Source organism: Staurois parvus, unplaced genomic scaffold (assembly GCF_062004578.1).
Source record: "Staurois parvus isolate SC_StPar_1 unplaced genomic scaffold, SC_StPar_1.0 ptg002140l, whole genome shotgun sequence".
NCBI lineage: Eukaryota > Metazoa > Chordata > Amphibia > Anura > Ranidae > Staurois > Staurois parvus.
The window spans coordinates 2,334,366-2,478,544 of NW_028319936.1; the positions used below are offsets into that span (position 1 = coordinate 2,334,366).

The following is a 144,179-nucleotide window of genomic DNA, read 5'->3' on the forward strand; positions in this document are numbered from 1 at the left end:
TTGGTAGAACACTACGCTGTCATGGTTTCAAATCATGCATTGCACGGAAGGTTCCCCTGCTCAAGTCATCACATGTCCAGGCCCGTCTGAAGTTTGCAAATGACCATCTGGATGATCCAGAGGAGGCATGAGAGAAAGTCATGTGGTCAGATGAGACCAAAGTAGAACTTTTTGGTCTAAACTTCACTCGTCGTGTTTGGAGGAATAAGAAGAATGAGTTGCATCCCAAGAACACCATCCCTACTGTGAAGCATGGGGGTGGTAACATCATACTTTGGGGGTGCTTTTCTGCGAAGGGGAGAGGACGACTATACTGTATTAAGGAGAGGATGAATGGGGCCATTTATTTTGAGATTTTGAGCAACAACCTCCTTCCCTCAGTCAGAGCATTGAAAATGGGTCGTGGCTGGGTCTTCCAACATGACAACGACCCGAAGCACACAGCCAGGATAACCAAGGAGTGGCTCCGTAATAAGCATATCAAGGTTCTGGAGTGGCCTAGCCAGTCTCCAGACCTAAATCCAATAAAACATCTTTGGAGGGAGCTGAAATTCCGTGTTGCTCAGCGACAGCCATGAAACCTGACAGATCTAGAGGAGATCTGTGTGAAGCAGTGGGCCAAAATCCCTGTTGCAGTGTGTGCAAACCTGGTCAAGAACTACAGGAAACATTTGACCTCTGTAATTGCAAACAAAGGATTCTGTACCAAATATTAACACTGATTTTCTCAGGTGTTCAAATACTTATGTTCAGCAGTGCAAGACAAATAAATTCTTTAAAAATCATACAATGTGATTTCCTGAATTTTTTTTTACATTCTGTCTCTAAGAGTGGGATTGCACCTACAATGTAAATTTCAGACCCCTCCATGATTTCTAAGTGGGAGAACTTGCAAAATCGCAGGGTGTTCAAATACTTCTGTTCCTCACTGTATTTTCTTTAATCATGGTAAACAAGTTCAAACCATTATTGTTTAATATGTCCATAGGAAGGATGCGACATGATATCATTGTAAAGGAGTAGAGATAGGCAAATTATGGAATACTAATAAAAAATGTAAGGGAAATTCTAATTTAAAAGTATATAGCCTGGCTGCGTGGGACTACTACATTTAAAAACACCAGGACCACAGCAAACCCTCATGTTTGAAGCAATGTCTTTGTGGGACTGAAGGACACATATAAACCAAATTCCTTATTCAGCAAGAACACCTTATTGTTCTATGGGTGCCCCAAGCACAGGAGGAGCTGCTGGAACAGTGAAGATAAGGAAGCAGGTTCTTTCAAGACAGTCTCTCCGCAGGGCACAGGCTATCTCCAGGGCAGATTGTCTTTGTATATCTTAAGGGGCAAGGCAATTTTTGTACAAAGCTGTTTCTTTAATAGCACAGTCTCACTATGTGTCAGTCTTTCTAACTGGACAGTCTCTCACACAGAGCAAACTCTCTAAGGACAATCTGAGACCCTACAGCAGACTGAATTAAAACTCATGGAGGTCCAACCAGTACAAATTTCTTCCAACAGAGGTTCGAACCGCATTTTCTTTCAGCCCTCTCCTATAGTATATCACAATCCCTATACTTCAATGTCCTCAGTCTCCCCGCCTACATGTCACAGGTCCCCAATTTCACATCAGTTTCACCTTCACAGTAGTGTTCTCAGGCCCCCTGCACATCACCCCTACCAACCCCTTTACAGTACACCCCCATTATTTTCAGCAGTCTTCAACCCCCCTTAAAATCATCACCCCCCATCCCCACACTACTGTCCTCTGCCCCCTTCATATCTTTCCCCCACAGTACTGTCTTCTGCCCCTTCACATAACCCCCACCAAAACACTACCCCCCTTTACATCTCCCCCTCCACAGCATTGCCCCCCTCCTCGCATCAAAAATCCACCCAAAAGTAGTGTTCTCTGCCCTCCTCACATCAACCACCCCCACAGCACTGCCCCCCCTTTACATCACCCCTTCACAGCACTGCCCCCTTTACATCACCCCCCACCACCACCACATGCACACAGCAATGGCCCTCTTCACATTTTGCCCCCCCTCCCCTTTACATCACACACAGCCAGAGTAGTATCCCTGACCCCCCTTCACTCTCCTACCTTAGAGCGTAGAGCGGGAGGCAGAGCATTTCTGGATCGGGTGTGGGAAGCACAGTACATCTTTGATCAGAACCCCTTCTTTCCTCCCATCCTCTGCCGCTGTTATAACAGTAAAGCGGACAGCAGGAGACAGAACATGTCTGGAGCGAGTGTGGAATAACAGCACAGTACTGAACAGAGCACGGGAGCAGGAGCTGTCATACAATTTCTTGATTGGATGCAGGAAGCACAGCACTGAATAGAGCACGGGAGCTGCGGGGGGGGGGGTAACTTTTTGTATTAACCAGCAGGTGATTGGCTGCTAGGACTGCCCTGCTTCCAATCAGCTGCTGGTTAACTTAAAAAGTTAACCCTGGCAGCTCCCACGCTCTATTCAATGCTGTGCTGTGCTTCCCGCATCTGACCACAAATGTTCAGTCTCCTGTTGTCCGCTCTGCTGTTACAACAGTGGCGAAGGGTGGCGAAGGACGGGGGAAGAAGTGGCTCCTAAATGGCGTGACCGGGTCTGGATGATACAGTGGCAAGGCCCACATCCAGACTGCAGTCCGCCATTTAGTGATGCCTGCCCTACAGCATGACCCTCTCCAGTGAGACCCGACCACTCAGTTCCTTATCATGTCCATAGCTTTCTGATCATACATACAAGCTCCACAATAATTAATTGACTAGGCTCCGTTGAGTGCAATCAGAAATGTAGAGAAATGATCAGGAGCAAAGAGTTTCTTACCTACTGTAAGTCAAAACATATATCACCAGCACACTGTGAATCTTGAAGATAATGGCCAACAATGTATTAAAGTGATCACATCACAGCTGTAAATTGCAATGTTTCAGGTCCATGCAGGACCCCTTGATATTGTATGTGATCACATGCCTGATGAAGGAATCATGCATAGTCCTGAAACATTGCAGTTTACTGCTGTGATGTGATTGCTTTAATACATTTTTGGACGCTATCTTAAAGATCCATTGTGTGCTAGAGATCTACAGTATATATATATTTTTGTATTCTTTATTTATTATTTTACATCATACAGGGATAATCGAGGCATGCTGGCTCCCACAAACAACAAGCAGCAGAGGCAAGGGGGATGGTACATATACAGAAATAATGTCAAAAGTAGAATCATCACAGATAGAACAGCATACTGAACTAGAAAAGCTACAATTTCTGGGGAAATTGTGTGAAGTGTTCTTGCCTCCACCAGTAGTCTACAACTGGAGTGGGCGGAGTAACTGGGTGGAGTGGCTTGAGTAACTGTTGTGTGGTTGCAGTGGCTGGAGTAACTGTGAAAAGGTTGGACTGGGCAGACTGGGCAGAGTAACTAGTTTTGAACATTCCACCATTCATTCCTATGGGACCAATTTCACCACAAAAACGCAGATATTTTGTGAACCATTCCATAAAGTAATAGCACACCAATCGGGAACAATCCGCACGTTTCGATATATTTCTGTCTATGTAGTGTAAAAACTGTGGGAGGAGTTAGGATGGTAACTTTGGCTATATTAAGAAGAATATACAGTTGTGTCCAAAATTATTCAACCCCCAATGCTGTAAAGGGGTTTAGGGACTATAGTGTACATTTGGAATTGTATTCAGAATCAAATCCTACAAGGACGTTGTAACTACCCAAATGCAACTAAAATGACATCAATTGTTTATGTAATACAGTAGTAAATGGTTCTTATGTGGTTTCTTCATTGCCACAATTATTCAACCCCTTAAAGACTACCACTCTGAAGAACAGAGGTTCATACAGGTGCTTTCCATCAGGTATTGAAAACACCTGTGGATGTCACCGAGCAGCAATCAAGCATAATAAGCACCAATTAGGCAGCTTTAAAATGACTGTGATACTCAGCTCCTTCTAGACATTTACTGGTGTGGTTACAAACATGGTGAAGGCAAGAGAATGGTCCAGGAAGACAAGAGAAGAGGTGATTTCTCTTCACAGGAAGGGCAATGGCTATAAGAAGATTGCAAAGATGTTAAACATACCAAGAGACACCTTAGGAAGCATCATTCGCAAATTCAAGGCAAAGGGCACTGTTGAAACGCTACCTGGTCGTGGCAGAAAGAAGATGCTGACTTCGACTGCTGTGCGCTACCTGAAGCGTAGAGTGGAGAGAAGTCCCCGTGTGACTGCTGAGGAACTGAGAAAAGATTTGTCAGATGTGGGTACAGAAGTTTCAGCCCAGACAATAAGACGCACACTGCGTAATGAAGGCCTCCGTGCCAGAACTCCCAGGCGTACCCCCTTGCTGTCTCCAAAGAATAAGAAGAGTCGACTGCAGTATGCCAAAAGCCATGTGGACAAACCACAAAAGTTGTGGGATAGTGTTCTGTGGACTGATGAAACAAAATTAGAACTGTTTGGGCCCATGGATCAACGCTATGTTTGGAGGAGGAAGAACAAGGCCTATGATGAAAAGAACACCTTGCCTACTGTGAAGCATGGTGGAGGGTCAATCATGCTTTGGGGCTGTTTTGCTTCTGCAGGTACAGGGAAGCTTCAGCGTGTGCAAGGTACCATGAATTCTCTTCAGTACCAGGAGATATTGGATGGAAACGTGATGCAGTCCGTCACACACCTGAGGCTTGGGAGACGTTGGACCTTTCAACAGGACAATGATCCCAAGCATACCTCCAAGTCCACTAGAGCATGGTTGCAGAGGAAAGGCTGGAACATTTTGGAGTGGCCATCGCAGTCACCAGACTTAAATCCGATTGAGAACCTCTGGTGGGACTTAAAGAAAGCAGTTGCAGTGCGCAAGCCTAAGAATGTGACTGAACTGGAGGCCTTTGCCCATGAAGAATGGGCGAAGATACCCGTAGATCGCTGCAAGACACTTGTGTCAAGCTATGCTTCACGTTTAAAAGCTGTTATAACTGTAAAAGGATGCTGTACTAAGTACTAAGATTGAATGTCACTTGGGGGTTGAATAAAACTGATAATGCTGTGAGCACAGAAAAGACATTTGTGGTTATTTCATTATAACTGTTATGTTATATTTGTCTGACCTACAAGTGCCTCTTTAATGTAAATGTAAGCAAGATGACTGAATGATCAAAAGCAATGTCAAACTGGCCAAAACACTCAATTTCAGTGGGGGTTGAATAATTTTGGACACAACTGTATATGCCATGCCATGCCATGCAAGAACACTTAATAAGATGTAGTACATGAAAAAAGATATGAAGTCTATCTACAGTATATTTTAACTTGTGTTCCTACTGGTTTCCAGCTGGTAAATGCTACAGCACCCATTTCTTCAAACCATCCCCAGGACCATGTGCAACAGGTATGTTCTATTTGTCCTACCTACTACCGGCTCACTCCAGGAACCTTTCCTAGAGCAGGCTGGGCTGCATAGCAGGAGAGTCCCTCCAAACTGAAAATTTTTACTACAATTAAAATTTAACCCCCCCCAAAAAAATAAAATAAAATAAAAAAGCATTTCTTCACAGCACATGCTCTCGGGGTCATTCCTAAAAAGCAGCTACTCACATGCCAGTATAGAAACCCCACTGCCATAAATAGCCTTCTCCATGCTAGAGGCTGCCACTTCCAGATATTGGTAAGGAGCATTCCTCTTGAGCAATATCTAAGAGTGTGCAGAAATTGTTCAGGCTCACAGGATTTCAACTAACTTTGAAGTCTAGGTTCCAAAAACGGGTGAAAATGGAAGATGGCTAAGTGAGGAATATTGCAGTGCCAAAAAATAGTAAGAGGCAAGGTCTTCTGTAAAGGCAGAATCAACATGAAAAAGGTTGAATTTAAAACATTCTTCTGATTTAAAATATTTCTTATAAGATCTGGGATATTCTGGTACCTTCTGGATTCTGGTACCTTCTAGGGGAGAATGATGCGGTAAAAAAAATGAATATCAAGTCAACCGATGTATGTATTTAGGAAAGAAAAACCATTACAGCACATTCTAGTCCTGTGGTCTCCAACTGAGGCCCTTTATCCGACCCTTGGGGAACTGTTCCTTTCAGTGATATGAGACAGTATTCCTCCCACTGACACCAATAATGGGGCACTATTTCTTTCACTGACACCAATGATGGGGCACTCATCTTCCTACTGACACCAATAATGGGGCATCATTCCTCCTACTGACACTGATGATTGGACATTCCTCCTACTGACACCAACAATCGGGTACAATTCCTCCCGCTAGAAATGATGGGGTACTATTTCTCCACTCATTCCAATGTCTGGCCCTCTAGAGTCTGCAGGAGAGTAAATGGGCCCTTTGTTTAGAAAGTATGGAGAGTGTTCTAGCTCTTAGTGATGTGTGCTGGAAAAAAACAAATAACAAAAGAAAAAAAGAATATGTTCACAAAAATGGAAAATGTGAATATTGTCCATTTATGATTGAAGGTCAGATATTATGACTGGCCACAAGAAGGCTACTTATGTGTGGGAATTGTGATCATTGTAACATAGAGGAGGTGGTATATATCCAGGTCTGTGCCTGCAGAGACTTCAATATGGGGTAAATAATTAGAATGATCAAAAATGGCAATATAATCACATATATATGATATTAATACAACATATTTGAGATCACCCTTATCTGAATTCCTAAGATGTTTGATAATAGAAAGAATATCTAAGAATGTATGAGGTGAAACTTTAATTAAGTTGTTTTAAAGAGACGGGTAAAATGGATCTTGGAGTTGGAAGCTATGTATCCTTCAGGGCTGAATGACTGCATCACATTGCAAACTCTCGATCACCAACAGGGGCCTCATCAGCAGCCTATATTTGCTCTCCCTTCTCTCCAGTGGTTTTTCAGTCAGGCGTAGCAATGCAAAATAACTATTACTTCTGTGTATAGAGGAGCATGAGACCTATTCCACTTATCCCCATATTGCAGTCCTGCTTAGCTGCTCAGGTGCCCAGTGTTGTCATATGGGGGCACCAAAAAATGGTTTTATTGTTCCATGGCCACATTAAGGCTAATTGGATCACGCCCTTCCTTTAGATTATAAGCTCCACGAGCAGGGCCCTCATATTCCTTCTGTATTGAAATGTATTGTAATTGTACTGTCTCCCTTATATTGTAAAGTGCTGCGCAAACTATTGGCGCTATATAAATACTGTATAACAATAATAATCATGCACAAGGGTCAGTGTACATGCATCACATTTGTGTTTTTCTTCTAGTTTGGGTTTGTGAACCATGGCTGCAAAATTTTAACATAGCATTTGTTGTAATTGGATATTATGCAGTGGCATATGGTTTGCAAACTACTCCTAAGTTGTGGAAGATACTAATGAAGAAAAATTTCCAGGCCATACTGTTCATTACCCTTTTGATGACTCACTATGCACACCTATCATATACTCCTTCCTCTTTCTTGACCACTTACCTTGACCCTACCCAAGACCTTTCTTTTTCCCACTTATTTCTCACATTTCCACAGAGAACAGAGACCACAAATATCTGTCCCACAATACTCACAGCTCTTGGCTTGTCTCCTAAAGCAAGAACCATTAGGGCTCGTTCACACTTGACTTTATTCCTAACTCTTGCCAAACGCCCCTATAGCGTTGGACAGGCGTTTGGGAAGCGTTTTTAACGCTCCTCAAATGCCCTATGCGTGGTTTTGAGGTGGTTGATAGGCGTTTGCCAAGTGTTAAAACCACACCACAAACTCCTATAATGAAGTTAAATGGTATTAACGCTCCGCAACAGCCTCGCAACCGCACCGCAAATGCCTAGCAGGCGTTTGCGGAGCGGCACCATAGACTTGAATGGGAAGGCTTCAACTCCTTCTGACTGGACATAAGGTGTCAGTTTTGCCAAGACGCGACGCTAATGCTTCCGTGTGAACAGCACTGTGTGCTGCCATGTGCAGACAAAGCTAGTGTAAACGTAGTCTTAACCATATAGTCTAGTATATATTAGCTCAAAAAAAGCAACTACTATTGCTCTCAGCCTCCTCCAAATCTCCACATTCTTTTTTCTTTTTTGCTGCTTTGATCTGACTTCCTGTTACAGGGTGGCCACATCCATTCTCCATGGTCCCACTGTATGTAGGCACACTCTCTTGCTCCCTCCTGAGATGGACTATAGACTGTGGGATTTGTACTGTGCATAGTGTAGTGTACATGACCAAAAATAACGCATCCTGCTTGTTCCAAACAAACAGTAATTAGCGGGAAACAGAAGGGGTTCAGTTCACCGGGGATGTTATGTGGAGGCAGAAATACACAGTAAGAAACAATTTCATGAAACATAGGTACAGGGCCATTAATAAGTGGATGTGTATGGATTATTTTTGGAAAATATATTGTTTAGTGCTGATTCACACATGTGTAGTGAGGATTGAAGCTCAGGTTTCACAGCTAATTAATACAGTAGTTGTTCAGCGGTTCATGTCAGGTTTACGTCAGGTTCAGGACAGGTTCAGGTCAGGATTTTATCCTGTTCACAACTAATGGCATGTGCGGTTTAGAAACAAATCCCATAGAAGTCAATAGCCTGTAATCTGCACCGGAACCAGACCGCTCTGCTCTGAAATCAGACATAAGTCTTTTTAAATCTGCGCTGAATCTACACTAGAAGTGTGTCCGACACGTGAACAGTGCGTGTGATGTAATTTACTGTAGCTGCATTAGCTACATCCAGTAAGTGGCGCTATCCTCTGGCAGCAGTACTGGTGACTTCCTGCCTCTTGCAGGAATTCAATTTACAGTTACAGGAAAAAGTATGTGAACCCATTGGGATTACGTGGAGTTTTGCATAAATTGGGCATAAAATGTGCTCTGAACGTCATCTAAATCACAACAATAGAAGAACACAGTCTGCTGAACATAATACTACACAAACATTAGATGTTGCCATGGTTTAATTGCACATAACATGTAAACATTCACAGTGCAGGGAGGAAAAAGCATGTGAACCTTTGGACTTAATAACTGGTTGACCCTCCTTTGGCAGCAATAACCTCAACCAAACGTTTCCTGTAGTTGCAGATCAGACCTGCACAACGATCTGGAGTAATTTTGGACCACTCCTCTTCACAAAACTGTTTCAGTGTAGCAATATTCTTGGGATGTCTGGTGTGAATCGCTCTCTTAAGGTCATGCCACAGCATTTCAATCGGGTTGAGGTCAGGACTCTGACTGGGCCACTCCAGAAGGTGTATTCTGTGCTGTTGCAGCCAATGTTTTGTTGAATTACTTGTATGCTTTGGGTCATTGTCCTGTTGCATCACCCATCCTCTGCGGAGCTTCAGTTGGCGGACAGATGGTCGTACGTTTTCCTGCAAAATGTCTTGATAAACTCTGGAATTCATTTTCCCATCAATGACAACAATCCGTCCAGGCCCTGAGGCAGCAAAGCAGCCCCAAACCATGATGCTCCCTCCGCCATGTTTTACAGTGGGGATGAGGTTTTGATGTTGGTGTGCTGTCTTTTTTTCTCCACACATAGAGTTGTGTGTTCTTCCCAAACAAATCAATCTTGGTTTCATCTGTCCACAGTATATTTTGCCAGTAGTGCTGTGGAACATCCAGGTGCTCTTTTGCAAACTTCAAACGTGCTGCAATATTCTTTTTGGACAGCAATGGCTTCCTCTGTGGTGTCCTCCCATGTACTCCATTCTTGTTTAATGTTTTCCTTATTGTAGATGTGTCAACAAAAATGTTAGCATGTGCCAGAGATTTCTGTAGGTCTTTAGCTGACACTCTGGGATTCTTCTTTACCTCATGCAGCATTCTGCGCTGTGCTCTTGCAGTCATTTTTACAGGACGACCACGCCTAGGGAGAGTAGCAGCAGTGCTAAACTTTCTCCATTTGTAGATAGTCTGTCTTACCGTGGACACATGAACATCAAGGCTTTTGGAGATACTTTTGTAACCCTTTCCAGCTTCATGCAAGTCAACAATTCTTGATGGTAGGTCTTCTGAGAGCTCTTTTCTGCGAGGCATGGTTCACATCAGACAGTGCTTCTTGAAACCAATAAACCCAAAACAGGTGTGTGTTTTTTAAGGGCAGGACAGCTGTCAGCAACACATCCAATATCATGACATTGATTGGAGTCAAGGTTGGCTCACTCCTGGCTCCAATTAGCTCTGGGAGAAGTCATTAAGCTAGGGCCTCACATACTTTTTACTCCCTACACTGTGAATGTTTACATGTTATGTGCAATTAAACCATGGCAACATCTAATGTTTGTGTAGTATTATGTTCAGCAGACTGTGTTCGTCTATTGTTGTGACTTAGATAACGTTCAGAGCACATTTTATGCCCAATTCATGCAAAACTCCACGTAATCCCAAGGGGTTCACATACTTTTTCTTGCAACTGTAGCCAGGCTTTTTTGCCATTCAGAATAAGCGTTGTAGTTATATCAAGGAACATAAGGCTTCCTCTGATTGCCCAAGGTGGAAAAATGGTGGCTAAATGATTAGCATTTCCGCCTGGCAGTACTAGGGTTGTTGGTTTGAATCTCAACCACGGCATTACCTGCCAGGAGTTTGCATGTTCTCCCTATGCCTGTGTGGGTTTCCTCCAAGTACTCTGGTTTCCTCCCACACTCAAAAGACATGCTGGCAGGTTAATTGGTTCCTGTCTAAAATTGGCCCTAGTATATGTATGTATAAATGTGAGTTAGGGACCTTAGAATGTATACCCCTTGAGGGTTAGGGACTGATGTGAATGTACAATATCCTATATAAGTACCAGTAATAAATAAATCTGACTGCCTCTCCTCAGGAGTTTGAGTGATGGCAACAGGAGCCTATTTCCCCACTGCCCTCCATTTCTCTTGCAAAACTGGAAAGTGAGGGGAGTGGCTTAGGAACCAGCAGTGGTGCCAGGTAAGTGTTTAAGTGTGGGGGGACGGGCAGGTAATGGGACATTTTTTAACCACTTGCCAATCACGCCATAGCTGAATGACGGCTACAGCTCGGTTGTCCAGTTCTGGACGAGTGTCATATGACGTCCTCTCAAAACACACCCTCCTACGGACACAGCTGATCATGTGATGTGGTTAAGGGCCAATCACAGCGGCCTTTTACCATGTGATCAGCTGTGTCCAATGACACAGCAGATGACTGGTAAATGCACTTGTCACAGCATGAGGAAAGTACTGCCGATACCCGGCAATTGTCAGAGGACGGTAGGCAGGGGGTTAACCAGGAAGGGGGTATAAGTGCCCGGTAGGCAAGTGGTTAATCAGGAAGGGGGTAAATCCTCAGGAGGGCGAGTGGTTAAAAGTCAACAGCTACAGTTTTTGTAGTTGCTGACTTTTAACAAAAAAAATGACTGGAACTCTGAAGGCAAAAGGGGGTCCAACCTGGTACTAGCAACGTGTATATAATAAAGTGGCCAGAGGGTGTATGTGGAGAAATCAATCTGTGAGGGCCCTGGAACCTTCCTTGGGAGCCAGCACAGCCTTTCCTGTGACCTGAGGGAACTGCACCCATAGTTTCCCTCACAATGCCGACAACTGTCTTCCTAATAGATGTGGAATTGCACTCTTTTTCCAGAACCATATCTGGAATCTCCATGTGAGAACATCCTGTGCTTGCCTTGGTTATTTCCAGCCTTGTGCGAACATAAAACTGAAAGGAAAATAAGTCATTAGTGACCCTCTTCCCTCCTCCCTCGCCTCAGCTTCTACTAGGCTGTGAGAGTGAAGCGGTTAAACAAGACTCCACATGGCGGGCGCCCCTCCCTGCCCCTCCTCCTCCTCCCTCTCTTGTGCCTCTTCTGCCAGTAAAGTCCCGTTACATAGGCGGCCAGGGAAGAAGAAGAGGCTTCATTGTAGTGGGCGCCTTCTCACCATCAGTCTACACCACAGCGGGACCGAGGGGAAGTGGGAGCTACAGGAGAAAGTGAGGAGGAAGACGCAGGACGGGAATAGCCCGGGATAAGTTGGCTGACTGACATTATCAGAGAAGAAGCAGTATGTCTATCTCTGTGCCGCAGAACGGAGTGCAGGAGGACAAAGACAACCTCATTGAACTGTTTGTTAAGGTAAGTGTGCATCCTCTGCCCTTCCATCACCTCCCCTCATACAGAACACATGGGGAATGAGCACGGTGGACCAATGATGTCATCTGCTAGTGAATGGGCTGATTATACCACACTAATCTGCTGAGCCCTGGACTAATCAGGGAGAAGATGTGCTCCTTCTATATATGGAGGCTAACCTCGGAATGAGGGCCAGGTGCATGTGAGTTGGGCACAGCCCTCCTGGGCCCCTCCATCATGTCTGCAGCACTAGGAGCTCTGTCACCTGTACCCTGTCCAGAGCAGGAGCTGTGCTTCCCCATGAGGGGATCATTCAGCAAAGGTCACTGACAAATGGGAAAGTCTGTAGCAATGTCAGTTGTCCCTATTATTTGATTTCTGTTTATATGGACAGATCAGTGTTTTTGGACAGTAAGCGATCTCTAGGCAGTGAAATCCAAACTTTAAGTGGCTAAATGGTTAGCTCTTCTGTCTGGCAGTCTTAGGGTCAATCCCAACCACAGCACCACCTGCCTGGCGTTTGCATGTTCTCCCTGTGCCTGTGTGGGTTTCCTCCCACACTCCAAAGACATGCTGGTAGGTTCATTGGATCCTGTCTAAATTGGCCCTAGTATGTATGAATGTGAGTTAGGGACCTTAGATTGTACACCCCTTGAGGGTTATGGACTGATGTGAATGTACAATATATGTGTAAATTGATGGTGCCAAAAAAAAATACCTGTACTAAACAAGCTGGCCATACAACGTATAGATTAGTTTTGATTTTCTAATCGTTCGTGGCGTCAAATCGATGTTCGTTTTCAACAGCAGTGATGGTAAAATTGGAAGGGGCAGGAATGAAACCTTTTTCTTGCTCAAAACGAAATTTTGGCCGGTGTATGTGGTTATCGTTCAGAAATTCCATTCATTTTAAAATTGAATGTTAAAGTGTTACTGAACCCAGGACCCTGCATTCGCTCTATCTGATCTCCCACTGTACACAGAACATGGAAATGCAATCATGTTAATAAATATAAACTGCTAAATTCCTTCTTTTTTTTTTTCTCATCATCAGTTAGATCAGTCTTGTGACTTCTTTCAGTGTCCAGCAGAGCACTGGTTAAAGCTTGTAGGAGTTTTCATTTTGCTCTAGGACAGGGGTAGGCAAGCTGCAGCGCCCCAGCTGTTGCAGGACTACAAGTTCCATCATGCCTCTGCAAGTTATAGCTGTAACTGTTGGTTTAGTAATGTTGCAATGCCTCGTGGTAAATGTAGTTCCACAACAGTTAGACAGCCGCAGGTTGCCTACCCCTGCTCTAGGAGGTTGCAGATCCTCTTTTCTCTGTCTGGACAGTGCTGATTGGTCTTGTGCTGGTCACATGCACCCTCCCAAGAAGAAATAAAAACCTCTCTAGCAATACACATCAGACTGAGCATGTGCAAAGTGTCTTCACAAGATATGTCTTATCAGGCGTAAATATAAACTGCTAAATACCTTTTTCTCATCAGCAGTTAGAGCAGTCTTGTGACTTCTATCAGTGTCCAGCAGAGCACTGGTTAAAGCTTGTAGGAGGTATTTTCGTTCTGCTCAAGGAGGATGCAGAACCCCTGACCTGTCGGCACAGTGGTGTTTGGCTCTGTGCTGATCACATGCATTCTCCCAAGAAAAAAAAATATCCTCTCTAGCAATACCAACCAAACTGAGCATGTGCAGAGTGACTCCACATGATATGTCTTATCGGGAGATAAGTGGACACTGGAAGAATGGGAGGATCAGAGAAGTCAAGATCAAACAGCATTTTTTCCAAAATGCAAAGCTTCAACCCCTTAACCACTTGCCCTCCTGAGGATTTACCCCCCTTAATGACCAGGCCTCTTTTTGCTACTTGGCGCTGCACTAATTCAACTGATAATTGCGCGGTCATGCAATGCTGCACCCAAACGAAATTTACGTCCTTTTTTTCACACAAATAGAGCTTTCTTTTGGTGTAATTTGATCACCTGTGCGCTTTTTATTTTTCACGCTATAAACAAAAAAAGGCCATTTTTAGCTATAAAAAATATATAGTAAACTCAAAGTTGGTTATAAATTTAGGCCAAAATGTATTCTGCTACATGTTTTTGGTAAAAAAAATCCCAATAAGTGTATATTGATTGCTTTGTGTGGAAGTTACAGCGTCTACAAACTATGGTATAAATACTGCAATTTACGCCATTTTTCTGCTATACAGCGCTGCGCTAGTTTAACGGTCGTGCAATATGGTACCTAAATGAAATTTACATCCTTTTTATTTCCCCACAAAGTGAGCTTTCTTTCGGTGGTATTTGATTGCCTGTACAGTTATTTTTTGCGCTATTAAAAAAAAAAAAAAAAAAAAAAAAAAAAGCTGACAATTTTGAGGGAAAAAAAACAACATTTTGGACTTTTGCTATAAAACATGTCCAGTAAAAAAAAAAAAATGCAAAAATCAAATTTAGTCATAAATTTCTGCCAAAATGTATTCTGCGACATGTCTTTGCTAAAAAAAACAAAAAAAACCCAATATGTGTAATTTTAATTGGTTTACGTGAAAGTTATAGCGTTTACAAATGGCGGGAAAGATACTGGGATTTTTTAGGTTTTTTTTTTTTTTTTTTTTTTTTTTTATACTGATAATGGCGGCGATCAGGGACTTATGGCAGCGACCAGCGACTTATGGCGGGACTGCGGCAGACGTTTTGACATTGGGGGGTACTGACTTGGGGTCACTGACATCCCCAAAAACACTAATACAGTGATCAGTGCAAAAAAAAAAAAAAAAAAACTGACACTGTACTAATGGCAATGGGGAGGAAGGGGTTAACTTTATTTAGCATGGAAGGGTTATAGGAGTGAGGGAAGTGTTTTACTAGGGGGCGGGGGTGTGTGCTGGGCGGGACAAGGCTGATTGAGAGAGAGGAAAAACTGTTCTTTCTCGATCAGCTCATCCTCGAGCTGTCAGGGAAGTGACAGACAGCACAGCTACTGCAGCTGTGCTCTCTGTCACTGTTTGCCGCCGATCGCCGGGACATAGCCGCTAAGGAGCGGCTGTGACCCGGCGACTGACATCTGCAGCAGAGAACCGTGGGACAAATAGGGTGGTGGCGCGCCCCGCGCGCGTCCCCTATTTGTTTACAAAACACACGTCTTAAAACGTGTTTTTTCCTGTGAGTGCCGCCCTGCCGCCGTATATGTACAGTGGCTGGGTGGCATGCGGTTAAGTTCCGCAGTGAGTATAACTAGCATACTTTTACTGCATATACAGACTGATTTTACTGTTGTGGGTTTAGTACCATTTTAAAAGCAAAAGAAAATTTTCAAACGGCATTCGTCCATCGAATGTTCAAAGACTTCTTACGAATGTTCTCATCTGAAAATGTACACTTGTATGGCCATACAAAATGTAGTAGTGATGTTTTAAATGACTAGTTTTGGACAGAGCAGCCCTGTTCCTCCTCTTCTCAGGTCTCCCTTCCGTCACTCCTGGCTCCTCTTCTAAGTGCGCCACCTTAGGAAATCACTTCCTATTGTGGCTCACCAGCAGGCTCAATCCTAAGATGCGTTGTCTGCATCCATAGACACGCATAGTAGATTCAGCCCTGCCCCCATTTGACTGACGGCAGCGGGAGCCAATGGCTCCTGCTATCACTCTGCCCTGTGAGGAGAGAGAGCCGCTGCTCATGCACATCATTGGATTGAGATCAGGCACAGGTAAGTATAAGGGGGGTGGGGTGTTGGCTATAGCCGGGGGCCTCCTGTGGGACAGGAGGATTTCTGTTTTTTTTTTTTTTGTTTGTTTTTTTTTTTTTTTAATGCAGAGAATGCATTAGGCTTCGCTTTAGACTTGTGGTTGGAGGTGGCAACTTGCAGCCGCTCCCCCTGACTACTTGCCCTCCTGAGGATTTACCCCCTTCCTGACCAGGCCATTTTTTGCTTTATGGCGCTGTTACTTTGACAATTTCACGGTCATGCAACGCTGCACCCAGGTGAAATGCATGTCCCCTTTTTTTTTTTTTTTTTATTCCCGCCCCCACACACAAATTGAGCTTTTTTTTTTTTGCGGTGGTATTTGACATTTTTGAGAAAAGAGACAAACAATATTTTTGACTTTTTGCTGTTAAACATGTCTAGTAAAAAAATTTAAATCAAAATTCGTCAAATTTAGGCCAAAATGTATTCTGCTACATCAATAATATCCAACAATGCAGCACTCAGATAAAATGATTTAAAAAAATTCATCACACAAATATAAGTGCATCAATGTGTATATATACGTTGATGCACTTATTTGTGTGATGAATTTTTTAGATTATTGTATCTGAGCGATGCATTGTTGGATATTATTGATGATGAGGGTTGGAGGTTTAACCTTTTTATGCAAGCTGCTATTTATACATATATACATTTTATATGTTTCTATTTTTATTTATTCTGCTACATGACTTTGCTGGAAAAAAAAAAACTCAATTAATTGGTTTACGTGAAAGTTATAGCGTTTACAAATGGTGGTATAGATACTGGAATTTTTTTTTTTTTTCTCTTCTGAATAATGGCGCTGATCAGCGACTTATAGCGGGACTGTGGCGGACATTCTGACACTGGGTGGAACTGACTTGGTGTCACTGACATTCCCAGTAGATCGCGGATGCCATGCAGTTCTTCTGCAGACCTGTCAGAATATCTGCTTGCCTTATGGGATGTATGAGCAAGTGGATATTCTGACAGGAAGCTTCAATGAACTACCATGGCGCTGCACAAAAAACTACAAGCCCACAGCCGCTAAGGCTGTCGGGACATGCCGTTCATTCATTCACAGAAGTGTGTGAAGGATGCGGCCCTGTGAGTGGAGCCCCACACAATGGCTAAATGGTTAGCACTTTCGCCTGGCAGTACTAGGGTCACTGGTTCGAATCCCAACCCTAGCACCACCTGCCTGGAGTTTGCATGTTCTCCCTGTGACTGCGTGGGTTTCCTCCGGGTACTCCTGTTTCCTCCTACACTCCAAAAACATGCTGGTAGGTTAATTGGCTCCTGTCTAAATTGGCCTTAGTATGTGTATGTATGAATGTAAGTTAGGGACTTTAGATTGTAGGCCCCTTGAGGGTTAGGGACTGATGTGATCTCCAAGATATGTACATTCCTCACCCCAGACACTACTAAACAACTCGTACACTCCCTCATCATCTCACGCCTGGACTACTGCAACTCCTTTCTCACTGGCCTACCCAAACAAACGCTATCCCCACTCCAGTCTATCCTGAACTCAGCGGCTAGACTCATCCACCTCACCAACCGATCAACATCTGCCACCCCCCCTCTGCCAATCCCTTCACTGGCTCCCGATTGCCCAGCGCATCAAATTCAAATGACTTACTCTGACCTACAAAGCCATTCACAACATCGCCCCAAACTACCTAACTGACCTGTTACCCAAATACCACCCTACCCATGCCCTTCGCTCCTCACAGGACCTCCTACTCTCTAGCTCCCTGGTCTCCTCCTCCCACGCCCGACTGCAGGACTTCTCCAGGACTTCCCCCATCCTCTGGAACTCCCTACCCCAATCCATCAGACTGTCGCCTACCCTCCTCACCTATCTCTTCAGGGAAGCCTACCTCACCTAACAACCGATTTCCTCCACTCCTCCCACCACTCCATCCCCCAAAGCCACTTCCTCCTGTATCGCTCCTCCCTCCTAGATTGTAAGCTTGAAAGAGCAGGGCCCTCGTGTATTGTATTGTTACTGTATTGTCTCATGTTCTGTCCCCCTTGCTGTTGTACAGCGCTGAGCAAACCCTTTGGCGCTATATAAATACTGTATAATAATAAGTAAAGTGCTGCGTAAATTGACAGCGCTATACAAGTACCTGAAATAAATAAATTGCCGTGCTGTTCTCAAATTTGACAGTTCTTAGAGACTTCTCCCTGTACTATCTGTCACGGAGGGGGGATGGTGGTAGCTGCGGCAATGGGAGCATGTTACATGTTCCACCCTAAAATCAAGTGGAATATGTAACATGTTCCCAAAGGTGAACTTATCCTTTTAAGATAAATAAAAACTTAAGGCTTTAGAACCACTTTAACCTTTTGGCGCTGGCCTTTAAGGGTTCCAGAAGCTGGGAGGCAGGGTTTTAGGATTGTGGCCGCCATGATTCGCTGTCACGGCGGTCACATGATCGGGACCTTTCCGTTAGTACCAAACGTGTGCTGGGAGTGCGCAGAGCGCGCGCTCTTAGCACATTGTGTTTTTTTTTTTTTTTTTTTATAAATAGAACGCAAATGTGCGGCCGCTCGGCATCTAGGCCCAGACGCCGGGAGGCCGCACATTTGCGTTCGGTCGGAACCAAGAGGTTAAATTCAAAGTGAGAGTTGTTTAGATGGCCATAGCCCTAAGCCTAGTACATATTATTCGAAGACTGGACAAAAATATAAATTATCAGAATAATGGCTCAATTTTCTGTTCATTAGTATACTGCTTTCGAGAGCCGATGTCATTTGTTCAGATGAAAATTTCCGAAAGCACATGCTCTATATTATTTTTTTTTTTTTTTTTGTCAGTTAGCAGGACAAATGATTTTCATTTTAATTTGCGCAGTATTTGTTCTAAAAAAAAAAAAAAAATTAAAAATTGAGCAAGACTGCACGTGATCGGAAACAATGATTTACCTTTGAACATGGGTATGTACGCTGATATTTTTCCTCAGTGGTTTGAGAATATTCGTACCATTAATGACAGTCTTGCTTTCAGATGGTATAAACATTCAAGGGAAATGCGAGTCATAGTAACCAATGACTTCTCCCTGGCCCCATTCAGCTTCCAGCTGGAAAATTACCCAAAGTGAATGTAAACAAGGGATTTTGGCTGATGTCATTACCCAAATATGGCATTTGCCATATTTAGACAATGGCAGGAATCTCAGGCGGCAGCTGAATGTGGTTAGAAGTGTCCTAGCTAGCAAAGGGCTGATCATGCATTGAGAATGAAGTGTCCTTGGTATGGACATTCCAGCCGTAGTGCCGCTCCCCTCCATGTGACATATTCATGTATCTGTTCTTGACATGTACATGAATCTGTCGCCTGCATCTCATTTCTCTTGTCGGAGGAGCAACAGACTTCTAAGTGTTTTTGAGACCCTCTCCAATAATCTATGCTGCCTTTTAATGTGCTCGTGTTTGGGTTTTTTTGTTTTTCTCCTGCTGTCTTCCCCCCATTGCTGGCTCCACTTTCCAACATTAGGGTGGCTCCTTTCCATTGCAGAGTTCAATAAAGTCTGGCCAGAGCTGTCTATGTGCGCTTGCTCCTGATATCAGACAAAAGGGGGATGTGTGTATGCTGCCTGTGCTGACAAAAGCAGGAAGGCCACAAGGATAGCAAAGACCAAAGACACACCTCTGCTGTTCCTTATATTGATGAAGTGACTATGCTACCACGGGAGCTGCTGTCAATCACTTCTCTTGGAGGTGGAGCAGAGGTGTGACTTCAATGTGGCTGACTGTGTATGTTCGTACAGGCTGCATCCCCACATCAGTAAAATGTTATGGGCACATGTGTACTCACACTTGGTATGATGGAACATGTACTCCTGATGAAGCTAATATGGCAGTAGTCTCCAAACTGCGGCCCTTTGCTTGCCTTTATCCAGACCTCAGGGTACAATTCCTCCCACTGACACCAATGAGGAAGCATTGATACAGATGCCAGGATATTTTCTACTCCCACTAGCAATAATCTGACCACTCCAAGTCTGATAGTAAACTGGCCCTTTGTTTAGAAAGTTTGGAGACCCCTAAAATATTGGGTGTGTGCCCCTCCCCAGAGGAAGTATGGGGAAGCGGCACACAGGAAACCAGAGGACCGAGTCTTTCTTAAATGTGCAGCAAGGAATAGTTTACTAGGCAGGTAATGATGAGTTTAGTACTACATTAAAACCTATTTAGTGATGAGGGTCAAACAACCGCAACAACAATTGTATTTCAGATTACAGCAAGATCAGTGGAGGAGTCATTCATTATTTTTTTTTTTTTTTTTTTTTTTTGTCTTTTTCATACTATTATTTGAATTACTTGTACAGGCCTACACAAAGGCCTTACAGCAAAATAATTGGTTTTTGTTTTCACTGCTCAGTCCCATGTGGTTGTACCTCAGTGTGGAATTAAACACTTCCTATTCTTTCCAGCCAAGGTAGCTGCCATCTTGGCCTCTGTTTGTTTGATCTGCAACTACCCTGATGTGTGCCCTTGTGATCAGTTATGACTCCAGTCATTTGATGGATTGACTCTTTGGTTGAGAGCACAAACACGTGTGACAGTTACATTCTCTGCATGCCAGAAATGCGAATTCCTTTTTAACTGTTAAGTCAATGGGTTTAGGTTCGCGTTAGGCCTTATTCACACCGTATGTGGAGAAAAATTGATGGAAACTGACGTGCAGATTTCACTTGCAGAGACATCAGTTTACACCAGTTTTCATGCATGCTTCAGTGTGTTTTATACATGTTGTAAATTTCTACACAGAAAAAAAACTGCAAAAAAAAACGGAGGCGGCACGAGCTACAGCTCTGTGTCTAATGGACACGGGGACGAGCACACAGTGGTGGCCCCAGGGTGAGCTGCTTTCCCTGGGGGCACTGCTTGAGGGGGAGGAGCCAGGATAATTGGCAGGCACCTGAAGAGGATTGGGGCAGCTCTATGCAAAATCGCTGTACAGAGCAGGCAAGTATAGACCTGTATTAAAAAAAAAAAAAAAAAAAAAAAAAAATTTATAACAAAGATTTAGTGTCACTTTAAGGGCAGCATTCGTAATTCAGAAATTAAAAATAGAAAAGCTGTCATTTCACCTTGTGGGTCCATTCACACTTGTGTGCTATAGATACTAATTCTCATTACTTTAACTCACCTGCTCTTGGCACAGTGCCATTAATTGTGAATAGCACCCTGACACTTTGTACAGTAGAGCTCAATGTATTGCATATACCATTTCCTGCATTGCTAGGTCATGTATGGTTTTTAATCCGTTGTTGTGCATTGGCAGTCCATTCATAATGAATAGCCTGCCTAAACATAGTGCACACTAACGTATGCTATAACATGCATTAACACTCTGCAGTGGAATGCTTAGAGGTAAGCCAGAAACAAGATTTTTCTTGTTCAGCCCTGTGGGCTGAACTACAGTAATTGCTTGTTTTCCATATTCACATTAACAGCATGGACAGGTTTCGCCCCTGTTAACTCTTGTGTTCAAGCAGCTGCAGTGGTCTGAATATCCAAACAGTGACTGCATCCAATTGGCTGCAGTCACATTTTGACCAACAATTTTCCGCCCAGCTCCTTCGGTTTCGATCAAAGTTTGGCACTCCCAAGTGTTGCTAAGAGGGCCAACCACTTCTCAAACTTTGATTCAAGCGGACTCAAACAAAATTCAAAACCTGAATGGGCATTGAAGCAATCTTTCTCTTCTTCCGTCAATGAAAAAGGATGATTGACAGGTTCCTGGTTGTGTAAATGGACCGCTGATAGGAGGCAGGTTTTAAAAATATGTACTTCGTGACTTTTGGTTTGGTTTCCCAATTTGCCATTTCTGTTTCTGAGTATTTTTAGGTGTAGTGGTGTGTAATTCCCCCCCAAAGACAGTGTCCTCTGTCTGCCTTCACATCACCCCCACAGTAGTTTCCTCTGCCCCTCTGTCCCCTGAAAGCTGTGTCCTCTGCCTCCCCATCCCCCAAAGCAGCGTCCTCTGTCCCTTTTTTATATCAGCCCCCAATCCCCCAGCGGAGGCTAGTGGGAAGCAGAGCCGAGTTCACAATCTACCTGTTGGCTGCCCATGGTCAACTGGTAGATCGTGATCGACGGCTTGCCGTCCCCCGGTGTAGAATATAACTGTTCCCTTTTTAAACTGACAGTACACTATACACTCTGATTGTACTATCTCCTTTTTGAGGACATAAGTAGTTGATTCAAAGCAGGTTGTACAGATTGCAGAGTAAAGTATCAGCTGTGTTTGTACCATATGTGTCTTTTTTTCTTTTTTTTTTTTTAATTTTATTTTATTTTTTTCTTCCTTTTTAAAGGAGTTCTATGGTCACAGCATACACTTTTTTTCATTTTATGTTACCATTGTAATACTATTACAAACAATCGTTTTATTTGGCAATCCTATATAATCCTATTTGAAAAGTGTGCTGCCTGTCTGCTGGCCATCTCTTTCCACAACTTCCTGGATACCCAGTATGCTTTGCAGCTTCTCTGCTTACTTTGTTTCTAAGGACTACATATCCCATGGTATCGTTCTGCCTACAAGCAGTGATTCCTGTACTGATTCTACCTCCTGAAACTCCTCCTCTCAGCACCTCTGTAGTTCAGAAGGCAGGCTCTGTGAAATGTGTGATCATTTAAGATTATTAGGAGTAGATTAGAAATAATTGAAATATGTAGAAATTAAAATATAACTTTACGTTTTAATGAAAGGTTGTCCGTTTTAGTTTTCTGCACCAGGTAGCCCTTCAAACCTTGACAGATGTGTCAGACAACAGTTGGTGAACAGGCTCTCACCTGTGGTGTCATCATAAATGTCACACAAATGTTAATACTTTAACAGATCTGCAGAAACCTTATTTCCATGTGTTTTTATAAATTGCTTGCTTGAGTCACTAGGACAAAAACCATGCGGTTCACAAGAGGCAAATTCTGTAAAAGCTTACATGTGGGCTAAATTCGCCTATGACATTTTTGCTTTCATTTGTAAGTGTGTCTTTTTAAAATTAGTTTTTGTTCTCAATCTGGTTTTTATGGGAAAACGCTTCTTTTGCTTACTTGTCCTTTTCATAAAATACACCACAAGTCGTTTTTTTTTTTTTTTTTTTTTTTTTTTTTTCCCCCCGCACATATTTGGGGATTTTTGTTAACAGTGAAGTGCCCATTATTTTTAATGCAAGAATAGTTTTGACAAATTGAGTCATCAGTGTTTGAAAACATGGAGGTTGGCAGCACATGTAGCCAGAGGTTTTGGGTGTGTCTGTCTGGTTAGTTATGCCAGTTGTTACATGGGCTTGTGCCAAAAATAAAATAAAGCCCGGGTTTGTTTAACGTGTAAATTTTGTTTAAAAATGAGCGCTTTTTTTTTTTTTTTTTTTTTTTAAGGATTTTCCAGTTCACTCTATATTATAGTGAATCCAGTCTTTTCTCCAGACAGCAGTATGCATATGATCCTTTCACTGTTTCCTATTACTCCAGATTGTGAATGTTGAGGCTTTTTTTAATGTTAAAGGTTTAGATTAGTACAGTGTTTATTTGATTATTGACCCTATATTACAACTCTGTTCTTGAAGATATCCAGGAGTTTGCACACAGTAGTCACTGTCTGTACTGTACCAGATGTGGCATTGTTTATAGCCATAAAGACTCCTGCTAATCCTCCATTTAAATAGATCTTGACATGTGTGTCCAGTTGTAAACCACACAACCCATTTTATAGGGTAACAATCACTCAGCACAATTGCATCAACATTGGGCACAGCGTGAAGGACTTTGACTGACTATGGCCACACACATATTATGCAAACGCTCACATTCGCATTAGTGGAAAAAAAGAACTATTCAAACGCTTTAGTACAGCATTATCTGCCCCTGTAGCACCCATTGTACCACTAAAGTTAGATCTTTGTGTGGTGGACAGCTGGGATGCGCTATATATTGCTCCCATTGTCCAGATACATAATGGTAACAAACCTACCCATTTTTACACTGGGACGACAATGCAAAAATGCCTAATCTGAGGTTCCTTTCAGTGAAAGTACATGGCAGAATTGTACGTAGACCCAGTGATGTAGGCAGATGAAGTTACATAAAATTATCAACTTTTTGTTTATAGCTTTGCAAAGCCCCTCTAACCTACCAGTTGGCCCTTGAATGCCCTCGCTATTCAGTAGGGACACATGGGGGAAATCTGACCAGCACAAGGTTTTGCTGGAGAAGTTGACATTTGTATACATTGTTGTATGCTTATTCCAGATGTCTATATATCTACACTGCTCAAAAAATATAAAGGAACACTTTGAAAGCACATCAGATGTCAATGGGAAAAAAATATGCTGGATATCTATACTGATATGGACTGGGTAGTGTGTTTAAAAAATGTAAGGATGCCCCATCGTTTGCATTCAGTTCTCTGTAGGTTCATAATTTTTTCATTTCCATCAAAGACACCCCGAAAATCAGAGTGAAAAAATGATGCAGAAGGCTAGTCCATTTTGCTGAAATTTCATTGCAGTAACTCAAAATGCTACTCGGTAGTTTGTATGTCCCCCACGTGCTTGTATGCTTGCCTGACAATGCCGGGCATGCTCCTAATGAGACGGATGGTGTCCTGGGTATTTCCTCCCAGATCTGGACCAGGGCATCACTGAGCTCCTGGACAGTCTGAGGTGCAACCTGGGGATGTCAGATGATATCCCAGAGGTGTTCTATTGGATTTTAGGTCAGGCGAGCATGGGGGGCCATTCAATGGTATCAATTCCTTCATCCTCCAGGAACTGCCTGCATACTCTCGCCACATGAGGCTGGGCACTGTCGTGAACCAAGAGGAACCCAGGACCCACTGCACTAGCGTAGTGTCTGACAATGGATCGAAGAATTTCATCCCGATACCTAATGGCAGTCAGGGTGCCATTGTCTAACCTGTAGAGGTCTGTGTGTCCCTCCATGGATATGCCTCTCCAGACTGTCACTGACCCACCACCAAAATGGTTTTGCTGAACAATGTTACAGGCAACATAATGTTTTCCATGGCTTCTCCAGACCCTTTTATTTCTGTCACGTGCTCAAGGTGAACCAGCTGTCATCTGTGAAAAGCACAGGGCGCCAGTGGCGGACCTGCAAATTCTGGTGTTCAGTGGCAAATGCCAATTGAGCTCTATGGTGCAGGGCAGTGAGCACAAGGCCCACTAGAGGATGTCCGGCCCTCAGGCCATCCTCATGAAGTCTGTTTCTGATTGTTTGGTCAGAGACATTCACACCAGTGGCCTGCTGGAGGTAATTTTGGGGAAAATAGGGAAAGAAATGTTAGTGGCCTCCACCTGTAAAAAACCATTCCTGTTTTGGGGGTCGTCTCATTGTTGCTCATCTAGTGCACCTGTTAATCAGTTTCATCTGCTTTGATGTTAATTTCACTAACATCTCCCTCTGCTACTTAACTGACCAGATCAATATCCCAGAAGTTTAATTGACTTGATGCTATACTCTGATTAAAAAGTGTTCCTTTAATTTTTTTTGAGCAGTGTAGATCCATTGATGATTTTCGGGAAGTGGTCTTGAAAGTAATCCTGGTTTTTTTTTTTTTTTTGATTATGGGCTTGAGTTTCTTTGCCCAGGATTGCATATTTTAAATAATATGATGAAGCAGTAAAGCAATTTGCGGCCTATTTCACGCTGGCATTGAAAGCAGGCATTTGAGGGGCTTTTTAAGTACAGAGGTAACTAGTGCATGTTTTTGAGTATTGCGGAAGGTGCCATAAGAGAGGGAGAGATTGAAGATGTGAGTTAGAGAGTATAGGATAGAGCTGGAGGGTGACTGCAGTATTTGAGAGGGAATATTGTCCAGGGGCCAGGTGGTTAGGTGGGTGTTAGAAGTTTAGCAACCTCGTCAGTAGTAGTAGGGTTGAATAAGGGTAGTGTTGAGTGTACCTGTGGACATGGAGTGTTAAGTGGGGGTGTTATCTGTAGAGTGGAGATTTCATTTCGAATTATATCTATCTTATTTTTTAAGTGATTGGTGATATTCTGGGCAGTGGGTGGAGGACGAAGAAGAGAGTTAAAGATGGAGAAGAGTCGACGGGGATTGGATAAGAAGGTGTTAATTGGTGATAAAATAGGTCTGCTTGGTAGTGTGGAGGCAAGACTTGTATTTTTGGAGGGCAGTTTTATAATCGTTGAAGTCTTTGTGAGACTTAACCTTACACCAGACACTCTTTTGAGACTTCTGGTATCGTCTGTTTGCCAGGGTTGTGGGGGTCGGGGCCTGGTTCTGTGTGGAGTGAGCTCATCCAGGGCAGAGGAGAGGGATCTATTGAAGACAGAAGTGGCTAAGTTGGGGCAGGACAGGGATGCGATATTGTCATAGAGGTGATCAGTAGAAGAGTGGAGAAGGGAAGGGTTAAAGCGGCAAAGGTCTCTATGGGTAATTGTTAGGTATTTGGAGTGAGAGGTGGTGGAAGATTGAGAGAGTGAAACTAATAAGGTGGTGATTGGAGAGATTGTTGGATGGAGTGCATAGGTAGAATACAAGGTCAAGGGTGTTGCCTTCAGAGTGAGAAGAAGCATCTACCCATTGCTTCCGGTCAAATGAGTAGGTTAGACTAAGAAGTTTAGAAGTAGCAGGAGTGTTGGTATTAACAGGGATGTTGAAGTCGCCGAGAATGATTATGGGAATTTCAGAAGAGAGAAAGTAGGGTAGCCAGGTAGAGAAGTTATCAAGGAAGTTTGATAATGGTCCAGGGGACCGGTACATGACAGCAATTCTTAAAGAAATTTGAGAAAATAGACGTACACAGTGAGCTTCAAATGATGAGAGGGAGGAGCATGAAGAACTTGAAAGGTGCCCCGTGGGGATAGGAGGATTCCTACTCCACCTGTCTTGCGTCCACTGGGTCTGAGGGAGTGAGTTCAGAGAAGACCACCGTGGGAGAGGGAAGGAGTTGGTGACAGAGGTCATGAACAGAGGTGAGTTTGTTAGTGAGCATTCCAGAGGGCACAAGAGAAGGGTAAACTGGTTTTAGGAGGAAGAGGAATGTAGAATAAATTGTGTGAATTGCAGCTGCTGCCAGAGGGTGCAGGGTGATGGGTGTGTTGGTTACAGTTAAATAAAGGCGGGCCAGGGTTTGGGGATATGTCTCCAGAGGTTAAGAGAAGCAGAAGGGTGAGAGTACGATTTATATAAAGGGACAGGCCTCAGCATCCTGTGGGTTTTATTAGCAGGTGGGATTAGAATTAGGAAGAGATGTTGAGTGCAGTGGTAAGGGGAGTACAGAAGTGAGGGTGATCTATACAAATTGTAGGATGGAGAAGAGGGGTGAAGGAAACCTAGTTTGACGAGAGAGGACACAATAGTGAAAAGGAAAGGTAGAGGTGTTACAGAGAGGAAGGAGAGCTGAATGGGGAAAACGAGGTCACCTGCAATAGGGTGTTTTGCAAAGTAGCTTGCTGTAGATTTTTGCTTTGTGCGACTGCTAAAGTTCAAGAGCAGAAGTGCCACTTAATTAATGAACCCCACTTTAAGCCCAACATGCACCAACCTGGCATGTGCCTCTCCCATAGAGGTGATCTAGAGTTATACAGCGTTGGATGGGTGTGGAGTTTGCCAATGAATCAATCAGAAGTTAATTCTAAATGCGTTTTTTTTTTTTTTTTTTTTTTTTTTTTTTTTTTTTTTTTAGAGAAATCTAACATGTCTATACTGCTGTGTGCAGTGGTTTTGCACAGAGCAGCCCCAATACTTTTCTATGGTCCCCCGCAGGCTATCCTGGCCCCTCCTTCTTGTCAGGTGCCCCCACAACAAGCAGCTTGCTATGGGGCACCCGCTGCGCCGTGTGTCCATTCACACATGGAGCTGTGGCTCGGACCCACCCCCCCCCTTCCCATTGGCTTACATGCTGTGATTGACGGCATTGGGAGCCAATGGCTCCCGCTTCTGTCTCAGCCAATGAGAAGATGGAGTGCCGGGATATCTGAGACTCGGGGCTTAGGTGAGTATTGGGGTTGGCTGGGGGTGGGGGGGGATGCTGCACACAGGTTTTTTTACCTTTATGCATAGAATGCATGAGGGTAAAAAACCTTAAGCCTTTAGAACCACTTTAAGGCCCCATGTACACGTGACGTTTCTGAACGATGGAAACTGACTGCTGGAAAACGTAGGTTAAAAAGTATGTTTAGCCGCGTTTCCATAACGTATTTATGCGCGTTTGCGTTTAGAAGTGTTTTTTAAAGATAAGCACAGGAGAACCTCCCAAATGTACTGCAAAGTGGTACATTATTAACTATTTCAGACTGTTTCAGAGAAATACAGTAGAAGCAGAGACGGCAGTATGTGTTGAGATAATTAGGTGTGAGTTGCTCATTCACATTTCTTTTGTTTCCAAGGGTAGGAAGGTGTCTGGTGGAGTGAATCATTAAGGTCACCTGGCAGGGGGTCCTCATGGAATTTGAGGTGTGAACGGTCATTAACATATCTTTTGTTTCCAAGGGTGGGAGAGGTCTGAGGTTTGAATTGGTCATTACAATGTGTGACAAGCTTGGTAGGAACATCCTGTGTTCAGTGTTTTGTCTATCTGAGCACTTTGAAAACTCTTTGCATGCATTTTTCAATGATGAAAAAAGGCTCTGGACAGCATTGGGAACTGGAAGAGTTAAAAAAAAAAAAAAAAAAAAAAAATTTCAACCGTTTATAAACGTGATTTGCCACGTTTACAAGTGTTTTGCATTTGAAACGCTGACAAAATTGACGTCTGAACGCAAGTTTGTTGCGTTCAAAAAAAACGACTGTAAACTCAACTGCCTGCAAATGACTGTAAATGAAGATGTGTACATGGACACATAGGAAAACATTAGGGTGAGTTCAGGGCTGCTGAAAAAAACGCTGAACAGCTCCTAAACGTGAGTTTATCAGCTGCAGTGTACATGAGCCATAAGGCACACAGCTAGCAGAGCAGCCTTTTTACACTACAATCTAACTGCAAGAGGACAGGGTTATAAAGATTAAGATCAGCCATAATATGGGTAAAAATCTTAGAAAAAAATAAACACAACAGGGCTACAGATGGATGTGAAGCAGCAGTAATATAAATGCAGGTTTACCAGAAAGTTGCTCTTGCAGGTGTTTTTGCGGGGCATTTGGGGTGTGGTTAATAACATTGCAGTTGATTAAAGGCATTTGTGTTGTGGTTTTAACGCTTATAAAACACTTCAAAACTGCAAATAGTGTTTGGGGAACCTTTAACACTTGTAAAAAGCCAGCGTAATGCCCATACTAAAGCTCATTGACGCCTACACTAAAGCCACAGGAGAGTCAGAAATTTAGTCAAGTGTGAACAAGCCCTAAAGCCTTCACTCACCCCTGTATCTATAGACATTGTAAATAAATCTATCTTCAAAGGTCACAGCAGAGGGAGTAAATCCACTTCAATCCCCAATTCATTTTGTAATGAAGCGGATTCTTGGCAGCATGCTAGACCTCTAATGTAAACACACAAGTGTATCTATGACTAAGACTCAGTTTACATATATTGGCGTTTTTGTATTGCAAATCAAATGTCAAATCGCACATCAGCATGTTCAGGTGCCATTCATTTCAATTGCACCTGAAAATGTGTGACGATTCTGCCGTGATTGTTGCATGATGCGTGTTGCCCAAAAGAAGTTTCAAAACTTCTTTTGGGGGACATGCATCGCGCAATTGCAGCATGAATTGTGTGTGACAATCACTCCAGAATCTCCTCACATTTTGTTAGGTGCCATTCACATTAGTGATGCACCGAAATTAAGATTCTGGTGCCAAAACTGAAAATTCAGAATGCACTTGGGCAAAAACCAAAATGGACAGCAATTTAAAAATTTTTATTTTTTTTTTAAACATAATTTAAAGAAAAAAAATACACTTTAATGATTAAAAAACAATATATACCCCAATTTTTTTGTAAAATATGAAGGATGTTACACTGAGTAAATAGATATCCAACATCTCATGGTTTAAAATTGTGCACACTCGTGGAATGGCGTCAAACTACGGTACTTAGAAATCTCTATGGGTGACGCTTTAAAAATGTCTACAGGTTACCTGTTTAAAGTTACAGAGAAGGTCTAGTTCTAGAATTATTGCTCTTGCCCTGCCGTTCGTAGCGATACCTCACGTGTGGTTTGAACACAGTTTACATATGTGGGCGTGGCCTACGTATGCGTTCACCACTACGCACGAGCACAGGGTCAATTTAAACTTTTTCCTGATTTATTTATTACTTTTTTTTAATCACTTTTATTCCTATCACAAGGAATGCATGCATCCCTTGTGATAGAAATAAGGAGTGACAGGTCCTCTTTATGGAGAGAGATATAGGGTTAATAAGATCCGCATCTCTCCTCTAAAATGTAAAGCATTAGATAAAAAAAAAAAAAAAAGCACTGAGCTTATGCTTTCACAAAAAAAAAAAAACTTGTTTACAAGGTGCCGCAACCAAAAGTTACTTAGTGACATTGCTCTGGTCCTCCAAGGGCATAGAGATGAGTGGCGGCCATCTTTCCTTCACTTATCCCCATGCCCAGCACCCGGATCGTTCAATGGTTTCTTAGGTAAGGCTAAGAATGGTGGAGGGTGGCAAGCGGCAGCGTTATTTCCAGCACCTGTATCGGTACTTATTTTCATATCGACCAAAGGCCAATAGGTGTGTTTTCAGCCGAAACGTTTCAGCCAGCGAAATTTCAGTGCATCCCTAATTGAAATGAATGGCACCTGAACACACTGATGTGCGATGTGACATTTTAACAGCACATTTTGAATTCGTGGGCAAAGTTGTCCAAACTAAATTCTGCATGGTTAGGAGGACCAGGTAAAGGCTCTGTCCACACTGCTGTGTTGTGGTAACACATTGGTGTGATGCAGTACCATTCATTCTGAGTGGCACCCCTAAGCAACTTCTCAAGGCACATTAGTTGCAGCACAGCATGACACCCAGCACTGCCATACACTGCTGTAAGTGCTGCATCCTGTTTGGTGTGCTAGGTAACACATTCAAATGAATAGGCTGCCTTAATGCCCTATTAAACCCAAAGCCAAAAATGTAATCTATTGCAGCTTTCCAATCATAGATTAACACAAAAAAAAGCCTAAAAAGGAAAACTAATGCACCCACTACATCTGTTTCCAGCTGTGGTTTGGCCAGTAACACACATCCTGTATTAGAACGCCCCCATTCTGAATGAAGGTGCACAGGGGCACCTTTTGAACAGCAGCAGATTTAGATACACTAATAGTTACAGCAACTTTTTTTTTTTAAAGGTTTTCCATAAATAACTGATCATTGTAAGCACCCCTGTCAGTGGTAAACGGTTTGTCTCAACCCTCTAAGTGCTACATTTGTAGGTGAGCTTGCTCTGTTTAAGAACAGACTTACTGGTAAGATCACCAGGTGAAAATAGAGGAAAGAAAGCTTTAAAAAGAAAACAAATGCAGCCATCACATCTACAGGGTCCCATCTTGCAGTATTTCTTCTACATTAGACGTATCTTGTTTGCATGTTCCTACTGTATATTTCTTACATGTTTTGGATGTAGGCATTGTAGGTCTCCTCTCCTAGACCATGGCACTACTGGGTCTTGGGTCTACTTCGGGTCTCTACCTAAAAACTGTAGTGCCGGAGTCTGCAGAGTTTACACCCGAGCGGGCTGGAATAAAACCTGCTTACTTCTGTGTTTCTTCCTTCCTTTTTTGAGTGATTAATCTTTTCCACGGGAGCCAATGTCATTTATATTGGTCTAACCTGATGCTGTATTGTCCTTTATTTATAACCCAAATCATTTAATTCTAGTCGGGCTGCAGACATACAGCTTTGACTGATGAATAGCTTTCTCTGACCTGATATTACTCTTCTTTTGTCATAATGTCATTTATTCATGCCACATACTGGGAGTTTGCTCCTGGGGGGGATTTGTGTCCTATTTTCATTTCCAGCTGCCTGGGATATGCATGCTTTCTGAAAATTATGATTTCCGCTTTCCATACTCTTCAAATACAATTATCAAAAAATGACTATTTTAGTAGTCCTACAGTAACCCATTAGATTATTTAATTCACACTTCTAAGACCAGTGTAAGTTCACATTTTCCCCAGTTAGATTCCTACCGGCACACCTCTGAAGCATTGTTGCTCAGATTATGGACAGTCAAAGTGGATCAAACTGTTTTGTTATGGAAATTACTTTGTTAAAGCCCATCAGCAATTACAAAAGACTTTGCAACATGGCAATCTGCAATTTGTCCTTTTCACCACAGATTGCAGAAAGAAGACCAGAATCTGACTGGTTGTTGTATGGGCGATGCACTTTAAGCATATTTATCTGCAAATAAAACCTAAAACTCAAAGAAAAACATGCACTAGGCTGAAGACTTTAATGACCTAACACATCCATGAAGCCTGGGTCTGGGCAGGCTGCTGTTTATCTATGGTCTGGCTCATACTATGCTCAGCTCATGTGCTGTATTCACACAGGAATAAAGAGTACCTAAGATGGTAAACACTGTGCCAGCTAAGGCTAGGTTCACGCCTGTGCATTTTACATATGTTTTATGTGCATTACCATTGAACTCTATATAACGTGTGTTTTGATGAAATTATATCGGATGCAGCAAGCAGGATTTTTTTTCACACTGCACCTTAAAGTGATATTGCAGGCAGATTTTTTTTTTTTTTTTTTTTTTTTTTTTTTAAATAACAAACATGTCATACTTGCCTACTCTGTGTAATGGTTTCGCACAGAGCAGCCCAGATCCTCCTTTTTTCGGGTTCCCCTGCTGGCGCACCTGGCCCTTCCCTCCTGCCTAGTGCCCCTACTAGGCATTGTAAGCTCCGAGGAGCAGGGCCCTCCTATCCCTCTTGTATTGAACTGTATTGTCTCCCTTTTTTTATATTGTAAAGCGCTGAGCAAACTGTTGGCGCTATATAAATCCTTTTATAATATTAATAATAACAAGCAGCTTACTATGGAGGCACCTGAGCAGGTTATCTCCCGAGCCGCTGTTCTGTGTGTCCATTTGGATTGGCCCGACCGACACTTTTCTCATTGGCTCACTGGCTGTGGTTGACAGTAGCGGAAGCCAGTGGCTACAGCTGCTGTATCAGCCAATGAAGAGGGAGAGACCCAAGGGAGCTGAGGCTTTCGTGCACATCACTGATTTGAGATGGGGCTCAGTATCGGGAGGGCTGCTGCACGCAAGGTTTTATACTCTACTGCATGTTGTGTGGGTTTTTTTTTTTTTTTTTTCTGTGCACGTTTTTTGCGTGTTGCAGATAGGGTTGCCCTACACATGACAAAAGCACCAAAGAAGCTTCAGAACCTTTCAGGTGCCGATGCGTGGTATGTTTTTCCAGCTAGCGTTTGAAGCCCATTTGCATTAACAGTTAATGACACCACAAGGTCTGCAGCATGTTTCCTAAACACACGGCATTTCTCAAAATGCGCAGTGTTTTGCCAAGTGTGTGAATGGGGCCTAACGGGTAGCACAAGATGCCTTCACATAGCCTTTGATGTTACAAAGTTGGTCCTGTGCCCAAAGAAGCTCCCAAATTCAGGGCAGCTGCCTAGACCAAATTTGTCTTGAACCTGGCACTACCTGCCTGGAATCTGCATGTTTTCTCTGTGCCTGTGTAGGTTTCCTCCCAGTACTCCGGTTTCCTTCCACACTCCAAAGACATGCTGGTAGGTTAGTTGGCTCCTGTCTAAATTGGCCCTAGTATGTGTATGTATGAATGTGAGTTAGGGACCTTAGATTGCAAACTCCTTGAGGGTTAGGGACTGATGTGAACATACAATATGTAAAATGCTGCGTAAATTGATGGCTCTATATAAGCACCTGTAATACAAAATAAATAAAAACTTTGTGTGAGGGGTTTTAAAACACTAGGTAGCTCTGAGCCTTTTTAGCACGTCCGCTCAATGTGAACGATGCCTGAGAGAGTTTATAGGACAATATATTTTGGGACATTGTTAAAGGTAACACTCACTGACTGAGGGTCATTTTTGGTATTTGTATGTTAAATACTGTATATCAAGCAAGTCCTCTGTCACTTGTGATGGATACGACCACTTTATGGTTAGTTTAAACTTTTTAATTTTGCCAAGAAAAATGTGAAGTTTGGAAACTTGGGTTTAGCTCACACTGCAGCGATCTGATAATTTTTTTTTTTTAATCCAACTTTTAATGTGATTGGGTAGTGCTGCTCGGACGCTACTTGGATGTAGTTTGCGTATTCTATGTGGCCACAATCGTTCTGGAACCGCACCCAAAGTAGTACAGGAATCTAAATCAAAATCGTGCCATACGTTGATGTGAATGAACACTATTGAAAATGTGATTTCTGTTGTCATGCGATTCTGTGCGAGTCAAGTCGCATCTAAAATCACAGTAGTGGGAACCCAGGCCTTAGAAATAGTGGCTGGAGTAATTGTTTGTGCATGTAACACTTTTTTTATTTTTTTTTTTAACCGTAACATCCAGCAAAGGTTTAGTATGTGAGGTTTACTGATTTGAACTGTCAGCAGAAACCTTTTATAATCTTCTTTGATGCTGACTGATAGTATGGCATGATTACAAAGTGCCCCATAGATGTTTTGTAGCTTACTAAAAGGGGTCAAATAAGTGGGTATAATTAAGACAGGGTTAGTGTACACAGCTGATTACGGCCCTACATCACCCAGGTCAGCATATTTCTGTGGTAGATACAGTACAGCCAAGTTTTTCTGATCAGCAGAGAACAGGAAGCCTGTATAGATCAATGACAGGCTGACACTGTCCAGGGCTCTTCATTTTGTAATCGCACATACAGCAATTTAAGTTTTAGTTTGTGATGGATGTGTATTCTTGAATGCAGACAGTTCAGTGTACATCTGTCCCAAACCACAGGGAATGGCTCTTCATGCATTTACATGCAAATTTCTGTGAACAGCTGCAGTGACTGCCTGTCCTCAGTTTGTACAGGCTTCCTGTCTGTGTCTGATCGGAAACACCTGACCGAACCTACTGCAGAATTTCTTAGACATTATTTACCTTTTTACAATCACTTTTAATTTGTGCCTTTTTATATCTGTGTTCTGCATTCAGTCTAAGGGCTCTCTCACACCAGTGCATTAGAAAACCCACGTGTATTATTCCAAGCACATATAACCTGGAGAATTCAACAAACTATTTAAGGCACATTTCTGGTAGTAGATCATTTTAAAACTACCTTTACCTAATTCAGGCAAGTATTTACAACAGTTTTAGTAATGGTACCAACACATGCGACAAATTGAGGCAGTTCTTACTACTGCCATTTTAAAAATCTGTCCGTATGTCTGAACTAGAATGAAAAAGAATAAAACTAGTTTGTGGATTTGGAAGCTGGTTAGGGCTAAGGCTGGCCATACATTATACAATTATCTGCAGATTTTCTGCCCAATTTCCTTTAGATTTACCTTCAACTATGTAGTGCAAGGGCCTGCCTAATTGGATACAACTGAAAGTGTTGTTTAGGTTTGTCCTCCTATTATATGGTTTTTGGTAAATCTAAACCAAAAATCTGCAGATAATTGTATAATGTATGGCCAGCCTAACTCTGTGCTGGTGTATAACGAGACACCAGTGCTCAAAGTGGGACATATCTTTACTGGGTATCTGTCATGAATGTGACTGCTTCCTACACAGGGCTCGTGGTTTCTAGGATGCTGGCAGCAGCTTCTTAGCAACTGATGACTCATCCCTGACCCCATTCATCTGCCAACTGGGAAATTCTCTGGCCAAAAGATGAATATTAACAAAGGGGTCAGATATGGTTACCCACTTATAGTAATGTCTTTATTTGTTCAATGATGTTTCAAACAGGAGGGTGGACCTGGTGTGGGAACTAGTCACTCAACTTGGTTCCCCATCACATTCTGTCCATCCCACTACAAAATTCCTTGGCCATGCTCCTCAGTGTGATAGGGGCAGTAGTTGGGAAGTGTGCTCAGTAATGCTGCACGGAGGACAGACTGTCCGGTATATGGCTTCACCTCCTAAAACTGCCGCAAACCCTGATAATTTCAGTGCAGAGGTGCAAGAGGATTCTAAAGTGTCTACAACACTTTCTGATTTATGTACAAATGGTTTTGAGTTTTTTTTTTCTTCTATAAAGATACTCTCCTCTGTTCCAGCAATGTGACTGTTAGATCCTTCTGGCTGCTGACATATTCTCCTTGGCTTTTTTTCTGGGTGTTTGGTCTTCAGCTGTTCTAATTGTCTGGTGGGGAATAATGTGACTAATGGACATGAAACTAATAACCTGGCACACAGGACCCGTGCCAAAAATGTATGCTGAGCTGCACATGCACAGCTCATTGTATGTTTAATAACTTTTACTAAAGAAAATCCTTTTTATTTGTCTTTCTGTTGTCACTTCCTGTCTGGTAAAACATTGTCAGCAGAACAGGAGGTGCAGGTAATCTCTCTAAAGATAACCCAGGTAGCCGTAAAAACCTGACAGTTATTCTAACCCTTTCCTTTCCAAAACTAATAAAAATGGTTGGCTCTACAAACACTTTAAAGATGTACAGTATTTTATCACACAGGTTCACTTTTGGAAATCATTAACCTGATCTGTTACTGAAGTCACTTGAATGTGCTTCTCCCAGGCCCCATGTGATCTTTGATTTCTATGCATGATTGAGCCGTGTCTTGGAAGAAAAGCCATGGTTGTAGAGTTCTGTGGAGGGCCCTGTACCTTGGAGGCAGAGGGTAATTGCTTCTTCAGAATTGTACATGTCTTGACACCAGGTGTAAGGTGAGATGAGAATTATGTAGATGTCTCACTTGACATGTTTGTATTTGGACTCATGTGGTTGCCAGCTGCTTTCTTGTTCTTTTGTTACATATTGGCTTCTCTCACATATGCTGTCAGGTGCTTGCCAATCTCCATTCATATTGAACCACTTTCTGGTTACATATAGCGGATTAATTGTGCAGCTCACAGAGGGACACTGTATAAGAGTTGGAAATTTTCTACTGAATTCTTGCTGCAGAGGCTACTGAGTTACTGACTCTTTGCCCCGTCTTCGAGTCCAGGCATCAGCATCCTAACTCTGTCACAGCTGGCTGCTCATTGCATGTGTGAACTGCACTGCACCCCATGAATGGTCCTGCAGTCTTCCCGAGACCTCTGACGTTTTTACAAGAGGCTGCGGGGGGGAGAACCTTGCTCCGATCACTTAGGTGGTCGAAGAGGGTACCTCAAAATCCTATTCCAACTACCCTGTGAAAAGAAGATTCTTATACATACCTATTCTGAGGGTGCTCCGGTCTGATCACATGATCTCCCCAACAGCCAAATTCAGAAGAGTGAAAAGAGTGCCAACAATGGTTGGTAATGTCTGGGCAGTGATGTCGGCCATAGATTTTCTATGAGGCAATGTCTGCTGTCCTTTGTTTTCCTGACGTTGGCTGTTGTATGCCAAGCATGTGGTTCAGTGTGGTGCAGTTTTACAAAAGGGTTGGGGACTTTTCCCCATGTTTCTCTTGGCTAAGGCAGCCCAACATGCAACACATGGAACTTGTGAACCCATGCATTCAGTAATGGGAACCAAGCCTTCGTTTTCAGGTTGAACCAGTAACTGGTACTGAAAGGGAGGGAAAATCTCCCCAGCGGAGTCAGATAAATACCTGACATTAGTTCTAACTCTTCCTCACTCCATCCAACACTAAATGTAATCAAAAAAGACGTATGGCTTTTAATTTTTTTTCCCCCATTAAACTTGCCTAGGCAGATGCAGCATCAGTCAATTGCTGCATCTATCCCCTGTCTGCTTTAAACCCGGCCATACACGGGTCGAATTCCGAAAGAATTTTCTTTCGAAAATCTTTTCTAAGAATTTTCGTTTGCATTTTGCACAATTAGTGGGCCACAGAAACAGCCGATTTTCATGTGAGCATCGAATTTGAGTGATTGGGCACGTTGGAAATTTTTGTTTTTAAAAACTAACGAATTTCTAATCAATGATGGGAGAATCATGTGAGAAATGTAATTGAAATAGAAATGAGCATGATCTGTGACCTGGAAATAAAAGAAAATTTTTGGCCACGAAGATTCTATTCTGTAGCAACATCAGGTGAAATTTGAAACCTTAGTTGGTGCCACTATTGATTTCAAAATTCGACCATCGGATTACAAAACGCATGAAATTTCCAATTTTCTAAAGAAAATTTGCTGATCACTGAGTTCTCACGGACAGTCACCGCTGTCTGCTCTGGCCTTTTGTGTTTTGGCTGTACTCCTCCTTTTTTAAAGTACATCTAAAGGATAGAGTGGAGAGGGATTAGAACACCTTTCAGGTTTTTACTGCTGTCTAGGATGGGGTTTTTTTTTTTTTTAAAAGGAGAATCGCCCTCTGTTCTCTTTACCAATATCACCAAGTCAAAGAGTGAAAGAAGATCCCAAATGTTGGGATGTCACCAGAACGGGAAAAAGACAAATCATTACATTCTGGTGATAACCAAGGATTTCCTCTCACTTCTTTTGTGACTATGGCACAGGCAGTTAATGGAAATCTGCACATACTGACACAGATGGCAGATAACCTCCTTTCTCTCCCACCCCCCCCCTTTTTTTTTTTTTTCCCCCCCCCTCTCCAAGACCAAAAAAAGTTGTCTACATTTTTATTTTAATTTTGGAATTGATGGTTGTGCTGTGAAATATTGCAAAATAAATGGCATTTTTCAGAGATATGAGGCTCGTGCTTTTTTTTGTTTTTGTTAAAACAAAATGCCTCTGATCTTAACAATTTTCTCAGTTTTTGGTTTTATTGTGGAACTCCCAGGTAAAACTTTTTGAACTTGTGAGAAAAGTGTGAATTTCTGTCAGCTTATTGGGGAGATGTTGTCATAAGAAGTGAAGGTAAACCTGTATTGGTACAGGAGCTGAGGGCCTGTTCACATTGCCCAGTTTTCCTTTGCCAGCAGTAATCAGTGAAAATATTAGGAAAAAGTGTGGTTTTCTGGCATGCTGGAGAATCTCTTGACACCATCCTCTGTGCTTGCAGTAAGCAGATTTGACTATCTCCTAAATCAGAATGATGTACACACTATGAAAAGGTTCCTAGGAATGTTTATTTGGTGTTTTAGAGTATCCAATTATAACCGCATTTTAATTTCCTTGATTGTACAGTATTTTTTATTTTGGTTTAGTGTTGTAGATTTTAATGAACTATCCAGCAGTAGGATGATCTGTGCTTGCACTACCCTTCCCCCTTCAATGTTCTTTTTATTCTCTCTCCAACCATCCAGTTTTCCCTCTCTTCCCCCTCCTCTCTCACGCTCTCTTGACTTATGCTCTCAATCCCTTCTGCTGCTGCATCTGAGTGTTTATTACTTGTCTCTCTCAACTCCCCTTGCAGCTTTTACTACACTTCCAGTTTTCCCCAACCTGTTAACTCGAATTAGAAGATGCTGCTTTTGTGATGCACCTATGCTGTCCTCTGGCACTCTGAAATATTTGAAACCGCCTGATGTCAAAGTCCTAGTATTCAGTTTTTAGTTAAAATGTTTCTAGTCTCTGGTTTTATCCCTTTCTGAAGTTGGTGTACGAAAAAGCAAACAGTTTATCCAAGAGATACTTTTAATTTTGTGCATTTACAGACCGTTTTAATTAAACTTGCATATAATACTGTATGGTTCACTCACTGTACCTGTGAAAAAATCCTGCAACCTCCAAAGTACAACTTCACTAGTCACTGTTTAAGCTCAAAACCCTGATAGTGCTAGAAAATGTACAATTTCTGCAGGAGGAGAACATGATGGTCTCGTGCCTCTACTATACATGTGTATCTATTGTATTCGAATTTGTGTTGCCACTTTTCTTTGGCTTATCATTGCTGTGACCTGTTGGTCCAGGGAACACCATTTAGATTTTTCTCCACATTGGCTTCTCATAGCTGTGTTGGCCAAACCTGGGAGTGGCAGTTGTGCTCCAGTGGTGCAAGTTACACCTGTCGTGACTGTAAGAAGCTAACAATATTTCTTATTTCAAATTTCCTGCATCCATCCGGGTGTTCACATATCACCAAATCTGTAACAAAAGTGACTTCACTGGTATACGCTACAGCAAGGGTGCTCAATCTGTGGCCCTTGGGACGCATGTGGCACTGGAAGCCCTCTGATGTGGCCCTTGACCTCCAAAACTAAATGTTTTGGTGTGCTTTCAGAAAGTGCCATAGATTTCTATTCTATCTTGCGGGTGAGGTGCAAAGTGAAGCTAACCCACAAAAAAGCAGCAGGTGCACTGTTACACCTGTGGTGCAGGTAAACTGCAGTGCATAAGGGTGAAAGCAGCCTTATAGGGGTTTAACCATTTCCATACCGGGCACTTTTCCCCCCTTCCCTCCCAGGCCATTTTTCAGGTTTCAGCGCTCTCACACTTTTAATTGCGCGGTCATACAACATTGTACCCAAACTTAAAATTTTGTCATTTTCTTCACACAACTAGAGCTTTCTTTGGTGGTATTTAATCACCGCTGGGGTTTTTATTTTTTGCTAAATTAACAAAAAAAGACCGAACATTTTGAAAAAAAAAAACATTTTTCTTTGTTTCTGTTATAAAAGTTTGCAAATAAATAATTGTCCTTCATAAATTTAGGCCAAGATGTATTCTACTACATGTCTTTGGTGAAAATAACCCAAATTAGGATGTATTATTTAGTTTGTAGGAAAGTTATAGAGTTCACAAACTATGGTATAGATCTGAATATTGATCAATCCTGAAGTACTGACAGCCAATCTAATTTCTTGAGGTCCAAGAATGTCAGAACAGTACAGATATCCCCCCAAATGACCCCTTTTTGCAAAGTAGACAGACGTACTTCATAAGAGGCATGGCAAGTTATTTTTGAAGTTTGTGGTTTTTTTTTTTTTTTTTGTCATTTTTTAGAAAATTAAAAAAAATTACAAAATTTTCACTTTTTTTTTTTTTTTTTTTTTTTTTTTTTTGTGCTTAGCTGTGATTTTGGCCACAGCTAATCACATGACATGTGCATGTGATCGCTGTGACCATTCACAGCTAGACACTAGTATACAATGGATGGCATGAATGAAGCCATCCATTGTATACAACTGTCATGTGACCTGCTGTGATTGGTCACATGGTACCGGCAACGTGGGCCGGTACTCAGATCTGTCATCGGCCGTGTCCGAGGTACACGGCCGGTGACAGATCGTGCAGCTCTGCAAGTGCGAAAACTGTGCATGCCTGGGAGTATGCCATATGGCGTCCACCCGGAAATCTACAGCATTTTGCAGGCTGCCAAACGGCTATTGGCCGGGCGGCTATTGGTTAAGGACAGTAAGGACTTGTTTTACATTTGTAGTTTTGGGGCAGGTGGTTTTTACCACACTGCCCCAACCACTGGTGTAGCATCGGGGGGCTGCAGTGGTGACCCCACCCCATGCTCCCGGGGGCCCGTACGGCCTCCCTGTCAAATTTTTTACACTTTACAGGAGCGATGGCATATACAGGAACCAATCCTCTCCATTTTCCTCCAACTGCTTTAAAGCTGGCTTCTCCTTCTCTCCCTCCTGCCGACATTCAGCAGCTGCAGGGGGGAAAATGTTCATTATGCTTTAAAAATCACAAACATTCAAAATACTGAACCGTTTTCATTTCATTGCGGCCCGTGACAGTTACCAAATCATTTTAAGTGGCCCTTGCTCTTCAAACGGTTGGGCCTACATCAATGCCTGGATAACAAATCAAAGTATTAACAAAGTAGGCTGTGCTCGCTGACTTTAATTGCTTGCAGTTTTTAAAGTTGAAGTGCACTCTATTAAACGTCAACACGTCGATGTGTTAACATGGGTCATGACATGTTGGTTTTTTTTTTTTTTTATTATTATATATATATTTCAATGTGTGAATCCAAGCTAACATTGTCACTAATCTAGGTTCTATTATTGATTCAGCCCTCCTCTGCTGCCTTCTTATGACTTGCATCTCTGTACATCACCATGAAGGTCTTATGCTGAAATTTTAACACTAAAAGAATCCAGATTTCTTTTCTTTTTCCTTATTCCTTTCACTTGTGTTTTATCTTTTCTTTCTTTCTTAGACTTATCCGACCCTTACGTGTGGTGTTGTTTTTTTTTGTGTTTTTTTTTTTTTTTTTTTCTTCTTTTTTGGACTTATCAATCCCCTTCAGCTATTTGTCATAGCTTTTTTTCTTGTATACAGACTTGAATAAAACATTGTGAGGCACTGGCTGGTGGAATTGTGAACTGTGTGTATGGTTCACCTAGGTTTCTCACATGGTGAGGGGCTCCAGAGTTGATTGCTGATATGGACGAAGCCAGCTTTTGTTTTCTCAGAATCTTATCTGGTAGCCAGACCTTGTTCTAAGGGCTCATTCACACTTGACTGTTTTATCAACTCTTGCCAAACGCCCCTATAGCGTTTGACAAACGTTGGTCCGGCGTTTGCGAAACGTTTTTTAACGCTCGGCAAACACCGCATGCGCGGTTCAGCGGCGGTTGCTAGGCATTTGCCGAGCATTAAAAAGGCCCGCAAACGCCTATAATGAAGTTTGAATGGTGTTACTGCTCCGCAAACGCACCGCAAACGCCGGGTGTTTGTGGAGCGGCACCATAGACTAGAATAGGAGGCTTCAACGCCTCCTGACTCGACCAGAGGCGTCTGTTTTGCCACGACGCTAACGCTCCCTTTAGAACAGCACTATGTGCTGCAATGTGCACAATTGTCCCAGGCGTTTGGGAAACGGTTAAAAACCCTTCCCAAATGCCTTTGTTAGGGATCCGGGTATGACCAGAAATGTGTGGGAACACAGGTGTAGTCAGGGTTGGAGAGGTGGAATGGTCAGGCAGGTCGTTTCGGTACTGTTAAGCACCGCCTGGCGGCATCTCTAGCAGCCCACAGCATGGGGTTCCTCAGGGCGCGGGGTCGAAGTCCAAATCTGCTTATTCACCAGGGCCCCTGATGGTGGGGATGGACTTGGAGCAGACTGAGACCAGGTCGCGACCCCTGAGTACGTCCGGAAATGGTAGAGAGCGTCGTCAGAGGTGTGCGGGGAAAGGAGCCTGACGTGAAGAGGCTGGCAGACCTGGTAACAGGTACAAATCCGTGTGGGATGGATGGATCGTCTGGGTAGCGTAAGGCATAGTCAGGCAGGCCAGGTCAGCAACGTGTGGGCAGCGAGGTACTGGCGGAGCAGGCAGAGACTGGTCAGAGTCACAAGCCGGGTTCAGTAACTCACGGGCAGCGCGGTACAGAGGATCAGGCAGAAGGATGGTCAGGCACGCCAGGGGTTAAACAGGAGACGGTCAGCAGGGTCAGGAACAATGCAGAGGTCTGCAACAGAAGATTCACAGGATACCAGGTACAGGGGCTCATGGGAAACAAACACCAAGGCATTGATTGCAGGCCTGGTCCTGCTTAAATAGATCTCCTGCAATCAGCCTCAGGTGATGGCTTGATTGCAGGAGTGAGACCCTGGCTGCTGAAAGCACCCTCTGGTAGGAGCTGGTACTGCAGCCCAGAGAGCAAGTGAGCCACAGCACCACCAGTGGTGAGTCCATTCCTGACAGCCTTTCTGACGCCTGCACACAACGCTAGTGTGACCGTAGCCTTAGGCTGGCCATACATTATACAAATTTCACATAATAAATTAGGTCAAACCTAAACAACGCTTTAAATTTTGTATCTATATAGGCTGGTTATTGCACTACAAAGTTGAAGGAAATTCTACAGAAAGTTGTAAGAAAACTATGGCCAGCTTACGTCTCCGATGTCCACAAACCTTTTATAAATGTGAGCAGACATGTGCTTGGGGCTCTCTCTCTCCCTCTCCCTCCCTCCTCTGAGAACCTGCTGCTGGGTGAACAGGCTGAGTGCTGACAGAACAGTAAAAAGTACACGTGGTTCCTGCTTGTTGGTAAAAACCCATTAGGGAGCACCCTGTTAGTTTGTGGTTCAGAGTAGTAAGTGTTTTGTTTGATTTATGATCTGGTCTTGCAGCATAAAACTTTCCTCCATTAAAACTGTTTTAATGCCTTGCTGATTAAGGCCCCATGTACATGGGACACTTCTGAACGATGGAAATTGACTGCTGGAAAACGTAGGTTAAAGTCTGTTTAAGCCACGTTTGCATAATGCGTTTATGCACGTTTGGAAGCGTTTTTTAAAGATGAGCACAGGAGAACCTCCCAAATGCCCAGAATGCAGTGAAGTGGTAAATTAACTATTTCAGACTGTTTCAGAGAGTAGAAGCAGAGACAGCAGTATGTGTTGAGATTAGTTTAGGTGTGAGTTGCTCATTAACATTTCTTTTGTTTCCAAGGGTGGGAAAGGTCTCTGGTGGAGTGAGCCATTAAGGTCACCTGGCAGGGGGTCTTCATGAGGAATATAAGGTGTGAATGTTCATTAACATATCTTTTGTTTCAAAGGGTGGGAGAGATCTGAGGTGTGAAAAGGTCATTACAATGTGTGACAAGCTTGGTAGGAACATCCTGTGTTCAGTGGTTTTGTCCATTTGAGTACCTTGAATGCATTTTTCATGATGAAAAAAGGCTCTGGACAGCATCGGGAACTGGAAGGTTAAAAAAAAAAAATTCCAAACGCTTATAAACGTGATTTCCCATGTTTTTACAAGGGTTTTGCGTTTGAAACGCTGATAAAATAGACTGCTGAACGCAAGATTTCTGCGTTCAAAAAAAACTGTAAACTCAAATGACTGTAAACAAAGATGTGTACATGGACACATAGGAAAACGTTAAGGTGAGTTCAGGGGCTGCTGTAAACACGCTGAACAGCTCCTAAATGTGAGTTTATCAGCTGCAGTGTACATGAGCCCTAAAGGAGCAAGAGAAACTTTTTTTTTTATTTTTTTATTTTTTTTTAACTGTTCCTGGATGTCTGTCTCTTGCATAATTTACCCCGTCACTATCAGTTGAGCCTGTCCTTTAACGTAACTTTAAGCTCCTCATCAATCTGGATTTCACCATAATCATTCAGATGGAATTGCACTCACGATATGTCAGTGGTCTCCTGTCAGCAGAAGCTAAATTTGCAATTAAATATTATCTATATGCAAGAGATGTGTATTTTTACTTAAATCTTGGTGTTGCATGGTGTATTTTTTCCTAGATCTGAGCAGTATCCCAGAATGAAACCACCTCTGCACTTTGCCTTTGTTCAGGAATTTCCTGTAATAAAGACCTGGGGTATTAGATCTTGTATCCGCCCCCTCCGCCAGATTCTGCAGGCAGTCTTGTAGTGGGTGGAGCCTGCTTTCTGCGCAAGCTAGGTGCAGCCCAATGATTGTCACCTCCTACTTTTACAGGGTAACCTGAGTTTGTAAAGATGTTTGGGGCACACAGAATAGATTTATACCCTTTTGATACTGTTGAGTAATATGTCTGGAGGTCCGCTTTAATATTGTATTCAGTCTTCCACAATATTCACTTTGTGTCTTGAAACTTGTTCCACATTAAGTAACAAAAATGTTCTGCTTTCACAGATATCCTTTTTTTTTTTTTTTTTTTTTTTACCTTTTTTTTAACCTTTTTTTTAACCACCTCCCGTCCGGCCATTGTATATAAACGGCTGGATGGTGGCAGTGCAGGGTCAGGTGGCCGTGTGAGGTCCCGATCATGTGATCACTGATCGGCCAATCAGTGATAACATGCAGAGTAGTAAGCAAGATGTCATTTGTGCATCATTGCTTACTACGTGTGAAATCTGTGAATGATCAGAGGTCACATGGTACAAGGCTATTCACAACAGCCTTGTACCATGTGACAAGCTGTGACCAATCACAGCTCGCACAGTAGTTCTCAATGGCTGCAAGAATGCAGCCAGAGAGGAGGAGGAATGATTGCTTTTACAGCCTTTATGGGTGTAAAAGCAATCAGTGTAAAAAAAGAAGAAAAAAACTTCATCACCCCCTACAAGTAGTACAGTGTCACCATGGTGACACTGTACTGCTAGGGTGACAGTATGTAAAAAAAACATTAAAGTAAACAAAAGTTTTTAAAAATTATAATTTTGGTTCTAAACTAATTTTTGTTTTTGTGTTTTTTTTTGTTTTTTTTTTTTTGTTTTTTTTTAACTAAAAAGATAACGTAATAAATTTTGGCCAATATTTATGATGAAATACTATTTATTTGCAAAATTTTATAAGAAAAACACTTTTTTCAGAATTTTTGGACTTTTTCATTTACATAGCAAAACAAATAAAAATCCCAGTCGTGAATAAATACCACCAAAATAAACCTTTCTGTCTCAAAAAATGCTAAATTCATATGGGTACAGTGTTGCATGACTGCGCAATTGTCATTCAAAGTGTGATAGCACTGAAAGCCGAAAATTGGCCTAGACAGGAAGGGGGTAAAAGTGTCCGGACTGGAAGTGGTTAAATGATTATTCTGTATCATTAATTCTGATACAAGCTCCCTTTCTCCTCTCTTGGTGTACTACAAGGCTTTGTTCATGTACTCCTGTAAATCATCTGTACCTATAGTCTTGGCCAACTGTTTATCCCTCGTATATAAAGAAAATGATTCATGAAGTCACATTTATTTCTCAGCACATGATTTTGCTTCTTTGTATTTGCTGTTTCTTCATGGCCTCTTGCTTCTTTAATGTAAACACTTGGATCCCAGTCACTGAGTTAAAACATTAATGAGATGGCAGCCCTTTTGGCCCCTGTTTTTAAGCAGTTGCAGCAGGTTCAAGCGAGTGTAGGTGCAGAAAGATACTGCTTTGTGTCAGTATAAAGCCAGGGCTCTGCTCCAGTTGATTTGGCCCCTAGGCATCCTATCTTTCTACAGAGCACTGTGTAAAAACCACAGTGAAAACCTAATGCGGAAGTGTGAGGTCATTGAGATGTCCTGCATGATTTGGCAACCATCTTTAAGCAGAGCTAATTTTAGTTCTGGCCTGTCTGCCTTAGCTACAGCACGGGAATTTTGGAATTTACCAATCTTTTCCATTCTTCTGTAGTTTGTAAAAATTGCCATGTGATATGTATCTTGTTTGCAGGCGTGGTCTATGTATTTAATACTGTTCTATTTATGTAAATGTTGCAATGAGAAAAACTGGAATAAGGACCCTTTCACACTGATGCACTTTTGATGTGTTCCTTTTGAAAAACTGAACCAAATATGCAGCCTGCAGGATGTTTCAGAGCATAGAGCACCTGCAATATGAACTGTTACAAAGGATTTAATGGAAAAGGTTTTCATATACAGGCATACCTTGGTTTACGAATTTAATTCGTTCTGCGGGACTTTTCCTATACCAAAAAATTTGTAAACCGAAACGCCGTTTCCCATAGGAATGCATTGAAAACCAATTAATCCGTTCCGGAGGTCAGAAAAAAGTAAACTACTAAAATACCGCATGAGGTGTGTTTTTTTTTTTTTTTTTTTTTTAATTTGTTTCGAGTCTGCGGAGGACATTGTGGTTGACCTTGGATCCATTGCGGGGGACATTATTTTTATTCTATTTTCTTTTAATAAAGGACTAATCAAAGACTGTGTCCTGTGTGTGGTTTTTTTGGTTTTTTTTTTTTTTTTAATTTTTCTTTCCCACACTACACTTTTTTTATTTTTTGTCAATGAGTAGCAGGACCATGTACCCCATACTCATGCACATGGGGGGGGGCTGGGATTTGGGGGCCCAGATTTTGATAAGCCTGCAGACCCCCACAACCACCGGCCAGGGTTGTGGGGAAGAGGCCCTTGTCCCCATCAACATGGGGAAAATGTGCTTTGGGGGGGGGAAAGCCCTCCTGCACCAAAGCACCCCCCCATGTTGAGGGAATGTGGCCTGGTATGGCTCGCTGCCCCCCCTTTCCTGTCCTTCCAGGCTGTATGCTTGGATAAGGATTTTGCCTTTTTGTTTTGGCGGTCCCCTCAAAATCCACACCAGACCCGAAGGTTTCTCCTCCTTCCCTCCCTTCCTCCTTCCCCCAGCTACAAAAGTTTCCTTTTTAGTTTAATTCCCCAAGTTAAAACAAACACTGTTCCCTTTAACTCCAAGGAAAGTGACAGCTAATTCTGTGAGCTATAGTGAAGAAAAAAAAAAACCCGACAATTGCATTTAAAAATCGGCACAGACATACACTTCGCATTGCGAAAAAAATGTGTAAACCGAGGCATTCGTTTTCAATGGATTTTCATTCGTAAACCTAAAATTACATTAACCGAGGCGTTTGTAGACCAAGGTACACCTGTACTTTTGTTGCCCTGGTAAAGGACACAAGTGAGAGAGGAACATTAAATGTGTGTGGTGTTTTTGGTTGGTGTTTTTTTTTCCCCTTTTTTTTTCTTCCTGAGGTCTAGTTAACAGTTACCACCAGGTAAAAGGTGGGTCAGCCAGGGTTGTACACATGCCGAGACACAAATATATAATTCTTTAAATCGTTGTGGTTGTAGAGCATGTTGTGGTTGTTGGGCAATACTTCTGCTGGACTTTCTTCATTCAAGTGAATGGGGTTGAGCCACAACATCTTGCATTGCTTGTAGTTGAGGCTAGGTGGTGCAGACTTTTTGACAGTTAAAACAGGCAGTAAGGAGGCAACATATTGTTTTCCTCCAGCTTCCTGCCAACCACCCTCTTAAAAGTGATTCACTGAGTATCGCTTTTCAGTGGAGCAGCAAAGCATGTGTTAACGAACCTTAATAAATGTTTAAACAGCCACAAACTAGCAACTAGGTCAGAAGTTGCAGCCTCTATTATTCTTTCAAGACAATTGTATTTTAACCACTTCTTGTCCCCCCTGCCTGCAATGTACTGCAGACAGTAGGCAGCTACAGGGCCAGCAACGTACCAGTACGTTGCTGTGTTTTTCTGGGTTTGGAGCGTGCATCACTGTAGGACATGTTTTGTCAGCAGGTCCTAGTATGTGTGAGCAATATATCAAATTGTGTAATTCCACATATACCCACGGCATGTGAGCAATATATCATTTAAGTGCAAACCTTTTTTTTTTTTTTTTTTTTTTTGTCATTTTCCAAAAACTTCTTTTAAAATCTTCCATTGACTCAACATGCCTCTCAGAAAATTGTTTGGGATGTCTGCTTTACAAAAAAGGGGTGGGGGGGTTGTGCTGTTTTGGAATTTCAGAGCCTCTGAAACTGTGATGGGTAGTGAGGAAGTGAAATTAATTTACGCACCATGGGACTCTCAAAGGGATTATTTGGGGAGTGTTTGTTTATACCGCCCTGGCATTTTAGCACCTCAAGAAATGTGATAGGCAGTCAAAGTAAAAGCTGTGTAAATTCCAGTATCTGACATAGTTTGTAGAGGCTATAGCTTTTACACAAAACTATTTCATATACACTTATTGGGTTTTGTTTTTCTTTTACCAAAGATATGTAGCAGAATACATTTCGGCCTAAATTTATGACTGAATTTAAGTTTATTGGATTTTTTTTTTTAATACCAAAGTTGAATTTTCTTTTTTTTCCTCTGCCAAACCAACCCACACCCCCACCCCCTGAAATTTTCGTTTTATCACAAAAAATAAAAATCCCATTGGTAATCAAATACCAATACATGAAATATCTAATTGTGTGTGAAAAATGGACATAAATTTAATTTGGGTAAAGTGTTGCATGATCGCACAATTACCAGTTGAAATGTACATCGTCACATAGCAAAAAATGGCCTGGTCAGGAAGGGGGGGGGGGGTGGGGGTAAATCTTCCAGAGGGCAAGTGGTTAGAAGTATGTGCAAATCCCTGTTGTCCATACTTCTCCTATGGGTCTTAGTTTTGCACTCCTTTGACTCATATTTGGCTGACATCACTGAGCTGGTCCAGGTTCTGCAGATATCCCGACAATAATGTTGGTATCTGCCCAAATGCCTGACCAGCAGTCAGGTCAGCAAGCTGCTGAGAGCCTGAGCCAGCTGCTCCAACCCCTCTACAGCCCAGTGCTCCAGTGAGGGACAGAGCAGAGAGCTGGTGACTGTCAGTTACTGCCTTTCTACTCACTGGAGACCAGGAACTAAGCAGTCGGCTGTCTTTGATCACTCCGTTCTGGGTCTTACAGGTGGCAGGGGACCAATTGTGTGTGTGTGTGTGTGTGTGTGTGTGTGTATTTTCTTTTGAAAACCTGCACATCTCTTTTAAACATATTTCATTTTTTTTTTGTAGTCTACTAGTTAGTTAGAAGCTTAATCGCTTGCCGCCCTGCCACTGTATATATACGTGTGCAGGGCGGCACTGGGGCGCAAAACCACGTTATAAAACGGGTTCCGCGCTCCCAACGTTTTTGCCGGTAGGGGGCGCGCTCCCGCCGACCCGTGGATGACACCATTTGATCCCCGAGGGATCAATCATTAGATTTCAGCCAGTGATGTCTGGCTGAAATCAGATGATCGGTCCCTGTCCTATCCTGTCCTGTGTTGACATTTACACAGGACAGGATATGATGTCATTCTTCTCTGCCTGGACACATTCCGTTCCAGACAGAGAAGAAGACACCGTAAACGTGAGTAAAACACTACACATTTACAGTTAGAACACACCTAGGTCACATTTAACCCCCTGATCGCCGCCCCCCCCCGTTAACCCCTTCACTGCCCTGTCACCAGTGTCACTGATCAGTGAACCGATTTTTACTGGTCACTGGCGACTTCCGATAGTGTTAGCACCCCTCCCAGATAGCGCCAGTTTGCCCGCTAGTATACAAGTAATCCCATTTAACCCCTTAATCTCTTCTCTTCCCCCCCCCCCCCCCCGTTAACCCCTTCACTGCCCTGTCACCAGTGTTGCTGATCCGTGAACCGATTTTTTACTGATCACTGTATTGGTGTCGCTGGCGAATACCGATAGTGTTCGCGCGCCTCCCAGATAGCGCCAGATTTCCCGCTAATACACCAGTAATCCCGTCTAACCCCGTGATTCCCCCGCGAGTTAACCCCTTCACTGCCCTGTCACCAGTGTCATTGATTACAGTGAACAGATTTTTACTGATCACTGTATTAGTGTCACTGGTGACTTCCGACAGTGTTAGCGCCCCTCCCATATAGCGCCAGTTTGCCCGCTAATGCACGGGATTTTTTTTTTTACCAAAAACATGTAGCAGAATACATTTTGGCTTAAATTTATGACTAACTTTGAGTTTACGATATATTTTTTATAGCTGAAAGTAGAAAATATTGTGTTTTTTTTTTTTTTTTTTTTTTTTTCTTTTCAAAATTTTTTTTTTTTTTTTTTGTTTATAGCGCAAAAAATAAAAAGCGCACAGATGATAAAATACCATCAAAAGAAAGCTCTATTTGTGTGAAAAAAAGGACGTAAATTTCGTTTGGGTACAGCATTGCATGACCTGGCAATTATCATTTGAATTAGTGCAGTGCCAAACAGCAAAAAAAGCCAGGTCATTAAGGGGGGTAAATCCTCAAAAGCTCAAGTGGTTAAACTGAATTCTAACAGGTCTCTCTAGTCTACCATTACATACAGTTCATTCCAGATATCTCCACTCTGCTGTACTGTTCTTCCCATTCTTGCGTTCACAGGAGTTGGGCAGTTCATGAATGTTCTAAATTCCCAAGCTCTTCAACACTCCATTTTCTCCTGCATGCCACCATTAGGAGAGCCAGGGAATAGGAGACTCCCTTCTACTTGAGCAGTCCTGTAGTGGAAAACCCCCCTATCGACTGGCTGCATTGGAATCCCTCTAAGGCAATAATCTGATTTTTGGCCATTTTTGGATGGCGTTGGGCCCAAATGTCATACTTTTTTTATTTTTGCGTTTGCTGTAAATGGTATACATTACTCTATGCAAAAGAAAATTGTGGAATGATGTTGCTGCCTAATCTGGATGGAAGACATTTTATACTAGTCCATGCAGTTGTTGTGTTTTGGTATATGCTTCTATTCCAGAATGCTGGACTAGTTTAACTGCTTATTTCATTCCAGTTCCCTCTGCTCAGTTCTTTTGTATGGCAACTTAATTTGGTACTGTCCTTTTTCTTCCTTTTTTGTCTTTTTTTTTTTGTTTTGTTTTGTTTTGCTGCGTTATTTCTTCACCTAAAAGGCAGAATTTCTTATAACATAACCAGGAGCGGACTAACCGTTTGGAAACTCGGGCACTGGGGTCAGTAGGGGGCCCCATGAGATGCCCCTGGTACCTTTTTCATAGGCTTTTTTGAGTTTGGGCAAGAACACGGGCCCCATAATCCCCTATTGCCCGGGGACCCCATGAGTTTTCACTCCGCCCCTAAACATAACATACATGGCTAACTAGGCTTTTGAACCTGAACTCTAGGCAGAACGGTAAGGAAGGATTTTGTAAATTTTGAGACTATCACTTATGCATCATGTACACATGAACTCGCCTAGTTGTCAAACTCTCCTGGCAGCAGAAAATGTTAAACGTGGTAACGTGCTTAGTGCTTGGATGTTCATTTGATTGGCCAGAATATTTTCCATTGACGTGGATAAACGATAATTGCAGCTAGCCGTTTATTTACGCATGTTTTCGTTGCATTTAGTGTTTTTTGGCCAAAACTTTCCTCTCCTGAACGCAATTATGCTGCATTCAGAAAAGTAACGTTTAACTGCTCCTAAACTCTGGTAAAAGACTGTGTCCATGGACACCTAGGCTTTTATTTGAGTTCAGGGGCTTTGGCAAAAAACGCCAAAAGTTCCTAAACTCATGTTTTAGGAGCAGTAGTGTACATGAGGTCTTAAAGCGGAGCTCCACCCAAAAGGGGAAGTTCTGCTTTAAGGACTGCTCCCCATTAAGGATTGGCACCTTTTGGGGAGTGGGTACCTGAATTTGACAGGTACCCGCTCCCACTTCCGGTCCGGCGATCGGAAGGTGTCCTCCCTCCCTGTAGTCTTTTGGGACACGTGATAGGTCCCAGAAGACTACAGGATCATTAACAAAGTGCATGCGCAGTGGTAGCCGGATGTGAAGCAGCAAATTATCACAGCTGGGTGCCCACACTGAAGATGCTGGAATACAGGACAGCCGGTGACATGAGCTGCGGGGGACACACTGTGGGACCGAGGGACAGGTAAGTGGGTTCGGTTTTTTTTTTTTTTTTTTTGTAGCTGCTGACTTTTAATTTTTGATAGGTCGAGTGGAACTCCGCTTTAAGCAGTGCAGTTTGATCCCCTTCCTCCTGCCTGTGATTGGACAATAAAAGTAGCAGCAAGCTTCTTTCTCTTCTCATCTCTTCTCTTGTTCTGTCAGCATATTCATCGTCAACACAGAATGGTCCACATAACAATACAAAGTTAGACTTTTAGAAATGCGATGTTTCGATTCACTCTTGCATTAGCCAAACAAAAATGGAGTTGATTGCTTGGGGGGGGGGGGGGCGGAGACTGTTCCAGTTTTGCACAAGTATTTGTAATTGGCCCCTGTAAGAAACCTTTTTTTTATGGTGCATTGGGCCACTAGCTGTCAAGATTGTGTGGGCTATTTTAAATTTTATGGCCTCCCTTTCCCCCCCCCAATGCATCTGTGCTGCCAGTCAGTGCCAATGTAGGTGGTAGACACACGGGTCAGTTTATCAATGTTTTCACTCAAGACTCATTACATATTTGTGAAAAATATGTCTCTTGAATGAAAACCTTAATAATCAGACCTGATTATTAGTATAAGGGCAGTTTCGCACTGCCCTGCTGTAGTTTTGCTAAAGTGTAGCTAACCCGCGGGTTAGTAGCGTTTTCCCATAGACTTCTATGAAGTCTTGAGGTTTTTGGTGCAGTTTCAGAAAACGTACCAAAACTCCTGCATGCTGCATATTTGGTGCGCTTTCTGAAACTGCATTAATATCTCGGGACATCATAGAGGTCTATGGTAAAGCATAGCTAACCCACACAAAACCAGCGGGTTAGTCAGAAACCTCCCTAAAAGGGCATAAAGTACTGGCATACGTATCCACGGTTTTCTGTTTGCATTGTAGCAAAAGTAGGTTAACTGGTTATATTTAATTATTTTAGCAGATTGTCATTTTGCTGTTTTCTCATGCTTGTCTGTCTGTTTGGTAATAATGTTCTTTTACCTTATTGGCCTGTGTTCTTTTGTGTACTTTTTTTTTTTTTTTTTTTTTTTCTTTGTCATTCATAAAACCAGTCGTTTTTGTTAATATAGAACATGCTTGCAGTACATCTGTATCTTTCTGAGCTATGTTGTTACTGTTTTAATGTATGTTCCCAAGTGGGAAATAGTTTTACAAAAGGCAGTGTTCTTAACATCTTACTGCAACAGAGTATTAAAGTTCTTTTCCACCTATTACTTTATAATTCATCATTCTCTTTACGAATGCTATATCCCATCTGGTCTCCTCATCGCACAGTGATAATTCCTAGCAACTGTCAGAAATTAATTGTTCTTTCGGGAACAGGTGGTGTTTGAATATGTTCCACGCACATGGATCTTACAATGAGGTTGCATCAGCCCTATTGGCTTGTCCCTTTTGTGGAAAGTATATTGGTGGGAGGCAGGAAATATCTTTGGCTTGGGATAATGTGGTGGTGCTGCATATTTTGTTACTGAACAATCAACTGCAGACCTTTTGCTTATTTTTCAGTGCTTAGGCTGCTAATTCCCAACTGTTTGCTGACAAAATTTCTAGCATCAAAGTGGTTCCAGTTTATTTGTTCTTGTACCCTGTTGCAAAAATCTTTGCTCTGTTGTAAGCAAAAAAACATGTCTGGCCTGTATCTCAGACTTGGCCAGGAAACCGGTAACTACGCTGTTACCAACTGGAATTTGCCAGCTGGGTTACAGACTTCTAAGACAGGACTAGTTGCAGATGTACTATATGAGCATTTTTAAGGACACGTGTATTTTCTTTGTAATTAAAATGTCTGCAATACCCAAACATTCCCTCTTTCTTTTAGAAAGACATTGGTAATACCCCTTGCTCTGTGTCCTCTTTCTGCAAGGAGCTTTTCATGTAGAAAGAGGTATTCCATGTGGAGAGAGATTAAACATCATAGGACAATAGGCTGGGACACTGGTGGTAAACCTGAAAATCATTGAGGACCATTGGTGTCAGTGGCTTCAAGAATCACCCCCAGCGTTGGCATCAGTGGCCTCAAGAATAACCCCCAGCATTGGTAGCAGTACTGCTGTCCCTTAACCCCAAATCACCTGTGCTGTATATACCCACTGTGCTCAAAAAAACGTATATTTTACCTTCTTAGACAGCAGCTGTTACAAGGTGCATGTGCTTCCTTAACCTACTATAAAATTAAACTCTCAACGCTATCTCTACATGATGGATGCAAAGATGTTTTATGTAATCGATTTTGTGATAATTTGTGTAAAGTGCTGCAGCACCCTGGTACTATTTTTTAGAGTCGGCGATCGGCTCTCTTGTAATAGCAATGCAAGCAGCTTTCCAGACACTAGATTGCTATTACAAGCAGCGTTGTTGTCCCCCACCCCCACCCCTGCACATTGCCACTCTTGGGCTCTCCCATCCCACCGGTAGACCGAGACACTGGCTGGCCAGACAGCACAATAAAGACAAGAATGATTTTTGATCGGCTCTCCATGGTAATAAACTTCTGATTTACTTTGAAGTAAATGGCTCCATTTTTAAAAAATAAAAGCATTCAAAAACACCAAGATTGGCGTTTCTGAATGCCTTTAAATTCAGAGATCTCTCCCTAAAAAGTACCTGTCAAGAATGTTTGCATTGCTTGTGACAGCAATAACAGTGATTAAAAAAAATTGTAAAACTCCCCCATCCTCCCGTTCTTGCGCTCCAAAGGCGAATGCGCGCATCTGTCCCACTTGCACACAAACAGCGATCAAACCACACGTGAGATGTCACCACAAATGTCAGATCATTGGCAGTAATTCTAGCACAGACCTCTTCTATAACTCAAAATTGGTAACCTGGAAAGGCTTTTTAAGATGGAACTGGCCCTAACTGAGCTGATCCAACTCTGCCCTACTTCTTGCTGAAACAGATTGCTGCAGAGATGATCTATTACTTGTTAGCTTCACTTGCATAAGGGGCTGGATCAGATCAGAGGCTTGCCCCACGAATCAAGGAAAAAAAATGAATACATCAGTTGAACAAAATTGTTATGTATATTTAATATTTTTTCACTGTTTTTAACATTGCAAAGTGTGTTTTTTTTTTTTTTTTTTTTTTTTTTTTTTTTTTTTTTTCCATCTTCAAAGTGTGTGTGTGTGTTTGTAATATACACCATATTTACTTCATTCACATTAGACCAGTTTGTTGTGTGTCTAAGGCTAGGTTCACATATGTGCAGGTGGTGTGGCTGCAGATCCGCACGAAAATCTATGCAGGCGCACCACCCGCACAGAGGACTGCGGACCCATTCTAATGGCACGCTGCCCGCACTGGAAAACACAGCTGTACTGGGAACCAAGGTTCCCCTGCGGGCTGCGTTTTAGGAAGTGCAGGGACTTCCCGGCTTGTCACGGGGCACATGAGTCCATTCAAATGAATGGGCTCTCATGCCCGTGTGGCAGCATATATGTGAATCAGGGGTAATTGCTTCATTCACACCAGCCGTGTTCTCTGTGGTGTCTAATCTACATGTGCTGCCTAATGCACCACAACAGACCAAGAATTGTGCATGCACCATTTTGAACAGTGCACTACAATGCAGGGCATTGTATTGTCACTGTCCTGTTTCACATGACTGTCATATGCCTTTAAGTGTTCTCTATATTTTGTCTCTGCTCCTCCCTTTCCTCTGGTTTAGTTAATGCTGTATAGATAGCCCACCCCTTTTTCCCAGAAATGCATTGCAGCTTCTAGCCTTATGTCATGAAGCAGGTCACATTATGATCATTTGACCTATCAAATGTTCATTGTTGTAAGATTCTCTCAGTTTATGGAATAAACTTCACAAGATCTATAAGATGTCTTCTGTATTGAGTCCCTGCCTGTGATATTCAACTAAGATTGGCGTTATCGCTATCTCATCACAACTGTAAGTTACAGAAATCACACTTTCAATGCTTAGATTGGAGAGACAGAACAGTCAGATATTGTAGTGCAGTGGTGAATGAATGGCACTGCAGTGCACTGATGCCCGTAAGGTGTTACTACACATTAGACATCACACTCGTGTGAATAGGTACATAAGTAGGGTTGTCACCTCATCTCTTTAAACCCGAACACATATTAATTACACAGGTTCTGAGGCTAATTTAATTCCGATAAGGCACGAAGTGAGTTTAACCGCTTCCAGGCCGCCCTATAGCAGGAATACTGCTACAGGGTGGCACGGTTGCGCAAAACCACGTGTATATACATGTGATGTCGCAGTTCCGGGTAGGGGGCGCGTGCCCTACGTGTACTGCCATTTGCGACCTAGGCTGTCAATCACTGCGTCCTGGCCGGTAATTACTCGGTGGCACCCAATGATCGCCAAGTATCTCGGGGGGCGAGACCTGTGTATAAACACAAATCTCTCCCCTGTCAGCTCCTGCACACTGCTTTGTATGGCTCTGCATAGCAGAGCCATACAAAGCAGTGTGCTTACAGTGAAGCGCGCACACACACACACACCCCACATAGTGAAACAGCACACAGTTAACCCTTTGGTTTTTTTTAGCGCTATAAAAATAAAATACTTTGCTATTAAACATGTCCAGTAAAAAAATTTAAAATCTAATTTCGTCATAAATGTAGGCCAAAATGTATTCTGCTACATGTCTTTGCTAAAAAAAAAAACCAAAATCCCAATAAGTGTAAATGAATTGGTTTACGTGAAACTTATAACGGTGTAGATGCTTAATTTTTTATTTCTACTAATAATGGCGGCGATCAGCGACTTATAGTGGGACTGCGGCGAGAATTCTGACAGTGGGGGGAACTGACTTGGTGTCACTGACATCCCTAGTGACACCAATACAGTGATCAATGCTAAAAAAAAACACTGACACTGTACTAATGGTACTGGGCAGGAAGGGGTAAACCTGAGGGGTGATCAAAGGGTTAACTTCTGGGTTTGTTTTTACTCTGGGGCGGTGTGTTTGTAATCACACTGCTCTGGATGGATGTGCCACACACACACACACACTCACACTCTTAAAAAATCTCTTATAGGTCTTTTTTTTGTTTCTAGCCTAAAAATAAAAACCATAGAGGTGAACAAATACCACCGAAAAAAAGCTCTATTTGTGGGGAAAAAAAGGACGTAAATTTCATTTGGATGCAGCGTTGCATGACCGCGCAATTGCTTTAAAACGTGGAGTGGTCTGTTGGTATTCACCGCTCTATACCGCACTGTTCCTTTTTTATTAAAAACTTTATTGACATGTCACACAGACATTTCATAAAGTTAAATTGGCCGCTGGGCGGTTCCTCTTGCTGAGGTGCACTGAAAAAAAAAAGTATATATTCACTACTTTTTCTTCTCACTGGGACTACGCACCATCGAAACACAGTGCTGTGAAACTGGCACACAGACAAGGCATTTTGCCTTGTTATAACCGCCCAGCACCGTCCCACTGCATCTGGTGTGAATGGAGCCTCAGTCCTGGTTCACACTGGTGTTATGTGGGAAACTCATAGCAATCACTGCATTGCATAGCAATTGCACTGTGTTCATGCAATCTGCTTTTGGTAGTCAGTTAAAAGTTAAACACCCCCAAAAGCAGGTCGCAGAATGTAGTGTGTTTGCGTGAATCAGATGGCATGGGTATAAACGCCATTCGATCTGATTCCAGTGCGGCAAAAAGTGCCTGCACCTTTTGCATGCAGATGCGGAGCATTTTTAGCCATACAAAATAATGGGCTAAAATCAAACCGCTCAGAATCGCATGTGATTTGCACAGGAATGTGTTGCGAATCACATGCAATGTGATAGTGTAAACCAGGCCTTAAAGGATAAGTTCACCTTTCGTACCAGATTCAGAATGTAACCTGTTACAAACTGACCAGTCCCCTGCAGTATTCTGTGAATGAGAACACTACAAGTTCTGACAGCCTTAGTGGCTGTCAGCTTGAATTTCTCAATGAACTAACATCTATGAATCGCTGTGGTAGTTCATTGAGTCTTCCTTTCAGTAAGTTTCTTTTTGCTCATACGGGCACACAAATGCATGGACAGGAGACCTGCATGGCACCAGCGATCTGCTGACTGATCACTGGTGCAATGCTTTAGAGGCTCCAGAAACAAAATATAATAAATGCACATTTTTTTACCTGCAAAAGTGCATTTATTATTTTTTGTAAAAAGGTGAAATTATCCTTTTTTTAATGAGAAATTTTAGAAGCTGTTATTACTTACTACCTAAAAAAGCTGGTAGTCTTGGACACTCTTGCTTCAATACTTTGAATCACTGACTGAGCCTAGGTTCTCATCGGTTTTTGTGTGGAATTCGGACCGCATCATAATCGTATCCCATTCATGTGAACCACTGCAGGTGTGTATGTTAACACCCCAAAATCTGTTCTTAAAACGCTGTGCAGAATCGGATCCCATGGGTGTGTGTACCCGTGCGATCCGATTCTAGTGCGGACAAAAAAATGGTCCTGCACCTTTTTGGTGTGGATGCTGTGCGAATCGAGCCATACAAAATGTATGGCTCGAATTGTACCGCACAGAATTGGCATGTGATTTGCACAGGAATGCGGTGCGAATCACACAGGATATGCCGCACCGCAGAAGTGTGAACCAAGGCTTCCAACAATTATGCAGATTAAATTGCTTTCCTCCTCATCTGCATACTTTGAGTAGGTAACCTGGAGAGAACTCCAGAATGAGAAGTTTCCAGAGCTTACCAGGTGACTTGGCACTGAGGGAGAGATTTACTAAAACTGGAGCTCTGAGAATGTGGTGCACCTGTGAATGGTAGCCAATCAGCTTCTAAGTTCAGCGTGTTCAATTTAGCTTTGGCAATAAAACCTGGAAGCTGATTGGATTCTATGCAGGACTGCACCAGATTTTCACTCTCCAGTTTTAGTAACCCCAATCCACTTCCAGTGGTGTTGTGGGTTTTTTTTTTCTCCTTGTCAAAGCTTAGTTGAACAAGCTGAAGTTAGAAGCTGATTGGCTACCATGCAGAGCTGCACCAGATTTTGCACACTCCAGTTTTAGTAAATCTACTAATCTAGTAAATATATGTAAATGATATGTGCAATAAGGAAAAAAAAAAGTATAACTAAAGTTGAAAAATCAGGCACAGGAATGAAGGTCAAAGACTTGAGAATATAAAAGCCTGTAGAGGTCTCTGCATGTGGAGAAGTGTTCTTAGACTGAAAGGGTAACCAGTTTGGAACAATTGAATGAATGTTCTGACAACCTTAGACTTTGCCATATATGGATGGACTCTATAAATAAGACTGCTGTTATGTTCAACAAAAATGAGATTGTTTTTTCCTCCCCTGGGACTTAATGAAGGATGTGTACTTAACTTTGACTTTCCTACAGACTTTAACTTCAGCAGTAAGCTATTTACCAAGCCTGTTTACATTATATTATATATCGAGAAACTCCTAGTAGCAAATCTGGTGGTACTTTTGACATCTGCATTGCTTGAACTGAGGGATAGCCTTTGCTGAGGATTCTTGTGCACAGGGTCATACTGTATAAAAACAGGTCATATTTTTGTGCCCCAGGGTCACAGATGTTGCATACAGCTGCTTGTACAAAAAGTAAAAACAGGATTTGGATGTACGCTGATCAACACAGATCCGAGAATGTACGTGTATGGATCTATGTCCCTGAATGCAGACCGTCTCCAGAAACTTTTAACATGTACCTGTATGCATGTATACTTTATGCTTGGATCTGCATTTACCAGCATACAGCCACATACTGTCATTTGTTAGTCGGCTGTATGCAAGGGCTACTGTATTTAGGCTGTATAGCCTCCTGTGTACTTGAGCCCTAATAAACAATAACTAAGTAACAATCCACTTCAGTGTAATGTAAATTGCATGCCAAGATTGATCTGCAGCCCCTGTATAGAGTATATTGTGGAACTGGTATACTTGAGTAGCTTCAAACCACATAGGAGATTGCTAGATTTTTCTTTCCACCAAAGCCTGTGCAGTCTAGTGAGATTTCAGACACATGACAGTCAGTACTGTACGACCAAGGCAACAAAGGCAAGATATTGCTGACTAAGGATGTTCTACAGGCCAAGAGGAGTGCAAGATTTGAACTTGATTATGGAAGCATTTTATGTGATTGGTTTGGGCAGGTCCCTCTATTCCATACATAATGTTTGTTTTTCATGTTTTACTTTGCACTGTGCTAGGTCAACTATGTACTGTACTGTTAGAATGTCCCTTTCATAGAACGTCTGCTTTTAGGCCTCATGCACACTGGGCATTTGCACAGCTCTCCTGAATGCCTTTCTTCTCCCTGGAGAAAAACAACCTCAAAAAATGTGCCTAAATCCACACATTTAGGTGCGCAAAGCTCTTGGGCGTTAATGTCGTTGACCAGAACAATTTACTCTGACCTTGAAATTTCCGTTCAAGCTCTAAACACCCCTAACGGTAATGTATGTTAGGGGTGTTTAGAGCTTGAACGTAAATTGCGTGCTGGCACTTTTTTTTTTTTTGGGGGGGGGGGGGGCGGGGGGCTGTGTGTTTTTGCTTACTCTAAACACCTCTTCCTTGTAAACTGTAAATGCCTGCATGGACACACTGAGGGGCGTTTAGAGGCACGGAAAGAAAGAGAAAGATGGAAGAAAAAAAAGCCAAACGCTCCTACAAATGTATTTATTTTTTTACACCAAGGTAGAAAAAAAGGCAAGTGCTCCTAAAAGTGGCATTTTTAACTCCCAGTGTGCATGAAGCCTTAATAAGAAAATGTAGTAATCTGTTAGATGCTCATAATTGGGACACTGCAAGCTTAAAAAATCAAAGTTTGCACTCATGGAAAGTGAAATTTCTTTCCGGGGGGGCAGGTAGAGTGGAGAGGGATTAGAACATCTGTCAAGTATTTGCTGTATGTGCCCCCATTGGGGGAATTTACCCTTTTTCTATTCTGTTTATCATTATCAGGCTCCATGCACACTAGACACGTTTAATAATGCTGGTAACGTTGGCTGTGTAAAGTCATGTTAAAAACATGAATTTTTTTTTAGCGTTTTTGTATTCGCGTTTGCCATGTTTTTTTTTTTTTTTTTCGTGTTTCTGGTTTTTAATGTTTTTTTAGACTTTTTTTTTTTTTTTTTTCCCCCCAGCCAAAAAATGCCCCTGCAAAAAACATTGATTAGTCTGTGTGCATGGACATGCTGGGGAGTTTACTGGCTGTAGAAAAAAACATCAAAAGCCAAAAACAGCAGCTGTAAAAACATCCAGAGTGCATGAGGACTCGGTGAGAGGGAATAAAAATTCTAAATTCTGGTTGTCACCAGAACAGGGAAAGAGAAAATCTTCCAGTAGGGACGCTCACTTCTTTTGGTTATGGGACAGGAAGTGAAGGGAAATCATCCCAATGGGACACAGAAGGCAACAAAAACTTACAGGGGTTATAACCCTCCTACATTCTATCCAAGAAAAGGTGCCTTCGCGTTCTAATTTAAGTAAATGCTTTGATTTAGAGGATTTTATTAATGAACTGTAGTGCAGTACTTCTGTCACAAACACCCTCTCACTGTCTGGAGCGCCAGCATTCATTTGTGAATGGATTCTTCAAACAAAATGGTATTGTATAAATAATTTATTTCAAAGCATGCTATTAAAGTTGGTGACTAACAGTCTGTAAAACCTCAACCTTGTTAGAGACGCCATGCCATTTTCCTACAGCACTAGTCAGTCTAAGTCTATGCAGAGGGAGATCTGTTGTCATTCATGCATTTCCTACAGCTGTTAGGTTTTTTTTTTTTTTTTCCTTTGTACAGTTGGTTACCCTTGCAGATAAATCTGTGAATTAAAATAACCCGACGTGTAAACAAAATACTTGAGCCATAAGTTAGAGCGTGCAGTAGATAACAGCAGGTTCCTGCAAGTCAAGTCCCTTCTCTTATTCAATCCTAAAGCGACTTCTAAAGGTTAATTTTTTGGGTGGGAAAATAATAAACATGCTATACTTGCCTACTGTGTGCAGTGGTTTTGCACAGAGCAGCCCGGATCCTGCTCCTCATGGGTCCCCCGCAGGTTCTCCTGGCCCCTCCCTCCTGTCTGGTGCTACCACAGCAAGTGGCTTGCTATGGGGGCACCCGCTGCTCCGTGTGTCCATTTACACACACAGCCGTGGCTTGGTGCCCCCCCTTCTTCATTGGTTGAGTGGCTGTTCACTCGCTGGATCCTGATGAGGCTTAGGTAAGTATAGAGGGGCTGGGGCACTTGTGCACACAGGTTTTTTTTTTTTTTTTTTTTAACCTTCATGCATACAATGCATGAAGGTAAAAACACCTTGAGCCTTTACAACCACTTTAAAGTATTACTAAATCCACAACAGTAAAATCAGTCTGTATATGCAGTAAAGCATGCTGCTTATGCTCACTGTGGAACCTAAGGGGTTAATACTCTGCATTGCTTATAAACTCTGTATAATTCCGATTTCTCTTATCCTCCCCTTTTTCCAATGCCCCCTCTTATCTCCTGATAAGACACATCTTGTGGGACACTCTGCACATGCTCAGTTTGGTGTGTATTGCTAGAGGTGTGGGGTGTTTTTTTTTGTTTGTTTTTTTTTTTTCTCCTGGGAGGGTGCATGTGGTCAGGAGTTCTGCATACTCCTAGAGCAAACTGAAAACTCCTCCTCCAACCTTTACTGATTTGTCACAAGACTGCTCTAACTGCTGATGAGAAAGTATTTAGCAGTTTACATGGAAATGCAATTATTTTAGTAAATATAGTGTGCACTGTGGGAGACCAGAGAGAGTGAATGCAGGGTCCTGGGTTTTTTTATTATTATTATTATTATTATTATACAGGATTTATATAGCTCCAACAGTTTTTTCTTTACAATATAAAAGGAGACAATACAGCAATTACACAGTTCAATACAAGAGGATTAGGAGGGCCCTGCTTCCTGGAGCTTACAATCTAAGAGGGAGGGGCTGGTGGTACAAAAGGTAATAACTGTGGAGGATGAACTGCTAGGAGGAATAGAAGATTCCGTTATTAGCTGAAGGTGGGATAGGCTTCCCTGAAGAGAGTTTTTCAGAGATCGCCTAAAAGTGGGCAGGGTAGGTGATAGTTGGATAGATTGGGGTAGAACATTCCAGAGGATGGGGGAGGCTCTGAAGTCCTAGAGACAAGCATGGGCGGAAGAGATATAAATGGCATTAATGTTGTTAATGTTTTGAATTTTATTCATTGGGCAGTGGGAAGTCAGTGGAGGGATTGGCAGAGAGGGATGGCAGATATGGAATGGTTAGTAAAGTGGATGAGTCTGTTAGCATTCATTATAGACTGAAGAGGGGATGGACTGCAATTAGGTAGGCCAATGAGGAGGGAGTTACAATAGTCAAGGAGAGCGATAACAAGGTAGTGAATAAGTTGCTTAGTGGTTTCAGAGGTTAAGAACGGGCGTATGTTGAAGATGTTGCCGAGGTGAAGTCTACAAGATTTGGGCAGTGATTGGATTTGGGGCTGAAAGGACGGATGGAAGTCCAGGATTACACCTAGCCCTCTGGCATGAGGGGAGGGACTGATGGTTGTTTTATTGATCTTGATTGAGAAGTCAGGGGAGGGGGCACAGGCTGGAGGGAATAGTATGAGCTCTGTTTTGGAAAGATTTAGTTTGAGGAAGTGGAGTGATGTGAGAGGAGACTGAAGGGGTGAGGTGAGTAGAAAGATATTTGTGTCATCAGCATAGAGATGGTACTTGAAGCCATGGGAGTTTATCAAGTGACCAAGAGGTGTTGGAGAAGAGAAGGGGTCCAAGGACAGAACCTTGAGGGACCCCTACAGAAAGAGGAAGTGGAGAGGAGGAGACCGTTATAGGTAACGCTGAAGGAACGCTGCATTAGGTAGGAGGAGAACCAGGAGAGAGCGGAGTTTCGGAGGCCAAGAGTGGAGTTTTTAGAGGGGATGGTCAATAGTATCAAAACCAATACTCTTACTACTTGACCTCTCTGAGGCTTTTAACACTTTGTAAATCATTAGTGAATTTTAGTAGGGCAGTTTCAGCGGAGTTTAGTGAATGAAAGCCAGACTGTAAACCGTCAAGAAGGTTGTGGTCGATGAGGTAGGACCTCAGGCGATTGTAGATGAAGTGTTCTAAGAGTTTTTAGAGGTAAACGGGAGCAGGGAGATGGGTCTTAAGTTGTTCAGGTTGGTGGGGTCCAGGAAGGGTTATTTAAGTATGGGAGTGATCTATGCATGCTTTAGAGGGGTGGGTAAGGCACCATTAGAGAGGGAGAGATTGAAGATGTGAGGGAGCATAGGACAGAAGAAGAGGGTGACCGTAGTAGTTGAGAGGGGACAAGATCCAGGGGGCACGTGGTGAGACGGGCTTCTGAGCATTTTAGTGACATCTTCAGTAGTAGCAAGGTTGAGGGAGGCTTAGTATAAGGTATGCTAAGATGTCTGATACAATTCGTAGGGGCATCTCTGCTGCACAGTCTTGTTTTTTGAAATGATTTGCAATCTCGTAAACAGTGAGTGAATTACTGGGTGGAGGTGGAGAAAGTAAAGTTAAAAGTGGAGAACAGACGAGGACTGGATGACAAAGTATTAATAAGAGTGACAAAGTAGGCTTGTTTGGTAGCATGGAGGGAGGAATAGTATGTTAAGAAAGAAAGCAAATTTATATAGGGTGAATACTTGCTGAGATTTGGTTTTACGCCACAATCGCTCCCGTGCACGACTATGTCGCCTAAGATTTCTGGTGTCGTCAGGACAGGGGAGAGATTCTGTCATAGAGGCGGTCAGTTGTAGAGTGGAAAAGAGAAGGTTGTGAATGTTTCTGCAGGTAATTGTTTGCTACTTGGAAGGATAAGTGTTTCAAGACGACACTGTAAAGGTGATGAGATTGTGATCTGAGAGAGGAAAGAGGGTGTTTTTAAGGTTGTAGGGAGTGCAAAAATGGGCGAAAACAAGGTCTAATGTATTTCCATCAGAGTGAGTGGAGGACTGTATCCATTGTGTTCCATTGTGTTAAGGCAAAAAGATGAAGTTAGATTGAAGAGTTGGGCTGTAGCTGGGAAGTTCACATTAATGGGGATGTTAAAATCTCCAAGAATGATAGTGGGTATTTCAGAGGAGAGAAAGTAGGGTAGCCAGGCAGAGAAGTCATCAAGAAAGTGTGACACCAGTCCAGGAGGCCGTATATCCTCAGAGAAATGGGAGAAAACGGCTGAATGCAGTGATTCTTGAAAGAAGAGAAGAATCGAGAGGGAGGGTTAGGGAGGACTCGAAAGGTGCCCAGTGCGGATAGAAGCAAACCAACTCCTCTTTTCCGACCACTGGGTCTGGGTGAGTGGGTCCAGAGAAGGCCTCCATCAGAAAGTGCTGTGGGAGAAGCAGAATCTGCTGCTTGAAGCCTGGTTTCTGTAATTGCTAGTAGGTTAAGGTAGTGGGAGACCAAAAGCTCACGGACAGAGGTGAGCTTATTACAGACAGAGCGGGCATTCCAGAGTGCATATGAAAAAGGGAGGGTGGTTTTTAGGAGCATAGGGATTGAGTGGATTGTGGCTATTCCCGGATGAAGGCGGGGGGTGAGATACTGGAGGACTAGGGTTCTGGGAGATATTCCCAGAGGTTGAGAGAGGGTGAGGAAAGTAAGATGGGAGCGGGATGTATGAGTGCACATGCCTTCCTATCCTAGTGTTTGGGTCAGCAGGTGAGTAAAGTATTAGCAGGAGGTGATGAGAGCAGTAGTAGCGAGATGGCAGAAGTGAGGGTGATATGTATAAGCTTTGGGGTGAAGCAGAGGGGTAAACAGGAGATTTTGAGGGTAGAGGATAGTAATATGAAAAGGCGTAGAGGGGGCATTTTAAAAGGTAGATGGAGTGGAAATCAAACTTGTAGGAGATGTTTCCCAGGGTGTTTGCTTGCAGTCCATCCAGCATGCAGTAGAGTTCTTTCTTGTATCTTCTTGCTGCTTGAGTTATCCTGCTTTAAACTGCTGTGTTCAACTGTTGTTTTGCACTCCAGCAGAAAATATACTCGCGCAGGACAATGCCCCCCTATCTGCGACTGTACCTACCATCTGTGACCTCCCCCATAAGCTGGTCTAAATTTTATAGGGAGATGATCAAATCAGAAACTCTTCTCTGCCCCAATTAGGAACTGATAAGGATCACATGAATTTGGGGGGAGGTTGGTCAAAACCAGACCAGCTACAGGGTTTAATAACACTTTGAATGCCCAGTGTGCAATTATTTATGTTATAAAAAAGTTATACACTAGCAAGTGAGTCGGTGCAAGTGCCAGCGCACCAAACACAACATATAGGAGGATAACTATATATTACCCACTGAATACCTCATTTCATAATAGCTCACAAGTATTCAACATTTATATGCATTTATTTATGGTTCTTCATTCTCGCTTTACAATGAAGGCTTTTTCTTCCTCCTCTCAAACCCACTTGAAGTATACAAAATCTCATTGACCTAGTCCTCGTCCTCACCTCTTGTTCTAATGACAACTGTAATATTTTTGATTACCCATCACTTTCTGTCCTCTGACAAATGGAGAGGGGCCCAGCAATAAAACACTTCCACATGTTACTCAAGAGTAAAAGATTAACCTTTTGGCTTTAGATCTAATCGATGAGATCGGATGAATTGAGCCTAGACTCTTGCAGTAGGAAATCCAAATAATTACATGCCCGCATGCTAGAGTTGTAGGAGAATGAAGAAAAACAAAAAAAATCTTATGTACAGGTAATTCTAAGGTGCTGCAACGTGTGGTTCAGGTTATTTTTACATACTTCGATTTTGCTTGTTTTTCTTCTATAAAAATAGATTCCAAAAATTATAGTTCACGAGTTTAAACATTCATGCAGCTTGCAACACTCTCAAGCCAAAAATTGACATGCTTTTCTATTTTGCTTATTACATAAATCTGTATACATGATCCCCACTGCTGCTAACAGTATGCAGTTTAGAAAATTACTAGATGTGAAATCGTTGCCTGCAACTTGCCTTCATTACACAAGTATGTAAGGTGATGCAGGTGAAACAACTAGATGCATGTCCAGTGTGTTTGTTTTTTTTTTTTTTTCCTTCAAATTAGTTTAAATAATTGCGTAGGGATTGTGTTGGTGTTTTGGTTTTTGTTTAGACACTGGGGAATAATGGGGGAAATATTCCACTGGGGACACTTGTGCACTTTTATTTATTTATTTATTTATCGAGTTTATATAGCGCCAAAGGGTTTGCTCAGCGCTGTACAATAGAGGGGGGACAATACATGAAACAGAACAGTAACATCAAACAGCACACGAGGGGTTAGAGGGCCCTACTCTTTCGAGCGTACAATCTAGGAGGGAGGGGGTAGAGGCACAGGAGGAAACGGCTGTGGGGGATGGAGTGGTAGGAGGAGGGAAGGGCAGCGGCTGTTAGGTGAGGGTGGGGTAGGCTTCCCTGAAGAGGTGGGTTTTCAGGGAGCGCCTGAAGGTGAGGAGGGAAGGTGACAGTCTGATGGATTGGGGTAGTGGGTTCCAGAGGATGGGGGAGGACCTGGAGAAGTCTTGCAGTCGTGCGTGGGAGGAGGAGACCAGGGAGCAAGATAGAAGGAGGTCCTGTGAAGAGCGAAGGGTACGGGTAGGGTGGTACCTGGGAATCAGGTCGGTGAGGTAGTTAGGGGCAGTGTTGTGAATGGCCTTATAGGTCAGGGTGAGCAATTTAAATTTAATGCGTTGGGCAATGGGGAGCCAGTGGAGGGAGAGGCAGAGGGGGGTGGCAGAGGTGGAGCGGCTGGTGAGGTGGATGAGTCTGGCCGCTGAGTTCAGGATGGTCTGAAGCGGGGAGAGCCTGCACTGGGGTAGGCCGGTGAGGAGGGAGTTGCAGTAGTCCAGGCGTGAGATAATCAGGGAGTGTACTAGTAGTTTAGTGGTGTCTGGGGTAAGGAAGGAGCGTATCTTGGCGATATTGCGGAGGTGGAGTCTGCATGTGTTTGTGAGAGATTTGATATGAGGTTGAAAGGAAAGGTTTGAGTCCAGAATGACGCCAAGGACTTTGGCTTGCTGGGCAGGATTGATGGTGGTGTTGTTGGTAGTGATGGAAAGGATGGGGGGGGTGGCGCGGGCTGGGGGGGAAGATGAGAAGCTCGGTTTTGGAGAGGTTGAGTTTGAGGAAATGGAGCGACATCCAGTCAGAGATGTCGTTTAGGAGGTGAGTGATGCGGACGGAGAATGTGGGGGTGAGGGGTGGATAGGTAGATTTGAGTATCATCGGCATAGAGGTGGTAATTGAAGCCGTGGGAGTGTATGAGTTTGCCAAGGGAGGAGGTGTAGATGGAGAAGAGAAGGGGTCCAAGGACAGAGCCCTGGGGGACCCCAACAGAGAGGGGGAGTGAGGAGGAGGTGGCACCGTTTTAGGAAACGCTGAAGGAGCGTTGGGATAGATAGGATGAGAACCAGGAGAGAGCGGTGTCTCTGATGCCAAGGGAGAGTAGTTTATTAAGGAGGAGGGGGTGGTCGACTGTGTCAAAGGCCGCGGAGAGGTCTAGGAGGAGGAGGACAGAGTAGTCGCCTTTGGCTTTGGCGGTTAGTAGATCGTTGGTGATTTTGAGGAGGGCAGTTTCGGTGGAGTGTAGGGGACGGAAGCCGGACTGTAGTGGGTCAAGGAGGTTGCTGTCAGTCAGGTGGGCGCTTAGGCGATCGAAGACCAAGCGCTCAAGGAGCTTGGAAGTGAGTGGCAGCAGGGAAATTGGTCTGAGGTTGTTGAGGTCAGTGGGGTCCAGGGAGGGCTTTTTGAGTATGGGGGTGATGTGCGCATGTTTTAGGGGGGAGGGGAAGACGCCAGTAGAGAGGGAGAGATTAAAGATGTGGGTGAGGGAGCGGATGAGGGAAGAGGGGGGTGACCGGAGGAGTTGAGAGGGGATAGGGTCCAGGGGGCAGGTAGTGAGGCGGGCTTCTGAGAAGACTCTGCTGACTTCCTCAGTGGTAGTAGGGCTGAAGGAGTGCAGTGATGGGGGGTTACGGTAGGCAGGGCCTTGGGTGTGGTGGGGGGCAGTGCCGTTGCGAGGTCAGAGGAGGGGAGAGATGAGGGGGTGATGGAAGGGGGGGGGCTAGATGGGGAGGTAGATTGCAAGTTGACTATGTCCTTGCGGATTGCGTCAATTTGTTTGTGGAGATGAGTGGCAATTTCGTGGGCGGTGAGTGAGGTACTAAGTGGAGGAGGGGGGGGAGAGAGCAGGGAGTTCAAGGTGGAGAAGAGTCGGCGAGGGCAGGTGGAGAGGGTGTTAATCAGGTTAACAAAGTAGGCCTGCTTGGCGGCGTGGAGGGAGGAGGTGTAGGTGAGGAAGGCAGATTTGTAGAGGGAGAATGCATGAGGGGACCTGGTTTTGCGCCATATCCTCTCCAGCGCACGGCTGCGACGTTTGAGGCATTTAGTGTGGTCGTTCTGCCATGGTTGGAGCGGTCTGGGTTTGATGTTGCGTGTGGTTAGGGGTGCCAGAGAGTCTAGGGTAGCTGATAGTGAGTCATTGTACGTGGTGGTGGCTAGGTCAGGACATGACAGTGGAAGAATGCTGTCGTGTAAGCGGTCGGCAGCCGAGTGGAGGGGGGCCGGGTGCAGGTTGCGGAGGTTGCGGCTGGTGATGGTTTGGCGCACTGGGGGGGGGGAAGTTAGGGGAAGGGGAGGTGGAGAACGTGAGGAGGTGGTGGTCGGAGAGAGGGAAGGGGGTGTTAGTGAAGTGGTTAAGGGTACAGAGGTGGGAGAAGACGAGGTCCAGGGTGTTCCCATTGATGTGGGTGGAGGATTGAGTGTATTGTGTGAGTGTGAAGGAGGAGGTTAGGTGGAGGAGTTGGGAAGTAGCTGGGGTGTTGTCATTGATGGGGATGTTGAAGTCCCCGAGGATGATGGTCGGTAGCTCAGAGGAGAGGAAGAAGGGAAGCCAGGCGGCGAAGTCATCCAGGAAGCGGGCTATGGATCTGGGGGGCCTGTAGATCACTGCGATCCTTAGGGGGGTGGGTGAGAAGAGCCGGATGCAGTGAGCCTCGAAGGAGGAGAAGGTTAGGGAGGGGGGGTTAGGGAGGACCTGGAAGGTGCTCAGCGGTGATAGGAGCAGGCCGACACCACCACCTTTGTGACCGCCCAATCTAGGTGAATGGGAGAGTGAGTGCCGCAGGGGAGGTAGTGTCAGTGGCCTGTAAGAGTGAATTTCTTTCAAGTGGTCCTAAAAGCAGAAGTTTTCTATGCATGCAGGTAAAAAACCTTCTGGGTGCAGCTCCCCCCTCAGCCCTCCCTTATACTTACCTGAGCCCCATCTTGATCCAGCAATGTGCATGAGAGCCGCAGCTCTCATTGGACTATCTTTCCTCATTGGCTAACACAGAAGCAGGAGCCAATCAATCACTGCCAGTGAGCCAATAAGGGGAGAGAGTGGGGGGTGGAGCCATGGCTCAGGAGCCCCTATAGCAGGAGGCTTGCTTTTGGGGGGCACTCAGTGGGGGAGGAGCCAGGAATGCCAGCCGGGGACCCAAACTGAAGATTGGAGCTGCTCTGTGCAAAATTGTTGTACAAAGGAGGCAAGTATAACCTGTTAGTCACTTTTTTTAATGTAATCTTTTAGAATCACTTTCAAAGTGATTCTAAAGCCTAAACCATTTTTTACCTTTTAATGCATTCCTTGCATCACAGTAAAAAAAAAATTTAGGTAGTAGTATTCCCCCCTCACCTCCCCTTATACACCTTGGCCATCATTTGATCCAGAGCTGTGCACAATTGCAGTGGCTCTCTCCCCTAAGGCAGTGGGCGCCATTGGCTCCCACTGCTGTCAATCAAAGCCAGTGATGAGGGCACGGGGCCAAGCCCTGCTGTCAGTGCCTATAGATGCAGGCAGCGGGGCTTGGGAGCAAGCAACATGAGTGCCCCCACAGAAAGCGGATAAGTATATACCTGTTTGTAAATGTTTTGTTTTTTTTCTCCCTTTTTAAATAATCACTTTAATATATGTATGCAGGGTTTACTGTATATAGCAGTGGTCTCCAAACTGTGGCCCTGGGGCCGGATGCAGCCCTTTTTGCTTCCTTTTTATCCGGCCCTTGAGGCATCAGTTCTGCCACCTATACCAACAATAGGGCACTATTCCTCCCCCTGACACTAATTTATTTCCCCCCTAGTACCAAAGATTCGGCATTGGTTAATTCCAGTGATCACAGTCCGAAATACACCCCCCCCCCCCCCCCCATTTCCAACTTCAGAAGGACTGTAAACTATCCCTTTCTTTAGAAAGTTTGGAGCCCCCTGGTATATTGAGTCAACAGTTTGGGAGGAACTTATTCTACCTTTGTTCTGTGAAGACAGACACCAGAAGGTTAACAATTCCTATTCTATCCAAAATTTAAAAACAAAATGGCCTGTATGCGTATATGTAAGTGTATTATGCAGGACATTTACTTTGTAGTCAATACTCTTTCCCTTCACAGTAACCTCAGAGAAGAAAGTAGCATTTCTTATTGCCTGGTGCACACCTATGCATATTGCAATCTGCTGTGAGGAAAAAAAGTCCCTGATCTATCCAAAAACACAGCAGCTGAAAATGCATACATGTGAACGTGTCCCGTAGGAAGCCATGTTAAATGGAGGGTGTAGCACGTTTCTGCAAAATGCAAAAAGCACTAAAATTACATAGGTGTGAACCAGACCTTATCGTACATTGCAGCACAAAGGATATTCATCAGAAGATAGATACCCAACCCATGGTCTAAGGCTAAAGATCCTGTGTCCTATAATGTACTCCAAGAAAAGGATCTTCCAAGTAAAGCCTCATTCATAGTACACTTTTAACCCCAGTGCATGAGACTCTAGCATTTATCTTTTGGCACAGGAGCACCATCCAGCTGTTACGGCTGGACTGGGCTCGATGGTGCATCTAGATGTACTTATGACTAGCTATGAGGTCGAAATCAAAATCTCATCATAGCCAACCTTATTATTCTTCAGACCAGACTCTGTAGCTTTGGAGATCATATTTTTTGCTAGCTTAGACAACATTAAATATACAGTATGAGTTTTAATTTGAGTAGGATTGTTCATTTTCAAGCTCCTGTGTCTCAAGAGTTTTTGTTAAAAAAAATATAACTCCATTCGGGTAACTTTTTTCCGAGTGTGTCCAAAAAAAAAAAAAATTGACATTCTAATGCGTTTGCATTTTTGCTTGGGGTTTCATATTCTAATGTTCAGTATTTGATCTTTAGCTCCAGACACTTTCCAGTATCTTCACAGAAGGTAATCGGCTTTAAAAAGATAAGATTAATTATGGTCTTATTCTGTCTGTTGGGTAATCTGGCTTTCAGGACCTGGCCTCTTCCTTTCCTTAGCAGTAGAAACAATTGAGTACTGTCCGTGATACTTTTTTTATTTGCACTAACATATAATTTTGAGGACAAGCTTTCGGGGAATGTCCCCTTCTTCAAGGTCCAAGCAGTACCTTGAAGGGGACATTCTCCGAAAGCTTGTCCTCAAAATTATATGTTAGTGCAAATAAAAAAAGTATCACGGACAGTACTCAATTGTTTCTGTCGCAAATGCACTAATGCAGCTACAGTCACCTCACGCTTTCCTTAGCAGTGAAACAGACATCATCCTGGTACATGTGTTTTCTATGTAGCTATAATGACAGCAATCTTTACCTGTCTGGAGATGGTACAGTGTTTTTGTAGTGTCTATTATATGGTGAATATGAAACAGGAAGTTAATGTGTGGGAGATTTACAAAGAGTTGTACAGAATTTTCTTTTTATTCTACTTTTCCTTGTGTGATGTTCTTTACCCAATTTACAGTCGTATTTGCACATTTTTTGTATGTTTTCCTGCACGTTTGTATAATCTACAGTAGCCATTGCATCTATTGTAGCAAATAGTTCGCATTATGGGCAGGGAGGGTCCTAGTAACATGTTGTAAGTCTCCTCCTGTATACGTGAGTTGTATTTATATTGTTTTATGGTATTTTTTTTTCCTTTTTGGATTCCATTATCTGGGAGAATTTTCACATCCAGCACTTCCAGCTCACGCTGCTTCCCATGGACATGTGTCAGAAGTGCTGTGCTAGTTTTATATAAAAGACTGGCCAATTATAGCCTATGTTAGAAACAGTTACAAGGGCATGTGAGCTCTTGGAGGACTGAAGATACTCTGGTCATCAGTATTTATAATGAAATATATTTTAGTACAGTGTACTACAGTGCAGGGTTACTTGATCTGTAAGCCCCCATGACTTCTTTATATAAAGCTGAAATCACATGTTTGCATTTTCCAGCTATTTAAGCTATGAAAGGCATCCTTTGGAGGATGCCATTCTCTGCAGTGTGTGCATAACACTTCAGGAGTGCAGTGTGTATAGTGTGGCACACTGCAGGGTGCATGCCATGGTCTAAATAGCACTATTGTAATACCATGTCCTAAAATAAATGAACAGCTTGGTAAAGCTGGGGGACATTCTTAAAAAAAAAAAAAAAAAAACCCAGAAAAAAGCAACTTGCAATGGGACCCACCTGCATTGCAATGGTTAAATTGTTTAGTCTAGGGGTACAGAGATGGGGAAAAAAACACAACTTTACTCCTAACCTCCCCTCCACCACATGCAATGCAGGGGTAGCAGCCCTACACTGCACATAATGACTAAACGGGCATTTAACCCTTGCAAGGAAGGGGGGGTTGGGGCACAGTGACAGGGACAGCCACTGCTAGGATTTCTATCTCTACGTACACAGTTTACCTTGAATAATAAATTAGCCTGCAGTTGGGATTTTTAAATGAAAGTGGTATATAGACCCATACAAGTCTTCACAATATAGGTTCTAGTTTAACTGGGGAGCAAAATTAGGAAGTGTATGTAAAGGCAAATCTTCCTCTTCTTTTTTTTGTTTTTGTTTTTGTTTTGTTGTTTTGTTTTTTGTTTTTGGATTGCATAGGGAAAAGGTAAACCCTGTATCAGGTTATTGTTTGTTTTTTTCAATCTCAGCTCTGCTGGGAAGACTGCTTTCATTTTCTGTTCTAGAGATGCAATGTGAAATGGGAGAAAAATCTCACTAGTATCCCCAACTCATTCTATACAGAATGGCAATAGGCCACAGCATCACTGAAACAGTCCACAGGGCAACCAAAGGGCGCAGCAAGGGAGAATTATTTTCAAGACGGCAATATAGGACAGCAAAGGGGAAATAGTCCAGAGAGCAACCAGAAAGCACAGCAAGGGAGAACTATCCTCTGGACAGCAGTGGGGAAAATAGTACACAGGGTGACCAGAAGGCACAGCAAGGGAGAATGATCCTCAGGATGGCAATATGGGACAACAATAACAAAATAGTTCACAGGGTGACAAGAAGGTACAGCAAGGGAGAACAATCCTCAGGACGGCAATATGGGACAGCAAAGGGGGAATACTCCACAGGGCAGCCAGAAGGCACAGAAGGGTTAAATCTGGCAGACAGAGCCGAGATCTGGGCAGGGCAAGGTTTTGCACAGCAGGGATTAAATGTCTAGGGGGAGAAAGAATGGCACAGCAACAGGGTAACTGTTTATAGGACAACAATAGTAATGGCTAGGGGCAGGGATCATAATAGACACAGCCAGGTTTAATAGTCTGGGAACAGGATATGACATTGCACAAGGGATCAGGCCCCAGGGTAGCAATTTGGGAACCCACCCAGCAAGTGTGGTCTGTAGTAGGCACAGCAGGGGTAAAGGGACTCTCAAGCTAACTGTGGCAGCAGGTAAGGAAGTCCAGGGAGCATGGCAGGGGAAAGGTCCAGCGGGCAGAGGTCATTCATAGGCACATCACAGGTCCTCAGAGGGCTGTGTCCTGGTCACAGCGTCCAGACCACACACAGTAGTGGGGAGTGCAGAGTCCCAGTGGCCAGGAAGCCACACGGACAATATGGAACTAAAAGTCCCAGCAGTTCAGAAAGCAAAGGACAGCCCATACAAAACTATGTCTCAGCAGTTCTTTGCATCTTCTAACCTTGTAGGGAGACCTGCAGCCATCAGCTCCCCTGTGTCCATCACAGGAGAAAACTCAGAAAAATCTGATCCTTTACTGCCAGCATAGGGATATTGTATAGTACTTTAAATTCAGCCAAGGCCTAAGCATCAGATGGCCCAGCCCCAAAGCATCTGGCTTTGTCCAGATACAGGATATAATACTGCCTGTGCTACCTACTGAGATGCACCACATCTATCTCCTGCAGGGTACAGGAACATATAGCTCAATTATGCAGATATGCTAACTGCTTTACACACAGTTAGAGGTGGTTGGTTTTAAAAAATATTTTTGCTATAGCCATGTTCATATTTTATCTATGCTCCAGTGAAGTGTATGTGTGTCTGTGCATGTTATAACGCACACACATGCGCATGCACTGTCCCTTCACAGATTGTCAGCACATTGCTACCCTTCATACCTTTTTTTTTTTTTTTTTTTTTTTTTTTTTTTTTTTTTTTTACGGAACAAAAATGCATACTTGTTCAGTTTAACTGCTTAAGGCCCGCCTACAGTACATTTACTGCTGCAGGGCGGGCCCTCTGCGCAAAATCGCGTGTGTGTATGTATATACGTGATCCTGCATTTCAGGGTAGGGGAGGCGCATGACTGCCCTACCCATTCCACCGATCTTGGCCCCAGGTGTCAATCACCGCGTCCCGGCCGGTGCTTACCCGCCGGTGCCTGGTGATTATCGGCGATCACTGGCAGGGAGGAGGGCTGCATTGTCTTCCCCAGCAAGTGCAGTGCAATAGGTCACTGTCACTTGATACATTGCACACAAAACCGCAGTGTTCGCAGAATTTGACCTGATCTCTGTTAGCACTTGCTGGTAAATGTTGATGACTCTCATATGCAGCAGAGTGCCAGTACTAGTGCCGCTCTACCTTTTGGTGAACTAGCAAGCACCAGCGGCCTAGTACATCCTGGTCTTTCACAAACCAGCACTGCAGTATCACTTGGTGACATGGCGAGTCTCATATCTGGCAGAAAAATGAATGAGGGACTCGTCGCGCAGATTTTTTTGCTGGGTAGTATGGACAAATTTTTGGTTAAGGTGATTTTACGAGGGGCTGGTGCGGTGGCGAGCACAAGTATTGTCCCACAGCCACCCAGAATTCACACACAGGCCCGTAGAGCTCCTAGTATCCTTCCGGATGTGCTTGAAAATCCTGATTGGCAGCCCACAAATTCTGCAGCACCCGCACTCCCCCCATTCACTGCCCAGCCTGGTGTTCAGCTGAAAACCAGCAAATTCTTTTTTTTTTTTATTTTGGAGCTGTTTGTCACGGAAGATCTGTCTGCATTGGTTGTTGTGCATATAAATTGCTTGGATCCACAATTTATTGCCGCCAACCCAAATTCAAGGCTTGCCAAACCAGTTGCATGGAAACCCGTTACGATTTTCTGAATTTGCATAACTTTTTTTTTTTGTTTTTTTTTTTGGGCCTAACCCTCAACATGGGCATTACTAAAAAAATGAATTGCGGTTATATTGGTCCACAGACCCAATTCATCATATGCCTGTGTTCTCTGCTGCCATGGCCAGGCATAGATATGAGAATATAATGTGTTTTGTGCATTTCAACGACAATACACTGTCGTCCTCGGGGTGACCGTGAATTTGACCAGCTCCACAAAATTCAGCCCCTCGTAAGTCACCTTAAACCAAAAATTTGCAGATGTCTATACTCCCCAGCAAAAAAATCTGTGTTGATGAGTCCTTCATTTAATTTTTCTGGCCGCCTTGCATTCAAACAATTTCTCCCTAGCAAGCGTGCCAGATATGGGGTCAAGATGTATAAGACCCGTGAGAGGGCAACAGGCAATACAGTACTGGTACATCACTGGACTTTGGTTATACCAGGATGATGCCTACAGCTGCAGGCATCATCCTGGTATTTGTTTTTTTTTTTTTTCAGCCGGCAATTGGCTTTCATGTAAAAGCAATCCTAGTGGCTAATTAGCTGCAGGACTGCTTTTACAAGTTGCAGGAGACTATGCTCCCCCTTCCTCCGCTGCTTTCCACTGCCTTCTCGGGCAGTCCCATGCCATCGGGGGAACCTGAGAATGCAGCCAGTGTTTCTGCTAGCTCAACCTAGAGATGATTGGAGACCAGAATGGTGCCAATCATCTTTATAGTCTAAGAAATCGGAAGCTACAAGCATTTCATCACTTCAGTTTCACAGGACATAAACCGTGCCATTTGTAAATTGGGAAAGCATCTAATCACACCGATCTTGGTGTGATTAGATGATGTAAGGGCAGAGGAGATATCTAGAGTGTGATAGAGCCCAGATTTCTTAAAGAATGACAATGCCCATTGAAGTTACAGTATAGGGCATATTTGCATTCCCTGTGATAGCATTAAAAGTGATTAAAGAAAAAATGAAAGGGACAGTGTAAAAATTTAAAAATCAAAATAACTTAAACCACCCTCACCCCCCTGTGTGCGCGCACCTGCGTGCGTGAGCATTGACCCTGTGGCGGTATGTAAACAGCGGCTGCACTATGCATGTGAGGTATCCCCGCGAACGTCAGCTCGAGCAGTAATTCTAGCACTGGACTTCCTCTAAAAGCCTTTACACGCTACCATTTTAGATTTACAAAGTGTTGCCTATGGATATTAAAAATGTATGCAGTTTGTCACCATTGCACGGGGCATGCGCAGTTTTAAAGCATGTCATGTTTGTTATCTCTTTACTTGGCATACCATCTTTTAAATTTTACCAAATAATTGGCCAATATATTGTGTTTTTGTGCATTAAAAGTGAAAAAATGTTTTTTTTTTCCAAAAAACTTGTCTTTGAAAAATTGCTGCGCGAGTACTTTGTGACCTAAAGAATTGCAGCACCCTGCTTTGCAAAGTATATAATGTTTGGGGGTTCAAAGTAATTTCCTAGCAAAAAATACTGTTTGTTCACATGGAGGAAAAAAAAAAAAGTGTCCTAAAAGGCTTGGTCTTCCAGAGGTTTAGAAGATGATGGTGGTTGAATGATGTGTGGCATAAACTTCTTATACTGGGAATAAAATGCCCCCACCCCCCTAAAGATCTCTTTTTGGAAAGTAGACACCCCATACTATTTGCTGAGAGGCATGTTGAGTCAATAGAAGAATTTTTTTACTACAAGTTTTTGGAAAATGACAATTTTTTTTTTTGTTTTGTTTTACACACGATTGTCATTTAAATGATTTATTGCTCACACATGCCATGGGTATATGTGGAATTACTCCCCAAATACATTTTGCTACTTCTCCCGAGTATGGGGGTACCACATGTGAGAGACTTTTTGGCAGTCTAGCCAAGTACAGGACCCCAAAATCCAATAAGCACCTTCAGGCTTTTAAAGGGCTTTATTTCCTCATTATACTTCCTGATTACCACAGGTTTGGAGGCCCTGATATGCCAGGATAGCTCCAACCCCCCTCCCATATTACCCCTTTTTTGGAAAGTAGACACCCTAAGGAATTTGATAAGAAGCATGGTGAGTATTTTGCAGATCTTGTTTGCTGCCACAAGTTTTTGGAAAATGAAGAAAGAAAACCTATTTTCTTTTCTTTTTTTATATTTTAAAAACCTTGTGTAAAAAAAAAAAAAAAAAAAAAATCTGCAAAATACTCTCCATGCCTCTTTTTAAATTCCTTGGTTTCTACTTTCTAAAAAGGGTTCATTTGGGGGGGGGGGGGGGGTTTGGTGCTATCCTGGAATTTCAGGGCCTCCGAAACTGTGATAGGTAGTGAGGAAGTGAAGTGAGGCAGTTGCACACCTTCAGGTTTTCAAAGTGGTCATTGGATTTCAGGCTCCTGTATGTGGCTAGGCTCCCAAAAAGTCTCACTCATGTGGTATCCATATACTCTGTAGAAGTAGCAGAATGTATTTTGGGGTAAAATTCCACATATACCCATGGCTAGTGTGAGCAATATATAATTTAAATGACAACTTTGTGTTTTCCATAAACTTGTGGGGGGAAAAAAAGAAGTCTTCAATGGACTCCATATGCCTCTCAGCAGATAGTTTAGGGTGTCTACTTTCCAAAAAGGAGCCATTTGGGGGTATTTTTGCTGTCCTTGCAATTTACACAGCTTTTACTTTCTGACTGCCCATCAGATTTCTTGAGGTTCTAAAATACATTATCTATACCATAGTTTGTAGATGCTATAACATTCACACAAAGCAATTAATATACACTTATTGGGATTTTTTTTTTTACCATTTACATGTAGCAGAATACATTTTGGCCTAAATTTATGACTAACTTTGACTTTACTAATATATATATATTTTTTTTTTTTATAGCTGAAAGTAAAAAAATATTGTTTTCTTCAAAATTTTCGGTCTGGTTTTGTTTATAGCGTGAAATTAAAATGTGCACAGGTGATCAAATACCACCGAAAATAAGCTCTATTTGTGTGAAAAAAAGGATGTAAATTTTGTTTGGGTACAGCATTGCATGACCGTGCAATTATCAGTTGAAATAGTGCAGCACCGAATAGCAAAAAGAGGCCTGGTCATTAAGGGGGGTAAATCGTCTGGAGGGCAAGTGGTTAAAAAAAAAAAAAGACTTAAATGAAAGCAGGCAAAAAAACTGATGTAAATGGACAACATACTTCATCAGTTTGCTCATAGGAATGCATTGCTGTCCGTTTTTTATCCATCAACAGATGAAAAACAGACAGACTGAATGCCTGTGTGAAAGGGCCCCTATGCTTGAGATGTGCAATATATGACATTTTGTCGTTTGCACCTGTATGCACCTGACCTCTCTCAGGTCTCTTCTGACCATTCATAACATTGTAGTATCCTCTATCAACATTGATATGCAGATTCACAGGGTAGGAAAAACATCCCCCACCCCAATCCTTATGCCATAGCTTTGCTAAGGCACAAAGTATGCACGTTTTGAGACCAGATTCATATTAATGTGTTTATGCTCCTGTCTTGTTAGTGGTTGTGGAATTTTTATTAACCCCTTTTGAGATGCTTGTGATAAAACCTGGATTGTTTGGCTTGTTTTTTTTTCTTGCTTGTTCTAATCATATGAAGATCTTTTATAATGGCCACTCTTTAATTCTGTTGTTTCTATACACAGAGACAGTATAAGTGTACTCCTGTAGTCTGGATCATCAGGCACATCTGGAAAGTTTCACCAGCAGAATAGCCTCTTTCAGACGCATCAGGTTTCTGTTTAATTTTGGCACTTTAGAGCACAGGCCTTTCAGTCTGTGTGCCTCTGGAAAATACAGATCTTTGTGTGTGAAGTGATCCAGTCTGTACTGGAAATGGCAATATCCCTGACATTGACATTTGTTACACCTAATAGGACTGAATATATTTCTGGAGCAGAACAATGCTAAGTGATTTAGCCCTCTTGGAGATCTGGGTGCTTTGTTCATATCGCCCCAGGAACCCAGGCTGAAAGAAGTTTGTAGTTCTCCCTAACTGGACTTGGTTTTCTTCTACATGCTTCAGTTTCCTTCTACAATTCAAACATATATATATACTAAGCACCACCATCAAATCTTCGGACCCCTTACTACTTCATATATTGGAAATTTAGATTTACCCTTTACATTTTATCATAACAATCCTTTCGAATGTAAGCTCTAAGGAGCAGGGCCCTCCTAACCCTCTTGTATTGAACTGTATTGTCTTCCTTTTATATTGTAAAGCGCTGAGCAAACTGTTGGCGTTTATATAAATCCTGTATAATAACAATCAATCTTACAGTTCTGTGAATTTTAAGAATTTTGCTTTTGTATTTACATGCACATTCATCTGTAATTTTAATACATTCCCGTTGGCTTAGGTTTCTTGGTCATGCCTAACATACCCAATGTTAAGTGCACAGGGGGTGTGTAGCAAATCCTGTTCTTCTCCCCCGCTACCGCTCCTCCTGCCATATTTTCCAGCAATTCAGAGTTGCTGTGTAAATACCAAAGCTATTATAGCAGCTGGTGTGTACAAAAACAAAAAACACCTTCTGACAGTGTTTATAAACACTGTTTAGATGGGAGGCAGAGGTGTGTGGGTTTTTTTTTTTTTTCTCTTTTTCTTTTTTTTCCTCTTCAAAGTTATACTTGCCTAGGTGGATGCAGCATTGGTCCCCTGCCGGCTCCAAGGGTGAGAACTCCGCTATCGCATGACCATTGATCGCTGAGTTCTCACAGGCGCTCTGAGTAGAGACCTGACACGCAGTCCTCCCCCCTCCTGCACTCACTGGAGCTCTGGGCTGTGGAGGGGGAGGGTGCGGCTGGCTCAGGCTCTCAGCAGATCACTGAGAGGCTGAGCCCTGTGCTGCTCCAGACTCTTTCACCAGCCTGGATCAGATGAGTGACCTCCGCAGACAGTGGGCTTCAGATCGCTGTCAGCTGAAAACTGGTCAGAAGGAACTGCACTCCTGTGATCCACAGGAGAAGTACAGCCAAAGAGCTTTGGCTGTACTTCTCCTTTAATTGGCAAGCTCACAAGTTTAAAAATGAGTTCTCAGTAAACTCCTTATTAACCCTTCTGGTCACATAAAGCGTATCACCATGTGTTGTGGCAGCATGTGTTTTTAGCCTTCATTGTCACAACACACAAGTGGTAATGTGCTTCTCAGTTTATCAAATCAGTCCTAATTAACTCCTCCTGCCCCGTTAGATATTATTTTCCTGTTTTGTTTTTTTTTAACCATTAAAAACTTAATTTAGTTGGCATCTAATTAAAATAAAAAGCATATAATGAAACGGAAAGCATTAGCAAATTGCATTTCCTTTTTTTTGTGTGTTTGTCTATGGATTGCATTAAAAAAAAAAAACCAAATCATCTTTACAAGACCTAATCAAAAATCCATGTCTGTTACTTAACAAAATATAAATATATAAAATATTTTCCTATTGTCTGGTCAAGTTACCTTATTGGCAGCCTGATGCCCAGCATTTACGTTATTTGTTTTGTGAAATGTTCCCTCTGTTTTAGCTGCAGCTTATCTTGCATGACCGGTAATGATCAGGGTTGCTGGCTTCATCCTGATAGGAGTAATGCAAATCCTTCATAAGTTAATATGAGAAGGATTAAACCCTAGAGATGGGGTATATGCTTGCATAAATGTGCTAGGGACCTGCTTTGGGGCAAGTATTGATGTGAATTACTCTATAAAGTGCTGTATTGTGTCTGGGTAATAAATACAATAATCACTTTTTTAATTTACTTGGAGATCTGTTAGTTTAGTATAGACCTCTTTGCTTGGCTATACTAGGACTCAGAGCTACTTGTCAAGGATAAGGGAATGGAGAATGTGCTAAGAATAGGTCATACTCTTCTTGGTGCAGAATGTGAAAAGATTGTGCAGTGCCCTCCTATAACTAGGTGACTCTGGAAAAGTGGAATAGATAAGGACTTAGTGATTTGTTTTGAAGCTTGGGTCTGGTAAACAGAACTCTAAGGGGATTTCCAGCACACACTGTGTTTTTTTTAAAACCATTTAATAAGTGTCCAAACATCCCCTTCCTAATGTATATGTTAAAGTCGAGCTCTTAAAATATTTAACAAGTTTTTGTCAACAGTCAGGAGCCTGTCTACTTTTTTCTCTGTAAAAAGTGTGTGTGTTGTGCGTGGGTTGTAGCAAGGCACAAGATGCATTGTAATCCTCAAGCTTCCTACTTAACTGCACGAACTGAAGCTTAAATCGCAATATCTTAAATTTTGAAGGTGTTACTGACAGAATACTATTTTCCTCCTGTCATTACTCTACTGCTGGTCAGAAAATGAAAGCAAACACATGACTGGCATTATCTAGCTTTGTTGTTCTCCTATTTTGTTGAAGAAAATAAACTTCACAACATTATTATTATTATTATTATTATACAGTATTTATAAAGCGCCAACAGTTCGCTCAGCGCTGTACATTACAAAGGGAGACGGAACATGCGACCGTACAATAACAATACAATGTGATACACGAGGGGGTCGAGGGCCCTGCTCCTTCGAGCTTACAATCTAGGAGGGAGGGGATAGTGGTACAGAAGGAGATAGCTGTGGGGGATGGGGTGGTAGGAGGAGGTCGGCAATTAGCAGGGGGTGGGGTAGGCTTCCCTGAAGAGGTGGGTTTTTAGGGTGTGCCTAAAGTAGAGGAGAGTAGGTGATAGTCTGATGGATTGGGGTAGGGAGTTCCAGAGGATGGGTGACGCCCTGGAGAAATCCTGGAGGCATGCATGGGAGGAGGAGACTAGGGAACTAGAGAGAAGGAGGTCTTGTGAGGAGCGGAGTGTGCGTGTTGGGTGGTACTTGGATATTAGGTCGGTGATGTAATTTGGGGCAGTATGATGGACAGCTTTGTACGTCAGTGTTAGGATTTTGAATTTGATCCGTTGTGCAATTGGAAGCCAGTGGAGGGATTGGCAGAGGGGGGTGGTGGAAACGGAGTGGTTGGTAAGGTGAATGAGTCTGGCTGCCGTATTCAGGATCAACTGAAGCGGGGATAGCCTGTGGCGAGGCAGGCCAGTGAGGAGGGAGTTGCAGCAGTCCAGTCGTGATATGATGAGAGAGTGGATGAGCTGTTTAGTGGTTTCTGGGGTTAGGAACGTGCGGATTTTGGTGATGTGAGGTGGAGTCTGCATGAGTTTGTTAGTGATTGGACTTGGGGCTGGAAGGATAGGTTGGGGTCCAGAATGACAAGTACTCTGGCCTGCGCGGCGAGCCTGATGGTGGCATTGTTGGACGTGATGGAGAAGTCAATGGGGGGTGGTGTGCGGGCTGGGGGGAAGACTAGGAGCTCTGTTTTGGAGAGGTTCAGTTTAAGGAAGTGGAGTGATATCCAATCTGATATGTCATTTAGTAGGTTTGTGATTCGGGTGGAGACTGAGGGGTGAGGCGAGGGGTTGAGAGATAGATTTGTGTGTCATCGGCATAGAGGTGATAGTTGAAGCCGTGAATGTATGAGCTGGCCAAGGGAGGAGGTGTAGATGGAGAAGAGAAGGGGCCCAAGGACGGATCCTTGAGGGACCCCAACAGAGGCGGAGTGAGGGGGAGGTGGTAGCGTTATAGGTAACGCTGAAGGAGCGTTGTGATAGGTAGGACAAGAGCCAGGAGAGAGCGGAATCTCTGAGGCCGAGGGAGTGTAGTTTTTTGAGGAGGAGGGGGTGGTCGACTGTGTCGAAGGTCGAGGAGTAGGAGCACTGAATAGTGGCCATTAGCTTTGGCGGTTAGGTCATTGGAGAGTTTGAGTAAGGCAGTTTCGGTGGAGTGTAGGGGACGGAAGCCAGACTGTAGGGGATCGAGGAGGTTGTTGTCGTTGAGGTGAGAGCTTAGGCGATTGTAGACTAAGCACTCGAGGAGTTTGGATGTGAATGGGAGCAGGGAGATGGGTCTGAGGTTGTTCGGGTCATTGTCACAACATGTGTGGTAACATTTCTACTAAACATATTCAAAGTACTTTTACCAAAACTTTCTGCTGAGTCTGTCTCTTTCCATACTGTGAAATCTCTAGGGTTGGTAGGCCACTGAAAATTCATTTTTCCTATGTGCCAGTTCACATATATGCGGATTTGATGCTGTTTTAACCGCATCCAATCTGCAGGACATGTGAAAAAACATTGATTCCTATGGTGTCTGTTCACATATCACCAGTGCGCTGCCAGTGCGGATTGAAAGAGTGACGTCTGATTTTCTGAGTAGTGCAGTCCGGTTCAGGTGCAGATTACAGGCTATTGTTTCTATGGGAACCATTCCTAAACTGCACATGTCCTCTGTTGTGAACAGGATAAAATCGTGACCTAAACGTGACCTGAACCGCTGAACAACTACTGTATCAATTAGCTGTGAAACCTGAGCTTCAATCTGTGCCGCACATGTGTGAATCACTGCTGATTCAAATGGCTCAAATGTAACCTGACAACCAGGGTGGATTTGACTTAAATCAAGTTGATTAAATCACTAGTGAAAAGGCTTAATTTTAAATCCTATAATTTTTAAAGAGCAACTGTCATCTCTGTCCTGCAGCGGCTCCTCCTCTGACCCGCTGTTGACTCACCTACAGCCCCATTCACTTTAGTGGAACGGCTGGTAATGCAGAAGTGACACAACAAGGTGAGGGACTTGGCGGCAGCAGGTGAGTGGATGCCCGCTAACAGGCGCTGCCATGATGGATTTAAAATGACAGGTGCTCTTTAAATGTAAGGAATCCGACTCATTCTTGCTGGTAGTTACAAACCAAATGAAGGTTTCCTTTTTAGAATAAGCTGTTAGGCTAGTAAAACCGCGATATCGGAACTGATAATAATGGGTTAATCACACATACAGTATCTCAACAGAAGTGAGTCCACCCATCACATTTTTTGTAAATATTTTATTCTATCTGTTCATATGACAACTCTGAAGGAATGACATTTTGTTACAATGTAAAGTAGTGAGTGTACAGCTTGAATAACAGTGTAAATTTGCTGTCCCCTCAAAACAACTCCACAAACAGCCATTAATGTCTAAACCACTGGCAACAAAAGTGAGTACACCCCTAACTGAAAATGTCCAAATTGGGCCCAATTAGCCATTTTCCCTCCCCAGTGTCATGTGACTCATTAGTGTTACAAGGTCTCAGGTGTGAATGGGGAGCAGGTGTGTTAAATTTGGTGTGATCGCTCTCTCTCTTACTGGTCACTGGAAGTTCAACATGGCACCTCATGGCAAAAAACTGAGGATCTGAAAAAAGAATTGTTGCTCTACATAAAGATGGCCTAGGCTATAAGAAAATTGCCAAGATCCTGAAACTGAGCTGCAGTACAGTGGCCAAGACCATACAGTTTTTTAACAGGACAGGTTCCACTCAGAACAGGCCTCGCCATGGTTGACCAAAAGTTTAGTGCACATGCTCGGCGTCCTATCCAGAGGTTGTCTTTGGGAAATAGACGTATGAGTGCTGCCAGCATTGCTGCAGAGGTTGACGGGGTGGGGGGGGGGGGGGGGGTCAGCCTCTCAGTGCTCAGACCATACGCTGCACACTGCATCAAATTGGTCTACATGGCTGTCGTCCCAGAAGGAAGCCTCTTCTAAAGATTATGCACAAGAAAGCCTGCGAACAGTTTGCTGAAGACAAGCAGACTAAGGACATGGATTACTGGAATGTTCTGTGGTCTGATGAGACCAAGATAAACTTATTTGGCTCATATGATGTCAAACATGTGTGGCGGCAACCAGATGAGGAATACAAAGACAAGTTTGTCTTGCCTACAGTCAGGCATGGTGGTGGGAGTGTCTTGGTCTGGGACTTCATGAGTGCTGCTGGCACTGGGGAGCTACAGTTCATTGAGGGAACCATGAATGCCAACATGTACTCTGACATACTGAAGCAGAAGATGATCCCCTCCCTTCGGAGACTGGGCCGCAGGGCAGAATTCTAACATAACGACCCCAAACACACCTCCAAGACGACCACTGCCTCGCTAAAGAAGCTCAGGGTAAAGGTGATGGACTGGTCAAGCATGTCTCCAGACCTAAACCCTATTGTGCATCTGTGAGGCATCCTCAAACGGAAGGTGGAGGAGCGCAAGGTCTCAAACATCCTCCAGCTCCGTGATGTCGTCATGGAGGAGTGGAGGGGAGGACTCCAGTGGCAACCTGTGAAGCTCTGGTAAACTCCATGCCCATGAGGGTTAAGGCAGTGCTGGAAAATAATGGTGGCCACACAAAATATTGACACTTTGGGCCCAATTTGGACATGTTCACTTAGGGGTGTACTCACTTTTGTTGCCAGCGGTTTAGACATTGTCTGTGTGTTGAGTTATTTTGAGGGGACAGCAAATTTACACGGTTATACAAGCTGTACACTCACTACTTTACATTGTAGCAAAGTGTCTTTTTTGTTTAGTATTGTCACATGAAAAGGGATAATAAAATATTTACAAAAATGTGAGGGTTGTACTCACTTCTGTGAGATACTGTAGCTGGAGAACTACTCAAATTCTTGTATTCACACAATTTCACAGTAACCATGAGAAAAAACACATCAATGCAGTGCATGCCATCTATGTAAATATTGCAAAATATACAGCCTCATGCTACATAACTAAGCTCCATTTCTTGCTGAATAAACACATTTATTGTATCTTAAATAGAAAAATATATCTTAGATTTTTTTTTTTTTTTACTCCAAAAGCATTTTTATTAAAATTTTATAAAAATAAAAAAATCCTTATTAAATTCAAAAGTGTGTGGGGGTTTTTTTTTTTTTTTTTTTAAATCGATTTTTATCTACCCTGTTGAAAACGTAGCAATGGTCTGGGATAAATTAAATCCCATCTATGAGCAATGTAACCCAACGCACACACTCGTTAAAACCCCCTTTTTACTCACCTGTCTGCTGTCATGTGACCCTTGTCAGCCCCTCTTCTGTGAGTTGACTGGTGGTTTAGTGCTAATGCCTGATGCGGACTGGCTCCTTTATTGGTGACATCACACCTCTGCAGTCTTCTGGAACTTCTGTGAACCCTGCTGATGCACACCCAGATAGTGAAGTAGGTACCTGAAGGATCCCTTCACCTTCGCAGTCCAGAAGAGAGATTACTTGGGATGCATAGTGTTATGTGACTGTGGTTATAGGTAAGTAAAAGGTGCTTTTAGAAACTAACGTGACAATTGGAGGGGGAAATTGGTTCTCTGAGATGGTCTTAAAAGATGCACAAGTATGTGAATGGCACCAGAGTTATGTATTCCATGAGAAAACAAGTCTCCTTTTACTGAAGCATTATTTTTTGTCTTTCTGTGTGCATTGACATTATTAATTCAGTTTGGATACTGCAATGATGACACAGATTTTTTCTTTTTAGGCTGGCAGTGATGGGGAGAGCATTGGAAACTGCCCATTCTCCCAGAGACTTTTTATGATCTTGTGGCTGAAGGGAGTGGTGTTCAATGTCACAACTGTTGACTTAAAGAGGTAAGAGAAGGTAAAATTCAAAGTTTTAAAGTGCTGACAGGATCTTGTGCTGATGCTTTGTTGTAGTGATTTTAGGTTAATGGTTTTTTTTTTTTTAATAAATTGTTGGCTTTTTAGTCAACTGAAAATTGATGGTGGCCGGTGTGGTATGGTTAAGTGAAAGGACAAAGCGCTTCTTGTGATAAGTTATTGCTCCTTCAATTTTCCTCATAGATATAAGAATTAGGAAGTAACCATTAGTTTTGGCAAATATAGCCTTTTAGGCCAGTCAGATGTCTGTTGTATTTTGCCTATATTAATGCGTTTCATGCTTGTCCTCAAATCCAGCCTTCATTTTATGTATCCATGCCGGTTCACACTGGAGATGCACACGAACTGGCTCCGCGGTACTGTGTGATCCAGTTTTCAGCCCATTTTTTTTTTTATTAAATCGCACCAAAAGTAGTGCATGCATTGCTTTTAAAAGCACACTGTAACTGGATCACATGGTACTGTCTGATCCAGTGCAGGCCAAGACACTGTTTGCAATCTGTTTTGGGGTGTCTTTAGGAATACTTTGACACCCGAAGCAGATTGCACACTCAGTGCATTTTAAAGGTGGTACAGGAAATGCAAACAGAATGTGGGTTTCCCACACAGTGTTCTGGTGTGAACTGGCCCTTATGGTTGTCTACCACATTCTTGAAGCACATGTGCATTTCTAACCTCCAGAACTTGCACTATTCTTAAAATTTGAGGACAGGTTTAGAAACCGTGGATTACTGAAAACATAGGACAACTAGTGCAGGAAAAACTGACAACAACGAAAAGTTGTTTTTAACACCAAGAACCTCCTGTCAACAATATGCTATTTTGTGTGTACTGTATGTACGTTAATTTCCACACTTACTATGAAAAACAGCATTAACTTCTACATAAGAGTTGATCTGTGTTTTAAAAAAAATAAAAGCTAAATATAGCCAAGTAAAAACAGGGAAGCTTGACAAGTGTTCAACTGAATATTCATTGGAACAGAGAGCGTATTAATACAGTTCATACAGATCTATAATAAATGCATCTGTTAGAGACCACTCACACATAAGCACTTGTTTTCTCCAACTCTCCACACAAGGGTTTCTGGGAAATTCTTACTGGTATTAAGTAATATATTCAGAGTGACATTTAGGGCCACACAATTCTGGGACTACCAGTGCTCTTTATTATTTTTATGCATGGCCTGCAATTTCATGTACTCTCCAAAAACAAGCGTCTCTAGTATTTTAAGGCTTACGGATTTTTTTTCTGGTTTTCCTCTGGCCATGACTGATCATTTTTATTTTATTTTTTTTTTTTTTATAAAAGACTGTACACTTCGAATGAAAAGTAGAGTTTATTCCATTTGACTAATCTGGAGAATGTTCAGGTTTTTAAGGGCATAGTATAGCTAGTCAGATGGATAAGATACTCCTGGTGCGGTTATTTTGGGAGTTTTAGGCACCACTTTTGACAATTGACCTCCAGAAGATTTCCCCCCCTTCATGACCAGGCCATTTTTTGCGATACGGTGCTGCCTTACAGCAGACGCAGTGCACTGGGGGCAGGCGTGCGCTCCCCTGTTGCGGAAATGGAAAATCATGTTTTATATGCACATGATTTTGCAGAGGACGTTCGTCCTGTAGCAGTAAATCTGACATAGGGTGGATGAAAGTGGTTAAAGTTAGCCCTTTTAAATTGAGCCCAGTAGTCTTGAAGTTATGGTGTTTGGTATACAGTGATATCAACCTCCAGCATGCCAGCAGTGTGGTAGGGATGCTCTGCAAAAACCATGGTCATAAAAGTACCCAGTGTTTAAATGTTTGTTAAATAAAGCTTGTGTATACGTAATGAAAAAGATATAAAAGATCAGTGAATAAACTTGTAAACTAAAAAATAAATGATTAAAGCCATTATAGTTCCTCTTAAGTTGATTCTAATGCTTCTTTAGGGGAATTCTGTAGCTTGTATTCTGCCTAAAACCATTACTGAATCATATCGAAAATATATGCAGAAAAAGCACATGATTTTCAGTTTTGCTTGGGTATTTCCCATACCAGCACACATTCACTCCTGAAAATTCTGGATATTTTAATCATGAAACCTTGCTTAGAATTTGCATCCACCAATCACAAAGCATAACCCGATGTTTTAGAGAACAGAGAAAATAAAATTTTTTTGTTGGTCTCGTGACCCTAGCAGTCATACTATATGTGGTAATGCTTCAGACCTCTTGGAACATAGGTGGCTACACTTCCTCATCAGAATGCTTTACCAATAGCAGGAAAAGCTGTTTCTTGAACCAATAAGTTTCCTCCCCTTCAAATTTGTCAAGATGCAGTGCTCTGGGTGGGCACAGGCTCAACATGATCTCAAAGCACCATGGGGAAAGACCATGTCTAGCCTGACCAAGCCATTTTTTGCTGTTTGGCGCTGCATTATTTCAACTGGTAATAGCACGGTTATGCAAAAATGGGCCAAAATGAAATCTGTCCTTTTTTTCACACAAATAGAGCTTTCTTTTGGTGATATTTGATCACCAATGGGATTTTTAATTGTTGTGATATAAATTAAAAAATAAATGAAAATGTTGGGGGGAAAAAGTTATATTCTATTTTATTCTAAAAAAAAATATCCAATAAACTAAACTTTTGTCATAAATTTAAGCTAAAATATGTTCTGCTGCATGTATTTGGGGAAAAAAAAAAATCCCAATAAGTATATATTGTTTTGTGTGAAAGTTATAGCATGTACAAACTGTGGTATAGATGCTGGAATTTATGCAGCTTTTGCATTCTGACTGCCTATCACATGCCTTGAGATACTAAACTGCCAGGGCAGTACAAACACCCCCCCCCAAATGACCCCTTTCCGGAAAGTAGACATCTTAAGCTATCTGCTGAGAGGCATTTTGAGTCCATGGAAGATTTTTCCTTTTTTCCACAAGTTTTTGATGTCAAATTTTGTTTGTTTTTTACACAAAGTTTTCACTTAAATGATATATTGCTCACACATGCCATGGGTGTATGTGGAATTGCACCCCAAAATATAATCTGCTGCTTCTCCTAAGTATGGGGACGCCACCTGGTGAGATTGTTGGGGAGCCTAGCCGCATACAGGATCCCGAAATCCAATGACCCCTTTGAAAGCCTAAAGGTGTGTAATTTCCTCCTTTCACTTCCTTGCTACCTATCAACGTTTCGGAGGCTCTGAAACGCCAGGATAACAGCCTTCTTTTTTCTTTTCTTTTTTTCTTTTTCGTGTTTATTAAAAGAAGTTAGATAGTAATAGTACTTTATTTTCCGCTGCTTTCTTCCTTTTTATTGGTTAGTTCAGCTGAGAACACTGTTGACCAAAGTGGGAACTGCTTGCTACAAGCACAAGTGTACACTTAAGTGGAATGGAATGCGGGTTATGAGTGTATCAGGGGCAGAGACAAACACTCTGGCATTCAAGTGATTTCCTGCAGTTGTTCTCAGTGAAGCTGTGAATTTTAATTGCAAAAAATCCCCTACTATGACTTTTGGGATCAACTTCTTGCATTAATGATTAGAGCATTTCTAAACCGTTCTACATAGTAAGCCTGTTCAGTTACAGTTGGATAGGCCGCACAAAACATTAAATTTGGTTTCTGCAATTCAGCTAGTATTAGAAGAATCCTTTTTCCTACTAATAGTCTGTAAGGAAGGGAAACGAAAGTAAAGGTGTTTCCCCTATTCAGTTTCTTTTATTTCCACCCTCTGCTTAATGTGTAATTCAAGACTTTTTTGCTTTAGATTTGGATAAAGTGGAAGTAGCTATCTGAGTCTACAGTGAGGAGATTTCCTTGCACGTTTCCTGATTACTGGTGCAACCTGGACAGCAAATGAGGGAAGATCTGAACAACAGGGACATGTGCAGCAATGCAAAACCTTTAAGGGGAAATTTGTTCAAGTGGGAGTAAACTCCCTTTTGTTTTGTACCTACAAGTAAGCTTATAATAAGACTTGCCTGTAGGTACAATAAATTTATCCTAAACTGGCTGATTGGTTAGCGCTTCCGCCTTGCAGTTATAGGGTCGTTGGTTTGAATCCAAACCATGGCACCACCTGACTGGAGTTTTCATGTACTTCCTGCGCCTGTGTGGAGTGTGGGAGGAAACCAGAGTACCCAGAGAAAACCTAAAGACATGCTGGTAGGTTAACGTCTTCGCGCCAGCCTCAAGCACGCAGATGTGCGGCCTCCCGGTGTCTGGGCCTTTATGCCGAGTGGCCGCACATTTGCATGTAATTAAGAAAACCATATGCGCTGAGAGCGCATGCCCTGTGTGCTCCCAGAACACATCCGGTACTCACAGAAAGGTCCCGATCTCCTCTTTCGATCAGGACCTTTCCCGATCATGTGACGGCAAATCACGGCGGTCACATGACCTTTAAACCCCGCCCTGCCTCCCGGCTTCGGAAACCCTGAAACTATAGGTCAGTGCCGGTTTTTAAATGTAATTACTGGCTTTTTCCTGGGTCCTCTTCCAGGACTGCTTTACAATGAGAGATAGGCTCCTCCCAGGAAATGGTCAATCCACTTTTTCCTATAAGTAGCCTCTCTCCTTGGGGAACCCTCAGTATTCGTGTTTCCTCCAGCCAGGAACAAGCCCTGGACACTACTCACTGGCTGTCTGGCGGGGTACAGAGGCTTCCTGGCTGGGGCCCCCCTTCCTCCTCTTTTCAGCAAGGCAGGGGCCTTGTAGGGTGGCCTTGGGAGAGACAGTGCACTCTGAGGGTCCTGCAGGGCTCTCCAGGGGGGTAGAGCCTGCTCCGCCGACCTGTTCGGAAGGACCGCTACTCTTTGGGGCAAAAGCCTACCTCCCACTGTAGGATGACATCTCCATAGGGGAATGAGGAGGCGCATGCAGGTGACGACACGTCCGCGTCATTTCCTGGACCCGCGTGCGTCACTTCCGGCGCTCGAACAAGAAGCGGAGCACTGCCATCTTGGATATGGGCGGTGGGCCACAACTTTGCCCATGCCGCGGCCGCTCCATCCACTAGGGGCCGTGAGAGGAGGTCAGCATACCTGGACCCAAGGGAGGGGGCGGAGCCCCACCACCCTTTAAAGACAGCTGCACTGAGGGCGGGATTTGGCCAGAATGGAGGCAGATCTGTCAGAGCTGGGGGAGGCCAGCAGCAAGTTAAGAGCCTGTTGGCTGCCACGCAAGCCCCCCTCTGACCATGATGTTCTTCCCGGCCTGGGGTTTTGGGGAGGGGGGGTACGGGGGTCCTTCGTCCCACTTCTCTTCTCTCCTCCCTCTCCTTTCTCCAGCACCTCAGGGCTTTCAGGTGCCAGTGGGTTCACATTAGGGAAGTCCCCTGGGGCCTTCGGCTTACAGGATGTCTACACTTTTGTGTCTCCCTGTCCTTAGACTGGCCCACAGGAGGAGGATAGAGTGGGAAGAGAAACTCTGCAAGACAAAGAAAAAATGCTCTACCTGCAAAAAGAAGCTCGCTAGCACTTGGAGAAAACCGCTGTGCCAAGAGTGCATTGATAAACTGATCGAGTTGGGATTCCTCTTCAAAGATTTTCTACAAAATATGACGCAGGAGAGGTCTAAAACTTTAGGAAACAGATGCAGGAACCAGCCCCGGATGAGCCTCAACCCTGCATTTCAGACATTTCCCTGACTGATAAGAAAAGGAAACCGGACCCGGGCGCCGTCGCGGTTCGAGTAGAGGAACCTTCTGGCAGTTCCGATTCAGAGGAAGGTGAGATGGAAGACCAGGATCACAGATTGCAAATGTTCCTTTTTCCAGTAGAAGATACAGAAGGCCTCTTGAAGGTAATCTACAATACTCTGGATTTAAAAGAGGAACAACCGGATCTCTCTCTGCATGACCAGCTATGTGCAGGACTACAAAAGAGAAGTGGCCGCACGTTTCTGGTCCACTCCACCCTATGGTCTACCATAAAAAAGGGAATGGGAAGAGCCGGAAAGGAAAGCTTTATTTCCTAAACACCTTTTAAAAGGCGATTTCCGTTTTTAAGGAGGAAGATACGTCCATGTGGGAATCCTGCCCGAAACCTGATGCCCCCCTTTTTTGAAGTTCTCGAAATCCACAGATCTGTCCTTCGAAGATGGAGGTTCCTTAAAGGACCCAAAGGACCGCAAGGCAAATGCATTTCTCAAAAGAACATGGGAAGCATCTGCAGTTATCTTTTAAACCGGCAATCACAACAACCTGTATTTCCAGAACCCTAGATGTATGGCTGGGGCAGCTCCGTTCTCACCTTGAACAAGGTACGCCGGCCGAGGAAATCCTTAAATCACTACCCGTCTTAGAAAAAGCAGTGGCCTTTGTCGCAGACGTATCGGCTGAAACCATCAAATATACAGCAAGATTGACTGCGCTCATAAACTCAGCCTGAAGAGCCATCTGGTTAAAATCCTGGCAGGGGGACGTCTCCTCCAAATCCAGGCTCTGTGGCCTGCCCTTTGAGGGAAAACTCCTCTTTGGGCCAAATAACTTCGATCCTAGAGAGGTCAGTCTACAAAAGGAAGGGATTTCCAGTTCCCAGCGGGCAAACTGGAAGGAAATGTTTTTGTCCTAACAGGCAGCACGCAACGAGGGAGGCCAGATTTCAGGGACAGAGGAAGGGCTGGGGCTCAAAGAGGAAGGGAGAAGGGATGCTTCCTCTTCAACCCCAACCAGGACAAGGCAAAAACTCAGTCCAAGTGACTGACGGAGCCAGGTGGGAGGAAGACTGGGACACTTCCACATGTAATGGCTGCAGACTACCCAGAATGTATTCATCTTAGACACAATTCAAAATGGCTACAGGATAGAATTTTCACAACTCCCCCCTCATAGGTTCTTCGTGACTCCACTGACAAGGGAGGTGGGGAAGGCAGAAGCACTTGTGAACCTCCTGGAAGAAATGCTCCAACAGAACGTGGCCAGTCAGTTGAAGGAGGAAGAGATGGGAAGAGGATTCTACTCCTATTTTATTTCAAGGAAGACGCCTGGGAAATACAGAAGAACGCATACCTTCACATCCCGATAAGAGAGGAGTCGAGCAAGTTTCGAAGGTTTGCGCTAAAGGGCAAGAACAGAACTATCTTGTTCCAATTCAATGCACTCCCTTTTGGTCCATCTTCAGTGCCAAGGATATTTACAAAAATCCTAGCGGAACCTCTGCAAGCCTTGAGGCTAGAAGGGATAAAATCATCCCCTACCTGGATGAATTACTCTTGTTCGCGGACACGGAAAGAGCTCTGAAATGCCACATGGTGCATACAATATACTTCTTGGGAAACCTAGGGTGGCAAATAAATATGGAGCATTCGCTGTTAGTCCCTTCAAACAGAATCACATATTTGGGATATATTCTGGATTCCACAAACACCTGCTTATATCTGACTCCAGAAAAAGCACACAAACTGCAAGTAGACTCAAGGAGCTGGGGGACGGCAACTTGCACAATCAGAAACTCCATGAAGCTCGTCGGCCACATGACAGCAGCCATACTGGGGTTACAATGGGCACAACTACACTCCAGAACGATTCAGAATCGCGTCCTCTCCCTCTAGGATGGCAGCCAAGTATCTTTAGATTCTAGCATTCAGTGACTCTCTCACTTTGTGCGTGAGGCGGAGTGGTGGGGAAACGTCCACACGCTGGAAGCCGGGAGCAAATGGAAACAATCCAACCCAACAAAAATCACCACCGACTAAGGTTTTTGGGGGTGGGGCGCACACATTGAATGTTTGTTTGTCAGACCCAAGGCAAGTGGGACCCGGAAACCGCTAAAAGATCATCAAACTTCAGGGAATTACTGGCAATTTTCAGAGCACTTACGACCTTCCAGGAGAAAATAGAAGGAAAAGAGATTCAGATCCTGTTCAAGTATACGACGGCCGTCATGTTGTCGAACAGGCAAGGAGGCACGAGGTCCCCAAAATGAATGGGACTGAGCTGGGCAGAAAGAAGCCTGAAATCCATCCCGGCGCTCCACCTGAAAGGAGACCTAAATTTGCTTGCGGGCCAGCTGAGCTGAGAGAAAATCAATCGGTCAGAATGGTGCCTCAGCCGCACAGCGTTTGCCCAAATCTCCAGCAGATGGGGCACTCCCTCCATAGACCTCTTCGCCAGCAGAAGGAACGCAAAACTAAGAAAATACTTCTGCCTTCAAAGGGACCCCCAGAGTGTGGGGACAGACGCACTGGCCCAACCATGGGAGGGGGACCTCCTTTACGCTTTTCCACCATTCAGACTACTACCAAGAGTGGTACAGAAGAGTCGTCTCAGGCCAGAATCATCCTGATCACTCCATTCTGGCCCAAAAGGTCATGGTTCTTTTTCCTGAAAAAACTGAGCCTAACGGACATGTGGACAATACCACCCACGTATGACCTACTAGCAGTGGTACACCCACACCCGGAAAAGCTGTCATTGACAGCATGGCTTCTGAGCGGAGCAGGCTAGCCAATAAAGGTTTACCAGAGGTGAGTAGTCACCACCATCTTGGATGGGTGGAAAAAGTCTACAAATGCCATTTACGACAAAATATGGAGAAAAGTTTCCTTCTGTAGGAATAAGTTGTCGGAAGCTCCTATCCTAAATACAGTACTCGAATTTCTTCAAGCCGGGGCAGACAAGAACTTGACCGCCAATACACTCAGTGCAAGTAGCTGCTCTGTCTTAACTTCCTAGAGCTGAAACTAGCAGAGGATCCGCTGGTGATCAAATTCCTGAGGGCCATCTCCAGATGCAGAGCCCCATGCATGCCAAAATACCCCCTCTGGGATCTTGGCACAGTCTTAAAAAGTTTCCAACAGAAACCCTTTAAACCCTTGGGGGAATGCTCTCAGGCAATTTGACCCTCAAGACCACCCTTTTTGATAGCCCTAGTCTCTGCCCGCAGAGTCAGCGAACTGCAGGCTCTGTCAGTAATAGAGCCTTACTACACAATCCTGTTGGATAGGGTTATCCTCCATATGGACCCAGCATTCCTGCCAAAGGGCGCATCGCACTTCCATAGATCACAAGAAATCGCAATACCATCCTTCTGTGGGAACCTGAGCAACGCTGAAGAAAGAGGCTACAACAAAATTGATGGAAGAAGATGCCTAATCGCATACATAGAGCACATTAAAGCATGCAGATGCTCATCCAGCCTCTGTCTTATTCTAAGGAAAGGATACAACGCCTCTAAAGGCGCCATCGCAAGATGGATATGGGAAGCCATCTCAAAAGGGTACAAAACCGCATCACTAACACCATCACCTGGCATGCAAGCGCACTCGACTAGGGCCACCACAGCTATCTGGGCAGATAGCTGGTGCCTACCCGGACAGATCTGCAGGGCCGCAACATGGTCCAACTTCAGCACCTTCTCCAGGCACTACCGGTTGGTCCTGCAAGCGGCATCCCTGCCCTAACGTACGTATTCCTATTCAATTCTCTCATTGTGAAGCTGTCCTGGAAGATGACCCAGGAAAATGCAGTTATTTACCTGTTAACTGTATTTCCAGGAATCTTCCAGGACAGCGTAGCTCCCTTCCAATTACTGGATAGCTATATACGCTGGCATTCCGTCTTTCAATGAACTGGACAAACCTTGTTCCTACTGTTATCTTTTATGCTTTATTTTCGGTTATATTCCTGTACTGAGGGTCCCCTACGGAGAGAGGCTACTGATGGGCTTCTCCCAGGAAACACTTTTTTCCTACCTTTTGTGAAGCTGTCCTGGAAAAACTGTTAACAGGTAAATAACTGGGTTTTTTTTTTTCCTTCACTAAAGCTCAGAGAATCAGCTGTCACTTCCCCACAGCTAAAAGATAGTTTTTTCTTTTAGTTTATTTCCCCAAGTTGCAAAAAACAGTTTCTTTTATCTCGGGAAACAAACTAAACGGAAACAAAGTATCCTTTAGCTCCAGGGAAAGTGACAGCTAATTCTGTGAGGTATAGTGAAGAGAAAAAAAAGCCAGAAATTGCATTTAAAAATCAGCACCGACACACAACACAGCCATCCAGAGCAGTGTGATTGCAGTGGAGCACAGACACCGCCCCCTAATAAAATACACCCTGCACACAGTTAACCCTTTGATCGCCCCTTCCTGCCCAGTGCCATTAGTACAGTGCCAGTGCTTTTTTTTCTCCCCACACTGTATTGGTGGCACTGGGGATGTCAGTGCCACCAAGTCAGTTCCCAGTGTCAGAATGCCCGCCGCAGTCCCGCTATAAGTCACTGATTGCCAGCATTACTAGTAAAAATTAAAAAAAAAATTCCAGTGTGTATATACTGCCATTTGTAAATGCTGTAACTTTCACGTAAACCAATTTACAAGTATTGGGATTTTTTTGGGGGGAAAAAAAGACGTAAATTTAATTTGGGTGCAGCTTTGCATGACTGCGCAATTGTCCGTTAAAGTAACGCAGCACCGTCATGCAAAAAATGGCCTGGTCAGGAAGGGGGATGGGGGGGGGGGGTAAATCCTCAGGAGGGCAAGTGGTTAAAGGTAACCTATTTTTTGATTTTGTCAGAAAACCAGCGGACCTCCAAAACCTTGCCCCAGGGACACATCCTCCCTTTATAACCTACAACCATGAAGTGAAGACTGATGTAAACAAGATAGAGGAGTTTCTGGAAGACGTGCTATGCCCTCCCAAGTAAGTGAATTAATTTCTCTAGTACTGTTAAGACCTGTGTATGAAATACTTAAACTTGCAATATAAAATCCATTTATTTTTTTTTACCTGTTTTTTTTTCTCCTAAACGTAGTAGCAAATAGTTTGTTCCATAGCAGCCAATGTTTCAAATTCAGAAAAGCCAAACAATAAGCCTATGTAAAATGTGCAAACTTTTTTTTTCTTTTTCTAGATACCGTAAGTTAGCAGCTAAGCACCCAGAATCCAACACTGCTGGCATGGACATATTTGCTAAGTTTTCAGCATATATCAAGAATTCCAAACCAGACGCCAATGAAGGTAACTGCTCAACTGCTTTGCGTTAACTAGGATATATTTCAGTGAGGGCTCTGTTTTTTGTGGTACAAGTTGCATTAGCAAAAGGCCGTGGACTACAGAGGCAGCTTTATGCACTGTATTTAGAGTGATGATGCCTAGCTGAGGTCACAGAGTACACTTGTTTCTGTAGTATAGTGAGTAGATTCACATAATTCTGCATATGTTTGCTTACATTATTCTGCTAGAGAAAAGAGTTTCTAGTCCAGGCTTACTGTTGACTGCGAAGTGTTTGTCACTGACAGCATTGGATAGTGATCAGAAAGAAGGTCACAAGAGCAAATAGTGTATGTGAGGTTTCTTCAGAGGGGCTTTATTGTGAAGATTTAAAACTTAAAAGGTATTGCTCCATATAGTTTGATCATTAGGCCTCTCCTGCACACTGGAATTCAAATACAGGCCTCCAGTTGTGTTTTGGAGCTAATTTCTAAATGCACCTGGAAACATGTAAATCCTTTGCTGCGTCTGAATGCACACCTAGACATTCAGTAGCGCTAGTGCAATCACTAGCTACGTTTTACGTATTGAATAGAAATTTCTTCCAGGGATTCTTTAGCCTGTTTTTAACACGTTTTACACTTTGATGTTCCTGGATTTAGCTGCATTACCTAAGTTTTATATACCTACCAGGTTACTCCTCCACAGTGGCTCATGTGCATGGGCCTTATACTGCCACCACTGTAACCATTAAAACAGCACTGTTTGAATACCAACTCACAACTATGAGTCGTTTTTATTCTCCAAAGTTTATCATATGGCTTAAAAAATCTGATCACTTTTGTGTATGTGCAAAGTGCTGACAGTAACAAAGTTCAATAAAAAAAGTTAAATATATGTAGAAAAATAAGTTGGTAAAGAAATTTAATTGTAAAATATAATACACAGAGACTGTTAAGGTTTGTATACACTCATGAAAGCCAATTTAGCTGCACATATAAGATATTCCTAAACAGAGGTAGAAGAATAGTTTTTCATCCAAATGGATGAGCTGTATTCGTTTTAACCACTTGCCTACCGGGCACTTATACCTCCTTCTTTACCAGGCCAACTTTCAGCTTTCAGCGCTGTCGCACTTTGACAATTGCCCGGTCATGCAAGATTGTACCCATATGAAATTTTTATCATTTTTTTTCTCACAAATAGAGCTTTCTTTTGGTGGTATTTAATCACCGCTGCGCACTTTACTTTTTGCGCTATAAACAAAAAAATTTGAAAAATTTTATAATAGAAAAACTTTTTTTTTCTCAAACAGGTAATTTTTCTCCTTCACTGATGTGCGTTGATGAGGCAGCATTGATGGGCACTAATAGGCTGCACTGATAGGCGGCACTGATGGGCAAGGATAGGCAGCACTAATGAGGCTTTGCTGGGCACTGACTGGCGCACCTGCTGGGCACTGACTGGCAGCACAGGTGGGTGGCACTGGTGGGCACAGGTGGCTGAGCACATGTGGGTGGCACTGCTGGGCACAGGAAGGTGCACTGCTGGGCACAGGAGGGCGGAACTGGTGGGTGGCACTGCTGGGCACCGATCATCAGGGCACTGATCATCAGTGCCGATCCCTGCTCTGACAACTGCCAGTTCTCGGCAGTACTTTCCTCACGCTCTGACAGCATGAGGAAAGTGCAGCCGAGAACTGGAAATTGCATTTCCTGGTGATCAGCGTGTCATTGGACATGGCTGATCATGTGGTAAAAGGCTGCTGTGATTTGGCCTTTTACCACATCATCCTACAGACACATCTGATCACGGAGATCACCGGGGGCGCGCAGGAGAGCGCGTTCTGGGAGGACGTCATACGACGCCCTCCCAGAACTGGCCGGCCGCAGTGTAGCCGTCATTCGGCTATCTGCGGTTGGCAAGTAGTTAATGCATCTGGTTATTTTTCACTTTTCACCATTTCAACAGCACATGCAGTTTTAAAGCTGAAGTATAATCAACTTATATTTGCCTTCTTTGGTTCCTTTCTTCCCCTTCATCAACATGCTAATGAGATTTTTAAATGAACACTAAATATTACATACCTTTTTTTTTTGTTAGACCTTTGTGTGTCTCTTTGCAGTTGAGGCAGATCTTGGCTAGTGGGAGACGTCAGCAGGGTGCTAGCCGTGGCTTCCTGAAAATATAACAATGCTTAGCTTCTGTACTCCTCTCCAGAGCCCTTAAACCTAATGCAAGCAGTGGGCTGAGTAGTAGATTGAGTTATGCAGAAATCATAATGCCTTGATGGGGGATGTCAAGGTGAAGGAATGCGAGTTCTAAGCAGATAGCATTTGTATTCAGACCACCCCTAGGTAACACTCACCTGTAATACTGAGCCTCCATGATTGAAAGAGCTGAAATCCATTGTAAAGGACAGGGCAGGAAAATTTAAGCTTAGTAAGGAAAGTGGTAGATGATGCTGGACGTCCTCCAGCCAGGGAACGAGGCAGGCTCTAGCTGACTTGCTGCAGCTTCTAATGCTCACTCAAAAATCACGATATGCAGTGAAATCAGGGTAAGAAATTTCAGTACAAGAGAGGAGCCTGTACAACTGTGCCGCACTGTAGCTAAGGTTGGAGTTCATCTTTTCAGTACAGAGAGATTTATTTATTAAGTCAACACAATTGTTTTAGATGGAATGAAAATAAAAGAAATCAGATTTTTATTGACTTTGGACCTTTTTGATACATTTCTTGATATATATTTCTTTGTTGCTACACGGAAGTCCCAGGGGAGATGTATTTGTTGTCTTCCAATATTAAGCCAACACATTTGAAATGGGAAAGATTTTTTGAACATAACAAAACAATGTACAGAATACACAATTTGATTAGGTTCTCTGCTTTCATAAAATATGTGGTTTAAAGCAGGGCTTGACAAATGTATTGCTTGAATCTAGGAGCCAGCTAAAAAAGGAGTCAGGATTGTGTTTTTTTGTTTTTTTTTTTTTGTTCATAGCATTTTTGTTCATAGCATGGGTTGTTGGCAACCAGGGCAAGGCAACTTTTGGGTGACAAGCTTCACGTGATGCAATTTGCTGCTCGGCAAAACAGCACCAAGTTTTAGGTGCCATTGAAAATAATGGCAACTGAACCTGCGTTATGTGATCACCCTGGTTCAAACATGCGGTTCTGGATGTGTTTTCAAGCTCACAGATTCACATGACAGACTAGATATTATGTGTTCCTATTGAGGTGGTTCAGACAGATGCAAGTCACACGCGTTGTGTTTTGAGTACCCTTACGAAAAGGGTCCTGTGCAAGTTTTGTAGTGGTGCATTCCAGACTCATTCAAGTGAGAGAATTGAGTGGCATGCGGAGATAAGTGTTCATATAGGATTGCTATTGAGAGGAGTTTTTTGCGTTGAAGTGAATGGGAGGCGTTTTTGCATTGCAGACAATAGGACACAATCGTTCATTGAGGTCAACGGAAGGCAGTGTGACCTGGGATTTGTCAAGCCCTGGTTCTAGGGGTTTTTAGTGAGTTTTAAATTCATAATGTGCGTTTTTTTTATTGTGTATGCGAAACCATGCATTTAACTCCACTAGATTAAAAGAAAAATAATAATTTGGACACCAATTGTTTAGTGTGCCATGGCGGCATAGCTTAGTACGAGTCACACCGCTAATGACAAACCTCACGCAGACACGTATTGCAGAAGGTGAAGTAGAGTCTGACCATGCTGTTCCAGAGTGCTGATCATTCGGCACTCTAGGTCTAGTTTTCATATTTAGACATTGTAATCTTAATGCTACTTTTCTGGTTTCAGCAGTTCTGCAAATAAGAAAGTTGTTTGTACAATGTCTGACAGAATATTAATTTTTGTGACTTCAGTGGGCTTCAGCCCTTTTGCAAATGGACCAAATTTGCATTTCTCTACAGTTGTGTTCAAAATAACAGTATTTTTAAAAAAGTGAGTAAAGCTCAAAATCTTTGTAATAGCTTTTATTTCCATACACGCAAATGCATTGGGAACACTACAGAGTCTATTCCATATCAAAACATGAAGAAAAATGTTTCAAATTTGTTGTTACTTTACAGAAAGGAATATTCGACTGTTCAAAAAAAAAATAGCAGTGTCTGTGTTTTTTTCTTTACAATCTCACACATTTACTGTATAAACTGAAAAATGCTTGCAGATTTAGCTTTCCTGTGAATCGCTGAACTAATATTTAGTTGTATAAGCACTGTTTCTGAGAACTGCTTTACACCTGTGTTGCATGGAGTCGACCGACTTCTGGCACCTGTGAACCAGGTATTCCATCCCAGACAATTGCACTACTTTCCACAATTCCTCTGCATTTGTTGGTTTTACCTTAGAAACTGAATTTTTTGACACCCCACAAGTTTTCTATTGGATTAAGGTCCGGGATTGTGGCTGGCCACTCTATTGTTAATCTTGTTGGTCTGGAACCGAGATGCTGCTCGCTTACTGGTATGTTTAGGGTCCTGGTCTTGTTGAAATACCCATTTCAAGGGCATTTGCTCTTCAGCATAAGGCACATGACCTCTTCAAATATTTTTAATGCATTCAAACTGATCCATAATATGCGATAAATAGGCCCAACACCATAGTATGAGAAACCTATGATGCTTGCGCCACCATGCTTCACTGTCTTCACTGTGCACTATGGCTTGAATTCAATGTGGAGGTCATCTTACAGACTGCAGCCCCTAGACCCAAAAAGAACAATTTTGCTTTCATCAGTCCACAAAATGATGTGCCATTTCTCTTTATGTCAATGCGCTCTTTGGCAAATTGTAACCTTCAGCACATGTTGTTTTTTCAACAATAGGACTTTGTGGGGGCTTCTTGCCACTAGCTTGGCTTAACATAGGCATCTTCTAATTACTGTACTCACAGGTAACTTTTTAGACGTTTGATCACCCTTGAGCTGATCATCGGCTGAGTCTTTGCCATATTGGCTATTCTTCAATTCATTCGAATGGTAGTTTTCCATTTTCTTCCCTGTCTTTCCGGTTTTGGTTGCCACTTTAAAGCATTTGAGATCATTTTAGCTGAGCAGCCAATTAGTTTCTGCACTTTCTTTAGGTTTGCCCTCTCCAATTAACTTTTTAATCAAAGTACACTGTTCTTCTGAACAATGTCTGGAATGACCCATTTTACTTAGATTTTCGGAGAGAAATGCACTATATCCAGCATGTACAACATTTACTGCCTTCGTCCTTAACCAGGTCCTGTCCGGCCAATAACAATATGATGGCCAGGCAGGACTTTTGTCCGTTTGGGTGGACATCATGACATCCTCCTGGATTGCCGCCTCACACATGCCTGTGGGGCCATGCGGTGGTGAGATCTGTCACTGACTGTGTCCATAGAACACAGCCAATGACTGATCTGTGTACCGGCCCGTTGTCAGTACCATGTGACAGCTGTGACCAATCTCAGTAGGTCACATGACAATTGTAAACCATGGATGGCTTCCTTTCATGCTATCCATTGTATAAAATTGTGTTGCTAGCTGTGATTGGTCACAGTAATCACATGGTACAGACTGGGCCAATCAGTTTATCTGTGTCATGATTAGCTGCAGCTAATCACAAAAAAATGGTGAATGAATTGTGTTCATTCAGTTAAGTGCTTGCCTATAGCCGTGAAATTAATGGCTATAGACAAAATGTGTAAAGAAAAAAAAAATCACTTCCCCAGAGTAGTACAGTAACTATGGTGACATTATTACTCTGGTCAGTGTTTATTTTAATTGTCCGCCTTTTTTCTTTTATTTAACAAAAAAAAAAAAACCTGGTGATTAAATACCCCTTAAAGTTTTGTTGTGTAAAAAAAAAAAAAAACTGAAAATTTAGTTTGGGTACAGTGTTGCATGACACCCATCTAGGAAATCGGGGGTACAGTTTTTTTCCATTCAACAAGACACACTGACAGCAACTAAAACATTGTCAGAATTTCTAACTCTTCCTCTCTATACTAAAGTTTTTGTGCATTTGCTTGTTGGAAAGATTACCCGTTTATTTCCTGTCCTAAAAACATGAGAGGAAATCTCTCTACTAAGGACACAGACAGCAATTAAAAAAACTTTATAGAGGCTCTAACCTTCACTTTATCCAAACCTAAAATGTTTTGTCTGGAGCTAGGCTTTAATGGAAGGTAGTTTATTTGTGCATTTTAAATGGACCTCTCCTAAGAGGTGGGGTCATAGGGGAAGACCTAGAATTTCAACGAATATTTTGAACACCTTCCGGAAGCTTTTGTTTGTGGTTTGGAAAAGGAAGGGGCTTTGCGTTATTATTGTCATGGCATGATTAAGCAGTTTTATAAGGAAAGAATAAGCACAAATATTTCATTTTTTATATGCAGTCATTTTGAGACAGACCTCACAAGCCATGATTTACCCCTGAACTGTCATTCTATGGCTAGTAAAATATTGGTCATGACTCAATTTTGTGGTTAAGTAGGTTAAAAAAGAAAATTACAAATTTATGCCTTGTTATTTTAAATAACTATGCAATTCCTAGATTGTAAGCTCCAAGCAGCAGGGCCCTCCTATCCCTCTTGTATTGAACTGTATTGTTACTGTATTGTCTCCCGTTATACTGTAAAGCGCTGAGCAAACTGTTGGCGCTATATAAATCCTGTATAATAATAATTTGTAGCCAAGTACCAATGTAGTGTTATGGGCAAGCTCTGATTCTAATAAGTTTGTATGCATGTTTGTTTTTATTTCTACATACAAGGATAATCCTTGCACAGTAATACCTCGGTTTACGAATTTAATTAGTTGTGCAGGACTTTCGGTTTACGAATTTTTCGCTATACAAAAATGCCGTTTCCCATAGGAATGCATTGAAAACCAGTTAGTCAGTTCCGGAGGGCAGAAAAAAGTAAACGCTACTAAAATACTGCTCGGGTTTTTATAAAGTCATGTGGTATTTTAGTAGAGACAACCATGTGTTAATGTTTCAGTTGTCAGCAGGGTTCACCACTGACCGCTGAATGTAAAAGAATTGCCAGCAATTTAAAAACATAATTTTAAAAAATGGTGTGGGGTCCCACCTCCCATCCATATTAAGTCCTTTGGGTCTGGTATGGATTTTGAGGGGAACTCCCGCACCAAAATTTAAAAAAAAAAAATGGCGTGGGGGTCCCCCACAAGATCCATACCAGACCCTTATACGTGCATGCAGGTAAGGAAGGAGGGGGAAGACTAGCAAGCCCCCAGATCCCACCCCCTCATGTGAATGAGTATTGGGTACATGGTCCTGCTACTCATTCACAAAAAACAAAAAGTGTAGTATGAAAAAAGACAGGTCTTTGACAAATCCTTTTATTAAAAGAAAAAAATAAAAGCATGTCCCTTGCAGTAGATCCAAGGTCAATCACGCTGTCCACTGCCGACCCGAAAAGAATACATTGCTAACAAAGGCTCTGCTTCCGACGATGGCCCTTGGCCATCTGCCTGCTCCGTTGGTTTGACAGTTCTTAAATATGTAAGGGGTGGGGCCACTCGGGGACATCGCCCCAGTGACTCTGCCCCATGTGACATCATTGATGCCACATGGGGTGGGGTCACATGCGTTATGTCCCCGGGTGGCACCGCCCCTCACCTATTTAAGAACTGCAGGCAGAGGACTGGCAGCCATCGTCGGGAACGGAACCTTTCCCCCCCCCCCCTTTTTTCGGGGCGGCGGACATCATGATTGACATTGGATCTACTGCGGGGGATATTCTTTTCATTTATCTACTGCGGGGGACATTCTTTTCATTTATCTACTGCGGGGGACATTCTTTTCATTTTTTATTCTAACAAAGGACTTGTCAAAGGCCGTGTGTATGTGTGTGTTTTTTTTTTTTTTTTTTAACACTACACTTTTTTTGTTTTTTGTGGATGAGTATCGGGACCATGTACCCCATACACATTCACATGGGGAGGGAAGGTGCTGGTTTTTAAATGTAATTACCGCTCTTTTTTTTTCCTTCACTATAGCTCAGAAATTCAGCTGTCACTTCCCCCCAGCTAAAGGAGAGCGTTTTCTTTTAGTTTATTTCCCGAAGTTAAAAGAAACAGTTTCCTTTAACTCCGGGGAATGTGACAGCTAATTCTGTGAGCTGTAGTGAAGAAAAAAAAAGCTGGCAATTGCATTTAAAAATCAGCACCGACATACACTTTGTATTGCGAAAAAAATTTGTAAAAATTCGTAAACCGAGACATTATTTTTCAATGGCTTTTCATTCGTAAACAGAAAATTGTTAACCGAGGCATTCGTAAACCGAGGTACCACTGTATATATTAAAGTGGTTGTAAAGGTAAAACACATATTATTTACCTTCTAATGCATTCCCTGCATTACGTTTAAAAAAAAAAAAAAAAAAAAAAAAAAAAAAGTTTTACAATTTTGTTGTCCTCCCCCACTTCCCTAAATGCTAGTCCTCAATCGATCCAGCATTGTGCCCGCTGCTTCTCTTCTCTCCTCTATCCTTCTACTTAGAGGACTGAAGCCGCAGTGGGAGCCATTATCTCCTGCTGCTCTCAGTCAAATCCTGTGAGGTGGAAAAGAGGGCAGGCCAAGTTGTTCTGTGTTGTCTATGGATGTACATGGCCCAGCCCAGGAATGAGCCCAGATATTTGCCCCATAGCAAGTGTCTTGCAATGGTGGCAGACAGAGAAGAGGAGAAGCCAAGATCACTAGTGGCGAACCCCACAAGAGCAGGCGCGATGCCTCTCTGTGCAATGCCGTTCCACATAAAAATAAAAACATGTAATACTTATTTCTAAGTTAAATGGAAAAAAAAAAAATGTAAGTGATGGATTTTAGGGCAGGTTTTGTGAGTGCAGATGGAGAGTCTCTTGATCTTTCATGTTTCTAAATTTGATGAGAAAAATGGATAATTTTTTTCGTTAAATGTCGATCGCGGACGTATAAAACTGTTTCCTTAAAGAGCTAGTGTTTTAAATAAATGGTAAGGCCGAAGCATGTTAAAAATAACAGAACCTTAATCACACATCAACAAGATGCACACAGAATAACTAAGTTTGAAACACTCACACTATATTGCCAAAAGTATTGGGACGTCTGCCTTCAGGGTTCAATATTAAGTTGGCCCACCCTTCAACTCTTCTGGGAAGGCTGTCCACAAGGTTTAGGCGTGTCTATGGAAATGTTTGGCCATTCTTCCAGAAGCGCATTTGTGAGATCAGGCACTGATGTCGGACAAGAAGTCCTGGCTCTCAGTCCCCGTTCTAATTCATCCCAAAGGTGTTTTTTATCAGGTTGAGGTCAGGACTCAGAATAGTCAAGTTCCTCCATCCCAAACTCTCTCATCCATGTCTTTATAGACCTTGCTTTGTGCACTGGTGCACAGTCATCTTGGAACAGGAAGGGGCCATCCACAAAGTTGGGAGCATGAAATTGTCTAAAATGTCTTGGTATGCTGACTCCTTAAGAGTTCCCTTTACTGGAACTCAGGGGCTAAGCCCAACCCCTGAAAAACAACCCCACACCATAATTCAAACTTTACACTTGGCACAATGTAGTCAGGCAAGTATCGTTCTCCTGGCAGCCGCCAAACCCAGACACGTCCATTGGATTGCCTGACAGAGAAGTGTGATTCCTCACTCCAGAGGACACGTCTCCACCGCTGTAGAGTCCAGTGCACCACTGCATCCAATGCTTTGCATTTCACTTGGTGATGTAAGGCTTGGATGCAGCTGCTTGCCCATGGAAATCCATTCCATGAAACTCTATGCAGTGTTGTGCTACTCTGCAGAGTCAATAGGTAAAGACCTCCAAATGTCGTGCGGACTTCAGACAGTTGGTGACTTCTGCCCACTGTGTGCTTCAGCATGCGTTGACCCCGCTCTGTTATAATATCACAAAGTGGTAGGCCACGTAAAATGACTGATGGATGTATTGGACAAGTGATGACCTATCATTGTACCATGCTTGAATTCACTGAGCTCCTGAGAGCAACCCATTCTATTACAAATGTTTTTGTAGAAGCAGTCTGCATGCCTAGGTGCTTGATTTAATACACCTGTGGCCATGGAAGTGATTGGAACACCTGAATCCAGTGATTTGGAGAGTTGTCCCAGTAGTTTTGGCATGTGTGTGTGTGTGTCACACACAGGGCTCGACAAATCCCAGGTCGCCATTTGCGACTAGAAATTGCATCCTGGTGCCTGGGCTTTTTTCAGCCAATTCACTGTTGGCACCAGGCATGAGCATAGCGTACCAGAGCGCAGGAGTCCGCAAATGATTGGCCACGACACGCCAAGTCCCTTCTCCTTCAGCATTATTGGCTCCATTTATTGCCGTGTTTGTTTTTTGCTTTCTTTCTTCTCATAAGCAAGGCCTGCCCCTGTAGTCCTAGCTCTGATTGGACATGCCGCAGGATTCTCTCCTGAAACTGGCCTCCGCAGCTGTCAGTCAGGTGACTGGGCTACCTGCGTCTCTGGTTGCCTCTGCTTTTGGATTGGCAGGCTGTGACTGGTCCAGACGGCAGGGTCTCGAAGCCCTGTCTGTGGATTGTTTTGGCTGACCTTTGTCGTCTTCATCGCTGGTGGTGGTGGTTGTGTTTTTCCAGGCCTGGGACATGGAGCTGTGTGAGACGCGCGATCCCAGGAAGAGAAACGTGTGTCAGGAGGATGGTGTGGCCGGTGTAGCTTGGTGTCAGCTCCAGTCAGCGCTCACCTGATATCAGCAACCCACCCCACTTTAAGACCAACTGTTGATCTTTAAGGGGGGTTTGCTTATATAAGTTGTGTTCCCACACCTCCAACAAGCTAAACATTTTAAAAGTTCAGCGCAACTTCCCTCTTATAATTATATTAACCGCTTCCTATTCACCCACAGTACATTTACTGTGTGCAGGTAGCACGAGCAGGCTGGATAACGGATAATGTACATCTTCCAGGCTGTTCCGGGTTAGGGGCGAACATGTGCAATCACAGCACAGTTGCCTGCGATTACAAACGTGATATTTTGTTAGTTTAAAAAAAAAAATGTCTCTTTGCTTTTTTTAGCTGGCTCATAAATTCAAAGCATATTTGTCTTTTTAACATGGCAGTCTTTGACCTGCTGAAACATCAGATCGATAAAATATAAGCTGTAGGCAGGAATTCCCATGTGAAAGCTTTTTCATGTGCCTACTACGGACCATTGGTTTATATCTGATAAAATAGAGGGTCTCCTGTCTGTATCTGAGCTGGTTTAGAGACCCGATACACTGACAAAAGAAACCAGAAGTGCTGGTGATTGGTGAATGTGAAGAGCCGGAGGAAGAGGGTGGTTGGAGCACCAAGCTGTTGTGCAGAGAAAAGAGCAGGGAGTATGGAGGTGGCTGGTGGGGTAGACAGAGTAGAGATGGCCAGGTGTTTGGGAGATTTGTAGGAGTGGTGGGGAGTGTATCATAGAGCCCTAGCTTGTTAAAAAGAGCTGTATGTCTGAATTTTAGTAAATTATAGCTTTTAATTTATAAAGAGTAAGAAGTATTTTCTTCTTTTAATGCTCCTACCATATTTCTGCAGCACTGTGCTGCCCTCTGCAGGCTCTGACCATAATGTAAACTGCAACACTGATTGTAAAAGCTATTGTCTGCTTAACTTGTGAATGTTGTGCCCTTGTTATCATGCCTCACCCTGAATTTCTGCCCAGTACTTGATTATCATTTTGTTATTAACTAGCGTCTTAGTCATTCTTTCTGCACCAGTAATATTTTGATTGGCTTAAACATTTCCCACTGTTCTGCAGCATTGGAGAGAGGACTGCTAAAAACGTTGCAAAAGCTTGATGAGTACCTGAATTCACCACTACCCGATGAAATCGATGAGAACAGTATGGAGGACATTACCGTCTCTAGCCGTAAGTTCTTAGATGGTGAGGAAATGACCTTGGCTGACTGCAACCTCTTGCCAAAGCTTCACATAGTAAAGGTATGAGGAAAAAAAAATTGATGAAAGCTCAGTAATGCATAGAAGTCTCAGTGTATTTGTTTTTGACCTTTTTGTTTTTCTTCTCGCCTTCTTTTGTAGGTGGTGACCAAAAAGTACAGGAACTTCGACATCCCAAAATCTATGACCGGGATTTGGAGATACCTGACAAATGCATACAGCAAAGACGAATTCACCAACACCTGTCCGGAGGATAGAGAGATAGAAATTGCGTATGCAGATGTAGCCAAAAGGCTCACAAAGTGAACTGTATTTTAAAAACCAGACGAGGCCTTAATTTACAACACATACTTGTAGGGCAGAATTCCCTTTTTTCTTTTTTTTTTTTTTTTTTTTTTCCCCTCCCAAAAATACATTGTTTATTCCATAAATTTAATCCCATAAAAAAATGAGGCACATGTTAAGCCCATAATGTTCTCGTATAAAGTTATTGCTTTGGAATTCATATATTGGGTCACATAAGTTAAACATGGTTGTTGAATACAGTGTTAGAATAATTTAAATAAAATATTTTTATTTTTTTTAACTTCATGTAAAATATTGATGACCTGATAAGGCTTCAGTGTTTTTACATTTGTTTTCTTCCTTTTGGATTTTGTTTTTTCCGTCCAGGGTGACATACTGTGCCATAAGTTACTTCTTACGATCAACGGTTCTTCATGATGTGCCATGCTCTGTATTGCAGACATTGTTATGGTACATAAAGAGGTAACCCCAATAATAGGAAAGCATTAGTTTAACTTTAGCCATAATTTCCCTACCTTTTGTAGTTGGGGCATGCTTGCTATTTTTCAGCCAGAGCTTTTGCTGTCCAGTATGATTTGCCTGATTATCTGCAAAGTGTAATGACTCTTAGGTTTTCACAGATGCTTTTTCTGCTTGTCTGGTGAAGAGAAGAGTAATTTGTGGTTCTTAATTTGACAGCTGTTGCTGGGAACCAGTTCTTTCTCAGTTGGGTATTCTTCAGAGAAGGCTAAGCAGCTGCTCAAAAGATTGTTTCTGTGCCACACAGGCAGCAAAAGGCTAAAGAATCTCATGTAAATGTGGAAAAGAAGTATGAAATGCCCCGATCCTATTAGATACAGTATGTATTAGTTTTGGGAGAGAACCTTTTTGTTTGAAAAGGCTATGGGCATAAAACTTCTTGGATGAAATACTGTTACATGACACTTATCCTAAGGGAACTATCCTTTAAGATTTTGAGCAAAACAGCCCTATTATTGCAATATCTCCAGCTCATATTTATACACATGCAGGCTTGTATTCTATGAGTATACATTAATTGATGACAAGGATACACCAACTTCTTACATTAAGCGCAAGAAGCAAATAAAAAAAAAAAAAAAAAAAAAAACTCCTAGCAAACAATGATAACTTGCACATACTGACAATCATGGATCTAGTTTAGAAGTAAACGCATTGGGGGAGATTTACTAAATGAGTATAAGCTGTTGATCAACAAATGTTTGCTACCACAAAACCTTGGATTGTGGTGTCAAATTAAGTGGATATGCAGTGCAGACACTAAGATGGTTTCTTAGTTGTTAAAGTTGGAAATTAACATTTTGAAAATGGTGTCATAAATGGTTCCTATTTGACCTTTTAAAAAAAAAGCCTCATAGTTTTCTTTTCCACATAGCAACTTGTAGCAGTGCACAAAATAATCTTTCACTACTATTTGTGTTATCCATGAACCAATCCCATGCCTTCCATTTTAAATGTAAATGCACAGACAAAACTTTTTTTTTTTTTCTTTTAAATAGATTAAAGAAAGGTTAGAATCTGTCAGGTCTTTATCCATGTCCCCGCTGTGGATATTCATGCTCTTTGTTCTGGTGAACATTGTCACTGATATAAAAAAGGCTCATTCATACCAGCCTACTCTGTAAAATGCATGCAAGCTGGTGTCCACTCTAAGGCCCGGTGTTTTACATTGTTACAACCCAACTCTGTTATCTCCCTATATTTGTTGCAGAAACACTTCATTCAAAACTGTGCACCTCAGTGTGTTGCAAGGTAATCGATTTATGCTGCATACCCAACTCAGTGCGGCATTGTGGTGAGAACAGGGCACATAGAACACAGGTATTTTTCCTGTGTGCCCTTGCATACGGAGATAGTATGAACGACCCCAAAGTAATGGAAAATCCCAAATTTGTAAATAGTCACAGCAACAAAGGAGAATGGAAATATTTCAATGGGGAAGCCTGTTCTGATGACAACAGTCTAAGAGTGGATATTGCCCTAGTTTTCAGAGATTTCCTTTTTCTTTCTCTTAGACAGGAATTAAAGGGAAATCTCTCCTGAGGCATGGGCAGAAAAAAAACAGATCTCAACCATTTCCTACTCTATCGCAAACTTAAAAAAAAATACATTTTGCCTTTACATACACTTTGATCATATGGGACTTGTTACGGAGTTCTACAACAGTGTTTGTCTCTAGTGCCAGAACTGTCCATCTAAATGGTAATGGAATTTGTATAGTAACACTTTTTTTTTTTTTTTTAAGCTTATGCAGGACAATGCATAGCTCTCTATTGTAATTTGTTTGCCATTACATTGGACATGCTTTAAGAAATGGAAATGTCTTCCACATTGTAGTTTTTAACTTGTAGATTTACAGTATCCTTTAGAAATCTTTGTTTTCTACCATGAGCATTACTCGGAGTAAAATGTAACATCATATCAAATGCAGTTTAGTCAGGCAAATTCTAAAAATGAACGCCAAGGTTTGGCTTTTGTTTCTACTCAGTTATATAGTAATGACTACCACCAATAACAATATTTCCATTCACCATTATGTAAATTAACAGCAGCATACACTATTAATTCCATTGAGGAGCTTTTTTTGAATGTTATAGTTTACCCGTTTTTGCACATTGTTTGCTAACATCTAATGAATAATTCCTCCTTTTATAGCTATGGTCATATCATTGTACCTAAAAGGCATGTCAACTGATGAACTCCCCTTTTTAATATAGGTATTGATATATTATCACCAGAAAACCATTTCTAAAGCTTCTTGGCTGTCACCAGTTGTACCCGTTCTTGTGCTAACTTTTCCCATTTATATCAGACCATCTGTACATTACGAGGAATCCCCATTATCTTTAGCGATTCCAAAGGCATTTTTAGGATATTGCCTTAAAGTGGCCTTCACTCTGGTACTTAAAAGTCTGACTTCAATTGAACTGATGATATTGTTACCAGTATGTTACACTATTGTTCTTTCAAGTTACATTGAAACTTCTGTTTTATGTCATTTTAACAATTAACACTTATAATAATGTTTGATAAAGCACTGTTTTCTAACCAATGTACATTTTTATGGTATAGTTAAAAAAAAAAATATGAACAGAGACAATAATCACTTGTACATAGACGGAGTATTTTTTTCTACCTTTTTTTTTATTTCAGAAATTTTATTTTACAGAAACCTTTCCTAATTTTAATTTGTTGTGTCACATTTAATACAAAGTTACTGTTCTTGCAACTACTTTGAGGTTGCAGGCCAGATTTAGAAAAAAGTATTCTGTTTGTTTTAAAGAGTTTTTCCAGACTTAACTTAAAATGCAGCTTGGAGCAGGCAAGGGATTTTATGGTACAGTTGGTTAGAACTGAAAATTGGGAACACTTCAAAGCTATGGAGGTGTCCCTTTTTTTAAAGTCATTGGCGATTTGAAAAAAAAAACAATCAGACAATTAAATTGTCATTTATTACTATGGCTGAGCTGTGATACAAGTCAGCACCTGTATCAGCTCCAGTTCCTAGTCAATTGCTAGCTATACATTAGCCAGTTGTAAACCACCAGCTTGCAATTGCATAAATGATCAAATGTATTAAGGAAGCTTACAACCAAAATAAGACAATCTAAATTGTTGCAGGTAGGTCACCATGATGATTTTTGTGGTTGATATTGGTGTAAAGCTATTAAATAACATCCCAAGTACTGGTCCATTTTTTATTTACTCTGGAAAATCTCTCAATCAATGTTCAAACCTGTTGTACTTATTGCTGGAAAGCCACAAGCTCCTTATTGATTGATTTGATTATACACATATAGCATATTTTTTTTAATTCTGCATTCAGCAAGGCAGCAGAAGACATTAACTGCATGAAGGTGGCTGATCCAAGAATTTAAGAGTTACAATGTGTGGAAATTGCTATACACTGCAGATGGCACAGTTTAACCCCTGTCATATCTTCATCACCTACATTTCACAGTGCTTCCTGAGGGGTTATATTTTGTGAAAAAAGTAGCTTTTCCCCAGGTCAGCAATCATATATTAATACTTTTTTTTTCTTTTCATAACCAACAACCCAAAGTAGGTTTGATATGTACAAAAAAAAAAAACTGTAAACACATTGCTTACATTTTTATGTATGGCTGAATAATAAAGTTGTTTGTTTTGTTTCTAATTTTTCATGTGTGCGTCTCTTCAGAGCTTTGTTCATTTTCTATATATGCCCATGTAGATACTGGAGATAAATCTGTACCATGCACTTTGTTTTGGTTTTCTCTATCGTTTGTAGACATTCCAGGGAATTAACTAAACTCCCTGTGCCATTATACTGGGACAGGAAACTCTCAGAAGTAGCATCCGCAACCTTAACTAAATAGAGACTTTGTTTTCAATTCTATGTGCACCAGTTTTTATTTCAGAGTGAAACAGAAACTAGCACAGGGTGTGCACCCAGTTAACAGAGGGAATGCAGCAGTTTTCTATATGTTATGGACTTGCATGAGGAGAGAAGCAGTTTTGATGTGGACACATAACCAAAAGGATCAGTTTCAGTTCACCCTTTGTCCTAAGGGTAGAACCTCCTACTTAACACTTATTTTGAATGATTTCAGCAAGGGTAACCCTGTTATGAATGAACTTTCTCAATATACTGAATATAAGCAGATCATTTCTGTAATTAAGTTAGCTAAAAACTATAGTTTTACTAAGGTTGCTGTCCTGCTTTTTTGTTGTGTTTTTTTTCTTCTGTCCTACTGGAGCTATGAATTAATGTTGCAATAAAATGCTCAAATTTTTTTTTTTTTTTTTTTTTTTAGAGTAAGTTCAAAGTTTTGCAATTGAGTGTGTGGGTTTTTTTTTTTCCTTCCTACCCTTTTTTCTTGTAATTCCCCACTTGTATTGTCATACTGTCACATGCTTCCAGATGGAGAGACCAAGCAGCTGTGCAAACACACATGGAAGTGGTGGAAAGAGGCTGGAGGAGATCGATGCTGAAAGACAGACATAAGAAAACCCGTGAAAATTGTTTTCTAGGGGAAAAAAACCGCAATTGCTTCTCATATCCAGTGGTTTAGCAAACAAATCCAGTTAAGGTTCAGCTGTACTTTTAACATTTATTACCATTTTTTGGCATAGAGTAGGAAAGGGTTAAATCCTCTGCCAGGGTTTGTTTTTTTTTTTCCCCCCAGTATGGGGAAATGTTTATTCACAATCAAACTTTTATAATCTTTTTTTTTTTTTTTTTATAACATGCTTGGGGGGATGCTCTAAATCTGCACTTTATGTTATGAAGCAGTACAATTTTCAGACCATCTCCTTGTACATTGGCAGAGGAATTGAATTTTATAATTTACAGTTGCTTGGCTTGCATATAGCAGCAACAGCCTATTCTGATTTATTTCAGGTAGCTGTGGACGCAACACGTACTGTATCTACCTACAACCACCAATCTAACAAGTGCTAGGATGCACCAGTCAGTGCATGGTACGGGGGCACTTGCAGTACAAGATGTGCTGTGCACATTTTGCATGAGAGGAATAACATTTCCATAACTACAATATGGGTATGGGCAGCTTAACACAATGTTATTAATATGTTTTCAATTTTTGTTCAATTTTTTCAATTTGGGCTCAAGTTATTAAAGGATATTGCGTGTGATATTTTGGGTCACATGACTCATTTGATCCACATATTGGAAAGTAAATTCACTGTCTGTTTGTGGTATTTACTGCAGAAATAACATGGGAACAGACAATACCAAATAAACTGACAAGTTAATTCACAAAAATATTTCAATATGCCGGTATTTATTAACTAAAGAATGCATGGCTAGACCACTATTTATGAAATGGATGAAAGTAATAGAGAGTTGGTTCTTAAGGAGCTGACACCCGCTGTCAGTGGGGGATTCCTTCCATAAATTTAACAAATTGTGCTTATTGGCTGAATGGGTTGTATTAGGAAAAGTTGTAGAGAGTGAGAATGTAAGAAGTACTGAAGACAGAAAAATTAACTCATTTGTTCTGTAACCAACAATGCCTTACTGAAAATGTTGATTCAAACAGACCCTTCTTTTGTACATGGTAAACTATGCATTGTAAAAGGTTTCAATGAATACTCGATTGGGCAAAGAAAAATGTACTTTAACCCTGTCACGCCTAAGGGTAAAACAAACCTTAACGCCTAAGCACAATTTTGCAACTTTGATATGTGTTAGTAAAACCGTACATATCATCGCAACTGCTTTGTACATCTAGGTGAATTTTTATACCTTGTTTTTTTAAAGGAGAAATTGGACTTTCATTTGGTGGTAAATGGTAATGGATATCTCCTTTTTTTTTTTTTTTGATTTTTTTTTTTTTTTTTTTAAATCAAAGAAAACCTGGCCCAAAATAGTAAGAAAAAAATCCTTTTTTTTTTTTTTAAATTTAGCTGTGTTTCTTGTTACCCTAACCTACCACCAAAGAACCCAAAATAAATTTTCCAGCTCTTGGCGATCGCAGCAATACCATATGTTTGTATGCACAGTACACCCCAGAAACAATAGTGCACGTTTTTGTTGTTTTGGGGTTTTTTTTTTTTTGTAACCTAAAACACACAGTGCAATTTAAAAAAAAAAAAAAATCCTGACCTTGACCCAAACACTAATCCAGGCACTGAACTAGATCAAACCTTGATCTAGGTACTGTATTTTTTGCCATATAAGACGCGCTTTTTCTTCCCCAAAACTGGGGGGGAAATGTTAGTGCGTCTTATGGGGCGAATATGGAGCGGCCGTTCCGGTATTTCCACCGCGGCCGTGTCAGAATACCGGGCCGGCCGCTCAGCTCTGCAGCGGGACCTTACCTGGTCCTCTATCCAGCGGCGCGCTGTCTTCCCGGCTTCTGTAGTGTGGGCACTGGGCATGACAGCCGGGTGCCAAGTGCGCATGCGCAAGAAGCGGTGCTTTTTGTGAATGGTAAGGCGGTACCTGGGACACATGACAGATCCCAGAAGCCGCCGGACCAATCACAAAGCGCAAGTGCTTCTCGCTCATGCGCACTGGGCACCCGGCTGTCATGCTGAGCGCCATTACAGAAGCCGGGAAGACAGCGCGCGGCTGGATCGAGGAACAGGTAAGATCAAACAAAAACTCTGTGGAAGTAAGAGCGGGTACCTGTCAAATTCAGGTACCCGCTCCCTACTTCCCCAAAGGTCAGCAGTCATCTGTACTGTCCTCAGTCTCTGGTCATCCCTGTGCTGTCCGCAGCCTCTGGTCATCCCTGTGCTGTGTCTGCAGTCCATTAGTTCAGAATTTTTTTTTCCTGTTCTCTGCCTCTAAAACCTAGGTGCGTCTTATGGTCAGGGGCATCTTATACGGCGAAAAATACGGTATTTTTTCTCTATTTTTAATATTTATGTATCTTTTGTTAAGCTTTTTTTTTTTTTTTTTTTTTTTTTTCTCTATGCTAGGAGAGAGGTGCAATGTATCTCTCCCCATTCAGAGAGGGGAAAGGGGGGGGAGGCTGTACAGTGACTGCACTGATGGCCTCTGATTAGGTAGCACAGTGATCAATTATGTGACCCAGAATCAGGAGTCCCAGGTCCTGATTGTTAGCACAGGACCCGGGGTTCTCGGTGACACCCCGGTCTACGTGCTGGGAGTGTGCCATGTGGCAAGCTCCCAGCACAAAGACAGGTATGCAAATATGCAGCCCCATGGAAAAAAAAGCCCAGTCCTGTGAGATCGCATGTTTGTGTGACATCGGTGTGAAGGGGTTAATGGTTTTTATGACGCCCACTGGAGGAAGGAGCCTGACCATGGCTTGGAGTGGGAGCTTAATGGGAGGGCTCCCAATTCCCAAGCACCTCCAGTGTCCTGCTGAGAAAGGGAGAGATGTGCAAGAAGCCCTGGAGAGACTAACTGGGGAAAGGAGGGCTCAGAGGAAAAAAAAAATCTAGGAATTATATTGAGAAAATAAGAGATAATAAAGGAGAATTGGTTAATTCAACCAAAGATATAGCAAAAGTGTTTAAAGAATATTACAATAAGTTATATAATATTAAGACTCCTGGTACCATAGGAGAAGATGAAGTCACAGATAAAGAGAGAAGACTGGCATATTTTAAAAAGCAGGTTTATCAATATTAAATGAAGAACAATTAGAATCCCTAGAAACTGCTATAACACAGGAAGAAATACATCTTGCATTAAAAAGTACAGTAGTTGGAAAAAGTCCAGGACCCGATGGGTAAACAATGAGATATTATAAAAAATATGAAGAGATTCTATTACCTAAGTTGAGAATATATATGAATGCTCTGGGAGGAGAGATGGAGATGAGGAGGGAATCCCTGCAAGCTCATGTGGTTCTCATACAAAAGGAAGGCAAAGATAATACTCACTGCTCAAGCTATAGACCAATTTTCTTATTAAATATAGATCCTAAACTATATGCAAAAGTACTGGCAAGTAGATTGAAGGACTTAAGGCTGAGTTTGATTCATATCGATCAAGTGGGGGTTGTCCCAGGGAGAGAGGGCAGAGACAATGGTTTAAGATCTTTGTTCCTTATACAAAAAAGTAGGAAAGAAAGAACTCTGGCGTTAGCACTTGCGATTGACGCTGAAAAAGCATTTGATAGAGTAAATTGGGGATATATGTTAGACACCTTAGAAGTAATAGGCATGGGACCTAGAATGAAAGAATGGATTAGGAAATTATGTAGCCAACCCTCGGCAGCAATAATGGTAAATGGGGAATTATCCGAGTACATTGGGATGCAGAATGGAACAAGACAGGGATGCCCTTTGTCCTCATTGTTATATGTACTGTCTTTGGAATCTCTTTTGGCTACCATCAGGAATAATGTAGATATAAAAGGAATAGGGTAGGAGAAATTGAAAAAATGGCAGTTTGACAAGTGCAACAGTGCCTGCAAAAAGTGGTTAATTGATAACCCATGCGGAGTAATGTAACTGCACTAATAATTGCTACAAAATTATTTTATTGGATCACATAGATCATAAAGAGGTTAGACATTGATACGGTGAACAAATTGAAATCATAATAAAATCAAAGAGTTAAAAAACATTTGACGTCTTCAAATCTGGTTATTTATAGGCAAAATAGGATCAACATAAGGCAATGAAGTTTCCTGACTGCATGCATCAAAAATCAATAAGGTTCCACATGGTATCTGAGTAGGGAGACCATTCTTCAAAAATATTCTTTGGTGAACACCACAGTGAATGGAATGACTTCCTAAAATGGAAGCCAAGGAAAGATAAATGCAGTGGAAACATGGAAAAAACGTATGTGTGTACTAGTCATGTGCTTTAGGACGAAATAAAGAAATTAGGAAGAGTATTTCAGTCATAGATTAAACTTGATAAAAATGGTAATCGTTCCCAAAATTCTATATACATTTCAAATGATACCAGTTAAGCTCCCAGAGGCATATTTTAGAATAATTTAAAAAAATTATAACAATTTATATGGAGAAATAAGCGCAGAATAAGCTATGAAATCTTAAGTAGAGATCAAGGAAAAGGTGGACTGGGGGTACTGGATATGAAGATATACTATAATTCAGTAATATTGGCAAGAATTTTTGATTGGACACATAATGCACAGGGGAAAAGTTGGGTAAACATAAAAAATACATTAAGTCACACGAATTTAAGTAGAATCATTTGGTTACCTCCTCAATTTAGAGGATTAAAAGATAGCACAAGTTTGTTTACACGTAATGTTTTGAGAGTTTGGGACACCTTACACAAACAAAGGGAGTGGGAATTTAATAATTGGATAAAGAAGGGGGAATTGGATAAAGAAGAAAGATGTTCAATTAAAAGATATAATGGTGGGAGAAGAGTTGTGTTCACTTAGTGAACTGCAAAGTAGGAGGGATATATTTGTGAGAATGGATGAATGGCGGTATGGTCCACTAAAACATTTTGTAGGTAGTCTCCCAGTGCCATTAAGAAAAAGAGAAAATTGGAACCCCTTTGAGCACTTATTAGATATGAGCAGAGAGGAAGCACGGGATCACTAAAATATATAAAATTCTCACCGGTTTAATCACGGCTACAAGGCCACTATTTATAGAGAAGTGGGAAAGGGATATAGAAGTAATAATTGATGAGGGAAAACAAAAGAAAATATATAGTTTAATTCACAGGAATGTAAATATGAAGGATATGGAAATGAATTATAAGTGTTTAGTAAGATGGTATATTACACCGAATGTAGCACATAGAATAAATGGAGACAACTCACCTTTATGTTGGCGGGGATGTGGTGGGAGTGTCACAAAATTCAAGAATACTGGGAGGGCATAGTGAATATAATTCAGGAAATAACAGAGGTAAATACTCCTAAGGACCCTGAGACTTGCCTTCTTTTTGGTACCGAGTTTTCGGTTAAAAAATATAAACAAACTGGATTATTGTATTATTTAAATGCAGCGAAGGGACTGATACACAAGTTTTGGAAGAAACAACAGGCACCGAAAATAAAGGATTGGGTAGAAAGAGTGGAGAAGATATATAGAATGGAGGAACTTTACCATATGGAGGAAGATAAAATGGAGGTATTTCGTACAAGTTGGGAAAAGTGGGTACAGTTTAAAAATTCAGAGGTATACCTAGAATATGTGAAATAAGGAAAAAAGGGGATAAATATAGTACAGTATAATACCATTAATAGCTAAGGTTCAGGATTTCTATAATTAAGTTAAAAATGCATAATCAAAGGGTGGGGGGAATAGGTAAGGGGAGGGGTAAAAGGTCACCGAGATTAAGGTTATTTCTGGGGAGTGTTATTGACAGAAATGTGTAATGCATACTCTGTTTTATTAGCTTTTGTACATTTAATATGGTGACTTGAAAACAAAATATTTAAATTAAAAAAAAAAGAATGGTTTTTATTGAAAGCATTAATAAAATATGTACCCCACATACAGAAAAGAATCCTAGATGTTAAAATGAAACCAGCTGGAGTCAAACAGTTCATGACTTCTATAAAAGTAGAGCTGCCATCGAAGTTCTCCCATGGCATCCTTTTACATTCCTAAATATGAACGACTTCAGGTTCTGCTGAACAGAGCAAAGAACAAAAAACATTAAGAATGCTATCCTGAAATTTAAAGAGAACAAATGCAGTAAACGATGCAGTGCTTTATTTTGTGATTGATTTTTCTGTCCTGTTCAAATTGTATAACACATGAATCTTACACAATCAAATTATTTGTTTCAAAGCTTTTGCATTTTTCTTTACTTCTGCCTTTATATCTTAGATGACATCATTTCAGTGTAATGTTACCTAAGCAAATGTGTCATAGCTGTAACATTTCTGTTCCTTTTTAATGGAATGCTCTATTCACTACCGTAAGATTTCACTACTAAACAACTGAAATGGTCATAACAGATGAAGCAGTTATTAAAGAACATGTAAACCCATCATTTCAAATTCCTTATATGTTCTTGCTGTACCATGTACTTGTATGAAAATGTATCCTGTTCTTTTTCTGTTTCTTCCTTTGTATGAAATCCCTGGTGTTCCTGCCAGTACCTCTGCTTACCTATTAAAAATTGATCACAATAAGCAGGAGAGCACAGTGTGGTCAGTTCTCTAACTATGCTGGGAATGAAGCCTGCTCTCTTCCAGTGATCAGACTTAGACCCATCTAAACCACAACCTTACATTTCCTAAACTCTGTGGAATCCCCAATTATTCCCAAAATATAGACTGCTTGTATGTGTTTGGTAGAGATTGGCTAGCATCAGAACAGTATGCGAGTGAATAAATAGGCAGTAAACAGTCAAGCTAGGAATTACCTTGCAATAACAGGTATTACCTGACAAACAATAGCCACAAATAGTAAATAGTGGCTGGACATTATGCAAGCAGCTTGGTTGGGCCACAATCTAGGATGGAAAGACAAGACAAATTTTATCTTGAAATAGAAAATACAGTATTATTTGAAACAATACCCACAAATGTACAGTGGCTGGACAGCACAGCTCCAGATGGAAGAGGACATTAACTGCCATCTGGAGCTGCAAAAAAAAAAAAAATTCTACTACAACCATTCCCAGGACTGGTGACTTGAGCCTCATCTAGTAGAAATTTCGTAGCCTGGGTTGCCCCAGTATGACAGATTCCCAGCTGCAGTGACTTCTTTCTTATACCTGTAGGGAAAACACCCTGTAAACAGTCTGCTTTCCCTTTCACAATGCAAGGTTAAGGGCAGAGAGCAGCAAAAGCAAGGGGAAAATCCTTTGGCCAGGTGGAAGGACAGGCAGCAGCAACTATTAAGTGTAGAATCATATAGCCATAAGTTGCCTTCCCTTTCCCCAAATCACAATTGTCCCTGTAATGCCTTTGAAATGTGTTGGCCTTCAACCCTTTGTTTCTTGGGTAATTTTTACAATAAAGCATTGTTGCCCAAATGCCAGGGGCATGAATTGTGACTGATGTGTCATTTCTCTAGGTCAAAGGAACAAAGTCACAAGATATTCTGCTGAGAGCAAGATAAAAACTTGTATATGGAATGAAATGTGTTTATGACATCTAGTAACCTCACATTAGGAGATAAAAATCTGTTTAAAGACGTCTAAGTTAGAAATCCTTAAGTCTGAGGGAGATGAAAAGAGGTTTTGGGGTAGAGAAGAATCAAAAGTGTGACTTTTCAGATAATGAATATGGTGGTTGAACGTGACTCTGTTATCCTCTCAAAACTCTTCTGTTAGCTCCTACTGTGGTGGTTGTGGCGCCGCCCACTATTGGACAGCTTCCAGAAAATTGGTTTATAAGGCGGAGGTCTGGGTGAGACCAGTAGAAGCCTCCCCTTAGTGGCCAGAGGATGCTCTGATGCTGGGATTTTGCCAAGGTTATATGGGCTCATTGACTGGTCGTGCCTACAGCTTCTCTGTGACACCCTGGGCTGTTTGGTTCCGATAGGATTTGTTCCTCCCAGCTTCTAACATAGCTTTGGTAATGTATTAATTCTATGCAGTGACGCTGTCTCCTCTTGCGATCGGGACCTTTCCCAATGTGACAGCGAATCACGGCAGTCACATGACCCTTCTGGAACCCTTAAAGGGCCGGGAGGCGCTGGCGCCAAGGGGTTACTCACCACAAAGTTTTTTGATTTTTTGCTAAATAAAAATTTTTTTGCAAATAACCTTTCTTCATACATTTTGGTCGAAATGTATTCTGCTATATTTCTTTGGTGAAAATACCCGAATTTAGTGTTAGAGTCCACAAACTATAGTATACGGCATATATCTGACAATCGATCAGCCCTGATGTACTGACAGCCAATCTCGTTTCTTGAGGCCTGAAAATGCCAGAATAGTACAAATACCCCCAAAATGACCAAATAGAAAATCCAAGGTATTTAGTAAGAGGCTTGGTGAGTTTAACGTTTAAAATTTTTAAAAAAAAATTTTGGAAAATGAAATTAAAAACCTTTTTTTACATATTGTCACCAGTCCAGTACAGCGTTATTATATAACTGGTGTGGCAGTGATCAGGGACACTGACTGGTGACAGTATATTAAAAAAAATAAAATTCAATATTTACATTTTTTTTTCTTTTTGTCTTTATTACATTTTCTTTTACTATTTTTTTTTCAACACACTGTGACCAGAGCAATACGATGTTACCAGTGATCAGGATTTTTTTTTTTTCTTTTTAGACTTTATGATTGCTAATACCAATGTATTTTATTGACATTTGCAACCAGTTACTGAATGAAACGGATTCGTTCAGTCTTTTGTTGTGATTATCTGTGCTTGGGCAAAGCTTATCACATGATACAGATGGGCTCTCATTGGCCCTGTCTGTACCATGTGACTGCTTTGACCAATCATAGCTAACACCACAATTGTATACAATGAATGCCATGAAAGGAAATCATCCATTGTATACAATTGTCATGAGATCTGCTGTGATTGGTCACAGTGGTCTCATGGCACTGGCAACAGGCCGGTGTAGTGATCTGTTGGGACACAGCTGGTGACAGATTGTGCCGCTGCGCGGCCCCTTCTGACAAGACGTCATATGACTTCCAATCAGAAGGAGAAGCGTCCCTCCTGGCCTATAGAAGATTGACGGCGGGCAAGCGGGTCGCTTCTTCTGATTGGATGTCATATGACGTCTTGTCAGAAGGGGCCACGCAGCGGCACGATCTGTCACCAGCTGCGTCCTAACAGATCACTACACTGGCCTGTTGCCAGTGCCATGAGACCACTGTGACAAATCACAGCAGATCACATGACAATTGTATACAATGGATTATTTCCTTTCATGGCATTCATTGTATACAATTGTGGTGTTAGCTGTGATTGGTCAAAGCAGTCACATGGTACAGACAGGGCCAATCAGCACAATTGTATACAATGACTGCCATAAAAGGAAATCATCCATTGTATACAATTGTCATGTGATCTGCTGTTAGTGGTCTCATGACACTGGCAACAGGCCGGTGTAGTGATCTGTCGGGACACAGCCGGTGACAGATCATGCCGCTGCACGGCTCCTTTTGACAGGCCATCATATGACGTCCAATCAGAAGGAGAAGCATCCTGCCCGGCCATCAATCTGCTATAGGCCAGGAGGGAAGGTGTTAAAGGGACAGGAGCCAGACCCCCTGCTCAGGAAAACCTCCAGATTGATGGCTGAAGAGCAGAATTTCATCTAGGGTCTGGGGTGGTACATTGTGGAGACGCTGGCTAACTCCCCAACAGGGACTGTGCTGCAGAGCTTGTGAATAGTTCCAGGAAGTTTGTCCTCAGTTGTCAATTTCCTTTGGCACCCTTTACCCTATTCCAGTTCTAAATCCTCTCAATAAACAACAAAACAAAAGCTCAAGAACTGATTTCTGAAATGCAAGCTTGTGTGGAGAATGCAAATTGCCCGTGCAGGACTATAGGGGGACCCAAATTAACAGCAAGCCCCTAGTGGGCAGTGCTACATTGGTATGACACAAAAAAGTGGATAAACAGAGCCAAATCTGACACATTCCACGCAAAACTCCAAAAAGGAACTGTCCCTCGGACACAGCGGATCATCAGTCCATCAGTGCAGCCTATCAGTGCCCATCAGTGCAGCCTCATTAGCGCACATCAGTGAAGGAGAAAAATCGCTTATTTTCAAAATTTTATAACAAAAACTAAAAAAACTTTTTTTTCAATATTTTCAGTTTTTGGTTTGTTTAGCACAAAATAAAAAAACCCAGAGGTGATTAAATACCGCCAAAAGAAAGTTCTGTCTCAAAAAAATGATAACAATGTCATATGGGTACAGTGTTACATGACCACACAATTGTCAAAGTATGATAGCGCAGAAAATTGTCCTGGGCAGGAAGGGGGTAGAAGTGCCCTGTAGGAAAGTAATTAAATAGACATTGCAATTTTTATAAACTCCAAGTTTCTGTGTGAAGTTTTTGCCTCCTTTCTAGCTTGTGTTTTGGCTTGAATTATACCCTTAAAGTGATTGTAACCTTGCCTATACCGGGTGAAGTGATTAGCCTCAGATGACACACACAGGTAAAACAAATCCTCCTAAGTAAGTTGTACCTGATTATCTGCAGTTATTCGCCCTGTACTTCCTTGTAAAACTCAGATAAGAAAAGGATTTTTCAGACAAAGCAGGGGGTGGGGAGATTCAGTTACACACTACAGGAGCTCTGATAGCTGATTGGAGAGGAGGCACACCCCCCCTTCACACAGGAGCATAGGTGAGGCTGTCAATCATCTTGAGATCCCTCCCCATCATCTTTTTTTCTCTTGGTGTCAGGAAAATTTGTCAGAAGTGAATCATGCTGACAATAGTGGAGCTAGACAGCAGAGAGAAGTGATGCCTAATGCTTTGGGGAGAGGCAAGTGAACACTATAGGAGTATATGCATTGTTCAGATTTCACATATGAGGCTTACAACCACTTTACACCTTCAGATCTGTTATAGTAATACAAATGAGAAGAGGTGACCACACCTGTCTACTTCTACTAAAACATAGCTCACTGTAACATAAACTGGATAAATAACATCCCATCCATAAATATGCGAATGACTGAAAACTAACAAAAATCTTATATTCCCCCAGGTGTTATCTACCAAAGGTCATTGTAGTATCTGCATTTTCCTCAGCCCTGCTATGGATCCACCCACTGTTGTGTGCTGTCAATCAAAAGTAAAATGGACCTGATAGCTCATCTCTCAGTTCCTCATCACGCTTCGCAAACCCCAGTACAAAGCTCCTCGGCCATGCACCTGTCAGTATGATGGTGCACTGGCCACGGAGGGATGGCAGGAATGGACTCAGGAAGTGCCCATTGTGGATACTCCTTCTATGCAGACACAGACAGAGGTATGCCAGTACTCAAAGCAGTCCGTGCCCGTGCTGGGAAGCTATCATGTATATGAGAGCTTCTCACACAGACCTCTATCCCTGTTTCCATTCAGCTATCAGCTGGGAGATTCCCCAGCCAGAAGATAAATGTAAATGGGGATACAGGTAATGTTATCAAAATATGAGCAATGCCCATAGTTGGGGAAATTACTTATCAACTATTGAATCTCTCTGATGAAGCCATGCAAGGTGGCGTAACGCGTAAGGTGCGGAACCAGTGACCTAAGCCCTCTTGCCTGGATAGTAGGGCGGAATAGTGTGAGCGATATTGAGCAGAACCCATTAATAAAGGGGACAGTGATGATGAAATGCACAGAGCAAACCTGTCTACAAGCTGCAGCCTCTACTAATATCGTCCCCTATGGTGGTCTTAACAACATTATATGCAAGTGATCTGTTGTGCACCAGCTTTTGTGCACATTATAATGTGAGTGTGTTTTTGTCTATGCTTTTTAACCACTAGCCTACAGGGAATTTATACCCCCATCCTGCCCAGGCCAATTTCCAGTTGCACTTTGAATGACAATTGCGCGGTCATGCAACACTGTACCCATATGAAATTTTTTTTAAAAATTTGTGACAGATAGAGCTTTATTTCGGTGGTATTTAATCACCTCTGGGTTTATTTTTTCTTAAACAAACCAAAAACCACTGAAAATTTAAAAAAAAATGTTTTTTCTTAGTTTTTGTTATAACATTTTGTAAATAAGTGATTTTTCTCCTTCACTGATGTGCGCTAATGAGGCTGCCCTGATGGGCACTGATAGGCTGCACTGATGGACACTGATAGGTGGCACTGATGGGCACTGATGAGGAGGCACTGGTAGGTGGCACTGATGGGCATTGACAGGCATCACTGTGATGGGCACTGAAAGGCAGCACTTATATATGGCACTGATAGGCGGCACTGACTGGCACCGATAGGCGGCACTGACTGGCACTGTTGGGCAGCACTGATAGGCAGCACTAATGCACAGATAGGCAGCACTGACTGGCACTGATAGGTGGCACTGATAGATGGCACTGACTGGCATTGATAAGTGGCACTGACTGGCACTGATGGGTGATACTGAAAGGCAGCTGAGATGGGCACTGACATGTGGCATTGATGTGGCACTGATGGGCACTGAAATGTGGTACTGATGTGGCATTGATGGGCACTGACAGGTGGCATGGATGAGCACTGAGAGCTTGCACTGATGGACACTGACAGGTGGCGCTGCTGGGGCTACACAGATCATCAGGGCACACTGATCATCAGTGCTCTGCTGATCAGTGTACACATCCCCTCCGAGGAATGCCGATTACCGGCTCTTCTCTCCTCACGAGCTGTCAGCATGACAGCTCGTGGGGAGAGAAATGCAGATAACCGGCATTTCCCTGTTTACATGTGATCAGCTGTGATTGGACACAGCTGATCACATGACCGAGCCGACATCTTCGGCTCTTTCCGTGGATCGGTGATCCGCTGTGTCCGAGGGACACAGCGCACCGCCGATCGCCGCGCTACACACTCCGGGAGCAGCGCATGCGCAGTTACAATGGGAGGACGTCATATGACATCCTCCCAGAACGAGAGAACCGCCTTGCGTCCGTCATTTTACTATACGGCGGGCGGGAGGCGGTTAATGAATGGTTTTAATATGGAAAGCACTATGATAGTGTATATGCTTCATTTCTGAACATTATCTCTGGATCTTTGGGTAGTGTCTGATGTACCTAATGGTTGGACTCTTCTACCAATCCAATCAGAGTATATCCCTTAAAGCATGGGTGTCAAATTGGTGGCCCTCCAGCTGTTGCAAAACTACAAGTCCCGTCATACCTCTGCCTTTGGGAGTCATGCTTGTAACTGTCAATCTTGCAATGCCTCATGGGACTTGTAGTTTGGCAACAGCTGGAGGGCCGCTAGTTTGACACCTGTGCCTTAAAGGGACAGGCTTTGAGGTGAGCTGCTAGTGATGGAAGTGGGTGCAGCACATGGAGTAACACTTTCACAGCAGAAATAAGGATTGAGAAGTTAGTGATAATAATTAACAGACACATCACAGGGAGATTACATTACTGGAAATAATGCAGCATCGAATCAATTTTAGTTTATCATGAGGAATTACTTGTCACTGGGTGGGGCCTGATGGAGAACTGAGAAACTAGTTCCCCATTATGTTTGCATTACTACTGATTGACTGCACATGCCAGTGGGCAGATTTGATGGCCGTTGTTGGGCTGAATAGTTGCTATTGAACTTCTGTCAATCAGAAGTAATCAGAAGTAAAGATACATATTCACATTCATGTAACTTCGGTGCAAGCGCTGACAGTTTTAGCGCAGAACCCCAACAAAATTCTAAAGAGTGTTTGACACCCTTTATGAATTCCGCAAACTATAGTTAACCCCTTACTGCTTATTCAATGCATATATGTCCTGTTGCTGGGCCTTATGCTGTGCTGCCAAATATATGAGCACCTGTGTTTGTGCTCTCCCCCCACACTAAGACCAAGCTGCATGTAAGCAGGTGCAGTTAGCCAGTCTGCCACTAGGTGGCTCTGTCTCAGAATAGTGTAATCAGGTGCTAGGTCCCCTTTAGCTAGAGCCCTCCTGCAGTGATGTCATGGGTGAATCGGTGCCCATATATAAGCCAGGTTGGGAGGTGCCTGAGTGAAGTTGGGGCCTGGGAGGCAGATACCACACATCGTACAGATGTAGTCACCTGGTGCAGAGGATGTGATTGTTCTGCACCCAGAATCATAATGCTGTCTCTTATGGTGCTGGCGGCTAGAGTGGGTTGCAAAAGGCCTTCCAGGCCATGTCAAGTGTTTCTGAAGTGAGTCTATTTCCCTGGAGGACCTGAAAGGAGTATACTGGATTTAGAAGTGCAACAGCAGTGTTCCTGTTCTGGAATGACAAGCAGGGAATTGTCAGCTAAGGCAAGCCAGAGCCCTCTGAGTGAGTACTAATGACCCTGGGAAGGACAGAGACTGTAAAATTTAAGATGGCTTAAGGGAGAAGAGTTGTATGCTGTTTTCACATGTGACTGCTGGGGATCGTCCTCTATACTTGATTGCCAAAGTACTGTCTAGTGACCACAGATAGCATGTCTATGTGATGTGACTGTAATGCTATCCTGTGAAGTAACACCAGTAAAGTGCAGCAACTATACTTTTGTGTGGACATTCCTTTCTTCAAAATATAAAGGCTAAATTACCAGGGATGTCATGGGAAGGCCTCTGACAAGGAGTTAGGTACACGATGGCAGAGGTGTAGTGCTTTAAGGGGTATATAAAACCTTACATTTAGTGTGAGCATCAGTGTCAATGAAAGTATTAGTGTGTATTAAGTAGCATGTTAAAAAAAACCTTATAATTATTGTCAGCATCATTGTCTGTGTGTATTTCTGGACCCTACTACAAATACAAACAACACATACTGGGTTATTTACTAAAACTGGAGAGTGCAAAATCTGGTGCAGCCCTACACAGAAACCAATCAGCTACCAGGTTTTATTGCCAAAGCTTAATTGAGCAAGCTGAAGTTAGAAGCTGATTGGCTATCATGCACAGCTGCACCAGATTCTGAGTGCTCCAATTTTAGTAAATCTCCCCCCATAATGCACACATATGTGGTATCTCCATGCATGGCATGAGTTTATTTGGGAGCAGTTTTATTTTGATATAAAAAAAGATATCCATTACAAATTACCATCAAAAGAAGGACTAGTTTGTCCTGAACAAAGCAAGGCTTTATCTACCTGGATATACACATTTGTTGCAAAGATATTTTCAGTTTTACTAAAACATGCCAAAGTCGCAAAACTGGGTTCAGGCATTAAGGTAAATAGCAGTAGTACTAAAAAATATCCACTAGATGTCATCACAAAAAAGCAATTGAAGGGACTCTGAAAAAAAAAAAAAGCACTCGCTTTCATGTAGGTAGTGCAATACAAAGAAGAAGACAATGCAAAAACAACACACTGGTAATTATGTTTTGCTCAAGGAATTTGAGGGGTAACAAAAGTATAACAGGACTGATTACAAATAATGCCACAGATTTAGATTTGGAACAGGATAAGTAATGTAGAACAAAGTGACCCCGTGTCAACCAGAGGCGTCTGCAGGGGAGAGGAGAGAGTGCTTGACAATGGCTGGTAAAGCCTGGAGCGGCAATGTCACACATAGTCATCTATTGCCCATCCGTTGTCAGTGTTCCCTCCTGTCTCCTTCAGCCACTCCTGGCTGACAGAGAGGGGAGTTGAATCTTTTGATCACACCGGATCAGGCTGAAAGAAGGTAGGTATATATATCTCTTTTACACAGGTTAGAAGAGGGGAGGAAGCAATTTTAAGGCTAGGAGAGCGGAGGAAGCATTTTTAAGGCTAGTTGGGTATAAGCTGGAATTCCACTGTAAAGCACCACTAAGCAACTTATTCACTCCCTTATTCTATCTCGCCTTGACTATAGTAACTCCCTCCTCATTAGCCTACCGAAAATAAAACAATGGAATAGAGTAAAAAAGAATATAGCCATCTTTCAAAGTTCATATTTCGAATGGAATGAAATAAAATAGAATATAGCCGTCTTCCAAAATTGGAATTTCGAAAAGAATAGAATAGCAAATAAAGGAATAAAATAGAATATAGCTGTCTTTTGAAATTCAAATAGAATTGAATATAGCCGTATATTTGAATTAAAAGATTAGAATAAAACAGAATAAAATATAAAAGACTAGACTAAAACAGAATAGCATAAAATAGAATAAAATAGAATAGAAAATAAAAGAATACAATTTAAAGGAATAGAACAGAAATAGAAATTCTTCTGAAATTCGTATTTTGAATTGAATAAAATAATATAGACAGAATATAGCATCTTGCAAATTTCCCAGCTATTCTTTACAATGATTTCAGATTGGTTTGATATTTTTGATTCAAATACTTCTAATCCATTGCAAAAATTCAAATCTGGTTGAAAATGAATAAACGAAAGAAATCAAAACGAATTTAGTTAGGAATGCAACAAAACGAAATTATTAACTTAACGGATCGATCCGAAACAAAACCATTTTTTTCATTCTGCACATGTCTAGAAGGTGGTGTCAGCTGCCAGGGACCTGTCTTGGGGCATGAACATAGTAAGTAGTGCTTATATTAGCAGCAATCCTGCAAAATCTTCATACCTTTAGATAAACATGTCACACTAGCAATCCTGTCACTAACAACAACTCACCAAGATTGCTAAGCGAGCATTCTCCCTATGACTTTGTCCCCTCACTGAATGAACCCAGAACCAGGGAGGTGACTTTTTGTTGTTGGCGAATGAGACTTGCATGATTCAGCCAGCGAGGGAGAGGCATCACAGGAGCTACTTAGAAATGTATTTGTTGTGATGGTATCAGTTGCTGTTGGAGAGTTCTTCTCACTTTCTGTTCTATGTTGTCAGCAGGACAGAAAATGTAGGGACATCTCTATAACGGAGCCTCAGGAAGAAGTGCTGGAGTTCTAAATTATTCCCACTCTTTTGAAAACGAAGAAAAAAAATATACTTGCCTGGACATAAGTTTTACCACAGCATGATGATCCATGGGAATGATCATCAACCTTATTTACATACATAGTTAACCACATTGTAATCCACTCAGTAAGGTTTTACCCCTTTCATGATCAGAGCACTTTTTGCAATTCAGCACCTTGCTAATTTAACTGGCAATTGCATGGCCATGCAACGCTGTACCCAAATTAATTTTGTATTATTTTTTCACACAAATAGAGCTTTACTTTGGTGGTATTTGATCACCACTGGGGGGGGGTTTTCCTGCATGAAGATGAGATGAAAAAAGACTGAAAATTTAGAAATTTTAAATTTTCTACTAACTGTTAAAAAACATTTCCAATAAAACAAATTTAATTTCTTCATAAATTTAGGCCAAAATGTATTCTGCTACATGTCTTTGGTTAAAAAAATCCCAATAAGTGTTTGATTGGTTTGTGTGAAAGATATAGTGTCTGCAAACTATGGCTTATATACTGAAATTTACGCAGTTATGACACTATACTAGTAATGGCGGTGATCAGTGACTTATAGTGGGACTGTGATAATGTGGCAGGCAATCTGACGCTGGATGGGAGGTACACTGACATCAGTGATCAGTGCTAATACTGTACACTGTCACTGTACTAAGGTCACTTGAAAGGGGTTAACATCTAGGGGCAATCAAAGGGTTAACTGTGTGCCTAACAATGTGTAATGTGTGCTATATGTGCTGATTTTACTCTACTGTATGGCTGTTTATTCCACCTGCTTTGCAGGAAGAATAAACAGCCAGATTGCTGTTTCTTGTACACAGAGTTCTGTGTTTTGTAAACCCTGATCAGCTGACTTCAGCCAAAATAATCGGCTGAATTCAGCTGGCAAACATGTGCTGTGTCCAATCATGAGAAGTGGGAAGAAATATCGCCACATACAGGTACGTCACCCACAGGGCCTGTGCTTCCAGTAGGCAAATTAGGCAGCCAACTAGGTGCACCTTGGTGCAGTACAGGCCGGCACACTCTGTGTGGGATGCTGCCACATCATAAATGATCTTTCAGTTGAGAGGAGGGGCAGCAGAGGGGGAGGAATAAAGGACAGAGGAAGATGCCAGGTGTCTGAGACCAGTGCAGCAGCTGAGCTGCCGATCCTTTCAGTGTTCCTCTCAGACTTTGTCCCTTACTGCAAGTTGGCTCGTGGCTGTTGATCACTGTGGAGTTCCAGCCCTTATTTTCCCATTCATCATTGGAGGTGGAGCTGTGCCTGCGGAGGAAGGTAATGCCTGACTCTGATGTCTTGCATCTGTTTGAGTGTGACCTGGCCGGCCATCCATCACATGTCAGTGAGTGATGACATCATCACGATCCCACAGCCTGCTCCTCTAGTGCCTGCTGGACCTGCTGATCTATGTCAGTGTTGGTGGTGGTGTGTTGTGTTGTGTCGGATCTGCACTGTGTGGGATCGCTCAGTTCAGGTGTTCTCTTTGTGTGTGTGGGCTGGGCTGCTTGCTGTCACCCCCCCCCCCCCCTGTTATCTCCCCCCATTGCCTGGGGATTTCCAGCCTGGGACCTGTCAGAGCGTCTTATGGCACTTATTTTTGCAAATTAAAAGAAATGTAGCAGCTCATGTTTTGTTAATTTAATATTTTCTACTGTTTAAAAGTATTTTTTTTTGGGGGGGGGGGCGCAAGTAGCTGGCCTTGCCTAGCATGCAAAATAGTCTAGCACTGGCCCTGGAGCTGCTGCCCACTCATAGTACATCATGGGAGCAGGGAGCAAGCGGCTAATTTCTGTTATAATAGCACACCCAGGCAAACAATCCTGAACCCTTTTCAGGATTTGTGTGGTGGTCCAGTGGCACATTACATAAGGTTCATTGAACCCAGAGAAGTAAGTGGCAGCAATGCAGATCATCAGTCAGGATGTAGAGTTTAAAACAAATATATCATTGGCACAAGGGAAGACCATTCTCTACTCCCAGATGATATCTCTGATAATATACCTGGTGCAGCTGTAAATAACATAGAAAAACATTTCAGTAAACGTGAAAAAAACATTTAGGCTTCATTCACACCATACGTGTAGAAAAACTGATGGAAACTGATGTGCAGTTTTCACTTGCAGAGACATCAGTTTACATTAGTTTTCATGCGCGCTTCAATGTGCTTTATACACGTTGCAAATTTCTGCATGGAAAAAAATCTGCACGGGATACTAGTGTTGTGGTGTGCCCTTGCAAAACTGACATCTCTGCACCATGTTGTGCACGAGCCCAAAGGCCCCTTTCACACGGAGTGGACCCATCAGCGGATCCGCTTGCTGAGCAGGGGATTTGTTTGCAGATCCCCGCTGAGCAAGCCAATGACAGGTCCATGTGCACTCCTCTTATGCAGAGCTGACATGGGACCATTGGACACAGCCCATTGTGTCTGTTTCCATCTGACTGCCATACGATCCGACGGACGGTCCTTTTTGGCAGATCGGATTGGATGCCAGCGGATGTAAACGAACACAGTGATCAGTGAAAAATTCTATATACTGACACTGTACTAATGGCACTGGCTGGGTTACTGGGTGATCAAAGGGTAATAAGGGCGATCAAAGGGTTAAGTGTGTGTGTGTGTGTAAAATGTACTTCTTTTACTCAGTGTGGTGTTCTCTTTTCTCTCCCTGGACCAACAGGAGGGGGCTGGGGTTTGGGGCAGTGGGGGGCGCACACCCAGAATTAGAAAGCAACGCAAGGGTGCATCACTTTGCCCAGAGCTGCCGCTTGCCCGCACTTCATGGGTGGGTGGTTGTTGAGTAGTTTTAAAAAGAAATGAAAAAAAATTCTCTATTTTCTGTTTTAAATTTTTTTTGTTTACTTTCATCAGAGTAGTGCAATGTTACCACAGCAACATAGTAACGTACTACTCTCCGGGAGTGATCAGGGATTTTTTTTTTTTTTACACTTTCCTAGCAGGAGTAATAAAGATGATTGCTCATGCAATGCTTGCTTTGAACTGGCTGCAGCTGGTCACATGGTACAGGGTGCTGCGATTGGGTCATGTACCATGTGAGAGCTGTGGGCCAATCACAGCTCATTAGAAAGGGAAGCAGAGCTGTTATGAATCAGATCACATGAGCACCAGATCCCATTTACCGGTATCCTCATTTCGCGTCCGGTGGAGTACTGCGGGCGGTCAGCAAGTGGTTAAAGATAACTGAAAGTAACAATAAATTCAATAACAGTTACAGTATTTTCAAGTATTTATTCCATAGTTGCCAACATTTAAAAAAAAAAATCCATAAACACTTTTTTGTTGTTGTGTGTCCAGCAAGCCATTGTACGCAGAGAATGTACTGTAATTAGGGGTGGAGCATTCATTTAAAATGTGTTTGGTTCTACAAGACACATATTGTTAAAGAATATGTTACTCCAACCTATCATATTCCAGATATTGTGCCACATGAAAAAGTATCCTGTTTGCTTTGTATAGCTTCCTCTGTGTGAAATTTCTGGTGTTCCTGCCAATCCCTCTGCTTTCCTATTAAAAACTGACCACACTAGGCATGAGAGCACATCCATCCCAGCTTGGTCAATTTTCCAACTTTGCAGGAAGATTAGCATGCCCGTTCATCAATGATCAGACTTGTGCTGACAAGCCTCCCCTGCACAGCCCTTTACTAGGAAGATCGCTGTACTGCTGCATCGCCACCCCCATTTCTGTAAAACCGTTACAAAGCTGAAAACAGAGATTATATGATCACTTATGAAAAAAAAGAAAAAAAAATATTTATAATGTTTATTTACATACATGCATGCTTTGCCTTTTGTTTCTATTCTAAACTGAATGGGCTGTTTTACAAGATGAGGGTTCCCATATACTTTAATCTATTAATGTATTTGTGCCAGGCATATAAATCAGCTACAATGTACGCAGTGCTTTACCTACTGTATGTAAAAAAAAAATATATTTACTGACACACTAGATCCATGTCTGCAGACAAAGCATCAGTACCATACTGACACACCAGAAACATATCCTCAAAGAATCAGTACTTTACTGACACCAGAAACATATCCTCAAAGAATCAGTACTTTACTGACACCAGAAACATGTCCTCAAAGAATCAGTACTTTACTGACACACCAGAAACATGTCCTCAAAGAATCAGTACTTTACTGACACACCAGAAACATGTCCTCAAAGAATCAGTACTTTACTGACACACCAGAAACATGTGTTCAAAGAATCAGTACTTTACTGACACACCAGAAACATGTCCACAAACAAAGAACCAGTACTATACTGACACACCAGAAACATGTCCACAGACAAAGAATCAGTACTATACTGACACACCAGAAACCTGTCTTCAGACACGGAATCAGTACCATATTATGACACATCAGAAACATGTCCACATATAAAGAATCTGTATTATACTGACACACCAGAAACATGTACACAAACAAAGAATCAGTACCATTCTGACACACCTGAAACAGATCCGCAGACAAAGAATCCGTACTATACTGACACACCAGAAACAGGTCCGCAGGCAAGAATCAGTATTATACTGGCACACCAGAAACAAGTCCGCAGGCAAAGAATCAGTATCAGGGGCGGACTGACAACTCATGGGGCCCCCGGGCAATAGGGGATCATGGGGCCTCTGTGTCCTTGCCCAAAGTCAAAAAAGCCTATGAAAAAGGTACCAGGGGCTTCTCATGGGGCCCCCTACTGACCCCAGGCCCTCGGGCAGTGCCCGAGTTTCCAAATGGTCAGACCGCCCCTGATCAGTATTACACTGACACACCAGACACAGGTCCACAGGCAAAGAATCGGTACTATACTGACACACCAGAAACAGGTCCACAGACAAAGAATCAGTTTTATATTGACACACCAGAAACAGGTCCACAGACAAAGAATCAGTACTATACTGACACACCAGAAACATGTCACAGATCACAGGTTTAGCAATAGCATTCAATGCCAAGCCACAGCTAACAAAGCCAGCAGACTACACTCATGCAGTAAAAAAGGCATACATTCCAGAGATAAATAAATCATTAAACCGGTTTACAACACACTTGTCCAGTGGTCCATAGTAGGTAGTGTAGTGTCCAGAGGTCAGTAGTGCATTGTCCAGAGGTCCATAGTATTTATGGAAGTGTAAAGAGGTAAGCAGTATGTTGGGCAGTGTCCAGTGGTCAGTAGTAGCTAGGGTAGTGTCCAAAGGTCGGTAGTAGGTAGGGCAGTGTCCAGAGATCAGTAGTAGGCAGGGCAGTGTCCAGAGGTTGGTAGTAGGTAGGGCAGTGCCCAGGGATCAGTAGTAGGTAGGGCAGTGTCCAGGGATCAGTAGTAGGTAGGGCAGTGTCCAGGGATCAGTAGTAGGCAGGGCAGTGTCCAGAGGTTGGTAGTAGGTAGGGCAGTGTCCAGGGATCAGTAGTAGGTAGGGCAGTGTCCAGGGATCAGTAGTAGGTAGGGCAGTAACCAGGGATCAGTAGTAGGTAGGGCAGTGTCCAGGGATCAGTAGTAGGTAGGGCAGTGTCCAGGGATCAGTAGTAGGCAGGGCAGTGTCCAGAGGTTGGTAGTAGGTAGGGCAGTGTCCAGGGATCAGTAGTAGGTAGGGCAGTGTCCAGGGATCAGTAGTAGGTAGGGCAGTGTCCAGGGATCAGTAGTAGGTAGGGCAGTGTCCAGGGATCAGTAGTAGGTAGGGCAGTGTCCAGGGATCAGTAGTAGGTAGGGCAGTGTCCAGGGATCAGTAGTAGGTAGGGCAATGTCCAGGGATCAGTAGTAGGTAGGGCAGTGTCCAGGGGTCAGTAGTAGGTAGGGCAGTGTCCAGAGATCAGTAGTAGGCAGGGCAGTGTCCAGAGGTTGGTAGTAGGTAGGGCAGTGTCCAGGGATCAGTAGTAGGTAGGGCAGTGTCCAGGGATCAGTAGTAGGTAGGGCAGTGTCCAGGGGTCAGTAGTAGGTAGGGCAGTGTCCAGGGGTCAGTAGTACAGTAGTATGTTAGGCAGTGTACAGTGGTCAGTAGTAGGTAGGTTAGTGACAGTGGTCAGTAGTAGGTAGGGCAGTGTCCAGGGGCCCGTAGTATGCAACGCAGTGTACAGAGGTCAGCAGTAAGTGTAGTACCCTATATGCTACTGACACAGTGTATACTGCACTACATACTATTGACCTCTGTAAACTTCAATACAACCTACTGACCTCTGTACACTGCCTTACATATTACTGACCTCTGCACACTGCAATACATCCTGCTGATATCTGTACATTGCCATTCATCCTACTGACCTCTGTACACGGGTATACATCCTACTGACATCTGTGCACTGCCCTACCTGTTACTGACCTCTGTGCATGGCAATACATCCTACTGACCTCTGTACACTGCAATACGGGGAGCAGTAGGGCAAAGGACAGGGGTTAAAAGGACTGCAGTTAGCAGGGCTGAGGGCAGGGGTCGACAGTACAGAGGACTAGGAGTCAGTGAGGCAGAGGACTAGGGTTACCAGGACAGAGGGTGTCAGGAATGGACTGGCCAGCAATGGTGGGACTCACCTGCCTTTTGATCTGCAGTACCAGGGCTGGCCAGCGGATGCTCCCAGCAATCAGAGACTCAACTTTGCAGCCAGCTAACACCTGGAACTGATTATGCTGGGGTATTTAAGGGATGGCCAGACCCACAGACTCTGCCTTGGTGTTGTGTTTGTCCTGGGCCCTGTATCCTGTTTCTGTCCTGCATCCTGTTTCTGAACCGCTGCTGACTTCTCCTGCTCTGATCCCGGCTCGCTCCTGACCATCCCTCTGCCTGACTCTCTGTACCACGCTGCTTGCTACCTGTTCTGATCCCTGGCTTGTGACCCTGACCATCCCTCTGCCTGACCCTCTGTACTACGCTGCTTGCTACCTGCTGAACCTGGCCTGTGACCCCGACCAATCTCCGCTTGCTCCCCCTGTACCTACTTGCCCTATTGATATTGACCCGGCCTGCCTGACGACGCTTGCTTGTATGTACTGTTATCTGTGGGTGGTTGGTTTGGTTTGGTTGCACTGTATTATGTTTTAGTATTGCACTGCGTTTATGTTTGTATGGTTAGTGTTAATAAATTATATTGTTTATAACATATCTGAGGTCTGCGTTTCCCTGCGTCAGCCACACACCTCTGGTCACACCGGGGAGCCCTGACAGAGGGCAAGGGTTGGCAGGGCAGAGGACAAACTATGACTGTAGCCAGCCTAACACTGTGAACATAAATGGGAATGGGCCCATGGCAAAGCTGTATTGCTTAATCACTATAGAGAGAAATTTCCAAATGCTCCTGAGGCAGTATTATTATTTTTGGAAAACATGCACACAAATGTCTTTAGATGTGGTTTCACAGTGGTGCAGTCTTTGGTATAATGTTTAATGTTGAACTAAAATTACAATTAGAATTTTAGCACAGGCCCTTGCCTGAACCTCCAGAGACTTGTAGTTTTGCAACATCCTGTCCTAGAGGATGCCTGACCTGAAAACATCATCATTGAGTCCACAGGGCCCTTGGGCCCAATACCTCAGACCCTACACATCCCTGAGACATCCTACGGCGTCCACATTGTCATAAAATAAAGGAAACCATAATCCACAAAGCCTGGCAAAATGGACAAGTAAATTTTGATGGAGCTGCCTACAGATCCTGCCTCATATCTCACAGAATACACTACAGAGATGGGACATTTTGAAACCGTTCCTCGATATGCTATGGTTAACTAACGCCACAAATAAATGGGGCTATCCTCTTCACCTTGTGGTTTGGAAAAAACGGGACTTCCTTCACAATCCACACCCCAACCAATGTCCCACAGGAGCTAGAAATCCTGGGCATTGTACCTTTTCCATTGGGAATCTAACTGAGAGTGCTACCAGACACGGAGCCCTACGCGTCCTCACAGAATTTAGGAACACCGCACCAGAACAACTCATGTACAATTCACCAGCCAGGACTGAACAGACACCAATTAGGACTCCAACAAATCCTGAAGACTATGCTTATTACAGTTAGTACATGGATTATGCACACCGAACAATGACACATTCCACTTTTGATACACTGTTCTTATACACTGTTCTTCACACATGGTTCTTAACATGCCGCAAACTCACTATGACACAAACATTTCTTTAATGGCCTTCCTGTCACAGCTCTCAAACTCAAGCTGATTACCTGGGAAGATACACTCTTAACTTTCCTCCCATGGCAGGCAGCCACGTTTACAACCAGGAAAACATACCTTAAAGATCCGCTGGGCTGTGCATGTTCTCTCACCATGAGGTGGAACTTTTCTGACCCTCTCTAGAACAGAGAGGCTAGGCTGCAAGATCTGGATCTACATATTAAACACTAGGATGCCCTTAGAAACATGCAAAATGTTAGAGAGAAAGTTTCCATATTTTTTTTTAACCTGGTTTGTGTCATGGATTAATGTTCACCTCCTTGTATCTTTTGATATGATATATCGTTAGGTTTGTAAGTTAAAGATTTCTCTATATTGTTATGTCTTTTTGTGTTATGGGCATAACAATGAAGAGCCCTATATGCATAGTGGGGAGGACTTAACCTCCTTCACACCTGGGTTTCCGTATGTTATAGGGTTGCTTTCCTATTGCACTATGGACTCCACTAAGGGGTAGTGTTATGACTGTACATGCTGGGTTAAAGTGATTCTAGTGGTTCAATTTTTTTTCTTTAAAATAACATACACATACTTACCTGCCTTGTGCAATGGTTTTGTACAGAGCAGTGCCGATCCTCCTCTTCTCGGGTCCCCCATTGGCACTTCTGGCCTCTCACCCTTGCTGAGTGCTCGCTCCCGAGCCTGTGTGTCTATAGGACACACAGAGCGTGGTTCAGTCCCTCGCACCCTTCTCACTGGATGTGATTGACAGCAGTGGGGGTGTGACATAAATGCAAAGATTTGAGTAGCTGAGATGTGATCTGTAGAAATATGACAATGTAGATTTAGCATTCCATGTTAACATAAGATGTGTTCAGAATTAAGTCAGAGACATATGGTCACTAATTAGCATCTGAAGGGACAGAGCTTCCTCTAGACTGGAGGTGACACCTAGATGCCAATAAGACTTGTCACCTACTTCTAGACATTTCGGCTTCAGAGGCAGCAGGAGACCAAGAGAGGGCTCCGATCTGTCTAGGAGCTCTAAAGTATATCAGCAGATCCAAGGAATATGTTTCATCGCTCATAAAAGCTAACATATTAGTTGCAGAGAGATGAAAATACCTCCTTCTTATTGGACACACTGTAGGCTACACCTGCATGTAAAACTGTATTTGTAGCTAATGTAGAATCCCAGAGAAATGCAGAAAATGGTTATATGGGGCCTGATTGCGACAGCTCATTGGTACTGTCACGATCGGACTGATGCGCTGGTGTCAGAAATTCAATCCCTGACTTGGTGATTCAAACTGTTCCTGGTCAAATCGACTTTGGGCATTTCAGTACCCAGAACGTCCTGTGGGCTGGTACAGGAACACCCCCCAGAGTCAATTGGCCAAGGGCTAATGTCCAGCCTACATCCATATTCCCATAAATTGAGGACCTGGGATATGGACGTTGTGATTCGTATGGAGCTAGTTCTGTTGACTGACAGATTGCGGACTTTCTCTGACTTGCTCCAGTCGCAGGATAACTCTTGCTAAAAGTTTTATTTTTGTTTTTGTTTCCCTTTTATTTTATAGTCAATAGCCAATTGTGTGTCTTCTTGTATTTTTTGTATTTTCTGTAACTTTTATACTTTGTACATAGTTTATGCACTGCCCACTTTCGGGATATTAAATCATAAAATTAATAAGTGACTTTTGGGTACTTAAGCTCTGGCTCATATCTCCGGAGAGATTAGATTGTATTGTATTGCAGTGTCTTTATATGCTCGGTCAAGTTCATTGTCAATCTGTATGCAATTGCACTGCATGTTGGCAGATTGCATGCAGATTGTAAAGGTAACAGGTCTGCCAGATGAAGATCTGTGTGTGTGGTGGCCCAGCAGGCCAGTCTGCGAATAAAACTGTTGGGTGGTGGCAAGCTACCGTTTGTGGTGTGTCTGGTGCGGGGGGGGGGGGGGGGGTGGACAGTGGAAGAGCGGTTAACACCAGGGTTCTAGCTTGTAGGATAGCTGGAGGAATCCTAGAAGGGTGTGCCGATCACTAGGCTGCTCCTCAACCCTAAGCATGCACCAGATTGTATTTAAGATTCGTATCTGCCTGTGTGTGTGGTCAACCAGCTGGATTG

General features: G+C 42.6%; 1 protein-coding gene across 1 annotated transcript; it reads left to right on the plus strand.

Annotated features, from left to right (window-relative positions):
* Positions 1-11,835: 11,835 nt before the first annotated feature.
* CLIC4 (CLIC family member 4) lies at positions 11,836-116,151 on the plus strand. Its single transcript, XM_089665173.1, has 6 exons — positions 11,836-12,114; positions 88,704-88,813; positions 99,343-99,468; positions 99,680-99,786; positions 111,532-111,713; positions 111,813-116,151. The coding sequence occupies exons 1-6, from the start codon at positions 12,046-12,048 to the stop codon at positions 111,975-111,977; spliced, it is 759 nt and encodes a 252-aa protein (XP_089521299.1). The 5' UTR covers positions 11,836-12,045; the 3' UTR covers positions 111,978-116,151.
* Positions 116,152-144,179: the final 28,028 nt, after the last annotated feature.

Excerpts from the sequence above, each read along its gene's own strand:
- CLIC4 (XM_089665173.1), top strand. The coding sequence starts at position 12,046 with ATGTCTATCTCTGTGCCGCAGAACGGAGTGCAGGAGGACAAAGACAAC. Across the intron at positions 12,115-88,703 it reads TCATTGAACTGTTTGTTAAG|GCTGGCAGTGATGGGGAGAG; the intron begins GTAAGTGTGCAT and ends TTTTCTTTTTAG. Across the intron at positions 88,814-99,342 it reads ACAACTGTTGACTTAAAGAG|AAAACCAGCGGACCTCCAAA; the intron begins GTAAGAGAAGGT and ends TGATTTTGTCAG.